The following is a 144179-nucleotide window of genomic DNA, read 5'->3' on the forward strand; positions in this document are numbered from 1 at the left end:
ACTACTTTTGATAGGCTGCAGGGCGAAGACGAGTCCTGCTCAATTGATTCTTCTCATATTCTATGGCTCTAGAGCAGTTCTTGTTGTTTAGGTTTTATTTTACAGTGGTACAAAATATCTGGCTTGGGTTTCCCTTTAATTTACTCATTTGGGACTTTTTCCTTAGGATTACAAATTTTTCCATAAAAATCGGTCTTAGATTAAAAATTAAGAACATTTCTCACTGGATTACAATTACTTTTCTTTGGTATCAAAAGAAAATCAGTCTTGGATTTCTCTTTGGATTAGAAAATGTAAAAGGTCCCTTTAGATTAAAAGATGCAAGAGATTATTTTGGATTAGTACAGAACAAGAAAAGTTTTTTTTCTTATAATAAAATGGTAAACAATGGCAATGAGGAGTTTTAATTAAAGTTTATATTTTAATTTTTTTTTTTTTTATAATATATTCGTATCATGGGCTTTAGGGAACCCATTTCATTTCCGGGGGTCCATTTATTTCCACAGCACCACACCCCAGGGTTATTCTGCTGCGCCATTTTCCTATTGCTCACCCCTTCACTAGCCCATTTAATGCTGCGTAACAGGATTCATGTCACATTAAGCCACAAACTTCAGCGGCCCTATTGGACAACATTTTGCTATTTAGTGCAGCCTGTGCAGACCTGGCCACTGTTCAGTGCAGAGAAGAGTCTGGTGATCACTATATAATACAGAAAGCTTCTTAATGTGCTTGCCATGACCCCCCCCCCCCACCCCCAAACTTTCCTCATGTAACGCATTGTGTTGCCCATCTTCCCTTTGTCACACATTAAGCCTGCCATCCACGATCTGCACGCTGCCTTTCTTCCTTTGTCACACATTTTAATCCACCTCTCCTCCGCCAACTCTCTACAAGCTTTGTTCACTAGAGGTGGTCACGGGCCTTCTCTTTACAGCCAGCCATCTTTATGGACTGTGGTAGACCATGCTGATGACGTCACCAGTGCTTTGCCCAGATATCTTCTGCCCACAGGGAGCTATGTGAGCATCTGTGACAAGCAACTCTCCATCCCCTGCCCACACTGGACACCAAAACAAGGCAATAACTAGTAATGAGCAGACTGGACAGCCATCCCCTGGTTGGGACTCATCAATTCAAGCAATAAGATCACCATATCTTGGGGATTCTATTCAGTCTTAAGTTTCTCAATAGTCCACAAAAAGCATGTAAATAAGATAGATCTATATCTTATGCATTTCTATATTATATCATTATACATGCACATATAATAAAAGAAAGATGGGAGTGGAGATGTTCTGAAGTGATACATAACATATAAGAATGGCAATATAAAATCACTCCCTGATATATACACTCAAGCAGCTGTCATCCATGCGATTGCTGCTGTTAATTCAGGTATTGTGAATTTGCAAAATAGAAAAATGTGCAAAAAAAAAAAAAGAAGAAAAGATGCCCAATAGTGCTTGATGCAAAGTGCGGAGTTGACTTGTACCGGAGATGAAAAAAAGACGATTTATGTACTTACGTTAAATCCGTTTCTCTGATTCCATCTGGGGGACACTGCTTACCATGGGTTGTGGAGGGGAGCTCGGGAGTTGGCACCTAGCTAGGTAAGTTTAGCATTGCTGACAGACCCCTCCCCTCTACAATCTCCCTGCCTCTTCCTGTTCAGTTAATTAAAAAGCCCAAAGGAGAAAAGGCCAATCAAACAAGAGCACACAGAAGAAAAGCAGAAGGGAGGGATCGCAGTGTCCCCCAGACGGAATCGGAGAAACGGATTTAACGTAAGTACATAAATCCTCTTTTCTCTTTCATCCAGTCTGGGGTTACACTGCTTACCATGGGGACGTTCTAAAGCAGCCCCCTAAGGGTGGGACTACTCTGAAAGCCCCGCTCGTAAAGCACTACGAGCGAAATTTGCATCTGCGGATGCAAATATATTAAACTGGTAAAATTTTGTAAAGGTGTGGACAGAGGACCAGGTGGCTGCCCTGCAAAGCTGGTCTGCAGAAGCCCCATTTCTCGCTGCCCACGACGCCCCCTACCAATCTGGTGGAATGGGCCGTAAGCCTCTCTGGCACCGGACGGTTAGCCTTTATGTAAGCTTGCTTAATGGTTGCCGTAATCCATCTTGCAATGGACTGTTTTGAGGCTGGCCAGCCTCTCTTATTAGCATCATAAAGAACAAACAGAGAATCAGTACGTCTAATCTGAGAAGTTCTTTTGACATAAATGCGGAGAGCCCTAACAACATCTAACTTTTCCATAGACTGTTGATCCGAATGGGAAGTAGATGAAAAGTCCGGAACTACAATTTCCTGGTTCAGATGGAAAGCCGAAACTACTTTTGGAACGAAGGAAGGGAAGGTTCTTAACACTGCTCTGTCCTCGTGGAAAATCAGATATGGTTCCCGGCAAGACAGAGCTCCTAATTCCGAAACCCTACGTGCAGATGCAATAGCCAAAAGAAAGAGGACCTTCCAGGTCAACCACTTCAAATCTGCCACAAGTAATGGCTCAAAGGGAGGCCCTTTAAGCATATCCAGTACCAGGTTAAGATCCCATGGTGCTGTAGGCAGAACATAGGGAGGCTGAATATGCAAGACTCCCTGAAGGATAGTCCTAATATCTGGCAAATCCGCTAATTTCAGGTGAAAAAAGACTGAAAGTGCCGATACCTAAACTTTTAGGGAACCTAACCGAAGTCCTGCTTCCAGGCCATCCTGAAGGAAAGCCAATAAGCGAGGGAGACGAAAGGAGGACGTGTAACATGTCCTATTTTCGCACCATCTGATATAGGCTCGCCAAATCCGGTGATAGATGCGAGCTGAAACTGGCTTTCTGGCTCGCATCATAGTGTTCACTACACTGGGGGAAAAACCCTAGCTCTCCAGAGGCTGGCTTCAACAGCCATGCCGTTAAACTGAGCTGAGGTAAATTCTGGTGACGGAAGGGACCCTACAGAAGAAGGTTGTCTCGTGACGGAAGACGAAATCCTTGTCCTTCCGCCATAGAGATTATGTCCACTTACCAGACTCGGCGCGGCCATGAGGGAGCTATTAGAATTATCCCAACCTGAACTCCCATGACATCATCATTACGTCCACTGCCACCGCTAAGAGGTCTCTTGCCCTTGCGCAAAACCTGTGAACCTTTCTGTTGTGTCTGGAGGCCATGAGATCTATATCCAGAAGACCCCACCTCTGAACCAGAGACTGAAAAACTTTCGGATGGAGTGACCACTCCCCCGGCATCATCTGATTTTGACTTAGGTAGTCGGCCTCCCAATTCTTTATTCCTGGAATGAATACTGCCGATATTGCTGGAACATATTGTTCTGCACAAACCAAAATTTGAGCTGCAATTTTCATTGCAGCTGCACTCCTGGTTCCTCCCTGCCTGTTGACATATGCCACAGCCGTGGACTGAATTCTGACAGGGTGGCCCTGGAGGAGAGACTGGGCCCCCCGGAGGGCTAAAAGAATAGCCTTCAACTCCAGCACATTTATTGATTGGTCGGTTCAGGAATCAGCCCCAAGTCCCTGGAGCCGGAGGTGCAGGATTACCGCCCCCCAACCCTTCAGGCTGGCCTCTGTCGTGGCTATGATCCATGACCATGGAGCAAAGGACCTGCCCACCGACAGGCGATACTGATTCAGCCACCACTGGAGCAACTCTATCGCCCCCGGAGACAGCGAAATCTTCTGGAGATCCAAGTGTATGTGGGATTCTGACCATTTCTGTAACAGATCCCACTGGAAGCATCGAGAATGAGCCCGGCCGAAGGGGATCGTCTCGAAGGAGGCCACCATCTTCCCAAGCAGCCGCATGCACAAATGAATTGAGGAATTGGGAGAGGACAAGACCTGAGTTGCTATAGTCTGGATTGAACGGATTTTCTCCGTAGGCAGGAACACTTTCTGCCGACTGGTATCCATGATAAGCCCCAGGAAGACCATGCGTTGACACGGAACCATTTGGGATTTCTTTAAGTTTATCAGCCATCCATGGCTCTCGAGAACTGCCAAGGTGAGGGATAAGTGCTGACGTAAGCAAATCTCTGAGGAGGATTTGATGAGCAGGTCGTCCAAATAAGGCACGACCTGAACTCCCTTTAAGTGAAGACACGCCGCCATCACAGACATGATCTTCGTGAAGACCCTCGGAGCTGTGGAGAGGCCGAAGAGAAAAGGCCCGAAACGGATAGTGGGAGGACCCCACTGTGAAACTTAGGAGAGACTGATGGTCGCTCCAAATGGGAACGTGGAGGTATGCGTCCTTTATGTCTATGGAGGCCATAAACGGATCCTTCACCAAGCCGTTTATTACCGACCTCAGGGATTCCATCCGAAATCTGTCCACTCGTAAGTGCACATTGAGGCTCTTTAGGTTTAAAATGGGCCGAAAGGACCCGTCCGGCTTCTTGACCAGAAACAGATTTGAATAAAACCCCTGTCCCTTCTGGGTGTCTGGGACCTTGCAGATGACTCTTTGCGAAAGAAGAGAGGCGACACAGGCCTGTATTGCCTGTCTTCTTATTGGATCTCGGGGTAGAGGGGTTACAAAGAAACGTTGTGGTACAGGGCCCAGCAGGTCTATCATGTACCCCCTTAATATAATGCCACGAATCCAAGGGTCTTGGGAAGACGCTGCCCATTGTTCCCGAAACAGAGACAGACGTCCCCCCACTGGCGCTACCTCCGGCAGAGTAGAGTGGTCGTCAGGACGCAGGCTTCTCCTGGGTCTTGGAGGCCTGGCGTCTAGCTGCAAACGAGGATCTGCCCCTGACAGAGGAGCCTCGAGCATTAGGTTGTGTACCTCTAAAGGACTGTCCTCTAGGCAAGCAGGTCCCCCTAAAGGGCTGACGAAAGGAACCGACACGAGAAGTCCGGCCCCTACTTGAAAATACCGGCAAAGAAGTGCTTTTGCCCACTGTTGCCTGGGAAATCATAGTATCTAGTTCCGGGCCGAATAAACCTGCTGCTGAAAAGGGAATGGTTTCAACGGACTTTTTTGATTCCGCATCTCCTTCCCAGGATGTCAGCCATAAAGTTCTTCTTGCTGAAATAGATGCAGCCTGAATAGAGGAGGACATAGACGCTGTGTTCTGGGCCGCCTCATAAAGGTACCGTTATGACTCTTTCAAATGCAAGGCCAGGGGAAGTAAATCAGAGTCCTATAAGGCCTCTGCCAGTTGGTCTGCCCATGCTTCCATGGCTCTAGCAACCCAAGCTGAAGCAAATGTGGGTCTAAAAGGAAGAACCCGCAGCCACAAATATAGATTTCAGCTGGGATTCTACTCTGCGATCATTGGCATCTTGCAGAGTTGCTGAACCTAGGACTGGTAGTAAAATGTGTTTGGCCAAACGGGCTACTGGAATATCCACCTTAGGGATACTCTTCCAGCAAGCCACGTCTTCCTCCTGCAATGGATATAGGGAGGAGAATCTTTTGGGAACAGAGAACCTTTTATCAAGCTGTTTCCAGGCTCCCTCTGCAATATCTCTGAGTTCTACCGAAGGGGGAAACCGGGAAGCTTTTCTTTTGGCCTTCTTAAAGAGACTTCTGTCCCTGGGAGTAGGATCCTGCGGTTCTGGGAGGTCCAACGCTTGTCTCACCGCTAAAACCAAATCATTAATAAATTGGCTTTTAGAGTTTTCTTCCTGTCCCAAAGGTTGAGCCTGGTCAGGATCAGAATTAATTTCCCCCTCCTCCTCTGAAAACCCCTCAGAGTCTGAAAGGACCATAAGGGTATTATCAGATCTAGGACGCTTTCTTTTAGCAGGCGGGATGTTTGGGGATTCAAGTAACTGGTTCAGCTTATCCAAACCCTTTATAAAAGCTGCGGACCATGCCGGTTCTGTGGGAACAGGGGCTTGGTCCGTATTTAATGAGGAGGGTCCTGGTATAGACGTTACACTAGAACCTGTGGTAGCAGGGAGGCCCAAGGGTGTACTAGTATTATATGCTGAGTTTGCGCATGGGGGACCCCTGCTTCGCAGACAGAGCAGAGTGCCAACAGGTCCTTCTGCCCACAAGGTAATTTTATGTTACATTTTGAACATGTAAAATATTTTCCCATAGGGCCCTTTCCCTTATCTGTCATTTTTTTTTTTATAAAGGAAGGCACACCAACCACACAGACTTAAATTGTTAAGAAGGGGAGAGAGAGAGGGGGAGAGAGTAGAGAGAATAGTGTGAAGAAACAAGTAATCAACTAATCTTGTCATCGTTGTACTTGTAATTATAATAATACTTAGGCAAGTAGGAGAACTACAATATAACCCCTACTAGCCCCTTTATACACAGCAATACAGAGTATGTATTTAAATAAATCAGATACTTAGGCCATAGGCCAAACAGGGGAGAAGTCCAACAGCAGTGTCCTGGTGCCTGCTCCCTCAGATCTGTTCTCTCTTCCTGGGCTTCTCCTTGGTGCCAGAAGACCGGGTTAAACTATCTCTCTCGGGAAGGCGGGGGAGCTCTATGTCTTAGCTCCCCCCCTTCTGATAATGCTGTCTCCGCAGCTGTTTCTCTGCCCATATAAAAAATAAAAATAGGTATGTGGCAGAGTGGTGGAGACCTCAAGAGTTGAGGTCTCCGCAGCGGTTAGTACCCGATGCCCCCTCCTATGTATGAGGGGGGGATCCTGGTATGGCTCCCTGTAGTTCTCCTCGCTCCTCCGCGGATCGAAAATGGCCACCGTCATTTGAAATCTCCGATAACCGGCGCTCTATGCCTGCAGTGGCAGCGCCGGTTAACGGGGAGGCTCCAGGAGTGACAGCGGTCCGTGAGACCGCTTTTCACTCACAATTCAGGCACCCCATTTTGTCCCTGTCACATGAAAACACAACATGAACCTATGAGAACATATTGTTTTGTGAAAATGGATGAAGATATTTTAGCAGACATCATAAGAACAAAGTCTTCTTTAAAACACAATTGCCATCAGCATAGAAACATTGCCTGATGTATTGATGACCTCAGTACAACATGCTTGCAGGTCAGTTAATGGTACAAAGGTCAATTGAATTCCTTTACCCGTTAGCCCAGAGGGCGCTGTCCATAGGAATGTGCAGTGATGTCCCATAAAGTGATAAGCAGGCCGATTTGTAAAACCATAATCTATGTAAATGATGTCACCAATTTTTATAGTGTTTGCTTTGTGGTCTTAGGAATCTCCTGACACCTACAAACAAAAACTTTGAGGGGCATTTAAATGGTTTCGGGCATCATGAGTGTTTAACATATTGATCTGTAATTAAGGCAATTGTGTGTAGTTAAAAAAAATCTTGTAAAATACTTTGTTTACTTTTGGAAACCAAAACTTTCCAGCTCATTAGGTCTATGAGGTCCATTTTCAGTGGTCAGTGTGTGAAATAAGAGCTTTTCATTACTGATTACACAAATGGGCAATAGCTACATTCATTCTTTTGCGGCACCATTCCACCACTTAATCAACCTATGCCGCCCACACGCCACCTCTCGCATGTATACCCTGGAGCAGGGGAACCATTAAGACGTCCTTAGTATCACTTCTAGCACTGTACTCAGACTCTGATCTCCAACCCAAGAGAGATATCTTTTTCTCTTCACGCTTCTAATTCTAATCGTGAAGCCTTTTAAACTCTCATAAATCAACAAGACTGCAGTCTCCAACCTGCAAGGGAAAACCAGAGCTGGAGAACTCGCACCCATGGCACGTCAGGGAAAAGGATTCACTTGACCCCTACTAATCACATCTGCTGCTTCAAGAAAATGTCACTCTTATTCTGCGAGAACACCTGTTGTGATTGCATTTTTATTCAGTAGACCAAGCAGTAAAAATAACCTTATACAAATCGCTGCCAACAACATTGACAAATCTATATGTAAAAAGTTCTGGTACATTGACAAAACTCGAGATGTGTCAAATCCTAACACATTTGTTGTGCAAACTGGAGTGTAAAGTATTGTTCTCTGTTGTCAGACATTCCATTCAAACTGCAAGGGAACAGCTGCAGTGTTCTTAGATGGAATACTGACAATTACTGACATCGGTTGTGTGTATAGGAAACTATATGGCCCCATAATCACACTCTTATCTTCAGCTCACACACACACATTGTTATTTAATATTATCTGTGACTATTGCAGCACCATACATGATATGATTAAGTCATAATAATAGACACATTTATACGTCTAGAAACATACTTGTTTATTGGCGTTTGACAAAAATGGGCCCTATTGTGTGTGTGGTGGAAAAATTATACTTGATCCCTTTGTCTGTTTTTTGCATTTTGCTATAGATCAAAAATTGATCATCAAATGTTGCATCCTAGATTGTACAGTTTTGTGAGTATTTGAAGTGTCTAATTTGATTTTTTTCTCTTATAGGACATGTTACAGTATGTAAAATTATACTTTGCTTTACTATATTTGGATATCCAACTAGATAAAGTCTTGGCAGACTTTTTTTCCCGTGGTATATACAGCACATAGATGGGGAGGGAGACACCCTAAAAAGGAGAAAAAAAACAAAAAAAACAAAACAAAAAAACACCAAAAAACCCAAAAAAAACAAACAGACATCCAACTTCCTGGGTAACTATAGAAATACATTTTATCTAATACCACCCTCCAGCTTTTCTTCTGCACTACCTCCAGCCTCCCTGATAATCTCACTTCATGGTACATAAAAAGAAAAAAAAAAAATACAAAAATTAAACTTCAAAGGGAATCCATGGTTAAACATTTATATTCTGCCGTTCCGTTACACACTATCTTTAGTAGCGCAAGAGACATATCTGCAGGTTTGAACAACATTTAGGTTTTCATCACCATATAAACTTGAATTAAGCTTTCTGGTTTCATGGTATTTCTTGTAGATTTATGAAAAACCTTGTTGATTTATGCTATGGTTATATTATAGATTAGACATGAAACTTAATAAGCACTCCTAGATGAACCACAGATAAATGAAATTATATCCCAATTATAAAAAGAGGCTTATTTAAATTTTTTAGATTATATTCAGGTAAAACATCACCAACATATTTTCACTGCGCTACCATTTGTCCGCCGCGTATAAAAGTGTGAAAGGCTGGAAGTTGATGTGTACCAGGAAGTCACACCTTGGATACTACTTAAATGTGACACGCGGTCTCCTCTGTCTGACCATTCCATGGACAAAGCAACTCTTACATGGACAATTGTAAAGCGCTACGGAATTTCCTGGCGCTATATAAATAAATGATGATTATGATGATGACAATGCTCACATCTCATCGGCCAAGAGTCAGAGCAGATCGGACTAATTCTCCTAACGAACAGAGACATACCAATTATTGATGCCAGTCACATGACTTAACCGGTAGTCATTGGATGGTGGAGTTTTTAGTTCCACATTGGTGACAATTCTCAAAATGACAGCTAAAGTTACTTTACATCGGAACAAATGACTTCATAATAGACCCAACCCCCTATAGTGAGATCTTGAAAATCTAGTAAAACAAAGGTTTTGAATGAAAGTGAATTGAGATTTTTTTTTCCATCCAAACTGTTTACTTAAGTTGGAACATGATAAAAAAAACAAAACAAACCAAAACAATTTTAACTTAACTTTCACTACACATACCAGGCTAAATAATATGTTATAAGACTGACTTCCCTCTAAGAGAATACTTCATTTACCTGTGGATGCCTTCAACATTTCGCTAAGGATGAAAAAGTTAATCAAGTTTAAACTTTTCACAGTCCTATCCCAGAGACACTGGGTCTTTATAACATCAATATATGCGACATCTGGATTTTTCTCCTCAGGTGATGAGCAGCTTTCTCTAGTTTGCCTGTGGCACAGATAGCAGATAAATAGTTCTGTCTCTGGTACAGTTTCCATAAAGCACCACCTTCAGCAAGGAGACGCAGTGTGACATGGCAGATGAATGAGCGCTAAATGTTTATCCGTTGGTTTGTGGAACCTACAGGGGCTCTCCCAGAGCTCTTCAAAAACAGGAAAAAACAGCAGCCTACAATGTTATAATCCAAGAGGCTAATGCACCCGGCTAAGGTGACCGTCTCATATCCTAGAGTCGTACATAGCTCAGCTGTAGGGAACACCAATTCAAATCATGAATTAAAAATAGAAATTCAAAAAATCCCCAAGCAGCAATTTTGCCAGACCTGAGTGCACACAAATTTAAGGAGTAAGTGGGAACGGTGTCTAAAAACGCTGGTTAAAAATGAAATAATAGGTAACAGGAATTCAGTTAATACAAGGAGTGTATACGTGTGACAGTTAATTTGGCACAAATAGGAAATCAGATCGAATTCTGAGTGAACAGCGACTGTTTTTCTTTTATAAACTTAACTGGTGACTTCTGCTAGAGAGCCGAGGGACTGTATAGGCCCCATCCACCCTGGTAACATGTAACCCTTTTTAAAAACTGTCAGAAAGGAAGTATATTTTCTTAAAGAAAGACACATGTTACAAATGTCAAATTATTAAAAGGTTGGGAGTGTTACATCTGAAGTTCACCGTATTCAGCAATCAGGGGATTGTAATTACCCCTCTCCTACTTGGCATGCTACAGTAATCAGCAAGTAGGACAGCAGCCCAAGGAGTTTAGCAGCTATGGCACCAGCAGTGTCTATCAACCATTGCCATCTTTTTTTTTTGACTCCCAAAAGTCACTTGGGACAAAGTGCATTAATGGTCACAGCAAAGTTGTCCTGAATTTGAAAGTCAACACACAGAGATGGGATCTGGGGAATGCCCTGCGACCAGCGCAGATCTTGTTGTTCCTTAGTTAACCTCTCTATTGCCAGACAAATGCTGATGCCCTGCGAGCTACCAGCTGAGGAACAGGAGTAAAAAAAATCAAATGCTGCCGTAGCGAGTCTCTTGTGGACCCAAACTGACCGCTCTCCATTCCACAAAGAAAAAGGAGATGGTACCAAATAGTCCGAATCCCACCATGATTAACAGCTGCCACTGCAGGAGAAGGTAGTTACTATAGAAGAATGCAACAGCTGCACTGATGGACTGAAAGAGAAAGAGAGAGGGGCACGTTACTTGTACAGTTCATTAACATGCATCTGTTTGTCTTGAATAACTTAAAAGGTCTATAAATATGCCCACACTGAAGCAAAAATCATTATCCGATACATGTTAATCAGAATAAATAGCTACTTGCTGATTACTAGGTTCAAAATCTAAACATTCTGGAATGATTGCTGAAATAGAAGCCATTCCTGGGCAGATTTCACTCATATTGCGCCCTAAAATACTGAAGTTTCACAGCCAGAGTTGCCTGCACAATCTTGTTAAAAGAACAGGTAACAATTAATTATGAATTTTCACCGTGCATGCATATGCCATATATTCTCATTTGTGCAAGGCAAATGGGAGCTGCAAGTACCTGTAACAATCAGTGGCTAAGGCAGCCCCCATCAGACTTGCAGGAGAGAAGAAGTCCTTTGTTGCCCTCTGGTGGTTATACGCTATAGCACAGTTTGGTACAGCAAGCACAAAAGGAATGCATACTGGGGCACTACAGAATGTACCATACATAGTAAACATTCCATCAACATAATTAAACACCATACAATTGCCAGCAATTAAATAATTAGTACTTACAAAATAAGACTGTATTCTATAATAGCTTCTAATAATATTCACAATCTCAAAATTATAAGAACTACACAGACACACACAAACTTTGTCATATTGAGCTTGGTTGTACTATAGGTTTAGTGGTCTGTCAAAAGCTTTATATTAATGTATGGAGAACTTATTCATTCTTATACATATCAATAGTATTGTCTCGCATATCTTGTTACCTGCACAAATTTGAAGATCGCAAAAGCGGGGGCACTGTCCTCTGCATATAGGGTTCCTAAAATGCTGAGGAGTTGGGTATTGAAACAGCTATCTCCTAGACCCAGTAGAAAGCTGCAGAAAAGAGCCAGGACTTTGCTGCAAAGAAAGAAGTGATGCAATATTGAAATATATAGCGAAATGGGGAAACCTTTTCTAAACTACAATGTTTAAAAGAGTTTGCATTATTTGGAGTTTTTTTTTTTTTTGTTTTTTTTTTTTAAACACACCTGAAAATAAATGGTTTTGTTGCACCTTTTTTCATTTGTTTCACTGCGCAATCTATTCACATTGACTAGTAACCAATGATGTTATTGATATTATAGCTACAAAGATCTTTAGCGATCACGTCAAAGTTCTCAATATATAGATATAGTGGTATACCTGCAGTCTATATGAAGGTACTGTACTGAACCCATTGACACCTAAGGATTTACGGACATATGCTCTTCTCCGATTGGATGTGCTGCGTGACCTCCCTGCGTTATATGCAGGTCATGTGACACGGATTGCTCCCATTCACTCTGTTCGGAGCACCGAGCTGGAGGTGAAGGCTAGCCGGGCTGCCTGTGGCCGACCACTGATTTAACCTTCCTGCTCAATGCCTGTGACTGATGTGTGTAACATTCTACAAGATATACCATTTCATTGTGCTTAGACTAGATAAGGGTCATTAAAGAACTAACTGCATGCAAATTAGTCACCTATTCTGTCTATTCTAGACAAATCCATGTTCTAGGCTTTACACTAAGAGTTTTATAAAGTGGTTCACTAGAAAACATACATTTTGGTGCAGTTTAACAGTGAGGGATACTCATTGGATTCAGTCTTTATCGATAGAACATTAGATGACAATTCTGTTACTTTTCAGTTTATTCTTTCTATAAATATAGAGGACCACCTGGAAGCAAGTAGACACCCAGCCATTTAGCACAGTTCAATCTCCACCTGAGACCCCTCCAGTAATGTCATGTCCTACTGTTTATTTAATGTATACGCATATCTGATGTTCACCTGTTGTGGTGTATGTGAACTTCAAATATTTGCTGCGGCTGTAAAAATAAAATCCTTATTAAATATTGAATCTGACAAAGCTTCCAATTTCGTTATATAAAAAGTCCCTAAATAGTGCCACAAAGGCAGCGTACATTGGAGATTCTCCTTTCCTCCAACTCTGAAAGAGTGGTTCACCTGCATTGAATTTTACAGATATATGGATGATCTGATCTTCTGCTCTTCTGATGAGTTTAATGACTATTGTGCCACATGGTTCTATTGGCTAGAATTCCAAAACACTGAAAAATATTCTGATCTATCCAGATAGTCCCTTGTTGGGAGTCAGCATTCTTCCCTGCCCTCTACGTTTGTCCCTTAATCTAGTCATCAAAGACTTCCCCACCTTTCCTAACCTCTCCTTCCTTTATTTGTTTCAATTTGTTCAGTTTATTCCGTTTATGTACTCAATGATTCGCTAACCAGGGCATTTAGTCTCATGTATGATATACTTTGTAAAAACGGCTGATTCAATGTTGAATTTTAGAACTTGTTCTACACTGGATTCCATGAGAATAATTTACACTTAACCCCTTCCATAGTTGAATATTGTATGAGTTCGTTTGATTACCCTTCATTTACATATTTGTATATTTTGAATAATTTCCCTTAATAAAAAATGATTGCAAAAAAATAATAAATTCCTTACTAAGAACTTCAGTTTAAGACTGAAAATATGAGAATGGTTGATGCCATATTGATTAATTTGCCTGAACAAAATGATGTATCCACAGAGTATAAAAGAACAAAGCAGTCTGGTAGCCAGAATATCATGAATAAATTGCAGAGCACTGCATAAGTAATGTGTTTTGAACAAGGCATTTCAAAGAATAAAGAACCTTCCTTTTATAGATTTTTCTTTGCACGGATTATTTCTATAGTACTTAATATCACCTATGTGTATATATTTGTATTCATGCAAAATAAATATCTATTAATAAAAAATAAAATGAGAAGACGCAATGGAGGCGAATACCTAGGATCTATGAATGCCCGACTGTACGTTCCATCCCGAGAGGCAATGGGGGCATCATTAGGAACACTGAGGAATATCAGATAGAAAGCCAAGAAGTGAACTACAAGCCCCAGGAGGAACACTGGGTTTCTGCCAAATCGACTGTTCTTGCTGAGCAATCCAAAGACAGCTCCACCTGTAAACAGACAATTTGTTATTCAGCTGATAACAGGAGAGAGAGAAAGGCTACTTAAATAGGTCAAAAATAAAAAATAAAATAAAAATTGGCAGTGAATTGATACTGCATGCGACTCGAATATAAAATAAAAAGAAAAACTAACCTAAAACTTCTCCAAGTCCGACAAATATTCCAGATAGTCCAATAAGGCTTTTAGCATCAGCCCCGAACCAGTTGATAGCTCCTATACATGTGCCAAACACGCCGGAGTAAAAGGTGAGCTCGAAACCTGGAAGGAGGAACATTCTGTAAACACTGGATAAGACAAACTGATCAGGCTAAACATAAGCAAATGCTTATTGTCCAACTATAGATCCCATGATCCCTGCAGAACCTCAACTAGGCAGAGTTCACAAATATCCAAATGTGATTCTTCTATGCATGCAGTGTACCATCAGATAAGGCTTGAGTAAATGTTAGGGCTTGGAAGCAGGTAATAAGACTATTTACACATGTGCATGATTTCTGCTTATTAGGCATTACTCTGGAACATTACATGAATACACTGGTGTTTAATAGCAGACAACAGTAGGAGAACTTGCAGTGTCTGACAGCAGTCCCACACTGTCACATGAAGACTGCCTGTAGCCAGGAACTAGCACAGTGCCTGTAATTACCAACATCCTAGAGCCAGGGACTAGCACCATACCTGTAATTACCAACATCCTAGAGCCAGGAACTAGCACCATACCTGTAATTACCAACATCCTAGAGCCAGGAACTAGCACCATACCTATAATTACCAACATCCTAGAGCCAGGAACTAGCACTGTACCTGTAATTACCAACAGCCTGTAGCCAGGAACTAGCACTGCACCGCTGTACCTGTAATTACCAACGGCCTAGAGCCAGGATCTAGCACTGTACCTGTAATTACCAACGGCCTAGAGCCAGGATCTAGCACTGTACCTGTAATTACCAACGGCATAGAGTGAAGAGCTAGCACTGTACCTGTAATTACCAACGGCCTAGAGCCAGGAACTAGCACTGTACCTGTGAATGTAGGACATGATACAGGGAAAGGGTAATTCATATATCTCTTACTAATTGCTAGTGATAACACAAAATGACATGTATACACGCAGTTACAAATTAAATTTTTAAAAACCAAACCACACATACATTGCCAAAACAGTCACAGTGTATAGCTATAGCATAGTTAAGTTTTAGTCTAGCCAAAGCATTTGTGTGAACAGAGAGAAGGCAAGAGGTCTGCTAGAAGCCAAGTTTGGTTGCCAACCATACCAAGTGTATGGTTCTCAGAACAATGAGAAAATGGAAGACGAAAAACGTTTATACATACTGAGAAAATAACTGCAAATCGTTTGCAGCCTCGAGATTCTAAGAGATGCCACGTCACGGTGGGTGGGGTGAATAAAGAATAAGTGCTGGTCAGTTTTTAGGTAACAGACAAAACTAACCAATCAGAATAGCTTAGAGTGCATCTAGACTTTGTCATTGTGCGGTAGCATTCTTAATGGGGGCATACTGACATCTAAGAGTGAACTTCAATTAAAAGAAAAAAAAATTCTATTAGAAGACAAGTTTTTATCTGTTTCATGAAAACCAGACATATTAAAGAAGTTACTGCCTGGGATTTATTTTTAGGCAACACATTGTACCCCTAGAGAAGATGCAGTTTGAGGTCGGAACGAATATAACTCAATTTTTTTGCCATTTCAATTTATCACGTATTTAATGGGACAACTTTCAACCAATTCCGACAGGCAACAGTATAGAAGGGGAGGGGTGGCGGTATCTTTCCTAAATTTTTGGTATAAGAAAAAAAACAAAAAAACAAAAAACAAAATCAAACACGTTTCATCATTTAGAATAGTTCATAAAATATGATTTCCCTGTCCCGAGTGCCATATCTAGAGGAGTAGAGGAGAGGATGAATGTTGTATGTAATTGAAACTGCGTAAATGCATAGATAACTATACGCAGCAATAAACAATAAAATAAAGCACTGCACAATTTATGTAAAAGATCCCACACAAAGCCAGATACGAACCATCACTTGTCACGAGTGTGTAGCAGGCAAAGATGAAAGCGCTCAGCCATATAATTTCATAAAAATGAAACATGAAATGAAAGTGGTGCCGGGAATATGGCTAAAGATAAGAATTAAGGCTTCACATTGAAACATGAGCACAAAAGACAAACAAGAAAATATACTATTCCGGGAGAAATATAAACCTACACATTTCCAGACTGCTCGTTTTAGACAATTCAATGGAAAGAACGATTCAGGTCTGCTTTGTAATCTTCAAATAGCCAGTAATGGATTGTGAAGATCACCATTTATTGCAAAGGAGTCTATCCACCTATTCCATTGGGTGCCTGAGGTTTCAAACAGTCTCCTGGGATTTCTATTTTACATTAAACACAAACGCCTCGGTACTCATTAAAAATATGGCAGTGTGAGAAATTGAGGCTTACAGACTTCTGCGTCTTGAAGTGAACATTACATGAATACAATTACTTTATAGCCGGCTTGTTGGTTGAATCTTTAGTGTATTTTGTTGTTAGCAGGCGGAGATTGGCCTGTAGGGGGCGATAATCATTGACTTAATCTACAATTATTTGGAGGAAATAAAGCACCTTATAGTGAAGGAGAAAAAAAACTATTACACAAAATATAAAAAAGGTCACAAAAGGAAAAGCAGAAACCAAAAAGGTGAAGGTGTATCTAATAAATCCCAACCCACTGTCAGCTCACATTTAGATGCCGACAAAATAAAATCAAGCAACATCACGGTTGACTTCAGAAATCTAATAGAAAAATCTAGTAGAAAAGTTGATATTGACATTGAAATTAATTAAACTGGTTATCTAATTTTTGTCTTTAATATAATGTATGTGGCAGCTGTTATAAAACTACAAGTCCCATAATGTCCTATCGGAAGACACATGATCAATGTAAAAAAAAAATTCAAGGTACTGAAAAACATGGTGGGTACAATTATTACTATTATTAATTTTTATTTATAGGGCGCCACTAGGTGTCCGTAGCGCCGTACAGGGACAAACGAGATTACAATACGAGGTGAGACAGCACAGTACAGTAAACAATAATCACAGTAACTCAGTGAGCTCAAAGCACCGCTAGAGGGGCGGAGGAGGGGAGAGGGGAAGGTCCGCCAACAAAGGAGTCCAAGAGGGAAGGCACGGATGACAGGGAGACTCCTAGAGGGGAGAGGAGGGGGGGAGAGGAGGGAGCGAGAGGGGACGCGGGAAAGAGGGTCCTCAAGGAGGAGGGCTAAGTAGCTGGAGAGCAGAGTTAACAGTGGTGAAGACATACAATTGAATATATTTAGTTCACAACACGTTTTAAGCACACCACAACCCTTTAATCATCCTGCCAGAACAAATTCTTCCATTGTGGAAGACAAATAGGCTGGAAGAGATTCTCAGAACTAAACAAAAAAAAAATAATAAAAAAAAAAAAATAAATAGATTTTACTTTTACCAGATCTGGTGAGAAGACTGTAAATATTCAACAAGTGATCATGGGCTAAATAAAACGTCTAGCTGCACGGGGAAATACATAATTCCACCTTACTTTTATGTCACACATAAGTGAATAGAAGTTAGGTCTTCAGTCTGTAGATAGCACCATGTATAAAAGTTAACACACACAATAAAATAACGTCTCATGTCCAGATGCGTTCTTATCTAGTGTGAAGGCCATTAAATACAGGTCAGAACCTTCTAATCATATCCATTGTGTGACGCTTCATTAAAAAGCTGCAGGCGCTTCCATCGGTGTTAGGCTAGGCACACACAGGGTTTTAGGGCCAATCACACGATAAACGACCATTCGGCCAGACAATGCATTATTGTGTACGCTGCAAAGATGAACGATTATCGCTCCAAAGCTCATCATATCGTTTCATTTGATTTTTAAACCAGACTAAAAGTCTTGTACACCGGTGGAACTATGTTGTTCCAATTCCGCAGTGTGTGTGCGCACTCAGGACCGGCAGACTATGGAGTGTGCAGAGTCACCATCTTTTCAGCCGATGGTTAAGACAGATGAAGGGCACAGATACAAGGGTAGAGCGTGAAAAATGTGTTTAGTGTGCACACATTAATCAGAGCACTGATCGGGACTTTTGAAAACATATCACCTAAAGCACATGTATAAAGGGTTTGTTACCTGTATATGCCATGGATACGCTCAGCAGTAGCATCTCTTTGGTGATAGACAACTTCAATGATCTTGCTGCAAAGAAACCACAAGGAATAGAGAAGGTTAGAAAGTTCACTTTGGCCCAGCAGCTGCTGGCAGAATTTATAGGCACTTACTGAAGGCTTCTACGGCTCTGGATGCTTTGCTTTGTTGAAACCTGTGTTGAAAGGAAAATAAAGATTCAGAAATAGACTTTTAACAAAACATTTTAGAGGTGTTCAAATCAGGAGCTTGATAGCTGGAAAACGGGAAGGAGCTTTATTTTACAGAGCTACGGATTCCTACAAGGTTAGAAAATATGCAACAATTGCTTTTAACTATGATTATTAGGACAGCTGCCTTCAACATTTTGTAGTAAGAATGGATTAGGACAATTAAATAGTTGACCAGTCCTTTTTAAAACACATTCAATAATTTATTTGCAAGGAAAACACTGCAGATAAAGAGGCAGAAAGGCTAAAGCTGGGTACACACTACAGGATTTTCAACCAATTATCGTGTCGTTAGGTCAGATATCGCATTAATGTGTACGCTCCCACAACCAGCGGTGTCGGCAGATCTCCATAGAGTTTACAGAGTCACCATCTTTTAAGCCGATGGTTATGACAGATGGAGAGCACAGATCTGAAGGTAAATCGTGTAAATGTGTATAGTGTGTACAGCATGCCGATTCATGTGGACGGGACTTTCAGCCGTTGGCAAAATCGTTAAAGATAACACATTGGGAGAAATTTTCTGTAGTGTGTAGCTTAAAATAGAGATTGCTCAACCCCACAAGCACAGATTTGCTCTGGTCTCCCTTTTTAATCATAACATATCTCGTCTCTGTGTAATCAGTGAGAGAATATACTGGTCACATGTATCCTGTCCATCTTTCTTCAGGATAAGGGAAATGATGTTCACACACACAACAACATGAAATTAAATTATGGTCATGAGCCACTCATTACTGCATACTCTACACATAATGGAATTTAGTTTAAATCCACGCTATAGCAGTACACTCTTGCCCACAATCAAGACATACAGAATCAATCACCCAGCAACATAACAGATCTCCAAGACACAAACAGAGACTAAAGCACATTACCTGTAGTAGGTTATTTTACCTTCCTTGTAACAATTCTATTCTACTGTAGGCCTGGCCAATCAGTGGCTCTCCACATGTTGTGCAACTACAAGCATGCTTTGCTAGTAGATAGGTATGCTGGGCAGCACAGTGGCTTAGCGGTTAGCACTTCTGCCTCACAGCGCTGGGTTCACGAGTTTAATTTCTGACCCTTATCTGTGTGGAGTTTGTATGTTCTCCCCGTGTTTGCGTGGGTTTCCTCCAGGTGCTGTAGTGTCCTCCCACACTCCAATTAACCTACTGGTATATTTTTGGATGCTATCAAATTGACCCTAGTCTGTGTATGATAGGGAATTTAGACTGTAAGCTCCAGGGACTGATGTGAGCGAGTTCTCTGTACAGCGCTGCGCAATTGGTGGCACAAAATAAACAGCTGCTGCTTCTGCTGATGACTTGTAATTTCACAACACCAGGAGAGCCACAGGTTGGCCAGGCTTATTCTTGTGCATTACTTTGTTTGAACAATGTCAAGAAAAAAAAAAATGTAGTTTAATTTAGTTTAACAGTATAATATAAGGCACCTCTCTAGCATCATCTTGACAAAATTGTGTTGGAAAACTGTGGTATTATTGAGCACTATAAGGCTCCATACAAAGAGATGGTTTGCAATCCCCTGTGAAACAAGCAAGTCAGCGCAAGCAGGCGAATGCATCAGTCTGACCTGGGACATCTATCACCGCTGTGATCATTATTGAGAGCCGGCTGGGCATTCATCGACCAATTTGATTATAACAATTATTATGACCGTTGACATGTAAGGTTCCAGAGTGACTGCCACGTAGATCGGGGGAAAAACAGGATATACATAAAACAGGGACATACAAATGTAGACAAAATAAATCTCTCTAATGTAGAGATGGGTTTTCAGAGAGCGTTTAAAGATTCGATGGTTGGGGGAGAGTCTGATGTGACGTGGTAAAGAATTCCACAAGTGGGGAGTATTCATGTTCTTTATATTTTTATTTACACCACATTCACGCCGATTCGCTTTGTCTGCTAGAAAAAAAAAAAAAAGTCTTTGACGTGTTGAATTACATGGTTTGTATGTAGGTCTGGACATCCTCCAACTAGTCAGGTCTTCAACTATATAGTGGAAAGTCAGATTTTGACTGAAAGATTAAAATTTTTTAAACAGACCTGAAAATGAACCATTGTGTACAACGTATAACCTACCAAAATTATATACATAGATATTGTAGCTTTTTTAAATAAAATCTTCACAGAACGTGCACGGAATGTGTGTGCTCTTGTACTTATATGTGCAAATTAAAGGCTCCAATTTAATTGGACAATAACATAACATTTATTTTTCAGGAGGGGGGGGGGGGGAAGGGGGGCACATTTTTTTGGGTATATGTATAGCAGGACATCTTATCCGAAAGGACAAGAACAATTGAGGAGCAGCAAATGGGCTGTTTAACTTTGCAAGCAAAGTTTCTGTATTTTGCATATTATCATCATCATCAATTTATATAGCGCCAACATATTCCATAGCGCTTTACAATTGGGGACAAACACAGTAAACTAATAAACAAACTGGGTAAAACAGACAGAGAGGTGAGAAGTCCCTGCTCGAAAGCAGTCAATCTATGGGACAATGGGAGTTTGATACATGAGGTTAAGTCTACATTTTGCATTTCAGCCCAGCCAGACTGCAAAGGTAAAAGTGACTCATAAGCTAAATGATCCTGTCAGACTACAATGTTGGTCAGGGTAGTTGTCTTGTGTGAAATTGTGTAACGGGTGGTAATAGGGTAAAGTAGTGAGGTTAAGAGGGTGGTTGAGGAATATTATAAGCTTGTCTGAAGAGGTGGGTTTTCAGAGAATGCTTGAAAGTTTGTAGAACAGAGGAGAGCCTTATTGTGCGAGGGAGAGAATTCCATAGAGTGGGTGCAGCCCGAAAAAAGTCCTGTAACCGGGAATGGGAGGATGTAATGAGGGTGGATGAGAGACGCAGATCTTGTGTAGAACGGAGTTGCCGAATTGGGAGATATTTTGAGACAAAAGAGGAGATGTATGTTGGTGCAGCTTTGTTGATGGCCTTGTAGGTTAGTAAAAGTATTTTATATTGGATTTTGTATAAAACAGGCAGCCAGTGTAGAGACATACAGAGTGATACAGCAGAGGAATAACGATTTGCAAGGAAAATCAATTTTGCCGCTGCATGCAAAATAGATTGTAAGGGTTTGAGTCTGTTTTGGGGAGGACCAGTAAGGAGGGAATTACAATAGTCAATGCGGGAGATAAGTGCATGAATTAAGGTTTTTGCAGTGTGAGATATGTGCTGGAAATGTTTTTTAGATGTATATAACATGATTTAGATATAGAGTCAATGTGGGGAACAAAGGATAGGTGTGAGTAGAGGATTACACCTAGGCAGCGAACTTATGGGGTGGGATTTATGGTCATGTTATCAATATAAATAGAAATGTCAGGTATGCTCTTATTGGTGAGTGGAAATATTATTAACTCTGTTTTAGAAAGATTAAGTTTGAGTTGGCGAGAGGACATCCAAGATGAAATGGCAGAAAGCCAGTCAGTTACACGGGACAACATATTATATAGAAAATGTATGTTTCTTTAGAACTCCATTAAAGAATACATATGGGAAATATTTCACCATCACTGGGGCTATCGAAAAAGCATCTCCGGCACAAGACAAAAATATTCCAAGATTACAGTGTAAGAAAAAAAGAAAAAACAAACAAAAAAAAACAAACCGTAAACCCCTCTTCCCACAATCGCTGTGGTTTAAATTGGTCTGACCACTTCACTACATGCCAAAATCAGTGGCACATTTGGTCACAAAGGATGGAGAAATTCATGTGTTATTAGAACCTTGAGCTGCCCGAGTTTTCAGGCCATACTGAAAGCAACCTTGAGAAAGTTCACAAAGAAACGCGCGTCGGCACAGCTACGGTTGAGTGAATGTGTAGAAAACATGTACATCAAGAAAGTTAGCAATGTACGTTAGTCCCTAGTCATTTATAACTGATCACTGTTATTTGGACAGAGCTGTATAGGGTCGTTGTAGTTATACTTAAGACAATCTCCCCTGTCTGAGTTATTTTATCACGCCCGATACTTGGTGTTGTACGAATGAACGTCAGAATACTAGGAGCTGCTTCACAGTCATACAGCACTGGACTTTTGAACTCCACACACACCACATCATCCATAATGTATTTAAAACCACTATTAGAAGTAGAGTAAAATAATCTAAAAAAACTATGTGATAAGAACTTTTCTATTTTCGCTGCAAAATTTAATATTATAAATTTTTGTAATAATGACATGATTTTTTTTTTTTAAAGAATTTTAATAAAAGTTAGATATAATTAATTAGACTGTGCATCCATAATGAATGTGTCTCTTTCTTTGTATAAACATACTGAAAACAGCCAAACTGGAAGCAGCATGTGTGGTTTAGCTTCAGGGCTCTTCTCCAGAGCAAACAATTATTTATGAAGCAGATTAAACCTTGCTGCATATTCCAATTATTACAATGGGTGTGTGAGGAACAAATAAAAAACACAAATCAGAAACATCCCAACATTCACTCTTTTACAGAACAATAGAATCACCTGGCATAAGTAAACAACCCGTTCAACTGTATTAGAATACAATGGCCATTCATTGGCATATGTACACTGTCACATATGCAATCACTTAGAGGTATATGCAAGGCGTTTCCTTGTTGTGTATATAGTCATATTTGCATATGATTTCTAAGCTGCAGACCTCATACTACTAATATATATATATATATATATATATATATATATATATATATATATATATATATATATATATATATATATATATATATATATATATATATATATATATATATATATATATATATATATACACACACACACACACACACACACACACACTAGAGCTTTCTCTTGGCAACACAGAAAGCTACCATAGTATTTTCCGTGCGTTATATAAAGGAGTAAGAACTATAAAACAAACACTTTACATTATGTTTCCCTAGTTACCCTTTATGTGATCAGTGCAACTCTTGAAATACACCACACAATTTCATCTACTGGTTCTCCCGAGTACCGTGATTCAGAGTGATTGCACTTACTGTTTGGCTCGGTTATGTTTTCATCACAAGTTCCTTTTGCTAAAGTGAGAGCACCGGAGCACATTCTACAGAAAGCATTTACTAGGAACGCTGTGTGCAGCCATCGCAGACTGCAATAGAGGCATTAATTCTTCAGTCTACTGCACATTTAACTTTTTTTTTTTGCTTTGTGATACTATAGTAATCAGTAATATTACTATATGCTGCAATGTCACTATTGTTCTGTGTTTTTAGACTGCCCTGGTTTGTTTGCGACAATATATTCTTATTTGACATTATATGCTGGTGTCAGCCACAATTTGTTGATGCCTGGAGCTTGTCCACTGCTCTATGGCTTTATACATTACATAATAGTTTGCGTCTCCTTCCACACATAACCTCCATATTCCCAACTAGGAGCACTGTGGGAGTCTGATGCCCGCACAACGGTCAGGTTTGACGGAAAAGGCAGGAGTATTTTTCAATGCAAGTGTTCCGACACCTGTCATTATCATGTCACGATTACTGGTGCAGTGGTCAAAGAGAGCAGAGTTTCCAAACATATGAAATTCAAACCCCTCCGACTGCAGAAATCACTGCTGTACTAGGCAGTTTCTAGCGCATCCAAGTCCGATTTTTTATAGCTGGGATCGGTTTGTGTAGTTATGTCATATGTATGTAATATATCATTATGCTTTGAAAAAGTCTGCCTAGTACAGACGAAACGCGTCAGTAGTTAACATTGCAGTGTGTCCGATCATTCATTTGTTGAAGACTTGAAAGAATCTTACAGCCATTGTCAATTGGGACTGTGTACCGCTTGTTCTGTTCTGGAACTTTTCCACTGCTGTTTGTATCAGGATGAACATCTAGAGGGTGCGCACCCACGAAATCACGTGACCGCCGGCTACTGGGAGTTCCGTTAGCGTCTCATCCAGCGGCGAAGTCCGTGAGTTATCTTTCCTGCGGTTCAGTACTGTTAACATTTGTTCCTATCTTACACCTTTGACGGTCTATTATATTGGGTAAAGACCCTTAAGTTCCATATTTGAGATCTGTGGATTTTTAATCTGGATCAATATTCCGCCATCATAAGTTATCTTGGAGCAACATTTCGTTATTGCATGAAGAGCTGATGAGTGTCTAATTGATGATTCTGAGATTTATGGACACACTGGTTTCCACGATATCATTGCATTTTTTATTATACATATGAAATTATTTATAAAGTGCTACACTGCAAGGTGTAATCCTAGTGATTATACCCACCATCTTGGCTTTATATGTTGAGATTTGATGTTTTATACCTATAATTGGTACACCAATCTTTTATATTATTTGCAATAAATATGCTTGTTATATCATTCCACATTCCGGTTTGATTACTTGAGATATTACACTATTTTAAACGTATCTCTGGGGGTTATATTGCGCTGGTTGCTTTTTCTTTTTGTAGTTATGTCATATAAACTTTTGCAAACAACGTATTTTGGTGGGGAGGGGGTGGCCAAGTTCCTCGCTGTCTCCCAGCTTTCGAGATCGGAGGTATACAGCCACTCGCTCAGACGTCTCAGCATGTTTGAAACCTGTGTTTGCCTAGTTTTTATTTGGTAATTGGATTCTGGTGAGCCATTCCAACACAATATAATTATATTGATTTTAATATAAAAAGATTTTATAATGTTGTATAATATTAAAGCTATCCCTAAAATCCATATTCATTAGTGTGATGTGTCAAATGTAAAAACTTGTGTAAATAAAAAAAAGTTTACCTATAAAGTACAACCGTAACTTAGAGATTTTGGCCTTTAAAAGTGCATTGCTTTTACTCCATGCCCCCACTCACTTCTATGGTATACATATAATAAGGAATTCAGTGACAAGCTGACCCTCCACAGCTGCACACCAGTATAATAATATTATAATACACTCACGCGTTCTCCTCCAGGACTTCAGAACTCTCGTCGTCGTCCTCCTCGCGCAGCTGCGACGTGTTTGAGGTCGGAGTCCTGATGAGAAAAAACAGGACTGTCCCAACCAAGCTGATCACAGTCAGAGCGATAAACACCGTCCTGCGATCTCTTTCTATTTAATGAAATGAATAAAATACAGCTTGAATCAAAGTCTTCATTAAGAATACAGCTTTGTAGAAAACACTGGCAGAAGTTCTAACAATAGTTTACAGTGACCAAAGAGCTGGGATCCCAGAAACGTCAACTCACTGCTGTATGGTTTGCATCATTGAATGGCAATTACCCATCATTTGTGTGTTCCACTTTACACTATGTACACAGACTCTTCAGGAAAAGAAGCACTGATAATGAGTGCAACACGTACTACTATTTGCAGATCACGGTCGGTCTGCCATTTCCGAACGGGTCTGTAGAGCCCATTTAGCATAAGGATCAATAATCCCTACACTTTTCTCAGTTAGTGTTTCATTCACCAGGCAATGTTCCAGTAGCGAGCACTTGTGTGTGTAAGACCGGAGGTGTTAAATAAACATATGTAGAACTACAACGTTACATATTGCCAAATCTAAGGAATGCCTCTCCCTATAGGTCAGAAAGTGGCCTTGAACACAGTTAGCGTGTTCCATACTACACAGGACTACAACACTCTTGTTACCCTGGTAATATTTATCAAGTTTACTAAAGGTTTTATTTCCTGATCAGTAAAAATCCGAATTTTTCCATTTCAAATTGTGTTATTCATGCAAACATGTGTAATGGATAATGTCAGAAATAGGATAGTGTCAATATTATCAACATAGTGCCATTCAATATCCTGCTAACCCTGAATAACGTCAATTACAATATTCACTGAGCCAATTTTCAAGACGACTTTCACCAAGAGACCTGTAACAGGGAGGAGATGTAGATGCGGAGCCCAAAATATACTATTTAAAGAGATACAATTGTAACCCACTTAATAGCAAATATAATGCACCCCGTCAATGTAGCTTTCCGCGGGTAAACAATTACTCTGAGCATAGTTCAACTGTCTTTAAGAGGTCATTATTATGCAGACCTGGGGATAAATGTATCAAGCTGAGAGTTTTCTGGTGGGTTTCAAAAACCAATCAGATTCTAGCTGTCATTTATTTAGTACATTCTACAATGACAGCTAGAATCTGATTGGTTGCTATAGGCAACATCTCCACTTTTCAAACCCGCCGGGAAAACTCTCAGCTTGATACATTCACCCCCTGATGTTCTCCATAACATGTGCACATTACAAATCCAGCCAAGCCTTTGACTACTTAAATAGCACCAAAATCAGCTTTAATCACTTAGGTAACATCACTTGACAGTGTCTGCATTACAGAATGGGGATAATATACAAGGTCTAGGCTTATACTGAAACATTTTATTACTATAGATTTTAAATAGAACCAAGCCTTACTGTTCCTTGGCTTTACGGTGTTGACACCATATTAACAAGGTTTCCTAAAGTAGCCCATACAATGTGGTTGCCCAGATGTCTGTCATAGACCATAGATAAACTGTAGATACTGTGCGGTCAAGTCTGAAAGATCAGACTGTTCAGGTCTTGTGCTGACCACCCGCATCATAGAGGACACAGTAAGCATGGGAAGACGATAAATGCATACAGTGCCAGATGCAGTCATTCCCAAATTGGATTTACCAGTCATGCTGATCAGGACTAGCAATCTTTTCTGCGATCATACATAATGCAATTTGCATTATGCAATTTAAGGTCTACAATTACCTTAAATTAAATATTGAAAGTGCACTTGTCAGCTACACACAGTGGAGGCAGCTAATCTGTGTTATTCATAAGACGCAGGCTATCAATTCACCAGAAACCAGCGATATCACAGAGATACTGGATGGCAAAAATTCATGAGTAAATTAATTCACGGACTGCATTCTGAAATACCGGTTCCACCAGTATCTAGCAGTGACAGGTGAGTGTAATTCTAAAAATAATCACACAACATACCCGATATGCTGGCCTCTCCTTTCCATGCAAAGTAGATATAGAGGTTTCCAAACAGCATACTGCGAGAAAGGAGGAAACCATTAGAACTTTTTTTTTTTTCAGCTCCAAAACAAAATAAAAGGCCAACAGGGAAAAACTAAAATGGCTGAAATGTAGGTACCTGAATTGTAAGAGTGCCCAGAATATCCCACTGTTCCTCCCAATGGTCTTGTCATCGGAATTCATAGTCAAACAGGTGCCTTGAGCAGTCCAGAGCACTGAAAATAAGACACACAATGGCACTATTGGTGAAGGACAGTTTCTAGCAAAAATATAAAATTTGGCACTCTAGTTTTAATTGCCTCCTTTACTAATGAGGAGAACAGCTGCTAATGCTATTGATAGAAAGTAGTAACTGGTAGGCTGGGTACACACTACAGGTTTTTCGGCCGATAATCAGGCCAAATCACATGATAAAGGACTGTTTGGCCAGATATCACATTAGTGTACACTCTCCAACGATGAATGATTAACGTTACAAAGCACTACAGAAATTTTCATCCCGATATCGTTAACAATTTTACCAACGACCAAAAGTCCCGATCAGCATGCCGATTCATGTCTACACACTATACACGACTTACCTTCAGATCTGTGCCCTTCATCTGTCAAATCCATCAGTTGAACAGATTGTGACTCTGCACACTCCATAGAGATCTATGCATAATGTTGTGAGTGCGTACACACTGCAGAATTGGACCAACATCGTTCCATCGTTGAATGAGATTTTTTAGCCCGGTTTAAAAATCAAACCAAACGATACATTGTGCTTTGGAACGATAATCGCTCATCTTTAGAGCGTACACACTAATGCGATATCAGGCCAAATGGTCGTTTATCATATGATTCACCCGATTATCGGGCCAAAAACCTGTAGTGTGTACCCAGCCTTACTGATGTGAACTTAGTGTGCCCTCACTAATTTACTACAACATTTAATCAATTTGTTCTCTTGAGTTTTAGGAATATCAAATATATGGGTATACTGCACATTTGGCCTAAGTAACTAGGCAAAAAAAAAAAAAAAAAACACTCAAGTTATATATTTTATTGTAAAATGGATCTATGTATATACAGGGCAGTTACAAATAGCTCATTTTTATATTTTCACTTTGCTTTCTGTAGATGTTCAGGCAAAATACAAGAAAATAGTTCTGCTCTGCATTTTATTAGATCATAGTAACGTTAGCTTTCAATTTTCTTATATTAACAAAACAAGATACAGTCTGTCAATTATGAATAATTACTAGTTTTGTGCGGGTTTTCACATTATCTGCTCATCGTTCATGACATTGTGTATATATAATGTTGATTATAGAACACACAAGAGATAAAAGTATTTGTACATTCTTAAGTATACTCTGCAATGTTTGTTATCAAAGCACTATATGAACGCAATTGCTTAAGCTGGGTACACACTACACGGTTTTCGTCCAATAATCGGCTCAATCAGCCGACATACGACCGCTCGTTCAAAAGTCGGGTCAGTGTGTGTAGTTACACGATGGTCGAAAGTCTGCCCAAATGGACGATTGTCGCCTCATTTGGTTGGTCGTACCGTTTAATATTTTCGTTCCAATCTCGTTTCCATTGTGTAGTGTGTATAAGTTTCCGACCGATCCACAACAGTGAGTACGAAATTACAGTCATTGCTCACGACAACATGGCTGTAAAAAGTCGTTAAAGGGACGTCCGCTCTTCCCTTTATCGTCCTAAACAAGGCTAGTGTGTATGCAGTCCATGGACCGAGCGATCGGACCATCCATCGCATGTAAAAATCGATCGGCATAAAAAGTTGGTGGAAAATTCTGTAGTGTGTACCCAGCTTTACAGTGCAAATGTATCCGATATACTTAAAAGTATAAGGAAAAGGATTATCTAAGGATGGCATTGTTTAGAGGTTCTTTAGATCTTGCTGGCGAGTTATGAAGACTGTGCTAGATCTCCTCCATTAAACTATCCGTTGATGCATATTACAAATGGGGGATGCTTGTTGAATATGAACATGCACTGAATCACAGGAATTATGTCTAACAACTTTTTGAAGCCAAGTGACTTTAATTGCGATATTATTTTCTTATACATAATTTGTGAGTATATCATTAAATCTTTTTGCTAGTATTTCAGGACTGATCTTACTAATCTTGGTAACCAAAAACATACTGGTAGGTTAATTGGCTGCCAACAAAATTGACCCTAGTCTGTGTGTCTGTGTGTGTGTGTGTGTGTGTGTGTTAGGGAATTTAGACTGTAAGCTCCAATGGGGCAGGGACTGATGTGAATGATTTCTCTGTTGGGAAACGCTAACAACAGCACGTTTGCATTTGGCATGTGTTTCCACTTGCGTTTTTAAACCCAAAAACAAACAGCAGGTAGTTTTGAGCCTTAATCTTCGAGATGAGACAAAAAATAGATTGGGTGGAAGCCACAAAATTTTCATTATGATTTTTTTCCTGCTATTAACAAGGTTTCATGAATTCCGCCCATTGTTAACAAGTGTTTCAATATCATTTGCATTTTGTATCGTTGTTTTACAACATGCACAGTTTATAATATGGAATTCTTATTTTTTTGTATAGAATCATCTGTTCAAGGAACATCTTTGGGGAATTTTTCAGCTATTCAGTCACACATCTACTGCATGTCCCTATCCTGGCTGAAAGCCCTGAACAACAGAGTTAATTTGTCCATTTCATACTGCTCTGCTCACAATTCTACTGTCGCAGACAAAAAGAAAAAAAGAGGTTTAAAATAGTCCCTGGTGTCGGGAGGAAATCGGTTTATCAAATCACTGCAGCAATGAGAACGCCAGCTAACTACAGCTTTGGGTTGTTCAGGGACACATACATAATAGAGTTTCCTGTAAATATTTATATATATTTATAAATAAATCGATAAAGTCCCCAACATCTAACCAGTAGAGGGAGAACTGTTATTAATCAGTATTAAGTAATCTTCCATAAGCCCACTGAATCTAAGAGAAGAGTTGCCTTTTATATAAAATCACAAATATACATGTAATAAGTTCCTATACCTTCACAGAATTTAAGATATATTTACATTTGCCACAGAGTTCAGTGTCAGTTACTGTTTTCTGTTATCAGCTATTTTCTGGCCAACTTTATCTCAAACATCTTCCACTGTGATAAGTTCCTTAACTAGTCACATACAAAATATCAGGGGGGTGTATTTACTAAACTGCGGGTTTGAAAAAGTGGCGATGTTGCCTATAGCAACCAATCATATTCTAGCTGACATTTTGTAGAATGTACTAAATAAATAACTGGAATCTGATTGGTTGCTATAGGGAACATCTCCACTTTTTCAAACCCGCAGCTTAGTAAATATACCCTAAGTAGCAAGATATCCAAACACAAAGCTGTGATCATAGAGACAGTGAAAGAATATAATAATAATTAGGTGTAAATTGTTCAGATCATTAGCAGAAATGCTGGGAAATGTGGCCAGGAGAGTACCGCTATGGGCCTATGTGTGTACATTAACACGTGCCAGAGAGAAACTGACAAATAACCGGGCTACTCAACCCAAGTGCCAACATCTGGTGCCTCAAACAAATTAGAAAATGACCCCTCGCTCAGGTTAACAAAAATATCAAGAAAATTATGTGTCAGCCGCAAAGTAAATATAAATAGAATATCAACATCTCATGTTCTGTCTAGGTGCGGGGACTTTCACATGTATATTTCTCAAACCATGTAGGATTTTTGGAAAGCAGCTGTATAACAGTTTTCTGTTCTGCACAAAAGTCTACTGGTTTGTACGTTTCTCCATTAGTCATCATCATCACCATTTATTTATATAGCGCCACTGATTCTGCAGTGCTGCACAGAGAACTCATTCACATCAGTCCCTGCCCCATTGGAGCTTACAGTCTAAATTCACTAATATATACATACACACAGACTAGGGTCAATTTTGATAGCAGCCAATTAACCTACCAGTAGGTTATTTGAGTGTGGGAAGAAACCGGAGCACCCGGAGGAAACCCACGCAAACATGTGTGACTTTTCACCACTATATAGCAAGCAATAGGAAGCTATATTGTCACTAATAAACTGTGACAGATCACTTGTTCTCACATTGATTTTAGCAGGCGAGAACATCCCTTTTTTCTGTCTAAAGACCATCATATTTCTGTGGATACTATGTAAGGGTCATAACTATGTTCTTGCATGCCTATTATTTCAGAATTTCAACACCTGTTAAAGGCGACAGAATATAGCTTTACAACAAGTTTTGCACGTCAATTTAAAACAATTATGACAAGCAACAGAGCAGTCATTCATAAATAGTACTCACCAGCAGCAGCAATCCCGATTAAAACAGATAAGGTGTAAAATGACCATGTGAATGGCTGGATAAACATGGCTATATAAGCACTGAAAAAAAAATGAAAGCAGAAAATTACATTTAAAAAAATGAAAAAAAAAAAACCACACAACCAAGAGGGAAAAAGCAATGATATAATTACTTGTTTCTACTTTCAAACAAAGCATAAGAGAGAATTGATAATCAAACACAATCAAAATTGTAACTTGGAAGGACAGGAACAAGGCTCAATTTAAAGTTACTGTTGGATTAATTTTTTTCTAGCAGAAATCTCTAGTCTAGAACGTTTAGCGATCTTTTGACTGTGTCTTGGCACAATTTTGCCATGTTCATGGGGCTCAAATGACCGCCAGAGATACCCAACTTAAGCTGGGTACACACTAAATGGTTTTCAGTCGATGATCGGGCCAATCACACGACAGACGACGAACGATTATCATTCCAAAGCTCATCGTATTGTTTCATTTGACTTTTAAATCAAACTATAACTTCTCAACGATGGAACGACGTCCTTTCAATTCTGCAGTGTGGCGTTTTTGTTAAGAACATGCAGAATTTAGAACAAACTTGGGACATCTCCCCCCCTCTCCACCTCTCAGCTTCGCTAGGTTACCAAAAAATGTTTTGTTTCCACAAAACGTCCCATTAGAGACTTGTAACAATGGTTGCTGTGACTAACGTGGATCATCTGGGGGGGACCAATTTACACCTTGATCTTTCCATGTCTGAGACTTTGTGATACTCATATTCCAGAGTGTGTCATCATACTGCATATCAGCATGACCACAATATGTCAACAACCATTACTCACCTGTAAAATATTCCACTGAAGAACATGGACAGCTGACAACCAATCAACGCAACCACAGATGGAGCAATAAGATTGGAGGCTGAAAACACTCCATATATGATAGCCATGCTGTGAAGAAAACACAGGTATGTTATATATACACTCTAACCTTTGATAAACACACTCCCATTTCTATCTTCCCTCCTCATTTAGGGAGATTTACAAAATCATCATCACCATTTGTTTATATAGCGCCACTAATTCTGCAGCGCTGTACAGAGAACTCACTCACATCAGTCCCTGCCCCATTGGAGCTTACAGTCTAATTCCCTAACATACAGACAGACTAAAATGCAATTTAATAGCAGCCAATTAACCTACCAGTATATTTTTGGAGTGTGGGAGGAAACCAGAGCACCCGGAGGAAACCCACGCAAACACGGGGAGAACATACAAACTCCTCACAGATAAGGCCATGGTCAGGAATTGAACTCATGACCCCAGTGCTGAGAGGCAGAAGTGCTAACCACTAAGCCACCGTACAAAATGAACCATAGTCACACAAAACATATATAGAACGGGATTTATGTTATAGAAATATATTTGGTAGTGCTCAGCTTGTTGAAGGGTACTCTAAAGATGTTTTGTTAAAAAGTCATTGCTTAGTAAGGTCAATCAAATATTAACCTGGTTATAGGATACTTTGGCTACCCCAAGCATTGTTGAATTGGAATCAATGGCTGATATCCAATTTCATCAGCAGACATTGACTTATGACCATATTAGTACCGGTATACGGCAGACGCTGGTCAGGTGACGTGTAAGAACAGTGGTCACATGACTGCAGGGAAGGCTGAAGTCAGCTATTCAACACACCCACATCCTGTTTTGAAGTTCTCACATAAACAGTGGAATGTTTGTTTGTCTTTATCAAGCAGTAGATTTGGAACACACCTGATAACTGAGAGCCTTTGTTTAAGGTTGGGTACACACTACAGAAAATTTATCCCGATGCAATATTGCTAACGATTTTACCAACGACAAGAGCGAGCCAAGAATATATTACAGAAATGCTCTCCTCTGATTTTAATTGTGAATGTAAGCTAATATAGGAGGATAACAAATCTGTGGTAACATACATGAATGTTTATAATTTATCCTTTGGTGAATGCGGACGTAGGATTGACTTTCACTGAAATATGGCAGCTAGCAATGAGCAATTTATTCATAATTAGAGCTGTTTTGACACTCACAAAAACCAAACCCTAGAGCTGGCAAGTGGGCAATCAAAAACACAGCTTGACTGAAGTATTTTCAAACAAGTCCCTCTTTATTTCATATCTTTAAAGAAATAGCAGTGACGGAAATGAATATATTAGCCCAAAATAACGAACTGTTGTTTCAACAGGTACTTGTTTTTTTAAAAAGCGAAGTAAAAATATGTGTTTTAATTTTTCAATCAAATGGTGTTTCAGAGTTGCCTCTCAAATAAACCAGTCGACTTTTTGTGCAAAAAGCAATAGAATTTTCTATATTATCTATCTAAAGTAACTGCTGGACTTGTTCAATGAAGCAGGTTGGCCTTTGGACAGCAAAGGCTGACTGCTATCTGCTGTCTAGAGGGAGGCCTACCAAGTTGGATGTAGTCCACTGGTTGAACAGTGCTGTTCTACAACATAGCAACATGTTAATTTTTTGGTTTAGTTCCACTTTAATATGTATATTACTGCACTATTTTCCCAATGAAGTACACTATAAAACACAAAACTCATTTACCACACACACATACATACCACATGGACGTAGAACGCCTATGTGCATGAGCCCTTATAAACAAATCCTAATGGTTAAAACAAACTTTAATGTACCTTGTGTAACCAGTGCCATGGAATTCTGTGTTGTTTAAGCTGGCAATCACGGTTTGCTGTGGTGAAAAATGAGAAATACACATTAGACAAACAGTTTCCAATTAGGGGGTAAATGTATCATACTCCGGTTTCTTCAAGTCGCCGGAAATCGGCGAGTTGACAGCTAAAATTTAAAGCGGCGCTGCCTTGTAAAGGCAAGTTTCCCTTTACAAGGCAGCGCCGCCTTAAATTTTAGCCGTCAACGCGCCGATTTCCGGCAACTTGAAGAAACCGAAGTATGATACATTTACCCCTAGATATCCATAAAGGGTTGCTAAAACATTAATGACTATTTTCCAATACTTAACGTGTGCAATCACACACACAACTATTAGTTGCCGTTCTTTTTCTTTGAAATATTCCCTGGCAGCCTTAACAATGGGTTAGTTCCTTTCTATCCTTATGTAGAGGCCTCGAAACAGAAACATCCCCCCCTCTGTTCCTGGAACTTCGTGGAGAGAGAAAAAAAATCAAGCTACTTTGATGTCCTAACTTGTCACCATTAGTTCTATTTGAGGAAGAACCAAACGTCCTTGTCTGCAGCGGAAAGATTTCCTGACGCAGAGTCCATTCTGAATGAATCTGCTTTCAACGGAGATAACTGGCTGCTACATTCTGCTTGACTGCTACGTGAACAGCCGTGAGACCTCAGATTGCTGTCTGTCCAGGACATTATATTATGAAAGAGACTAGAGTCCTGTTTGAGCAAATCCTGAGATGTTTGATGGTAAGACAAGATAAAATTATTAAATTGCATTCTAGACTGCTCTTAAATCCAGAAAATTTACAATCTCCTCTTGCTCTGTGACCATGCACCACTGACAGTAGATGGACCACCGCACCTATTTTTTTTAAGGCTAGATTGACGTTTCTCCAGCTCATCCCTTTCCTTATGGCTCTAGTCCATTACTAGCTGTGGTACAAGGAAAACTCTATTCTTACTACGATCTTCAAACAGGGAATTCTGAACTGCAGTAGAGCTTGATGCTCAATTTTTCGTCATGAATTTATATAAGTGTTTAAGCGGAATCTCTATATTATCCAAATTAAAAAATCAGGGAAGTTCTTTAATTTACCTGGACACACTAGCAGAAATCTGATCCGGAAAATTTAACTCAGACTGACAATGCCCATAATCTAAGTGCATACTTCTCTGGGAACTTGCTCTCTCCATTCCCTGCATAACACACAAATCTTCCTTAGTTACAAAAGATTTCTTCATCCCAGAGGTCAATGTTTGAAATTACTCAGGTGGCTGAAAAGGATTTCCTACAGGTCAGGAATTGCACATTACACAGAAGATCCCTTCACAACACCCAAGTAAAGGTTTGTTACAGGATCCAGACACGATGCTCTTAAGTTTTACTATCTGTCTTTTCTTCCACAGGCTCTGAAAGAGTACTGAGTAGGGAGATTATTTACTAACTAACTAAACATAGTGATCCAACAACAAAAGCAACCCTAATCTGGGGTTTTACCTAGGAAGGGTGCTCTTCGGCTGTTTGGGATGGGGAGGGGGAGGCACTCAGGCACCATAATGCTGGCAGTCCAGGGGGTAAATGTATCAAGCTGAGAGTTTTCCGGCAGGTTTGAAAGACCAATCAGGTTCTAGCTATCATTTATTTGGTACATTCTACAAAATGATAGCTAGAATCTGATTGGTTGCTATAGGCAACATCTCCACTTTTCAAACCCACCGGAAAACTCTCAGCTTGATACATTTACCCCCAGAAGTGCTTTCCCAGAATAAGTATCTAGTCGCCTGGTCTGTTCCAAGTCTAATAGAATTAGCGACTCTACTCCTGGTGCTCAATCGTCCAGGAGGAATCAGAGGAGGCTAGCAGCGCTATCTGGAGGTGCAGGGAATGACATTTGCAGTTCTCTGCTACGCCTGATGCGTCCTTTGAACAGGGCGCATCCACAACGCCCTGACATTTTTAAATCTGAACTCCAAGCTATATGCATTGCCTTGCATTTGCTTCCGGGGTAGATAGCCCTTATCCTACCAGCAGTGCATCCCTGGAGCAGTGAAGACATGTAAGCCCCACATACAAAAAATAAACACGCTATCCTCAGACACCACGGAAGAGGAGGAGTTGACTATATACTACCTAGTACCGTTTCCTGTCTCTACCAAGGGCTAGAAAGGACTTGCCCATCGTTAAGGCTGAAAGGGATTGAAGAGTAAAGATTTGACCAAACTGGATAACCTCTTTAACCTCAACAAACAGTATCATGGATAGATATCCTGGAATCATCCACTGGTTTTGCCACTAAGCAATCAGTGCCATTCAGCCAACAAGACATCCGTGTCATTGTAAAATCTATACATGCATTTTGAAAATCAAAGTCACACTGATGATAGAATACATTACAATTTATATTTGTTTACATAAACATTTCATCATTTCTATTTTCTCTATATACAAAGTGTTTGGAAACACATTTGTTTGTTTTTAACTAAAAGTAAAAATCACACTGTATTCAGTTTCTTCCTAGCTACTGGGAGAAAGTCACAATTATATATGTAGCTTTCAAATGACATTAATCCCTCTCAGATTGGAATAGTAATGCTTTTGCCAAGAGTGGCAATTGTTAGGTTTGCGTGTTCTTATAAAAAAAAAAAAGTGTCAAAGCCTTTGGAATGGATAACCCCCCAAAACAGGACATACCGGTAAGTCATGTACAAAATTATTGATTGGTTTAACAGAACGTTGTTCAGATGAAACACAATTGTGTGTTGCCAGGACACTTACCGCAACATTACCGCATGTCTGGAAGGCGGTAAACATGAACATGAAAGCGAAACCCAGGACAAAAATGTTCAAGAATTTCTTCTGCTCCGGAGTCATTGTTGCTTTTAAGATCCAATCAAATTAATAGAAAAATGGTCACAACTTTTGTAGCCACCAACTGCAGAAGAGATCCAAAGCGTTTTTATACAATTCAGCATAGTATTAATATATAACAGTATGTATAACACGAGAACAGTTTGACAATGATTTTCTTGGATATGAGTGCCACAGTGGATCATAAAAATGAATACAAACATAATATTATTAAACTATAATAATAAAAATAAATGTGTATATACCCTAAAGCATACTCTAATATGTTCATTCAATCTGATCATTTTGCTAGTGAAATGCAAAAACAAACCACCACCTACAAAAAGACACTTATACATGGGGCTATAACCTGATCTATGATATGTACAGTCAAATAGATCAATAATTACTGATAAATCAAATCTTATCGCTAAAAAATACAATTGTAGTATGTGTGCCTCAACTGTAAATGGATGTGATTGGACAGAAATACAAAGCACTCATCCCATTGTGCCCTACTGATAAACCATTTAGATCTGCCGAGTTATAGGCAGGTTACAGTGGTGAAAGTTTTGACAATTTTTTCAGGTCTGCAGATATACGCTGGGATGTTAAGAGCACAATGTAGCTCATGAGCCCTAAATTTCTTTACGTGGTGATCTGCAGTTAATATCTCCACTGTTTTTATTCACTAGTGTCAAAGGCTTGTTATCGTGGCAAACAATAGGTTTATCCTGGATTACATCTGATGCATTTGTCTACAGTGTAGGAAGCAGTGAATGAAGCAACTTGTAGCTACTGTGCAAGGTTTCTGTAGAAAGCGCTCGTCTGCAAACACATGTATAAATTGTTTTTACTGTACACAGTGATTCCAAATAAATAGGGAGAAAAAGAATGACTTGAATTATTATTTTTAAAATTGATTACTGAGCACTACCCCACATTAAACTCTCACAATTCCTATAATGTAATTTTTTTTGTTTTACCTTGTATACTATAGCACAAGCAAAAACTAAGTATGGTCCGTTGAACTTTGTTTTCCCAGGAGAGGGCATTTATTCAGCGTACTATGCCCTCTCCCTGGCAAGCTGTCTGTTAATCACCACTTGTGTGATTAGTTGATTTCCAGAGTATTATAAAACTACAACACTATATTATATACACACACACCATCTGTTCACAGGGGAATCTAGATTGACTGTAATCATTATTATTTAGCCATATAGCGCCACTAAGAATGCAGCACCGTAAAGAGAACTAACTCACATTAGTCCCTGCCCCATTGGATCTTACAGTCTAAATTCCCTAACACACACACAGTCAAATACACAGACTAGGGTCAATTTTGAAACCAGCCAATTAAGCTACCAGTATGTTTTTGGTGTGTGGGAGGGAACAGCAGCACCCGGAAGGAAACCCACACACAAATACGGAGAGAACATACAAACTCCTCACAAATAAGACCATGGTTGGGAATTGAACTCATGACCCCAGTGCTGTGAGGCAGACGTCTCACAATATATTTAACTTACACGGTTAGTAAAGTACAAACTGATATTTATTTCATAATGTATTAAATTATTGTTTATGTTTCTTTGAATAAGATGTGCTTCCCCAAGCAGAGCTTCAGGGGAACCCTGCTTGGTTGTTTTCTAACACCACAGAGCACAAAGCACCACGTAGTGAAGCAAAAAAATAATAACATTGGAGGTCCCGGCAACAGTATCTGTTTCAAAGCAAAGCTCAAGTTTTGTTTTAAAGTGCAATATGCTGCTTATTTATAGCCATAGAATGTAAACAGGAAGGTGGGGTGGTGGGCAAAACAAAAACCACCACCAAGTTGTGCATTATCACTAACATTAAATATAATTAAAAAAAAAAAATAGAACAAGCTACATGCAAACACAGTGCAAGTAAAGACAGTGATGGGTATGGTAACATCAGAAATAATGTTTCTAGGACCAAACACATTTACATGTGTTAAAAACACATTTCAAAACCACCAGTGGGTAAGAGCCCTAAATGAAAAAAAAACTAGGAAAATAGAACAGGAAGGACCAGGGATACATCATTGCCTGAATCAATGTACTACGTTTAGTCAGCAAGTTTATGTGCAGTTCTTTTATTTTTAATGAGTTCTAGAATACTAATGTTAAACTGTTTATACCAACGTTCTAAGTCTAATAGGAGGGACAGAAAAAGAAACCGGTTCTTCCAGGAACCATTTCCTGCCTTTCATACACTGTCTTATACTGCACAACACATGAAAACAAATTAAGCCATTCATTTTATATTGGGTCTCCCTACCTGGTGGATCCGAGCTCTGCAGACTGGCCCCAGCCTCAGCACATAAGATAGGACAAGTTTGCCGGGTGAAGGAAACGGGACGACTTCTAGTCAGCTGACTTGTAAGAGACAGACATATTTTATCCCACACTTCTTCCAGATGTCAGCTGATCAAGGTGGAGTCTCCCTGAGCTTATTGGGAAATGAAGTCAAATGATGAGGCTGCAGATTTTTAACATGGGAGGAGCATGCACTTCTGCAAAAAGACGACTACCCCCCCTGTGTCTGCAGCACATACATAAACCATTTCTTCTGGGTATGGTGTGTTGATAATCTGTGGGAGGGAGCAGTATCTGCTGTTAACATGAAACCCTACTCAAAATGAATGCAGAGCTTTAAGGTTATAGACCTTGGTACAACGCTGCAGGATATGTTGGCGTTATAATAAAATGTCTGCTGAAAGACAAAGAACTAAAGCCTCATTGTCTGCTCACCATGTGCAGAGGAAGCTGGGAACTACATCTCCCAGAGATCCCTGGCTGCTGCCACATCATCATTCAGAGATACTTAACTCCTTCATGTCCACAGGCCTATTGAAACTTGTGTACCTAGGCTTACAATGCTTGGCAGCTGTTTCATTCATAATATTTGTGGGGGGGATTTATATTTCTAATTAAGAAAAGGTTCTATTACCTGGAATACTTGGGGCTTTCTGGACACTTTTGTTTTCTGTAATTTGGAGTACCATGTCTAATGTACATTTGGAAATAATCAGTGTCTTCCTCATTTCTTCTCTAGGTATCCTCACAGTACCTGTAGGAGAAAATTCCCAGTGATTATGCTTTTGTCTATGACATTGTCAGGGTCTTTCCTGCCATGAGCCAATTTAAATGTTTCTTTATGAAATAAAATAAATTCCATTGCATTACAAGAACTTCAAGATCAGTACAGATGGGGTATTTCCTGATCTGTGTTGGGTCCTATTCATGGGAGTCTGCAGTTCTACTACTTGGGGGTAATAACATAGTTTTATGGAGTTCAACAGAGATTCTGCTGGCATGCATTCTACGTATGCCCTAATTGGTTTATTGCATGTCTATATTTTGTGCATCTCATTTTTAAACAGCTGACCAGGTACCCTTAATTTATTTGGCAGATCTGTGCTCTTCATCTACATAACCAAGAGCTGAAAAGATCGTGACACTAAACTCTATAGAAATCTAGTCGTGAATGCATACACACTTTACATCCGAAACACCATTGTTCCACCATTAAGCGAGATATTTAGTACGTTTATAAAATCAAATAAAATGATACAATGAGCTTTGGAACGATAATCGTTCATTGTTGAAGAGTACACACTAATACGATATTGGGATGAATATCACTTATCGTGTGATTGTCCCGATACTTGGGTGAAAAACCTGTAGTGTGTACCCAGCCTTAGCACTTTAACCAATCCAAATAAGCTCCTACCAGGGGGCATCGCACAGTATCAGGATCTGGTGAGTACTTTCTGGGAATAAGGTTATACGTTGTCACTATGAGACATGGTGACTTGATGAGGTTATATGGTGGCATTTTCATAGTATCCATAATGGTGGCAGACAAATGGTATTTAAGTACAACACATGTAATTTGTCTGACAATGGGACGCAGTTTTCATTATCAGTATCACATTTTTTATTGCATTAGGGTGTGCTGTGTTGTTTCACGTTTCTTGTTCCATTTGTTGCAGCTAATGCAAATTTAACCCGCTCTGAAAAAAAACAGGGAATGTAAATGCTGATACGTGCCGTATTTTGCGTCAAATTGCACTGCACATGTCCAGAAACAGACTAAACACCATCGAATTCATCGTTTAGCACAATGGACACTTGTGAAAGCCCACGATTTTATGGGTGGAACCGGGAGAGGAATGGATGTATGCGAGCAGTCAATGTACAGTAAGGTCGTGCCAAGCTCGAGCAGTGCCCGATTAAAACTTTGGACATCTCAAAGGTTCGTGTTTTTCTGTCATATCTCTTGCACCAGCTACAGGACGGGTGTAAATGCCGACTGATAGTGATGATGGTTGCATGCTGCAACATGTGTACGCAATGAGGAGCAACTGTAAAGCCCTACGTTTTCTGTTTTGATGAATCCCAGTCAAAAGAAAATTCAAGTTGTTAGGTCTGTGGTGGTGTCTCCAGCTCTGTGCAGGGCCGGCGGAACACGGGAAGCGGGGAAGCGGGATAAGCAAAGCGGGGGGCGCCAGGCCTTAGGGGCGCTGCCCCCGCCTGCCATCCCCCACTTCTCCGCCGGCCTTAAAAAAAAAAAAAAATACTCACCTGATGTCCGTTGCGGCAGCGCCCTCCTCCCTCTGCAATGAATGTCAGGCGTGATGTCATCACGCACATCGCGCCTAACATTCATTGCAGACTGAGCAGTGAGGAATGGATGAAGAGGAGCGCCGACAAAAGACAGAAAAATAAGAGAACTTGGAGAAAAGAAGACAGAAGAGAACAAAGAAGGCAATAGAAAGGTAAGTCAGAGAAAAAGAATGAGAAAGGGGCGCAGCTTTAAAAAAAAGGAGAGAAAAAGCAATGAGGAGAAAAATAATGAAAAAGGGGCGCAGCTTTAAAGTGGAGAAATATAATGAAAACGTGGCGCAGCTTGAAAGAAAGGGGAGACAAAAAAAGGCAAGGGGGAGAAAAAGAATGAGAAATGGGCTCATAAAAGACAAAAAAACAGCATGATGTGCGAAATGTGAATGTGGGGAGACATAAAAAGCATAAAAATAGCATGTGTGCAGTGTGATGATGAAGGGGGCACAGTGTGGTGATAAAGGGGCACAGTGTATAGAAGGAGGTGACATATGTTTATGAAGGAGAAGAGTGTGATGAAGAAGGAGACTGTCCCCTCTATTTAACCTTTTATGTTTTTATTTTGGCCTAGGGGTGCCTTTGAAAAATTACTGAGACTGTGAGGGTGTCTCAGACCAAAAAAGTTTGGAACCTTTGGAGAGAGAGAGGGGAGACTTGCATCCAGGACACCTAAAAAGTAAGTGACAATAACTTCTTACCCACTCCTACAATTTCTATTATCTTATGAGTTTATGGAGAAATGATATTATTGTATCAGTGTCCTTAATAATATTGTATATAATAGTCATATTTACATCTCTGTAATTTGCAGAAAATGTAAAATTGTATTACAAACAATACATATTCTTCACTTATATTATTCATATATCAATAAATGCTTGCGGTTTCATGTATTACTCTCTTTATTACGTTTTATTATATGATCTGTATTAAAAGAAGCAAAGAATTATAGACTTAAACAATAATTTATACAAGAGGAGGGCGCAAATTTATTTTTTTTGCAGGGGGGCACCAGACATGCTTACACCGGCCCTATCCCTGTGAAATCCCCCAAATAACTGGTTTTGCAGCATTTCAGTAATGCAAAGGAGCAATTGCATTTCGTGTTGGTTTCATTTGTACATAGATTCTCAAAGAACAAAAAAATACCCACATATAGTAAATAAGTATATTAATTTATTGCTATACAAACTTCCATCTCTTTAACTCTTGGAAAATGATACAAATATTGTGAGGATGTAGATAGTTAAGAGGAATTGTTAAGAGCAATTATTGTAGGCCAGACGCTTCTTTGTTTATATGTTTGTTTTAATAAGTTTAAAAAAGTCTATTCAAGCTAGTTCTCTGTCTGTGCAATCATATGTAATTATCTCAGAGCTGTAGGTAATTACTATATGTGGGTATTTTTCTATGTGAGCATTTTTCTTGTGGGCATTTGTGTCAGTGGGGTTTTATCCGTGAGCAATTTTCCTGTCATTTCTTTTCATGTGAGCATTTTTTGCTGGTGAACTAGGATAGAAAAATGTTTTTGGTCTGTGAGATCAGTACAGATGGGGTATTTCCTGACCTGTGGGGATCCCATTCATGGAAGTCTGCAGTTCTACTACTTGGGGGTAATAACCAGGCACGGGCTGGCAAAGTGCGGGGCGCACAGGGGGCCGCGTCACACGAGGGCCGCTTGTAATATTCATTAAATATTGTATTCAACGGGGGCTCAAATAGCTGTCAGACAGAGCAGCCCTGAGGCCTAATACCCCCCTGCCCAGCCCTCGTAATAACATACTTTTATGGAGTTCACCAGAGATTCTGCTGGCATGCATTCTACATATGCCCTAATTGCTGTATTGCCTTAAAGCACTCAAATTCCCACAAATACTGACAACTTCTCATGTCTATCTTCTACTATTGCTAGTGTTTGGATTGTCTTAACGCTCATGGCTACATAAAGAATACCATTGCAACGTCGGCCATTTCAACAAACGTATACTTTTCTATGCAAATAACCAAGCGCCGTTGTGGCGGGAGTATGTACGCCATGAGGCTAGGTATCCGCCATCTTGTCGGGAGATGATGCCTGCGATGGGCGTGGCCACTCGGATAGATAGCCAATGAGGCGCTATCCCAAAGCTATTTCTAAAGTCCTGATTGGCTCCGCGGAGAGGGGCGGGAAAGCCAGAAGCTTACCTTCCCAGCCGCCGCCATTTTGTGGCACAACGAGGCGGTTATAAGGGAGGGGAAGAGCTTCGGGCTCGATCTTATTTCAGTCCGGTGTTGGCAGCCGCCTGGAGGCGGAGAGCGAGAGGCAGGAGGACGGCGGGCGGACGTATCCTCCACAGACGGCAGTCTACTACACCGATAACTCGGTGTCTTAAGTTGGTAGATCGACCACTATGAGCTACGGTCGGCCTCCGCCAGACGTGGAAGGCATGACTTCTCTCAAGGTAGATAACCTGACGTACCGGACGTCCCCGGAGACCCTGCGCCGCGTGTTCGAGAAGTACGGCCGCGTCGGCGACGTCTACATCCCCCGTGACCGCTACACCAAGGAGAGCCGCGGCTTCGCCTTCGTCCGCTTCCACGACAAGCGGGACGCGGAGGACGCGATGGACGCCATGGACGGGGCGGTGCTGGACGGCCGAGAGCTGCGGGTGCAGATGGCGCGCTACGGCCGCCCGCCCGACTCCCACCACGGACGCCGAGGGCCCCCGCCTAGGAGATACGGCGACTACAGCCGCCGGAGCAGGAGGTGAGTGTCCTCCATCTTTGTGCCTGGTAGGGAGAGCAGGCCTGTGGCTGTCTGAGCCGACCATGCGGGTCATCCAAGATGGCGCTGCCTCCATCGTCCATATAGATTTACCCGCCTCTCAGATAATCTTTGGTATCCGATGTATATTGATCTAATCCAGGTGTGATCTAAATGTATCGTCTCTATGGACCAGGATTACTAATCTGTGGGAGGTGGGATGTAATGCAAGTATTTTGTCTTAAATCTATATTCTTGCATACAGTTGATTGGTGTTGGATTGTCCAGTCTAAAATAATTAGTAATTGGTTATAAACGATGTTTAATTGTCAGATATTATTTTTTTACTTTGTAAAAGATTACTGGCATGCACACAGACTTCTATATCATAGGTCAGTGATCCTTTGTTACCCTGCATCAGTATTTTCCCTATCCGGGTGGTATGTATTCAGTATTATGTGCAGTTACAGGTTTATGATTATTTTTTGCTTCTTCACTTGATCATATACTGTGAGTGGTAGATTGAAAAGCTTGTTGAGGCATTAAGACTATTTAGATGCAAATTAAAGAATAAATCTGGTATTCATACCCATGATTTCACTGAGTGATACTACTGTGGCCTGTCAACAAGGCAGGTCCATGGGCAGCATGGAGGCTTAGTGGTTAGCACTTCTGCCTCACAGCAACTAAGGTCATGAGTTTGTTTCCTGAGCATGGCCTTATCTGTGTGGAGCTTGTATGTTCTCCCTGTGTTTGCCTGGGGTTCATCCCACACTCCGAAAACATACTGGTAGGTTAATTGACTGTTATTAAATTAACCTTATTCAAACATTTCCTAACATACACATACCAATAGAGACTAAGTTCCAATGGGACGGACTGATGTGAGTGAGTTCCCTGTACAGTGCTGTGGAATTGGTTGCGCTATATAAGTAAATAATGAGAATAGAGGACTATTCAGGTTTTTTTTAAATGTAATCTCCTTTAGTCTACTTGCATCACTCTTGCTGGACATTGGTAATTGGGGTACAGTAGAACTGTATATGTAAGGCACCACTTGGTTGGACAATCTTATGGATTGATGTCATGGGTATATGTTCTAGAAAATAATTGACTATTGCAATGTCTAACCAGTTTCCCTTATTTCAGTCCAAGACGAAGACGACGCAGCCGATCCAGAAGCAAGAGTCGATCACGGTCACGCAGCCGGTCTCGCTACAGTCGCTCCAAGTCTCGTTCCCGCACTAGGTCCCGTTCTCGATCTACTTCCAAATCTCGCTCTGCCCGGAGGTCAAAGTCCAAGTCTTCCTCTGTGTCCAGATCACGGTCTCGCTCCAGGTCTAGAACTGGGGTTTCGCCCCCACCAAAGAACTCAAAATCCAGATCGAGGTCCCCAACACCACCTCCAAAATCTCCAGAAGAGGAAGGAGCTGTGTCTTCTTAGACTTGAGGTAATTTGTTTGAGCATGTGCTTTGTGAAGGGTTTGAAGGCTTTTAGTTAGGCTTTAAAAACAGTAATCTTGTACTTTAAACACTCAATCGTTTAACACCGCCAGTTACTGGGAAAAGATTTATAGATGTGTGTATATATACCAGGCTTCACTTACTGTAACCTGTTAAGCAGGTCTATAGGTTGCTGGGTGTTATGTGGTGTTTTAAAATGTTATGTTTGGGCTATCCATTTGATGACTGTTTAAACCAATATCTGCATTTTCCCCTCAAAGCTGCGGGCTCCAGTTGCTTAAGGAGTAGTGAGCTGTATTGCAGATATTAAGTGGTTTTTCCTGATCCTCCAGGGAGCAGTTTCTGTGGGCGTATAATGGAGCAGGTTTGTGTCTGTTGTTGAAGATGCACTATCCTGGAATCTGTCAGACACTGTTTCATGTTACTCCTCTTTAGTTAGGCTCAAGTACTATGAGGGTGAAGGAGCAGTGACACTTCAATCTGGACAATGCAAGGGATTTTTAGGGTTTTGCTACCTTACTGTACACTTTCATCTGTTTATCATGGCTTCCAGCAGGTAATGTGTAACACATTGTCAGAAAGGACTATGTACAGTTCAGAAATGACCTTTGCACACTTTGCTTAGGTTAATAAGTCTTAGGACTCCCACTTTCAAGGATAGTGTGTCTTTAATCTCAACTGTTTGGTCTTTCAGCTGTGTTTCAAGTTTAATTACAAATACCTCCTAAAATCCCTGTTAATGTACAAACCACATTAAGAGCACTAATAGAAGAAATGTCAACTGCCCTCAACAGTTTACAGGGGGACAACATGTGATAACCTTGCTCTTACGATTTCTGCCCCTACCCAGATCTGTCAAATGTCTGGTAAATATTGTCCTTGCGTGTACTGTAGTTCTTAGGATGCTGTTAATTGAGATACTAATTGTCTTTTTCTCCTTATTCTCCCCAACTCCAGAGTCTTCATAAAGAATTCGACACACTGGACATGTCTGTGATGATCGTTCAGTAGTTGTAAACCCCTCAAACCTTCACGGAGCAAGCAAACAGCCTACCGATAAGGTGGTTATTTGTATGGTTTTTGTTCTAAATTTTTACCTGTTTAAGTTGCGCCTCGTGTGGCAGACTTTATATTTTATGTGCCATTTTGTTGCTGTTATTCAAATTTCTTGTAATTTAGTGAACGACAACAGATTTCATTGTTGGCTTGGATATTTGAGGTAATTTTGTTTCTGTTTAATAAAGATTTCTTTCAACTCCAAAGGGGGTTGTTGGATGTTCTGTCAAATGTTTCCCCTAACTGTAGATGCCTGTGCTTGGACATGAGAAGCTTCATTAATCGTTCAATTTTCACTTTGAAATTTCCTGTATGTAATAGCGTTTTAATGGGTGCTACTGAAATGCAACTGTATTTTCTATCAAATGCTCATGTAACAATGTTTCAAGGGAGTGTTTATGTTTGTCCACAACTCTAATCTTTTCTCTTGTGTATTTTTGTGCACTAGGCGCAGTTGTGTAGCAGTTGAGTAATGCTGGTTAGCTGTTAAGGTGGCGTGTTGCAGTGCAGAGTGCTTGGCTGTTTCCTGTTTTCTCCTGATTGCTCCTGTGTAACGCAGAAAAACAAATGGCTGTCCAGTTTGTTAGAATACCTGACAACTGCACGTCCAGTCGCCCGGGCCATGCATAAAATTATGGAGCATACAGTGAGCACATCTAACTGATGTTAAACACCTTTATTTTTTTCAGAATCTGATAAATGAGCATTTCTATGTCATGCAGGTGTCATTCCTTTGTATGTAATTTGAATATTTGGCTCTAACATTCTGTACTATAACCACTGTTTATGTAGTTAATAAAAAAAATTCTTTAAACAATGACTAACTTTATTTCACACTATCTGTAGGTAAAATGTCCACTTTATTGTAATTTCTACTTTATGCTCTTGGCTGCATAACCACATATTGTAACACCTCTAAAACACCAGACAGTAACAATACAGAACTGATAGGTCTTAACCTGACAGAGCACTTTCTGAAATGTATACACACAGAAGATTTCTATCATATTTGATGTAGTAAAAAGCTGTTCAAAGACTCTGCTGTGATAGTATAGACATAACTAAAGCATGTTAATGTTTCAATTTAAATTGACACATGCCTACCACCCAGAATCTTGCACACCTCTCCCCACCTGGAAAGTTCATACACCACTGGACTTGTAAGGCTTGATCGTTTTCTGAGATGTCTAAGCTCTAGCAAATGCAAACGATCATTTATTATAATCCATTCCTTCCACTGTGTACATAAATATACAAGACCCTCCACCCATTGCAGCTCAAAAATAACTTGTTGGGTTATTACACCTACCTCTTGCGTATCTACATCTGTCCAAGTCCAACCACCACATAGGGCAAGTGTGTTCTTCCCCCCCCTGAGACTCCATAAATGTAAAGAAGCTGTAAAATGAAATGCATTTGAAAATAAAGCTTTACTTCCATCTGTGTCTTGCTTGTTAAGTTTTATACAAATAATGAGATGGTGGTTTCACTGAAAGTGATAGAAGAGTGGAGGGAATGTTAATGAATGGCGTATATAGATTTGCTTGGGGGCTTATACTTGTTGCTAAAATAAATACAAAGAATTGACAAAGCTAAAATGAAAAGATAAAAATCACTTTATAAAGCAGGGGGATTTAATCCTTGGTGAAGTATCTGCTCAGTTTTCCTCTCCCATAGAAGTGGCAGCCACAGTACCTGGAAAAAGAGTGCATCTGGTGCGTCTCTGAAATTCAATATCCCCAAAACGTTTCACCTTGCCCTGTTAGACAACATTGGGATATGTTGAGTGACATTGGTTTTACTTATTTTTTTATATATAAAATTATTTTTGAGATTCAGGTCCTTAATAAACATATTTTAGACAATACTAGACTGCATATCAAGTTTTATAGTTTGCAATGGGTTGAGAGCTATGTCAGTGTAGAAATGTTTAAGTCTTAAAGGATATGGTGAGATTATTTTGTGCTGCTAATGTCATGTAGCGTTATGAGTATCCTTATATTATCAATGGATTAACTCCCCAGTAGGCTAAGTAGAGGCAGGGCAACGAGATGGCCCTGAGGCATATAGTTTGAATAATTTTTCCTGGTGTCTTGAGAAACTTAAAGTGGTTTCTGAAGACTATAACCTGACCATATAGGTGGGAATAGCTGATGTGGAGTATCTTGAGGAAATTGATGGTAATTTTGTCTCACCTTCATGGGAGCTGCAACTAATGGGCTGTACCTAAAGTACATGGAAAATCAAGCAAAATAAACAGTGCTGGATACTTTTTTTTTTTTTCCTTTTATTCATATTGGAGTCTGCCTTCCAAACTGAGCATCTACAGACGTCCCATCCAGAAGATAATGTTTGATAACAGAATCAATGACCTGACTGCTCTAGAAATAATCTACTAATCCAGGGCACAGAGCCTTAAAGAAAAGCACTGTACTCCATGAGGCTCTTTACTAAAATTGAAGATGGCACCCATGGGATGGGCATAGTAGTGGTGGAGCTGTCCTTCAGTTTAAAATTTAAAGTGCCCTAGCTCCAATTCCACCTACTGTACCCCTATGTATCGCAGCATCCCCCAATGGCACGTAAGAGTCTAAACCTAATATGATTGGATCATATTTTCGTAGACAGCCTGTGCCCTAGAATAAAACAAAATTAGAATAGCCTTTACAATGTGCTGCTCCAATCTACTGTTGTATGTTGTCATCACATATTGTACGCTTAAGTCGTGCAATCTTACAGGGTCTGATCATCAGTATAAAAGTCAATCACAACAGGAGTACTATGAAATATCTCCTGTGGATGTAGACAAGTGCCCAGGACCCATCTTCTTAAGGTCTTGGATATGTATTGCCTGGGATTTCCTGCACTGGTTCCGATGCCTGTACCTTTTTTGATCACCTGCAATTGAAATTAAGTAAGCAATCTTAACTCCTCAGGCTCCATGGCAGCCCTAATGAATCAGCTCATCCTTAATCAGCTGAGATAGGAGAAAAGTTGACACCCCAGAAGGTATAGGTGGTTGTGTATATAATATATATATATATAATGTGTGTAGTAAGTTTTTATAAATTTTTCCTGGGTTTACCTATGGTTCTCTGTGAAAATCAAGAGGGTCTTGATGTCACTTCTTATGGATATGCGCCCTGCAAAGTCAGAGGTAACTCACAAGATACGCACAGTTATCAGGTGACGTAACTTCTGGGTCAACTTAGGACCTACCTCTGATAATAAAGAGGTTTTAGGTGTGGGTTGTATTGGTCATTGAGAAAATTCAGTGCAACCCTCAGAACAATATAAGGAGCCGATTAGCTGGATGATGAAATCATGTGTTTTAATAGAAGAGCTTCATGCATGTCAAGGGGTTAAAATACCAGGGGGTAACTTTATCAAGCTGCAGGTTTGAAAAAGTGGAGAGGTTTCCTATAGCAACCAATCGTATTCTAGTTATTTATTTAGTACATTCTGCAAAATGACAGCTAGAATCTGATTGCTTGCTGTGGGCAACATCTCCACTTTTTCAAATAATAAATTTACCCCCAGGTGGTTGTAGACTTGGGATAGTATGCAAAAGGTTTCATTATTGGGATCTTTAGATTCTTTTGGGACAGTTTCATGTGATAGCGAAGGAGAGACTAAATAGGAACCCAGGACATTTAACCCCGAGATGGTGGATGTATTAATTAAACATAATAAGACTATGGGGAAAAAGGATATGCTAGTCTCATCTACTTCACAGGATTCCTCTTTTGGAGATAGCAACACAAACGAGGAGTGTTCATAGTACATCAGGTGATTTGAGAACTTATGGATAAGGAATAGGATCAATTGGAGAAGCAGTACTCTAATTTAAAAAGTCTGGATAGTATGAATCCCTTTCAAGAAACTGAAACCAATAAGCAGGCTCAATATCTACAGTTGATTCAGTAGTAGCCTGTCTCTCGGCAAAATATGACCCAATGAATACGAAAATGGATAAATGTTTTTAAAAGATTCATATTGTCAGGCATGTAAAAATAAATCTTGTTTTGAAGGCTCTAGTATCACAATTGTTTGAAACTTGCATAAAGTTTTGCTTAAGTGCCTCACACTCAAAATACTACTTATAGTGGCAATAGAAGGGTGGGAGAACTTACGGCTTTATGGTGCAAGGAACCATTTTTTGAACATGTACACCAATAAAGTAGTGCTATGAACAAATCCTGCTTTCTTGCCTACAGTAGTTTCAACATTTCATGTCAATCAAGAAACTGTACTTCTGTCACTTTGTCCGAAGCCAACAAATGAAAAATTCTGTGCATCTCTTGAAGAACAAAGGAATTCAAAAAGACAGATCATCTGATTGTACTTCCCAAAGGTCCAAGGTAAGGACAAGCTCCAGCCAGAGATACTCTTTCAAGGTGGATTTGAAAAGTAATTTCATAGGCTTATAAGAGTAACGAATGTGAGAAGCCATAAATACTGAGGGGATACTTTCACGAGGGCAGTGGAAACCTTGTTACATAGGGCTTAGGCTTCAGCAAATGATCTATGCAAAGCAGCAAGCTGGTTATCAGTTTATACCTTCTTCAGAAATGACCTTCTGGATGATGTAGCTTCGTCTTATGCCCAGTTTGGAAGGAAAAGTGTCACATTATATCATAGAAATTTAAATTAATTAAGCTATTCCCAGCCCTCGACGTCAAAGAGAAAATAACATTTACTGAAATTCTTAAACATTTATATAATTTTTATTACTAAAATACCTGGTTTGTATAAGTGATCATACTCTTAGAGTAACCTATGACCTTCCACACAAGACACTAATTCGTCACCACCTGACATCAATTATAGTGGTTTTCATTTCTTCAGAATAAGATCAGGTGTTCCTTAAAGATTCCACTACTAGTAGTGCATGGTAAGGCAAAGAATTCACTATGGTTGGAAAGGTGCTTTCAAAAGGACCCCAAGATAAAGTTGTAGAAAGGAACAAGTTAGGAGAAGGATTCAAAAAGATTTCAAAGTCTTTTACTGTCCCTCTGAGTACCGTTGAAAGCATTAATTATTAAGAAGTGGAAAGAGTGGTACCACCAAAATCTTGCCTAGATCAGGCCAAACTGGATGACAGAGCCAGGAGGATATTGAAAAAGCTACCGAGAGGCCAATGGCAACTTTGAAGGACTTACAAGACTTGATGGCTGAGATTGGTCAGTCTGTGTATGACAAGTACCTCATAAGCTTTACACAAAGCTGCCCTGTATGGCAGGGTGGCAAGAAAGAAGCCTCTAGTCAAAAAGTACCACAGTCTCGTTTGCGCTTTGCAAAAAATACTTGGAAAATTCTCATGCCATGTGACAAAAGGTTGTATGGTCAAATGAGACCAAGATAGACCTTTTTGGACACCACCCAAATCACACCATACATGCTGTGATGCATGGTGGTGGCCACATTATGTTGTGGGGGTGTTTGTATTTAGCAGGGACGTGGAAATTTATCAGGATTGAAGGGAAGATCAAGGAAACAACCAAGTGGCTTAAGGATAGGAAAGTGAATGTTCTTGCCTGGCCAAGTCAGAGCCCAGACCTAACTCCAATAGAAAATCTGTGAATGAACTTTGAGAGCAGCCTATCGCTGCTCACCACCAAATTTGACTAAACTTCAACAATTCTACAAGGAAGAATGGGCAAATATTCCCCAATCTAGGTGCACAAAGCTGGTAGAGACATCTCCAAACAGAATGATGGCTAATTACAGCAAAAAGTGCTCTACAAAGTATTAAAATAGGGGACTGATGACTATTCCAACCCTGTTATTCTAGTTTTTCATTAATCTTCAGAATGCTGTCACGACTAAATGTATAGGTAAAGCTGGAAAAGTTTAATTGATTTCAGTTAATGATTTTGACAGGGTATGATGATTTTCTATAGACATTGTAATTTCATTTCCTTGAAGTACTCCATGCCAGCCCCAATATTCCCCCCAATGTTATCCGTTTATGTGTTTTAGAGACAGCTTTGAAAGTCACACTATATGCTTTCTGGGGATGTCAACTTTTTTCCTGACTCTACTTAGCTGATTACAGATTAACCCATCCATTGGGGCTGCTATGGAGTACTTAAAGGAAATGAAATTATCGGTAGGCATAATTTGCTTATATCTCTTTAATCAGGACGATGATCCAAAGACACAGAAAAAGTCACAGTGGTTTAAAACAATGGGTAGGGAGAATATTTATTGAATCAATTATTTTCTGTGTTTTTTATCTTTAATGAAGAAGATGCTGTTAACATGTTTTTTTTTTATTATTTGGTCATGTAGCTTAGTTTGTGTTGATCAGTGGTTAAGAATTCCTGAATAAATTGAGTTTGCTTTCGTGATTAAGAAAATAAAATGTGAAATACACCTGAAAGCAGTGGTGAAGTTGACACTGTATATATAGAATATACAAACTAATGTACGCATCATTTTCCTAATATATATGAACACACAACTCAATCCTTTGATTAACATAACATAGCCATAGAAGTTGCAGAATAAAATAAGGGGTACATTCATTGGCTTGAATTCATTTTGTGAAAGTAGCTTATTGGATAATCACAAAAGTGCATCTCTCCCTGCATAATGCTCATATCTTGAAGATATGTACTTGACTACAGTACCAGAAAAAACCCTTCCTCAATTAAAAGTTATTCCTGACAAAAACACTGCACAAAAGTGATACAAAACATGGTCGGGCATCGTAATGTGTAATTTTGGCAAGGGCCCCTAGTAGCAGAAAGGATTTTTCCACTGTTAGGTGTGCTGTATCATATCCCCAGGCAGCAAAATTAACAATTTTGCCTGATACTATGACTGAAAATCACAGAGTTAAAGTTGCTAATAAGGCACTTACAGTAAATAAATTTTATCTGAAGGTGGAAAAACAAACGCTTTTACATTTTGTGGGTTCAGCGTCAATTTTAAGGTACTTTGTTCTGAAATGACCTGCAAAAGTTTTGTTCTATTTTACACAATGTACTGCTCCTTGGTTCAGCAAAAGCCAACTAACCAAAGACTCTAGAATAACATCCATATGAATTTCGTCTCCTTTAAACTAAACACAATATCAGTCCTTCACTATGCATCCTCGGAAACGACCAGCGAGATGCTCTTAGCATTTCTGTAATCAACCTTAAAAAAATATCTATAAATTAGACTGCTACGGTTTGTATTAAAGTACAATAGGTTTGGAAAGGTTTTCAGATATTCCAGTTGATCAGCTGGGGGTGTCTGCGTTTAATGTGATAATCATCATCTGAATACTGTGCCGTCCTGGAAGGTTGGATCCTGCCAAACATTGTCTGTCAGCATTAAACATCTTTAGTGATATGTCGGAACATTTAAGATTCCATTTGTAGAGCAGAGCCTCCATCGACCAGTTAGCGCTGTGGACAAAAATGTATGTTATTATTACACCACAAACACGTCAGTAACACTATAAATTACCTAACATTCAAAATGTGTTCTCTTGCTTACATTAGTGATCAAGTTAATGTAAAAGTAGATTGGTAAGAGTTATGTTTTTGGTATACATGCAAAAGCAATAAAAGCTCAAATGTGAGCAAAATCATTGTGCTCTTCAATTTTGTTTCTTCCACTGAGCCCCACATACTAGTAAGAACTCAAATCTATCAATGCAAAAAATAAAATAATATTATTTGCATTCATTTAAGCTGTGCATACCAATGTCATAATAAATATTAAATACATACAATCAATTACATATATTTTTCTTTTTAGCATGTATAACATGTATCATTTTATAGACACAAGTGATTGGACAATCAAAACGCTGCATATGTGTAAGAATGGGAGCTTTTGAACACTACTTTTTGGGTAAAAAATACTCTATTCTGTCTAGCACAAGAGTTAGACAATGAAAGCAAGTGTGCAAACGGTAGCTCTGGTTTAGTGCAAATATTAGTAAATGACGCTTTTGAGGGAGACAGCATTTTACATTTAATGGGGCATATTCAATTAGCTTCCAGAATCGCAGCCGCGCACAAAGTGCAATTACGGTTCCGCTATGGTGTAGCGTTATCGGGAAGGTGGCGGCAGTGCATAGCCGTGATCCCGGAAGGTAATTGAATATGCCCCAATGTGTTATTACATTGGCATGTGACAGCTACAGAATGACAAATTTTTCCAGTTTCTGTTTAAAGACTAGTTCAAGAAAAATGTGACTTGAAATTACACTTATTTGGCCAACAAAATACCTTCTAACTTGATAAGTGGTCCAGAATGTAGCTTTGGGATTTCTTTCCATTATGAAACGCACAGTGACTAAGATGTCCTCAAAATCTACAAAGAAATTAAAATGTAAATACAGCGTAACTTTAACCTATAAGACAAATTCCAGATGTTGCAGACTACATTACCTTTTGGTTCATAGAAAACATCAGATCCCAAAACAATATCAATAGGTGGGAGGGTAAGTAGATCTGGTGATATCTCTCCCCACGTCAGCCCAATAACCGGTATTCCAACTAGATTATTCTGCGCACAGCTTCTGTGACAGTTCTCCAAACATTGGGGTAGTGCCGCGGAATCTGACAATACAACATCAGCACCACATTTAGCAGCCACTATACCAGGGAGACTCACCCCTCCTCCAACCTGCAAGAAGAAAATGTACATAAGCGATTGCTTACATGGAACTTAAGGCAGAGTCACAAATTAGACAATGCCAACATTATCCAAGTAGTTTGCAGTAAATTACTTTAACAAAGGAATTTACTGCTTATTGGTCCTCCCCATGTAGGTCCAATTCAACTTCAACAAAAGCAACCGGAGAAATGGAGGCGCTTACTGAAGAAGCCACCTAGGTAGACAGGTGCCACCGGGATCCAATTAGGTGCACCCTTCCCTTTGACCAATGCTTGAATTTCATTTAGCTGTTCTGTCTTTCCAGCTTTAGTAAAGCAGTTATTATTAGATAATTGACTGGGATCCAACTAAGGAACAGGATTTCAGGGCTCCCGGACTCCAGGCAGAGCAGGCAATTCTCCCGTGTCCACTTTCTAGTGAAGTGGGCAGTATGGGAGCCTCAATGAAGCAATTTGCGGTGAACTGCGACTTTTTGTCCCCGCCCCCAAAGACAAAATGTTGATTTAGTCGCATGGGTGGAGCCAAAATGATGCGATTGCGCCCCCCCCCCCCCAATTCCCCCCAATGAGTTATATTGCTGCACTTTTCTTAATAGCAAAAAAAAACAACAACAGGTTAACCAAATTCAAATTCCTGAAAGGAACCCAGGTTCTAGCATGTGATTGCTAGGTAAGGAGATATTCCTCACAATCTTACATTTTTAGGGTACAACTCCCTCCCATGGAGAAGTCATGTCTGGGAACCTATCTGAAATATGGATGTCCCATGTCGTATATCTCTCAACTCGAAAAATAAAAGAAGCCATTGACCTCTTTCTGGTAAATAGTAGCCGTGCCTTTTTTTCCATGACAAATACTAAATGTACTATTTATCTGTGCTTTGAAACCAGTTTTAAAAAATATATATAGTTTTGAAAAGTAAATATAGCTCACAATGGAAATGAATACATGAATTACCTCCAATACCCTCCTTCCAGTCAGCTTTGTTCGGTGAAACCATATATACTGTGCAAGAACCAGCGCACAAGGCCAAACATACATTCCATACGCAGAATCCAGTACCTGCAAGAGGAGAACACAAACAGAATAAACACTCTTTAAGGGGTAAACTATTGTGGCAAATTTTATTGCAAATCTGAATACCATGAATTGATGTTCGCTTTGAAACTATAATTTATCTCAAAACCTTCAACATGACCCCTTCCACCTGGTACAAAATGTTCTGTACCCCAATTTACTATTGCTGTCACCTGGGCTAGATTAACTGATAAGAATGATGCTTTCACAAAAAACATCAGGTTAGTTAATCCAGCCCAGGTGACTGCAATAGTAGATAGAATGGTAAATTCAGGAGCAGAACATCTTGTCCCGGATTGAAGGGGTCATGTTGGTGGGTCTGCAATGAGCTATTGCGGGCTCAAAGTCAACTCAACTAGTAACAAACCTTTAAGATGATTTTTAGACCCAGATGTCTGGAAATGCTGCATAGACCTTTTGAATTTTAAATCTGAGTAATATATTATTTTCTATTATAAATATACAGGTGGCTCAATGTGGTTTGATTCATTGACACATTTATTTTATACAGAAGCGAGGCAGTGGGGTGAGAACTATAAAAGACAGGAGGGGAAGGGGGTAGTACAGAAAAAATGGCCTGGTAATTTCATTAAAAAAAATATGAATTTTTCAAACATGAGTTGTATTCATGATATGTTATAACAAGGAATATATGGCCACGATATATAAAAGATAATAATAATCAATATGACACCCTTTGTCAAGTTAAACATTAACACTATTTTGTTTGTTTCATGTTAGTGCTCAGCAATGTATTTATACCACTGTTACAATCTGGAAAAAATTATAGCATCCGTTTATTTGTATATGCCAGAGGTGCTTAAACCTAGTCAAGAGCTATGTTTTCAGGATTCCTGTATGTAGAAACAGGTGGGGTAATTATTGACCCAGCCAAATATATTAACTCACTGGTGCATGATTAAAGAAATCTAGAAAATATGAACTGTTGGTAGCTCTTGAGTACTGATTTTTTTTACCACCTCTGGCATATGCCATTTAGGGGCATATTCAATTGTCCACATTACTCGCAAAAGTAACGTGGCTTGTGCACTATTACCGTTATTACGGTACCTTTAAAGCCGGCTATCAGCTCAGGGAGTTGCGAACTGAAATCGGGCTTAGAATTACCGTGACACCGGTAATACTCTTAACGCCGCGTTACTTTTGCGAGTAACACGGACAATTGAATATGCCCCTTAATGTTCTCTGAATAAAAATAAAAACCAAGCAGTTTAACCAGTCCCAAATTTTAAACATGCAGTGTCGTGGCATTGGTCATATTAATGGACACTTAAAAACAGATTTAAAGTAGAATTTATTTAAAGGGTATGTATTATTCTCCAATAAACTATGTTTGTCTCCTGCACAACTGATTGGATGAACTGCGCCACTAGTAATTAGGGATGTCCAGCACAAGCGTGCAGTTCTGGTCTGTGGCCCCTGGTGGAGACATCTGAGACCTGCCATGTAACAAGTCCAGCTGGGCGCCCCAGCACTGACGGGGTTAACGCGCTGACGGCAGTTCCGCACGTAGGCCATGGCGCCCCGTGTGGCCAGTATAAGAACAAGCACCTCGGGGATAAAGAGCTTGAGCCCCCCGGGTTCCTCTCTGCCGCCGTCATCCTTCTCCTCTGGCTGGAAGAGATATTCTCGGACCACGACCCGAGGCTCTTCTTCCCCCGTCATCCCGGGACATCACCCTGCCGCACGTGGGCAGACATTCCGTCGCACAGTAATGGCGTGTCCGGCTGTGCGCGGAGCCTGGCGGCCATCTTGGTAGAGGCACCACAAACCGTTATTCGTCGTCACTACACTGCTAAGAAAATCGGGGGCCTTATGTTCTATGTACCAACTGTTAGATTATCCGATGGATCACACTCGAACCACTCTGAGCTGTTAAGTGGCTAAAACTACGCACAGTACTTAAACGGACTACGAGATAGGTTTCCCCTCCCTGTCCTACCCAAAATGTCTGCTTAATAAAGACAAAGCGTGCGGGAGGGCGCTTTACTTCCTGGTCGCCCTGGGCCAATAGGAATAGACGTAGGGCGATGTGGGCGGGGCGTGAGGCTGCTGGAGAGAGCAGTGGGGACATCGGTGACCGGAATCGAGGGGGGTGAGACCGGCCCTGGACATTGGGATGAACCACAAGAGCAAGAAGCGCATTAAGGAGGCGAAGCGGAGCGCTCGGCCCGAGCTGAAGGACTCGCAGGACTGGAGCCGGCATAACTACGCCGAGGTGTACCGCCTCAGTCCCAGCAGCGTGCCGGTGAGAGCTCCCGCCTATACACAGCGCTGTGTGCGGGGGGGCGTCACGTGGGGGTCAGGCCACTGTCACTTAGGTATATAATGTATGGCTGCTCACACTGCAGGTGCATGAGCCATAGTCCTATCAGATGTCACATGGGTTTCTCTGGTGGAAGCTTTTAAATGACTCTGTCCTGCAAAGAGGTACTTAGTTCTAGAATGGAATCTCAGTAGTTCATGTTAATACTTTTTATAAAGTGTTCTGGTATAGCTGGAGGGTTCAGACCCTAGTACTATCCATCTCATGTTTCTGCCTATGGGGCACATTTATCGTTGAAATAGAGAAATGGTTATCAATCCTTATCGGACGGATAAGTATTTATTCATTTCTCAAATTTATCAAAACCGGAGTACAGAAACAGCAGTCCCGATGATCTGCTGTTTCTGTGGAAAAAAAAAACATACTTACCCCCCTCTTCGGAAGCGCTGTCTTCGGGTCTTCTCTTCACTCTTCAAGTGCGCATGTCCAGTTCCAAGAACTGGACATGCGCACACAGATCCCCTCTCTGTCTCTGCAACGATAGTTGCAGAGAGAGAGCGCTGAGTGACAGGGAGGGATCATGTGATCCCTCCACACGTGCGCTGTACAGCTCTGCTCTCCGGAGCAGAGCTGACAGCATTAGATTTCCTCAATTCGGATGATGTACGCCAGCTGCAGCTGGCGTACATTAACATGACAAGTTCCCGAAAAAAATGTTTTTTCGGGACTTGTTAGATTGCGGCCAGGAGCAGTCACCATTCTGTTGAATGGTGACTGCTCCCAAAAACGAAGAGGAGTGCAAAGCAGCAGATATCCATGATATCTGCTGCGATGCCCCCTTAATAAATTTGCGGAGGACACTGTGGGACCTTAATTATCCGTTAAAAGCACTATCGTGCTTTATTAAATATGCCCCTATGTGTTTTGATATGTATCTATACTGGAAGCATTTGGGTTAATATCAGATAGTACTTTATTCAACAACAAAAAATCAACTTGGGTATGTCTGGAAAAGTGACCACACCTTTACAGTGTCCCTATCAATAAAAAGGTAATGTGAGTCAGGTGCCACTAATGATTAACTTTTATGTTAATCAACTGCACTTTGTTATTTGATTATCAGGGAATGCTAACACCACTATATAAAAGCATAACCTTTGACAGCTCAGTCTGGAGCATTCAGGTTTGTGATAATGCTAGGAGAAAAGGCATCGGCGATAATCTCGGAGTAGTAACTGTTGTTGGTATTTCATCAACATAATCATCATCACCACCATTTATTTATATAGCGCCACTAATTCTGCAGCGCTGTACAGAGAACTCGCTCAAATCAATCCCTGCCCCATTGGAGCTTACAGTCTAAATTTTCTAACAGACAGACTAGGGTCAATTTGTTACCATCCAATTAACCTACCAGTATGTTTTTGGAGTGTGGGAGGAAACCAGAGCACCCGGAGGAAACCCACGCAAACACGGAGAGAACATACAAACTCCTCACAGATAAGGCCATGGTTGGGAATTGAACTCATGACCCCAGTGCTGTGAGGCTGCTGACCACTTAGCCACCATTCTGCCCTAAGTACTTGTGTACTTTTACGGACTCATTGCAGAGAAAGCAATGATTGTTTTGTCGTCCTCGTCCCAAACCGGTCAGCATCTCCTCTCCTCCCCATTATTAGAGAACGGATCAGACCTGGTGCTACAATCATATTGTATTGTTGGCGAGCTTGTGTGGATATCGGTAACAGTGGTTTCCAGCATCTAAGTGTGAATCACACCTTCAACTTTGTGGATCCCGAAACACTAGCAAATACACAGAAGATTGAAAGGGGGATCTTCTGCTAAATGGGGAAACAAAAAAAGAAGAGGGACGAACAGGAATTTCCTCGAGTCGTACATGGCAGACTTTATGTGCAGGACTAGCCTAAATAACCGTGATCCTTGCAAAGTGATTTTAGAAGATATTTCCAGTTTTGGGCTGAAAGAAATCGGAAGTAGCAGCGGACGTCACCAAAAGTTCTATATAATAAGGTAATGAGTCCGTAAAGTACACAAGTACCCTGTTGCTCATCAGTCTGTAAAGGGTTATAAGGCTGTTTCTGAAATACTTGAAGGCCACCATTATACAGCGGAAAAAAAATGTAGAACATTGCAGAGAGTTGCCAATCTTCCCTGGAGTGGGCATCCCAATGCACCCAGAGATCAGAAACATTGCAAAGAACCCAAAAGCTACATTCAGTTGTTAGGTCACTGTTGGCATGGTAAGTGTTAATATTCACGTTATCATCCGATTATACTGTCTTACAAGTAGGGTTTTGGTCTGCAAAAATTGGTTGTGAAAAGAAACACAAGACTTTTGGAACAATGTCTGCTGGACAGATGAGACCAGCGTGGAGTTGTTTGGTCTTAATGCACAACACTGTGCTTGGCAAAAACCGAATGCAATGTATCGCCACAGGAACCTCATACCAGTCATCAAGCACCGCAGAGGAGGGTTAATTGTGTGGACAATTGACTCCACCATGAGTATCATCTTAATCACAGACTTGTCTAGAGGAAAGTGGGGGACAATCTGTCCAACAACTGAAGCTTTGCCAAAATCTCTTCTTGCAACAGGACAGCAATCCCACGCACACCTGCAAATGTACAACTCAATGGCTGCAAAAGAAAAGCAAGGTTTTGGAATTGATTGCTGTGCATAAAGAAATCAAACATTAATGAATTTAAACTGTGTAGTGAGGAGGGGTCAAAATCACTCAAATATAATGTAAGTTGTGATAAGTTGCTGGAGATGGTCCTACAAGCTACCAAATCATGGGATGTACAGTCTCACACATTGTCATTATTTATCCAACAAAAAGAAACAAAGTTCCTGCTATGGGTTGTTTGTCACACAAGATTTTATTTAATAAAAATTCATGTTGCAGCAACATTCTTTTTACTAAGGTAGAACTTTGAAGTCACTGGACAATCCAGTAGGCTTCCTGTAATAGATCTAAACTGAATTAGATTCCGTAGTAACTAAAATTGCAATTACTAATAGATACATTTCAGAAGGAATCTATTAGTTATGGTTTCCTGCGGCTATCCTCATATGTAGTTTTTTGTTTTTTTTTTGCTGTTTTGACTTTAATATTTCTGCATGTGTCAAGCGGTTTTGAATTTGTTTGTCATTTATTTAATTACAGGTATTCTTTAATGTAACTTGGTATGTATATAAAATCACCTTTTTAAAGGCAACTCTTCTCATCTTTAGGGTTTATTTTCTTATTTCCACCACTTGATAAATCACTGTACACATTTGAAGCAGCCACTTTTCTTTCTAAACCAGAAAATGCGGCTTAACATTTGACTAGGAACCAGTGATATTAGTGAGGCACTTGGTCTCAGTGATAGTTCTTTGTGAATTGACTGCCTACATTCTCATTACTATTTGTACAGCCCATTGGATAGCTGATTTCCAAATTGTGTAACCAAAAGCACCACTCCATTAAATCCTGTTAGTGAGTTAGACTGGTACACACTACAGAAAATTTCTCCCGTGCAATATAGTTACATATCCTCTTTATTCTTGGTCTGAATGGTGTTCACCTTCATAATGACCTAGGATATATTTATAAGTATTGATTAAGTCACCTGTTGGATGTATTTGTCCCCAAGATAAACAAAACTGCTTGTTCTTCTACACCTGCTTGCCTGTTTCAGACAGGAAGCAGTTCCCCTCTTCTGTGAATGTCCCAGTCATAGGAGAAGGGTCATTGGCAACACTGCTGATACTTTGGAACAAGCCTTCCTTCGCAGTAGATCAGAGAACAGTGCTGAATCGTTGGAGCCTTCAATAATTGTCTGAACCTTGCTACATGACTGTTCGAGCCTTCAATAATTGTCTGAACCCTGCTACATGAATGTTCGAGCCTTCAATAATTGTCTGAACCCTGCTACATGAATGTTCTTAGCAAATACCAAAGACCCTTTTCTTGGTTTCAAACTGTGTCCACATCACAGTGGGCATGAGTATGCTGCTTCATAATAACGTAGCCTTATTGAACTTCACCCAGCACTCAAAAATGGTCTTTCATTCTTGTTGAGAATGAAAGTGCTAAGAAACAGCATTGGTACAACAGTGCCAAATCACAGACACAATATTATGTGCAGGAGGTAGGAAGACTACAGATGAAACTGGGAGCTAGTGACAGTACCATTGATTTTGCAAGTTAAAAATGTCCCTTATACTTTTTAAAGGTAAAGCGGCGTTATTAATGAAAACCTCTGTTTCTCTTTTATCCTACAGGATAATGTGGAGCGTGTGGATGCTACACAGCTCACCACAGAAGAATTTATAGAGCGCTATGAGAAACCATATAAGCCAGTAGTGGTTTACAATGCCACACTCGCTTGGCCGGCTCATGAAAAATGGACCATGGAGAGACTGAAACGCAAGTACCGCAACCAGAAGTTCAAATGTGGAGAGGACAATGATGGGTATTCTGTCAAGATGAAGATGAAATATTACATTGAGTACATGGAGGGTACACGGGATGACAGTCCACTGTACATTTTTGATAGCAGCTATGGGGAGCACCCTAAGAGAGGGAAACTGCTGGAAGATTATGATGTGCCAAAGTATTTTCGCGATGACCTCTTCCAATTTGCGGGTGAGAAACGTCGCCCACCATACAGGTATGGAGACTATTCTTCCTCTTCTTTTTTTTTTTTTATTTTTCCCAATAAACTGAAGCTGTTATACATGAATCAAAATTGCATAGCCAGTGAAGAACCTTACCCCCCAGTTCTACTTTAATAACTTAAGCAGAGGCAGACATTGCGTTAGTGGTTGTACAGAATTCTGATGCCTTGCAATACTCTGGCACTCAAGATTGGTCTTTGTACTTATGAGACTAATCATCTGGTAAGAAAATAAAAAAATTAGTAACTCACTCTGGAGCACGTTGCTATACAGAACTGGGCAACCGACAACCCAGTGAGCCGTTAGCTGTGGCCTCTCCTCTGCATTGTGTTATAAAGCACAGAATAAGACTGGACATGTGTCAGAGGAGGAAGTGTTGTCGGCACTACAAGGTCTTCTGTGTTGGCTCCAGATTGAGTGACAAGGAGGAGTTGTACTCCATAGGGAAAATATTTAGGGCAACCACTGTACAATTGCAGTATAGCCAAAGTGTGAGCTGTACTTCATACATGGAGCATCAATGAAAATGTAATGTGGTTGCCAAAGGAATCCAAGTTGGTCAACAAATTACATTTGCATGTAGTGTGGTTCTTGACTTCTGACAAAATGGACTGTAGTGTGTGTGTGTGTGTGTGTGTAGTCTAGTCACTCTTTTTGTGGGACATTATCCTTTTGCAAGGCCTTCTGAATATTTTTTGTAGTTATAGCCAGCAAGATGGTTGTTGTTGTTGATTGGTGCACAAAAATTTTGTTTAACATTTTATGGTTGTGTAGTAGCGCCTCCTACTTCCATGATGCAATAGGAATAGAAAACAGCACAACCAAGAGTCGGATATTGTCTGTGCAGCTGTTTTTAACTCTTCTTTAAGCCTAACTGTGGCATGACTGGGGGGGTATGTAATCATTGGGAGTGGGAAACCGATATGACGCCAGCTTTCCCTTTTTGTTGGGCACAGAAGATTTTTCATGTTGCCATCTCAAGGAGATTCTGGCAGCGTATGTGCAAAAGCTGATGGAAAAAGATATAAGCAGATAATGCTATGTATATTGTTAAAATGTCCAATTAAATGGTCTGTTTTGACATATGGTTTTTATTTTTTAAACTGCAGTAAAATTATTTTATGTTTTATTTTGATATTAGAATTTCCACATAATTTTTCATAAAGTTCCCTCCACGTTTTTGTGGGAATGTTCATAATGCATGTTTGGTAATGCCAAATGCTGCTGCATATGCACAGCTGAGATCAGGGATAGCAGTTCCACCAATCCTCTCTTTAGTAATTTAAGATAAATTAGCCCCTTGCCCAATAGCATGGCAGGATACTCCGATACCTCCCACCCTCTGCATCAGGCCATTCTCCTGTCATGTTATCAAGATATGCTTTAATCTCATCTCTGCGGACACCCCTGTGGTGTTTGCAGCAGATTGGACAGCTCCCTCAGCCATACATTTGGCTTTTCTGCTGGTTTAGTTCAACAGAGTCCTGCTATAATGGTGTATTGTTCTACAGCTTCTGTACAGTGCTGTAGTATTTCATTCCGTTCATTTTTCAAGACAAATGAAACAAAGTATCCTCAAATACAATGTTATTCAGTAGTGTACCTTATTGGAACGGTTTCAAGTTGTACTGTCCTTTTTTGTTTTATTGCAGATGGTTTGTGATGGGTCCTCCCCGCTCTGGAACAGGAATTCACATTGATCCATTAGGAACCAGTGCATGGAACTCTCTGGTTCATGGGCACAAGCGTTGGTGCCTCTTTCCCACCAATACCCCACGTGAGCTGATAAAAGTGACACGAGAAGAGGGTGGAAATCAGCAGGATGAGGCCATCACCTGGTTTAATGTAATCTATCCCCGTACGTTGCTTCCCACCTGGCCTCCTGAATTCAAACCATTGGAGATCTTGCAGAAGCCTGGAGAAACTGTGTTTGTACCAGGTAAATTGGTTATTTTATGGCCAAATACAAGGACTTCATGTATTTGTTGCGAAGGTCTGCTGTTATCTGTTTTTACTTGTTAGAAATATGCCCATATCAGTATGGGCAGAACACGCCATCGCTGGGGCCCCATAGCAAAAAAAACTCCCCTCCAATTCCGTTCCACTACCCGGAGGCCCCCTGCTTAGTCTTCTGGGCACGTGCTGGGGGCAACCCATATGCTGTGAAGTCCTCCAAATTTGTCTCTACTATCTCTTCTGTGAAACTATTAAAATCCTCCTCTCTGATGCTGCCATAGATACAGAACAGATTATTTAAGGCACCACATCTCCTTTTCTTATCCTATAAGGCACATCTCCTTATATCCCAGGCTCCCCGTGTTCTTTCCTCACTTCCTTTCTTTCATGTGCATTAGGAAACTCTTCCGTCATATTGCCCCATCTTCTCTCCTGCTAGCTGGATTGAGTGGGGAATGCTTTCTGGGATGAATCGTTTTGCTGCCACTTTTAGAAGTTGCATCTGTCTTGCACCATATGAATAATTCTTAATGTAATGATCAATTACGTTATTAATACCGGGGGGGTTGCCACGAAGTCAAGACGAGTGAAGTTATAAAAACAAAACCATTCTGTTCTCCTTAGGTGGTTGGTGGCATGTTGTACTGAACGTGGACACTGCTATCGCTATTACCCAAAACTTTGCCAGCTGCACCAACTTCCCGGTGGTTTGGCACAAGACTGTGAGAGGGAGGCCTAAACTTTCAAGAAAATGGTATAGGTGAGAAAGGCAATATCCATTGTTAAAAAGGAGTTACAGCATATCCTAGTTTTCAAGGCTGTATAAGGAAAGGCACATTTGGGGGTTGCTGGTTTTCTATGTGCCTAGTATTTAAATTCCTAAAGTAAACCTCAAACTGCAATGGTTAGGGTAGCCCCGGTGTTGTGGAAACACATGGTCCACAGCTTATACTTACTGCAATGTGAGTATTATATTAAACGTTTACAGTACCATGAACAATTACCCCCCAATCACCCCTGCTGTCCTCCCCATTCTTTTTACACTTTAGTCATTGAAATCTGAGCTATGTTGTCTGGTTTGCCCCCTTTTTTTTGAGTCACTCTTTATTGATTGCTCTGGCTCTGCAAAATCCACTAATATAACACCTAGATATTTTTTTTAACAATAAGTGTGTATATTTTTTTAAATTAAGATTTGTTTGTACATGGGATTTCTGTTTACAGGATTTTGTTCCAGTAATGTTCTATCAAATGTTATCTATGTTTATCTGCTCTCCGGCATTCTCATCTTCCCAGGATCTTAAAACAGGAGCGCCCTGAGCTGGCTGCGCTTGCGGATACTGTGGACCTGCAGGAATCCACAGGAATTGCATCAGACTCCTCAAGTGACTCTTCCAGTTCCTCTTCCTCCAGTTCATCAGAATCTGGCTCCGAGGTGAGTTTTATGAATGGGTTCTTCTGCGATCGTAAGCTCTTGCCTTCCATGGTTGGGGTAGTTTTACAGGATAGGCGTTACTAGACTTGAGTCCTTTTTGGGCAGTATGCTGTTTGCTTTTGACAGACCTTTAGTAAAGTTAAAGCCACCGAAAGTAACATGGTCAGCAATTTCTCTTATATTTCAAACATTAATCTTGAACCATTTCATTTTACTGTAAAAGTGTGTACCCATGTATTCTCTTCCTCATTGTTACACACATAGGACGGCTCTAGCTCTGGAGCAGAGACTATGTCCCACCGAAAGAAAAAGAGGAGAACATGCAGTGGGATGGGGAATGGAGACAGCACCACACACGACGACTGCGTCAGCAAAGAGCGTAGCTCTTCCAGGTGACAGAAACAGCACAGTCTCACCAAGACACTGATGGCTCCTGTATGGGAAGGGTTGTTCATACTGACTTCCAGAATCTGCTGCTATCAACCTGCAGAGTAATCGAGTGCAACGATTTTATATAACGGACTGCACGCGACGTTAAATGTGTATATCTATAACTATATACCAATTTTTAGTGCTCCTCTTAGACAGCAACGGAGGTCCTAGAGACACAAGCTCCAGGTGGCTGAATAATTGTGGTCATTTTCCTAGGGACAGCAAAAAGTTTGGCGTTAATATGCTCAAAGCTACGGTTTGAAAAAAAGCCTCCTATAAGAAAAAATTGTAATCTAGCAACATGTGCAGCAAAGTAAGAGGTAATGTAACAAACATGGATTTATCGGTGTTTGAACTCGGGTGCTTAGTATATGTACCTAGGCTGTCTGCTGTAATTCCAGGCCCTACAGAGAATGAGAAAATAGGTTGAAGCTGGAATAAAATGTTCCAATTTTTTATTTTTTTTTGCTTGTCTTACAGCACATTGGTTTTGGTCTCTAAATGGATTTCTTGCAAAAAAAATAATTCCTTGCATTTAGTACAAACTACAGTGAAATTGTATTTAATTGCCTCTAAAGGAAAATGAAAGTTCCCCTTCAATATTTACAATTATTGTTCTAGTCCTATATTGAGCTCCTCTCTGGAAGCTTTGTCACAAGTTATGTGCATTTTTGGTGTGCCCAAGAATGATTTGTATAGCTGCCCTAGTAATCTAGTGGTAACAGATGGTACGGGTTTGTCCAGGATATGATTCCAGACATCTCTTGTTTCCTGTCTGCTCAAAATACCTTGACCAACAACATTAGTGTACAATCCAAATTTAGTTTCTTCCTTTATAGGTGCTCATTCTACCACATCTGATTTAATAGCCCATAATGATTACCCCCGTTTAATTTCTAGTGTTAATTTTCAATGTTTTTTAATACAGGTAAACTAAATCTCCCCCGGTAAAAGGAGTTGGGCTCATCTTGTAGAAGCTTCAGTAAATGTACAGACTAAGACTCGTGAGAAGTCCCTTCACTGCTTTCAGAGCTAGGAATTGGTTATTTTAAATATTTATTGCTGTTTAGAAGAGTACTTGATTGCAGGAAAAAAAAAACTTGTTTAAAGTGCAGTAAAACATAACGGCCACTAGGTGGTTCCTTACTGTCTATGATGAAGTCTGGTAGCAAATCCTTCCTATAGTTGGGGTATGCAGACAAAGATGTTAGAATGACTTTTATACAACATAGTGATAAAACCTATTTTGATATTTCCCTTTTTAAAATTGTTAGCACGTTTTCAGACGGAGCTACTCTGAGCGTTCAATGTCCTGTTTGTCTAGTTCATGTGAATCCCACCAACAGAGAGACATGTAGCTGTTTTTGCCACATAGGAGGATACATGACTTTAATCTAATGTAATTGGGCGAGTTATATTTATTCCCTTATGATCCGTAAGGTTACATGCAGAGGTTCAGAGGAGGACCTAGAGGTACTCAGAGCAGACCCTACGGTTTTATAACAACCCGTGGCAGAGAAAGGAATCTATATATAATCCATACTAAGTACTGAAGCAGTTCTATATCTGTTACAATGTAACTAACCCCCTTTTACTTATTGGAATTCTAAACAGAAGGATAAAATGTGTCTCCCTTGGAAGCAAACTGCTAGTTGCTGCTTTGAATTGATTTTATGACTTTCCTACAAAATCAAACATTTAACATTTTCAGAAGAAACTTTCCAGAAATGGAGGAATATTGTCACTGCAGCTAGATAATCCCAGAGATTTCTCTGAGCGCCCAAATGATAGACTTAGCTGAATCCCAGCCGCAGGTGTCTTCATTGGTAATAACAACAAACATGAAATGTGTATTTTAAACTATAGTCTGTGATCACTGATAACTTAATCTCCCTTTCCTGTTTAATTTTGTATTACTGTTTGTTTGTTTGTTTTTTATTAAATATGCTTTTCTAACAAAAATAAATTGATGGATTCAAAACTATGTCCATGTTTGCTTTTGGGAGGGTGTGGGGGGCGCAGTTCTTTGTAAGAGATACATGAGCTGTTCCTTTCATTTCAATTATTTTATTTTTGCCTGATTTTTTTTCTTATTTTTTTTTTATTTATTTTTTTTTAAATACAAACAGTTATATACTATTTAGTTAAAAGGACCATGGTAGACTTTCTTCTTGCACTGTTTTCTTTAAATCTGTGGAGTCTGCATTGGTAGACTTACTATGACCTGGATCTAATAGCTTATTTAACCATTATTATTAATAATAATAGTAATATCTTTATAAGGTGCCACAAAGGGTCCGCAGGGCCGTATATGACATACAAAAAACAGTGAGCCATGATACAGAAAGAACAAAAATATACACACACAGGTAACATGGTAATGCAAATCAAATTATTACTGGGGCAATGAGTGAAAGTGATGGTAGAAGTAGGCCGAAGCTTAAGACAATAGGGCTAAGGAATCAGGCCAAGAGGTAGAGAGGGTGATGGAATAATAAAAGGAGCACACAAGGAAAGAGGGCCCTGCTCATGAGAGCTTACATCCTAAAGGAAAGGGAGACGCAAATAGGGTGGTACTAACTGGGGGAAAGAGTTAGGAGGAGGACTGATAGACTTGAATAAAGAAATGAGTCTTAAGGGCACGCTTTGAACCCTTTGAGAGTAGAGCTAACCTGATGGAATTTGGAAGATCGTTCCACAGCTGGGGAGCAGCCCTGGCAAAGTCCTGGAGACGGAAGTGAGAAGAGGTGATCATGGGAGCTTGTCTCAAGTTTTCCTATTACAATAATTGGTAGATTTAGTGCAATCTGAATATAAGCACATGTTACACTAGATTACAAATACAAATGGACGGAAGTGATGTGGGATAGACCTGGGCAGTTCCCCGGGCCCTTACAAACACTGAAGGGAATCCTTGATGATGGCACTTGGTTTAATTACACCATTGTGAATGTCTGTGCTTCTGCACTGAGCTGCACACTGTTCATCTTGAATGCTATGTACAGTGATCATTTTCCCAGTGGTCAAAAATAACGGTTTCTAGACAAACCATGGGAATTCGTGGCTGTTACTGACAGTTTATTATGGGGGTGTGTATGACCACCAGATGTAGTTGACTTAAATTACCTCGGCTGAAAGTTAGGGCAGGTCGTTAGGGTGTTTGTTGTTCACTGAAAATCAAACCGAAAATGGGAAAACGGTTTTCAACTAGTGATTTTGTAATATGTATGAATCCAGGGGGATGGAAGAGGCACCTAGGGTGTTACATTTATGCAATGTGGAGATTTTTGCTCAAGTATATATACAGATCTACAGATATGCATAAGGCACCAACTGTCGCAGAGGCTCATGAATCACTTTTTCAAGAACAACAAAAGAAAGAGAGTAGAGTTTTCCTTGTACATCAGGTTGTGAAAAAAGGTAGACGTGGAAAATTGTCCGTTTGACAAACAAAAATTAGATCGCATTTATCCATTCAGTAATGAAGAGGCTCAGAATTGGAGCTTGGTCCTAAAAGTGGATATACCTGTCACTAGTATGTCATCCAGAACTACTATCCCTTTTGAAGATGAGATCCCATGGATAGGGATTTTTCTTTTTAGAAGCTTCATATTTCATTTGGAACCACTTTGAAATCTGGCATAGCTATGGCCTCAGGATCCATGGCACTTAGATTGGGGGGAGAAACGCGTAACACGGATATGCAAGAAATGTGAGCAGAAAATACATGTGGAAACCATTGAGGTTCTACAGAGAGGCATAGAATTTATTTGTGAAGCATCTCTAAACACTTTCCTTCTGGGCAAGGACAATGGTATCAGCAACAGTGACTGGGAGAGCACTCTGGCTGTGCCCTTGGGCAGCAGACTCTCAAGGAATAGTCCAGCCAATCTCTCCTATCTGCAGGGTCTCTGCTCTTTGGAGAAAAATTGGACTCTGTCATACAGAAGCCTGGGAATAAATCTAACCACTTACTACAAGGTAAAAGGACGAAGTACTCTTTCTTGGCTCGTCAGCACCTCAGGGAGATATTATGCCAGAATATTACTACTACATTCAAACAGTCCTTTCCAGTCCTAAGGAAGGGAGGTCAAATCAGAAGACTTCACAATCGCTATTGTTGGGATCTGCCCTCATTACACCAGTATGGGGCAGAATCTCTCATATGCAGGAGTATTGCTGTATGGCAGATCAATGGGTGTTGGACATTGTAAGACATAGGTACAAGACAGTTTCATCAGTTCACCAGGGGGAAGTTCTTTGTCTGATCCAGGACACAGGTTTCTGTTCAAGTCTCGTCCTTGTCGGAAAGCCATCCGGAGCCTTTTGCATGGTTCTAGATTTGTAGACCCCCCCCCCCGCCCCTTCCCCAACAAGTTTTCCATACCAAACAATTTTGCATGGAGTCTGTCATCCTCGCTACCATCAACAAAGGGGATTATTTTCTCATGTACATACCCATTCAGGATGCCTATTTTCATATTCCTGTTGCATTTCATCACTGGAAGTTCCTCAGGTTCTTGTGCCTGGGCCAGCACATTCAATTCACCTGCCTGCCCTTCAGGCAATGCTCTTGTATATTTACTTTTACCCCTTAGCCTGCCCTGCGCGCTAGTTCTCAGCTGTAATGATTTAATTGCACTTTGTTACTGTTTTTGTACTGCCCTGTATGTTGTGTTTTGTTTTGTCCCATGCTCTATGTACAGTGCTGCGGCCCCTTCATGGCACCAGATAATATATTTTGTACTATATATTTTATTTAAGTGAAAGTCAAAATACTTGTTAATCTCATTATATGGATTTTTTTTTTTGATTATTTTTTTTTACACATTCTATATCTATCTTATCTTGTGACCAGTAAATGTTGAAGAAGATGCAGTATACTGGAGGTATAACAATACCCAATGTACCTGACTAGGGTCCCCCCCACCTCTCCTCTTCACAACTTCACTAGTTCCAGTGAGGCGTACATATGGTGGTGCCGGGTGTGTACACAGCTGCAGGTACTGTGGAATGGAGTACCTGACTTCGACTCAGACACCTGGGTACATATTACACAGTTGACTAGTACACCTGGAGAGGATCTTAAATTATGTCTTCATCTCAGAGAGGCTGGTGGAGCTGGCCAGAGTGCGTTGGAATATATTTAGCCAGAGATAATATTTTAAATTTCTGTCCATTTTACTACAAATTCCTCCATATATCTCTAACGTGTGCTTTAATTAGATGCCAGAGCTGGATCCATGGACTTGACACTCTTGACCCTGTGAGGGGGGGCAGATTACCGCTATCACATGAGCACAGATATTTTATGGATCATTGGGTATATTTCATATGGCATTTGGAATATCCTATAGAATTTAAATAAACATGATTCTCACAAATGTTACATTAATAATACTGACAACTATCTGTTTGACCAAATAAAATTGATTCCAGGAGAACAGTGGCCTGGAAGTTAGATCAGGACTGATACATTGTGAGGAAGTAATATGCCCCACTGAATTGTTTAAATCCAAATAATTTCAAATGGTAATATCTGAGATTTCAAATCACACTTTCTTTACCTACAGAAATAACAAATTGTGTTTTATTAATCACAGCTGCGATTCCATCACCCACACGGACATTAGGTACTTACTGTCTGTGATCTAATCTGAGCTGGCAATCCCATTCAGCTACAGTTGGCAGAGCATTGCCAGGAAGCCAACTGTCTCCTCATCTATCCTGGGAATATATCGCTGCTGGCATTAGCAAGACTACAATTGACACTGATGAATATTTTGTGGCTCCCCTAGTTTTAATTATTCGCAAATTAAAATGAATATATTTGTATCCATTGCATCCAGTGCTTTATAATGTCTGATGGTCTTGGCAAGAGTTTGAGATCTAACTATCACTGACTCGTCTTCAATGTAGATTGTAGATAAGTGTGTTAAAGTCTGCGGCCACCAGCTCCTGTTGTCCGTATTATGTCTTATAGCTCTTGTTTAAAATACTTGCTGATATGTCATTACAGATAGGTGTCTCTTCCTTTGATTAAATATAATGCTCTAACTTTATATTAAGATTAAGGGTAATGTGCAGCTCTTTTAAAGATGCCTATCAGGTTGCATATCTCTGCTCTAAAGCATGTATTAAAAAATTTAGAAACAAACCCCTTAAATCTTATGAATATGCTTTCAATCAAATGCAAACTATGCCCTAGCAATGATGTTTGGTTCATGACAACTACTTTGTGAAGAAGAATTCTATGACACGTTAATGGAGAATCCCCCCATTAATCATTGAAGTGTAATAACGCTGCCTCGGGAGGCCCGCGAGGACTGCACACTGAAACATTTTTACCTGGTGCTCTGGTATTGCTATAGTACAACACCAGCAAGGTCAGCAGTTTCCGATTGGCTCAAGGAGGTCACACCAGTGTGTGGCAGACATAAATGTTCTGGTCTAAGGGGAAGGCACAGCTCAGTTAAACTTTAATACTACATTGAGAGTTCGCCTTTAATGTAGTTTTATTTTTTATGTTTTTATTTTTTTACACCACCCTAGATTGACAGACTACAGACTTCTATTTGATATATTGCTAGTGACAATCTACTGTTTCTGTATTTTGTTTTCATATTCGCTAAATGCACCCAAAACACGGCATGTGGTTCAAATCGGAACTGAAAACACATTTTTGTGTTTAATATGGCCTGCGCATTTTTTGAATCCAAATAGGGGTATCAGATTCACTTGTATATGATTATCCATAATGTTTGTAGATGTAATATGGGTAAAAGCCAATCACTACTTCCTGATTAATGACACTTAATAAAACAATACAAGACGGTCCATTGCAGTAGGAGAATAAAGTATGAAGTTGATCTATTCATTGACCTTTGCTCAGAAATGTTTAATATGATGGCAATTCGAAATAAGATGTATAAACACATATACAGTTTTTTTAACACTGACTAACTGCAGATTAACAGTCCTCAGTGTGTGCATGGTCTGTGCAGTTCTCACCAATGCATTTCTCATTGCATTGGTTTTATAAATTAATATTGAGTGGGTGGATTTAAAATGCAAAAAGTATAATCTTATTCAGTAACTTTGGCTGGATGGGGACTGTAGTGCAGTTTGTGATTAACTACATTAAAGGCGAACTCCCAATGTAGTATTAAAGTTTAACTGAGCTGTTCCTTCCCCTTAGACCAGAACATTTATGTGCACCATGTGCACACTTGCAATTTCTGGAATGATGTAAATGAATTATCTTCAAAGAGGTACTCTATGGACTCCATTACACACTCTCTCCTCTCAAGTCAGTTGAATACTGATAAGTGATTATTCCCCTAGACAGGGTATCAGGTAATAATACAGTAAAACACATGCGTACGTTTGCTGTATACATTGGTGGCTGCTACTATACACAACTGTGTCCTTCGCTAAAATTTAAATCATACAGTTTTATTAAAATTGCAAATGCGTACTTTCACTATAGCATTTGGCTGCTGACACAAAAATATCTTTACAAAAACCTTGGAAACTGAAAAACTAATTGCTGAAACTGCAATGTATTTAGGTACTGTTCAGTACTGTTGTATAATATTATAGGAGTGTGAAGGCATGGGGGGGTTAACCTATGAGTCCACTACTGTAGCAAGAAGCAGTGCAAGATATCAGCACTAGGTGGTAGTAGAGTGTGTGCTTATCTAATGTTATAGGGTTCATATAAAATTTTCTAGTTAGGAGAAAGCACTGTCTTTTCAAAGAACAATAAACTTGAAAACAGAAGAGCTGTAAAGTTGTATCTATAAATATAGGCAAATAGAAGTTGGAGGCTGTATAGTATGTCATAGGCAACAGTGATAGAGTCAGGAGTTGGTTTCTGACAGATCATGTGAAAATGTATTACCCTTGAATAGGATGTTGTACATCTGTACAGGCCATGAAAGGGGGGCAGGACAGTGGATGTGCTCTAACTACCTGAAATCAGTGGCTTGCTATAGGTCAGTGATGGCTAACTTGTGACACTCCAGGTGTTGTGAAACTACAAGTCCCAGCATGCTTTGCCAATATATATAGCAGCTTATTGCTGGAAGGGTATGCTGGGACTTGTAGCTCCACAACACCTGGAGTGTCACAGGTTAGCCAACACTGCTACAGGTGGTTAGATAGAGTGTTACTTTCAAATAGGCACAGTATTAGTAAGTGGATGAATGATAAGCTACAGCTATGCCTCTTGAGAGGGTGTTAAATTTAGGCCATGGCCCTTAGGACTCATCTGCAGTGTTGCTCAGCCTCTATTTCCAGCTGCCAGGGCCGGACTGGCCATCTGGCACTTCTGGCAAATGCCAGAAGGGCCGATGGTCAGATGGGCCGGTCCCGGGCAGTCAGTGCACTGTGCTTGCTCTGACACTGACAGCCTGTGACAGGATACCTGGTGGCTGGCTCCTCCCCAGGAACCAGCCAGCAGATCACATGACAACTTGCAGCCGGGTCCTGCTTTTGGGGGGAGAAAGGATGCCACACAGAAATCGGGGGTGGGGGGAAGAAAGGATGCCACACAAGAAAACGGGGGTGGGGGGAGGAGAAAGGATGCCACACAAAAGAAAAGGGGTTAGGAGTGGGGGGGAAGGATGCCACACAGAAAAACGGGGGTGAGGGGGGAGGATGCTGTATAGTCCATAATTATTCCTAATGAATATATAAACTCACAGTTTATACAAATATAATTTAGTGGTATTAATATGTTCACTCTGTGGCATAATATGATTTGGGGGCACTATTGTGGCATAATATAATTTTTGGCCACTACTGTATAGCATAATATGATTTGGGGGCACTATTGTGTGACATAATGTGATTTGGGGCACGACTGTATGGCATAATATGATTTGGGGGCACTATTGTGGCATAATATCAATTGGGGCACTACTGTATGGCATAGTATGATTTAGGGGCACTATTGTGGCATAATATTAACTGAGGCACTATTGTGGCATAATATGATTTGTGGGCTCTATGGTGGCTTAATATCAATTGAGGGCACATACTTAGGCAAGAGGAAAGGGGGAGAGTGTTAATATAATGTGGGAGGTAGGCTATTAATTTAATGCTGGAGTTTAGGTGGGGGATAATTATTTAATTGGTGCTATTTTATTTGTGGGGTGATGTGGGTCACTTTAATTTAATAGACTGTAAGCTCCAATGGGGCAGGGACTGATGTGAATGAGTTCTCTGTACAGCGCTGTAGAATCAGTGGCGCTATATAAAAAAATGTTAATGATGAAGTCATGATTCGGGCAGAATTAATTCAGGGGACCGTGATATGAGGTAATATCAATAAGGGGGTTAATAATATGAGATAAAGCCAATACAGGGGAGATATGAGTGAAAGTCAATATGGGGGTGGTCACAGTTTTTTGGACAAGTAAATGCATTGACCTTGATATGGGAGATAATCAATATGGAGGTTCACGATATATAGCACAATCTGTCAACAGAAGGGTTTGGGGGCACAACGTCTGACAAGGGATGGGTTCCCATTCTCTCTATTACATACACTGATCAGCCACAAGATTAAAACCAACTGCCTAATATTGTGTAGGTCCCTCTTGTGCCATCAAAACTCCACCTCTGCAGGTGTCCTGTGGTATCTGACACCAAGACTTTAGAAGCAGATCCTTTAAGTCCTGTAAGTTGTGAGGTGGGGCCTCCGTGGCTCGGACTTGTTTTTTCCAGCACATCCCACAGATACTTGATCGGATTAAGATCTGGGGAATTTGGAGGCCAAGTCAACACCTTCAACGCTTTGCCATGTCCCTCAAATCATTCCTGAACAGTTTATTGCAGTGTGGCAGGGCGCATTACCCTGGTGAAAAAGGCTACTGTCATCAGGGAATAACGTTGCCATGAAGGGGTGTACTTGGTCTACAGCAATGTTTAGGTAGCTGGTACGTGTCAAAGTTACATCCACACGAATGCCGTGACCCAAGGTTTCCCAGCAGAACATTGCCCAGAGCATTAGACTGCCTCCGCCGGCTTGCCTTCTTCCCATAGTGCATCCTGGTGCCGTCTCTTCCCCAGGTAAACGACACACACACACACACCTGGCGTCCATATGATGTAGAAGAAAACAGAATTCATGAGACCAGGCCTCCTTTTTCCATTGCTCCATGGTCCAGTTCAATCATGGTCTACAATCTAATCATATATTGGGTAATATATGATTAGATTGTTATAAGGCAATCCTACTTGTCATAACTAAAGTCAATCCTTAACGAGTTGCTCTATCTCTCCTGATTAGAAAAATTTTAGGCATATTAGGGCATACTATCTAATTACCTGAGGAAATATTTTTTTTTTTTTAAATTCTTTATTTTGGATGGTCAGTCAATTAAAAAAAAACGTATACAATCTGAGGTAAAACATTTACATTGTGTACATAGAAGAATATTAATAATTTAGTAAAATCCAACGAAGGCGTTCTTTGACAACTTGAGACTTAAATTGACCATATATACGGTGCAATCAGCAAGATTGCACCGTTAGTAAAAGAATTTTATATTGGATTCGTTGAAATACAGGCACATGGGTAGCGTCGTACCATCCAAATGTTTAATGTCAGTGTCTGAGCCTGTAGTAAAGTTAAAAATAATTTGTGGCCAATAAAATGAATTTAAAGTATTTCAAAGATTTTATAGTTCAATTTGTGTCTGTATTTATTACTAAAGTCAAGTGGCCTAAGTGGCATGTCTACAGCATCGAGTTAGATGATTGAAAACAGAGAGGTTTTTAAACTGTATTAAGCAGCCTACATAGATTGTTTGAGTTTACAAGATACTTATTACTACACCTTGCTGATATCTATGTAATGTTAAAAATGTGTATATCCCGTATATCCCGGCTGCTTTACCTTTTCCATACCCTCCCCATCAAAGTCCCTCCCTCTACTTTTAAAACGTTGCAAGTTTCTATTATGCGCTTCATTTGGTCAAATAAGAAATCCAGGATCTCTGCTCGTATTCTACAACGCTCTCCCATGGCAGGCGGCCTCGGCATACCCAATCTTCGCAATTATTACTATGCGGCACGCTTAGCTCAATGTGTTCAATGGCACTCCCCGCCTGGGACCAGGGTCTGGGTTGATATAGAATCAGACCTATTAGGAGGCCCACCGATTTGTTCTATCCTCTGGCTCTCAGCCACACAGCGACCAGCCCTTTCTCGAACTCACCCAGTAATAGCCCTCTCCCTTTCAATTTGGTCTCGGTGTAGTAGAATGGCATCTCTAGCTCCCGCCCCCCAGATACTTATACCTCTTTGGTTGAACCCAGCTTTTATACCAGGCCTCTCATGTTCTATGTACGCAAAATAGGCAGGGGAAGGTAAATTACTGTTGCTAAACCACATAACAAGGACTCTAACGTTCCCTCAGTTCTCAGAATTGACTGAGCGGTGTGGGTTCACGTTGGGACAGTTCCACCAATACTAACAAATCAGACATTATCATCAGCAGATCAGGGCTCAGTTGTCTGGCAGACCCCCCACTGTGTTTGAGAATTTATGCCTATCGGGACCATCCTCAAAAGGTCTAATCTCAACGCTATACAATGCCTTACTTCCCACTTCCACGGAGACCAAGGACCGTTTTCAGACACAGTGAGAGGCAGATTTGGGAGCATCCCTAGATCCAGAAGAATGGTCGGACATCTATGAGTGGACAGCTCGTTGCTCTATAGATGTCCCTACCAAAGAAAACACCATTAAATTGCTACATAGATGGTATTATGTTCCCTCTAGGCTTCACATCATATACCCTCAAACAAGTCCAACATGTTGGAGAGACTGTGGCCATACAGGCACCTTCATACACACATGGTGGGACTGTCCCAAACTGAGCCCGTTCTGGACAGAAGTTCTCGCATTGGCAACGACTGTCCTCGATACTCCTGTGCCCTCCGATCCTAAGCACATATTATTGCCTCTACCTCTCCCAGACCTCCCACCACACACCCATAAGCTTCTTCGGCATATAATCAGCACAGCTACCTGTCAAATAGCTGCCCACTGGAAGAACTCCGTTCCTCCAACGCTCCAAATGGTCTGTGGTCGGATCTGGCACACTTATCAGATGGAACACATCACCAGTGTGCTTAGGGGCTCCTCCGTGTCCTTCAACAAGGTCTTGGCTCCTTGGGCCTCGTATTGCAACCAACCTCTGCTCCAATTTTAGTCAAACCCTATCCATTACTAGAAATACTAGATTGAACTATTATCTCCTGCTAAAAATATAAAGGCGTGAATTCCTCCTTCCTTCCCCTAACCCTCCCAATCTGTTCTCTCTCCTTCCCCCTTTTTGCCTTGTCCCTCCCCCTACCCCCTTCTTCTTCCTCTTTTCCCCCTTATTTGTATAATTTAAAACAGAATAACATCTTCATGGTACCATGTTCATATGAAGCTGAACTTGTTTTGTAAAAGCTATGTAAAAGAGTGCTATACACACTGTTAAATTTGTATTTGCATTTGTCATCTTACTATTGTACCTTTCAAGAGTTTTATATTTTGTAATGCTGTTCAAGATAAGATGTTACTAATAAAACATATTTTTTAAAAAAAATGTGTATATCCCTGTCTTTAATCCCTTTCTCCCCCCTCTCAGTTTTTATTTAATAAGTTAAAAGGAAGAAAGTCTTACCACTGTCATTGTGAAGAGACTGGGTCTGTAGACAAATGATATGCCAGATGAAGTTGCGGAACTTGTTGTTTGCTTTTAGTCTCGTGCCTCTGTAGAGTTTAAATAAATGATTAAGCTGGATGCAGTAATTACATTTTAAAACGTCGAGAGAGGGAGAAAAAATATATGTCAGGATTGAACCAAGTTGTTAAACATTTTTCTTACCACATTTTGGAGGTATGTTCCCTGATAATGGTTCCCCTGTTCTCTATAAATAATGAACAGAGGAAAAGAGAAACATATCTCAAATATGAATTACTCTTAGAAATATGTTAAGAATAATAAGCCTGATTCATTAAGGATCTTAACTGAAGAAACTTCTTATTTCAGTCTCCTGGACAAAACCATGTTACAAAGCAAGGGGTGCAAATTAGTATTCTGTTTGCACATAAGTTAAATACTGACTGTTTTTTCATGTAGCACACAAATACTTATTTGTACACTGAAATTTAAAGTTGATATTTGTGTGCTACATGAAAAAACAGTCAGTATTTAACGCATTTAATTGCAATCTTAGAAGGTTGTGCTTGGTTAATCTGTGCAGATCATGTGCATACAGAGTGAAACTTGAGGAACATTTTACATAAGAGTGATATGACTGGATGGAAGATTAAAAGCAAGAATCTGGCAGGGTGGGAAGTCTGTGTAATGCAAGTCATGTTGGTTTACATTAGTTTACCTCCTTCCTTCGACATCTGCCGTTTAGATTCCTTTTTATCTCATAAATTGTGTTGTTTTTTTGGCTATGCTGAGACACCTTTCTATTGTTTCCTTACTATATCCCCTTTGGAGGAAACAGTCTCATTTCTCAAAGTTATTCTTCTGCCATGTCCGCCTCTGTGTTCTTTCTTAGTACATGTATGAACTGTGAAATAGGTAGACTCTCCTTCAATGCTTTGGGGTAATGGCTGGTAGCATGTAGAATTATGTTGCGATCAAATGGTTTTCGATAAAGTGTCGTGCTCAGGCCAGTAACTTTTTGAAAAATCGTAATGACCAAAAAAATCTATTTTATGTTTGTCCACATATGTAAATTTTACTGGTCTATCTAACATGTTGATATCATTTATACATCTAATGAACTCCTCCTTTGTATCCAACCAAATCAGAAAAACATGATCTATATATCTCTTGCAATATAGCATTTTTGAACCATAGTTAAGGTAAATAGGATTTTTTTTCAAATTTTGACATATGCAAGTTGACATATACTGGTGCCAGGTTAGACCCCATGGTAGTACCTGCTTGTTGCATATAATAGGTATCTCCATATTGGAAATAAATATATTCCAAAACTATTTTCAACAGATTTAATAAAATTTGGTTGGAGGGTTAGTCATTATCTTTCTTACTGCTTCAACACCTGCTTCATGTGGCATAATAGTGTATAATGATGCCATGTCCATTGTGACTAAACAGGCTTCTGTTGGTATGTCTATCAATTCATAGATTTTTTTTTTTAAGTAAATCTGTTGTATCTTTTAGATAACTTGGAATGTCTTTAACATATATCTGAAGATATGCATCTAAATACTGTGCAGTTGGTTGTAATATTGAATTAATTGTAGATATAATTGGTCAAACAGGAGTGTGATCCATTGTTTTATGTATTTATGGGACTGTTTAAATCAGGGTTGTCCAACCCGCAGCCTGCGGGCCGCATGCGGCCCAGCACGCCTGTAAATGTGGCCCAGAAGGAGTTTTGGTTGTGGCAAGGGGGCAGCACTGTTAATGGAAAAAAAAATTCTGAAAAAAAAGAAAATACTTACCTTGCGGTCACGCGGTCACGTCAGCTGGTACTCCGGCTCCCTCCCTTGTCTCCTCCTCTGTGCGGTGCTCGCAGTGAATGTCGGGCGTGATGTCTTCACGCCCAACATCCATTGCGGAGCGCAGCACAGAGGAGTCACCCGCGCGAGAAGAACAATCAGCAGCACAGAATTGGAGAAAAGAAGAGAAGTGGACAGGAGAACAAGCCGATTAAAAGGTAAGTTAAGGGGAATTTTTTTTATTATTTCAAGGGACGCTGACCAGTGAATAAAAGTCACCTGGTCCTGGAGCAACATGGACCTTATCTCCCTGCTACATACTTCTACTTGTAATACTAATGGGGCATTATATATTATTCTCTTTGGCCCATTATAAGTTGTTATCCCTTAACTAACATAGTGGTGTAATTAGCAAAACAGGTCACAATTTGGGGTCACAGTGTTGTATATGTCAGGTACCGCAGGCCTGCTCAGGGCACCCTGATATACAATGCCTGGCTTAAATGCACTTTATTGATATTGCATCGAAACAATACAAAAAGTGACTATAGTATAATAACTAGAGAGGATTTTTTGAACAGGGCGATTGAAAGGTAAGTATAGGGGGATTTGAAAAAAAAGTGATATATATATATATATATATATATCACTTTTTTTCTCATATATATATGTTAACTATCTTTTCTATGGTTTTTTGGATGATCAGCTATCGTTATTGTTAGTCTATCTTATGTGCGGCCCAAACCAACTTGTCGTCTTCCAATGTGGCCCAGGGAAGCTAAAAGGTTGGACACCCCTGGTTTAAATGATCAGACACTTCAGGTATTTAGATTTCAAACATACCCCATTATTTCATCTACCCAACCACTTTATATCCCTTGATTTATAATATTATCTACCTTCGATTTTATCATTTGTGTAGGATTATAATTTAGTTTTTTATACACTGTTACATATGTCAGTTGTTTCGTGATCTCCATATCATAAGCCTTAATATCTTGGATCACAATTGCACCTCCTTTATCAGTAGGTCGTATCACTATCTTTTCATTATTTACAAAGGACTTTAAATCCACTCTCTGCTTTCTAGTGAGATTGTTGTGGTAATAATCAGATTTGTTTTTAGTCATAATTTCCTAATCTTATAATCTAAGGAAGATTTATAATTGGATTATTTTATTGGGGAGTCAAAAGTACTATTCCCTAATAATTTTCCCTAAGTCTTAACTTCGTTTAATAGTGATCCACTGCCCACTGAAAATCGTCATCTTGTACAGTAGGGACAAAAGTAAGTCCCAAAGACAATAATGATCTTCTCAGCCTTGGTTAAAATATATGTGAATAGATTAGAGATGGTCACTGATCCCCGTGTTTTGGTTTTGGATTCGGTTTTGGATCTGGATTACCGTTGTGTTTTGGTTTTGGTTTTGGTTTTGCAAAACCGCCATTGCGTGTTTTGGTTTTGGTTTTGTTTGGTTTTGTTTTGCTATTTTTTTGGAAAATCCATGTTTTTGGGCCTAAATTAACCCAATTTAGTGCTCCAACTGTTTTAGAGACAAGTAATCTAATTGTTTAGGTAATAAATCATCCAAAAAAACAGTTTAATTCTTCGTTGGTAGGCCTATTCTACACACAAAACAGATTGTCTTCCTCTCCATCTATGCATATTGGCAATGCAGCCATCGTCTTTGAATGTATATTACACCCTACACTTATAGTTAAATATGTAAAGAAATGGAAAAAGCCAGTTTGGTTTCTGTCTCTCAAGGCCCCTCTCCACTTGTATAAAATACCAAAAAATTCAGCCATTATAGACTGTACAATATTAATTGACATGGAGAAAGCCAGTTTGGTTTCTGTCTCTCTAGGCCCCCCTCCACTTGTATAAAATAGTAAAAAATTCAGCCATTATAGACTGTACAATATTAATTGACATGGAGAAAGACAGTTTGGGGTCACTCTGTCTCTCTAGGCCCCCCTCCACTCGTATAAAATACCAAAAAATTCAGCCATTATAGACTGTACAATATTAATTGACATGGAAAAAGCCAGTTTGGTTTCTGTCTCTCTAGGCCCCCCTCCACTTGTATAAAATACCCAAAAATTCAGCCATTATAGACTGTACAATATTATGAAAAATGGACAAAGCCAGTTTAGGGTCACTCTGTCTATGACACCCTACCCTTAAGGATAAATTGCCCTAACAGCAGCCTTTCAAGATGGTATGTGATATGGAAATGCCACAAGTCCCTTTCCTCTTTGGGGGTAGATTGCACCCTACACTTACATAGAAAGTTTTAAAAAGATGTTATCGGCATCATCTTCAGCTTAATCCTCACCCTCATCAGTGTGTACGTCATCATCACAGACTATCAATTCATCGCCGCTTGAATCCGCCATTAGAGAACAGTCAGTGCTTGGATGTCTTGGATGGTGAAGGCCTTCCTCGTGGAAGATGTAGTTCATTTTTATAAACATCATTTTCTCCACATTTTTGGGAAGTAACCTTCTACGGCGATCACTGACTAAGTTCCCTGCTGTGCTGAACACTCGTTCAGAGTACACACTGGAGGGTGGGCAGCTTAGGTATTGCAAAGCAAGTTTGTACATGGGTTTCCAAATGGCCTGCTTTTCTTCCCAGTAAGGAAAGGGACTGTCTGACATTTCCATATCAACTACCTCTTGAAAGTAATCCTCCACCATCCTTTGCATGTTTATACTCATATTGGATGGAGTTATGGGCAAAGTGACACATTTTTTTGAAAAATCCTTCAAACCAGCCCAGATGTTAAATTGTTCTGGTCTGCCCCCTGTGTCTTCCCTGCTTCTTTTTTGGAAATTTAATTTTTTACGAGCAACAGCTTGAGAAAGTGAAGGAGGACACGTCGTCAAGCCGAGGCCCAGTTCAGCGGCCAACTTGCTGAGCAATAGCTCCTTGCAAAAGTTCACATCTCGCTCATTTACAAGTAAAGACTCAATGTAGGTTTTAAACCTTGGATCAAGCACAGTGGCCAAAACGTACTGATCCGAGTTCAAGATCTTAATAACTCGAGGATCATTGTGAAGCGAATTAAGTACTTGATCGACAAGGCCAACATACTTTGCTGAATTGCTTGCTTTCAGCTCCTCCTTCATTTTCTCAAGCTGCTTTTCCAATAGTCTAATTAAAGGAATGACTTGGCTCAAACTAGCAGAGTCTGCACTGACCTCACATGTCACAACTTCAAATGGTTTCAGCACCTTGCACAGCACTGAAAGGATTCCCCACTGTGCAAGAGTGAAATACATCCCCCCTCCTTTCCCAATGTCATGACTTGTGCAATATGCTTGGATGGCTTTGCGCTGTTCCTCCATCCTCTGAAGCATGTACAGGGTGGAATTCCACCGAGTTACCAACTCTTGCTTAAGTTGGTGGCAGGGCAAGTTAAACTGCTCTTGGAGCTGCTGTAATCTCCTACATGCTGTGGCTGAATGCCTGAAATGGCCTGAAATTTTACGGGCCACCGAAAGCATCTCCTGCACCTCACGGTTATTTCGTAGGAAGCTCTGCACCACCAAGTTGATGGTGTGAGCAAAACAGGGAATATGTATCATCTCTATGCGGATGATACCCAAATCTATCTATCCTCTCCTGATATCTCAACATCTGTGTTGTCCCGTGTAACTGACTGTCTTTCTGCCATTTCATCTTGGATGTCCTCTCGTCAACTCAAACTTAATCTTTCTAAAACAGAGTTAATAATATTCCCACCCGCCAACAAGAGCATACCTGACATTTCTATCTCTGTTGATAACATGACCATAAATCCCACCCCACAAGCTCGCTGCCTAGGTGTAATCCTTGATTCACGCCTATCCTTTGTTCCCCACATTGACTCTATATCTAAATCATGTTACATACATCTAAAGAACATTTCCAGAATCCGCACATATCTCACACAAGACACTGCTAAAACCTTAATTCATGCACTAATCATCTCCCGCATTGACTATTGCAATTCCCTCCTTACTGGTCTTCCCAAAAACAGACTCAAACCCCTAAAATCTATTTTGCATGCTTCGGCAAGACTGATTTTCCTTGCAAATAGCTATTCCTCTGTTGAATCACTCTGTATGTCTCTACACTGGCTGCCTGTCTTCTACCGAATCCAATATAAAATACTTTTACTAACCTACAAGGCCATCAACAAAGCTGCACCAACATACATCTCCTCTCTTGTCTCAAAATATCTCCCAACTCGGCAACTCCGTTCTGCAAAAGATCTGCGTCTCTCATCCACCCTCATTACATCCTCCCATTCCCGGTTACAGGACTTTTTTCGGGCTGCACCCACTCTATGGAACTCTCTCCCTCGCACAATAAGACTCTCCTCTGTTCTACAAACTTTCAAGCGTTCTCTGAAAACCTACCTATTCAGACAAGCGTATAATATTCCTCAACCACCATCTTAACCTCACTACCTTTAGCCTGTTACACAATTTCACACAAGACAACTACCCCCGGACCAACATTATTGTGTGACAGGATCATTTAGCTTATGAATCACCCTACCTTTGCAGTCTGGCTGGGCCAAGATGCAAAATGTATACTTAACCTCATGTGTCAATCTCCCATTGTCCCATAGATTGTAAGCTTGCGAGCAGGGCCTTCTCACCTCTTTGTCTGTTTTACCCAGTTTGTTTATTAGTTTATTACGTTTGTCCCCAATTGTAAAGCGCTACGGAATATGTTGGCGCTATATAAATAACTGATGATGATGATGATGATGAAATCACCCAGCTGTAATGCTCGCACTATATTGTTGGCGTTATCTGAAATGACATACCCTGGGGAGAGTCCGAGTGGTATAAGCCATGCATCAATCACATCTCTCAGTTTGCGTAACAAATTGTCAGCCGTATGCCTGTTAGTGAAGCCGGTGATACAAAGAGTGGCCTGCCTGTGACAAATGTTACGTAGTGGTGTACATGCTGCTGTTGTTCCTGCTGGTGAAGGTGAATGACCAACCCAGTGGGCTGTCACAGTCATATAATCTTTGGTTTGGCCACTTCCACTTGTCCACATATCTGTGGTTAAGTGAACAGTGGGCAGAATGGCATTTTTCAGTGCAATCTCTACATTTTTACACACTTTTTGGTATAGTTGTGGAATAGCTTTACGGGAGAAATGGTGTCGCGATGGAATTCTGTAACGCGGACACAAAACCTCAATTAACTGTGAAAAACCAGCTGCGTTTATTGTGGAGATTGGACGCAGATCTAACACTAACATTGCAGCCATGGCGTCTGTGATTCGCTTGGCGACTGGGTGACTGCTGTCATATTTGCTTCCCCTCGCAAATGATTGTTTCACAGTTAATTGCTGAAATGTAGGACTGCTCATTTTATTAACCTGCCTCTGGGATGACGATTCACCCCCAGCAGCACCAACAGCAGCAGCAGGACTAACGCTTTCTTCAGAGGAATCAATAATAGTGCCGGGGTCATCCAGCCTTAAGTGGGATGCCGGGCTAACTCCGAGCGCTACTGAGGATATTGATGAGGATGGTGTGGTGGGTGTATTTTGTAGCCGTCGGTATGTCGGTGAGCGGAGGGTCTTAGCTGATGAGGGAGTGCTTGTATTCTTTTGGGAAGAACTTTCAGCTTTTCCCAACACTTTGCCATGAACTCTCGTTAAATGGCGTAACATAGACGAGGTTCCAAGATGGTTAAGGTCCCTCCCTCGACTGACTGTGGCTTCACATACACTACAAATGGCTATACAATTGTTGTCTGGATTTGGGTAGAAATAATTCCACACATAAGAAGTGGATTTTTTTGTTTTATGCCCAGGCATGACAATGGCCTTTTTCTTGTCACGTGCCAGAACTGCTGCCACTGGTGCAGGACTTACACAAACAACCTCATCCTCATCAACATCCTCATTAGCGCCCTCGTCGCCTACACAAATCTCCCCCTCATCCTCTTCTAATTCCAAAGTGGCATCCTCAATTTGGGTATCACCGGCTACACTCGGGCTATTAAGGCACACATCAGCAGAATGCTCACGATTAGACATCCCACTGTTGGATGGACTCTCCACAGGGATTGTTGTCATTTGTGAATCAGAGCAAATATTCTCCTGTAATGCCTCACTGTTATCTTGCAGCTCGGCTTTGACGCGTAACAGTAGTTGTGCACCAATTGTAGGCTGGGTAACTTTTTGGGATCTGCCACTAATAGCCAAAGGTGAAGGCCTCATTCTCTCTTTGCCACTGCGTGTGTAGAATGGCATGCTTGCAATTTTTTTTTTATCGTCACTTAACTTTTGCTCAGTTACACTTCTTTTTCGCTTCAATACAGTAAAAATTTTTTGGGTTTTTGTTTTTTGCACTAATTTGAAAACACTCTGTTGTTTGACATCGCCTTGGCCAGATGACGTACTGGGAACACTAACATCAGGACTGGTGACAGAAACTGGTTGCTCATTCACATCATATGTGGACTGCTTTGAATCCACTCTGAGCGCAAACCACTGGGGAGTGCTAAAAATTATTTAGTAGATACTGCTGACAGTTATGACTTTTGACAGCCAGAAATATTAATGCACAATTAGGGAGGACACCCCAAAAGCACTGAGGAGTGCTAAAAAATATTTAGTAGATACTGCTGACAGATATGACTTTTGACAGCCAGAAATATTAATGCACAATTAGGGAAGACACCCCAAAAGCACTGAGGAGTGCTAAAAATTATTTAGTAGATACTGCTGACAGATATGACTTTTGACAGCCAGAAATATTAATGCACAATTAGGGAGGACACCCCAAAAGCACTGAGGAGTGCTAAAAATTATTTAGTAGATACTGCTGACAGATATGACTTTTGACAGCCAGAAATATTAATGCACAATTAGGGAGGACACCCCAAAAGCACTGAGGAGTGCTAAAAATTATTTAGTAGATACTGCTGACAGATATGACTTTTGACAGCCAGAAATATTTATGCACAATTATGGGGGACACCCCAAAAGCGCTGGGGAGTGCCAAATATGAAGAAAAAATAATAAACCTCTATCCTCCTCTCTGCACTAGCGATTTTGGTTAGAGCAATTGCAAGAACAATATTGTATTCTCTGTCCCTGCTCTAATTAGCCTATGACTACACCCTGCTCTCTCCCTCTGTCAAATGGCGATGGATTGCTGTGGAGGCGTGTATTTATAAAGTTGAAGTATCGCGAGAACCGAGCCCCGAGATCCGACGACGTCACAATGACGTTCGGCCTCGATTTGGATTCGGAACGGGCGGGAGAGTACCGAGCTGCTCAGCTCGGTACTCGGATACCCAAAGTTCGGGTGGGTTCGGTTCTCGGAGAACCGGACCTGCCATCTCTAGAATAGATTCAATATAAATTCTGGGTCTTTATTCTGCTGTATTATCTTATATCGCCCCTCCTTGTATGTGACCTCTCCTTCTTTTTGTATTTGGATCTGGTAGCTACCCCTAAAAAATAAGTAGAGGTACCAGTTCGGGCAACATATCTATAGAATCTGTTTCTGATGTAGACTGTAAAGAGAATGTGTCTTTTGTAAATGGTGCTCTATGTCTTTGGTGCCTTGATGTTCTATAGTTTCGTCGTGTAGGGCTATCACCCATCAGCCATCCATAGACTCTATGGGGTATATTTACCAAACTGCGGGTTTGAAAAAAAATAGAGATGTTGCCTATAGCAACCAATCAGATTCTAGCTGTCATTTTGTAAAATGTACTAAATAAATGATAACTAGAATCTGATTGGTTGCTATAGGCAACATGTTCACTTTTTCAAACCCGCGGTTTAGTAAATATACCCCCATGTGTCTTATAATCACTGTTAACTGTTTCTAGTTTTTTTCTTTTTAAAGATTATTAAATCACATTTATAGTTTTCAATTTGTTTTTGAAATTTATCCATCCACTTATCTGATTTATCCTCTGTCAGAAGTTGTATTTTGGACCTGTTAAATGTATCTAGTTCCTCTCTAGTGTTGGATAGCTCATGGCCAACCTCTTCGACCACCAAAAGTATAAGATCTAGAGAACATTTGTTAAGTATCCCACACCATTTACTACAAAATGCAGGGTTATTTCTACCAATTGTAGGTGTATTTTGTATTCTGAAGCCCCTTGGGATCTTTTTATTTTAATGATAATCAGAGATAAACTGGCTATGTAATATCAGATCAATCTCTCTCTTTTTTAAAATCTTAATAGTTTATGGTATAAGTCTAATGGAGTTAGTAAATCCAGAAATTCCTGTTGGCCAATAAGTATTTTCTCTGCATCATCATCTGTGAAACTGATTTGGGTGTTTTCTGCCTCCCTTAATTAAATTAGAATTAAATACAGATTAACTTGTACAATTTATCATGTGATCTACCTTCCAACATGTCCATGCGGTTTAACCTATGTGGGCATGACCACTAGTACATTCCGTGAATGTATGGCTAAACACGGATCATAAATTAGACCAGCATTAGCCACAGGCCAAACAGTCTAGTGGCGAAACATTTCATACAAAAGGAACATCAACTGTCAACATTGAGATATATGATTATAGATTGGGAGCCACCACCATCCAGAGAAGGTGATAGAGAACTAATGTTAAAAAACAAAGAGGCTAGATGGATCCATCAATTGGACACTATAATGCCAAAAGGACTTACCGAAAATAATCCTCTAAATATATTTTTGACGGATTAAGAAGTTGAAATCTGGATATACTATATTGTTTTCTAACAACAGTAGAATGGTTATATATGGCTATTAGATCTACCAAAGGTCCTGTATTCAGAAAGCTATTTGTCTTTTGTTTTTTATCAAATACATACTTTATATGTAATAATTCCCTGATTAAAGATTGAACTCTAATATAAGAGTATTGATGACATGTTGAAATATATAATGGATATCAGAGAATATAGTGTTATCTGCCGATAATGTTTAGGGTTGCGTAATGCTATATAGCAATTTTTGAACCATAGATATTAGAAACTATAATGCCAATTTGTGGCCAATAAAATATTTGGGGATTTTCAATATTTAATAATAAAGTGTAGGAACCATAAAGGTACTATATTATATATTGGTGAAGAAGTATGATGATACTACAGCCATGGCCAAAAGTTTTGAGAGTGACACAAATATTGGTTTTCACAAAGTTTACTGCTTCAGTGTTTTTAGACCTTTGTGCCAGATGTTGCTATGGTATATTGAAGTAAAATTACAAGCATTTCATAAGTGTCAAATGCTATTATTGACAATTACATTAAGTTTATGCAAAAAGTCAATATTTGCAGTGTTGACCCTTCGTTTTGAAGACCTCTCCAATTCGCCCTGGCATGGTGTCAATCCACTTCTGGGCCACACACTGACTGATGGCCGCCCATTCTTGCCTAATCAATGCTTGGAGTTTGTGAGAATTTGTGGGTCTTTGTTTGTTCACCCACCTTTTAAAGATTGACCACAAGTTCTCAATGGGATTAAGGTCTGGGGAGTTTCCTGTCCATGGACCCAAAATTTCGATGTTTTAGTCCCCGAGTCACTTAGTTATCACTTTTGGCTTATGGCAAGGTGCTCCATCATGCTGGGAAAGGCATTGTTCCTCACCAAAGTGTTCTTGGATGGTTGGGAGAAGTTGTTCTTGGAGGATGTTTTGGTACAATTCTTTATTCATGGCTGTGTTCTTAGGCAAAATTGTGAGTGAGCCTCTCCCATTGGCTGAGAAGAAACCCCACATATGAATGGTCTCAGGATGCTTTACTGTTGACATGACACAGGACTGATGGTAGCGCTCACCTTTTCTTCTCCAGACAAGCGTTTTTCCAGATGTCCAAAACAATTTGAAAGGGGATTCATCAGAGAAAATGACTTTACCCCAGTCCTCAGCCGTTCAATCAATGTACCTTTTACATAATATCAGTCTGTGCCTAGTGTTTTTCCTAGAGAGAAGTAGCTTCTTTGTTGACCCAGAGCAACTAGAGCACTAACTGGAAATGCCTTGTTGCACTTCCTGTTGTGCATTCCATAGTGGAACACATAATGATTCTATATACAAAATCTAACTATACTAAGTTAGAAAGTGATGTCTCCAACCAAATGCATCTTATTGTTGGATGAGGATGATACATCACCTGTTGGCCTCAATAATGAAATGTATATAGTAAGACTCCGAAACGGAAATGTGTTACTAAACTTCCCACTATGCTTTCCTCCGTGGAACGCATGACGGAATTAGAATTACAAACATGTATTAAAGAGTTTATAGATAAATAGTTATGCTTGCAGAAATGGAGTCTGGAGAACATGATATGTTCATTGGTGGAGTAATGAGAGATGTTATTTACAGTGTAGTGGTAGTGTGTAGTAGTACTAGTTTAAAAACGTAAGTCTGAAACCATGTGACCTTCATGTGCTTTCCAGGGTGGAACACATATTGTTTGTAACACTGTGGGAGGTGGATACTTGCACTAGAACTGGTAATTCTCTGAGACAAACTACAGCTAATAATCCTTTGGCACTATATATAGTCAGGTAATTATAATGCTATCCTGTTTATACTTGTCTTGTCTACTGTTCTATGTAAATTTGTCTTGAAAAAGGACTGGAAGTGAGACTGAATCGTTGACTACAATATAAAGAAACTGGATTGAGAATAAAGAAAATATATTTGTTTTAAATGGAGACTGCCGCTCTACTTTTTAAATACATATATATACACAACACTGGTGAAATGAATAAACAACCAAGAGTAAAATAATCCATTTTACATTGTCCTATTTTGGCAGGAAAGAGAGGTCATCCAGAAGTCCAAAAATATTACATGTCATATCTGGTATACGTTTTTCAGAAAATTGTGACAGACAAGCTGGCAAAATCATTGAGGAACTGTATGTAAGTCCCAGATTTCTGATTTATGTGTTTTGAACTCCAGCTAAAGTATTAGAAAGAGTGCTTTTCAAAAGTTTTGGGCTCAAGTGTGAGCCAGATCAGGGGTTCCCTGGAGTGAATAGAGAGGGAGGGGTTCCATTCATTTGGCCCATTTTGGCACAGTCAGACAGCAGGATAATTAATAGTTGCACCTGTGAAGTGTAGTTTAAAAAGGATGTCAGCGTGCTCAGTCACTCTCTCTCGTTACCTTGAAATAGAGGCTGGTATCTTTCATAGAGAGATCTAACTGGTATTTGTGCATAGGTGAACTAAACTTACCAACTGCTATTTCTATGTGTGCTGGGCATTAGGCCCTTCCACACTTAGGGCCTTAGTCATTAAGGCACGCATACTGAGCACATTGGGCCTGAGTCATTAAGGAGAGCAAAGCAAAAAAAAGGAGTAACTTTGCACCTGGGCAAAACCATGTTGCATTGGAGGGGGAGATAAATTTTAAAAGCGGGGACAGCTTTATAGTTGGGGTAGAGCGTATCCTAGATCAATCTTAAATTTCAGTGTAAAAATAAAGTTATCAAGTATTTGTGTTCTAGATAAAAAAAAAAACAGCCAGTATTTAATTTATGTGCAAAATAATAAACTAATTTGCACCCCTTGCATTGTAACATGGTTTGTCCCAGAGGACATTTACTCCTTTTTTTGCCTTACTTTCCTTAATGACTCAGGCCCATTGTGTGTTTGTTTTAAACCGCACGTAAATTGACTCTGCATAGTCCAGAAGTCCACAATGAACGGATGTAAAGAAACGTGTGGTGATGACTACAGATGTAGGTTTACTGTGCTCTACTAGACCAAACACTGCAGGATACGTACAATACCTGTATGGAATAAGAAGTCTCAAAAGAACGCACACAAAAAATAAAAATTAACCAATTAATGTTACCTATCAATACCAAAGTCATTTATGATTATAAACTAAAATGTAAACAAAAATGCTTTTTGTTGTTGTTTTTTTTCCCTTGGAAAAACATTTATTAGACTGTTGTTAATGTCTACTGTACAACAGACATTTTTACAGTTGCTTCTGATTGCAAGCACATATTTTCGCATCAGCGTTAGTCAGACTTGCCAACTCTCCCGAAATATCCGGGAGACTCCCGCATTTTGCGAGAGTCTCCCGGGCTCCCGGGCGAGTGTGGCAATCCCCCGCATCTGGATAATTCTGCCCACTTCCTAGTGAAGTGGGCAGAATTAAGTCCCAAACGCCGCGATTCCCGGTGAATCGCGGCGTTTGGCCCCGCCCCCCCGCTGTCAAATGACGCATTTTGCGTCATCACGTCATGGGGGCAGGTCCAAAATGACGTCACTTGGAGCCCCCCCCCCCCCCCCCCCCCCCCCGTCACGCCCACCTCCTCTGCAGGCTCCCGGATTTCACCAACAGAAAGTTGGTAAGTATGGCGTTAGTATTTGGAACTTAAACTAACCCCCAGCTGCAGCACGAGATACGACAGAAAACCAGTGTACTTCTGTGTGCACCTGAGTTTGTCTAGGACGCGGCTGCATGGAAACGCCCTTACTGTATATTGCCTACAAGAATCCGCCCAAATCCGCTAAATCAGAGGCTGTAGTATATGTAGTTTGTGCTTCAAGCTGACTTGGACGTGCGTTCTGTTGCATATCATGAGTATGCGCAGAGTGGCTTTTGCAATTAAACGCACAAAATCGGCAGATACATTCTTTAATGACTAAGGCCCATAGAGAGGAATTGGCAAATGTATTAGTTAGATCTGGACAAGCCAGGATTTTTTTTATTGTTTTATTTTGCTTTTCCCCTTTAATAAAACTAGACGAGGCTAGTCATATCATAACATTGGACCACTGTGAAAAGTGTCCCGTCTGTATCCTATAAATATAAATATATATATATATATATATATATATATATACACACATATATACATACACATACATATGTGTCATACCTCCGCTTCTCCTACTGCCTTCATTGTAAAACTATCGAATTTACATACGTTTTCCATGCTGCCACTTCTGAATTTCCAATTCGACTCTGTATATATTGTGGTCAGTTTGCCACAGACTATTAAAGGGAGAGACTACCTCTCTGGGAGTCGGCAAGCTCCTGCTACAGACAGAATTAATCCTTCACACTTCTCTGCACACAGAGCACAGGATCACAGGTGGAGCACATGGCTGTGATTGGCTTCTGGGTTTAGTTACTGCTAGGGAGGAAGCATAAATAGCTGGTTTTGAGCTGAATTAGTTGGCCGATCACTAGTAAGTAGACTGAGTGGTTAGCTAGAAGCTAGGAGTAGATTGTAAATATTTTTGTTTGTATGATTGCTGGATCCACAGCTCTTGCTGATTGTACCATCCTGACATTCCTGAATGAACTGCAGCAAAGGAGTGCTTCAGCTAACCTGTCTAAACATCATATGTTTGCTGTGATTGTCACATTACATGTGTATCTATATATTGTATGAATTACTAAATAACAGACTCTTTACTCCAGATTTATAAAGCAGTTGCTGTTTTATTCCAGCATAAAACAGCATAACGCAAAGATGTTCCACAGCTCCCTGACACTAACTACAGCCACCAGCCCCTGGATACTGTCCGGCTGCTTGTCAGCATTGGAAGCCCCGCCCACCAGATCCCACAATCCTTTTATTCGCAAACACAAACCACAGCAATCACACCCATGTTGTGCACCTGTGTGTCTTTGTGCTATGGGAAAGACTGAGTGGGAATTTAACCCTGTCTGCAGCCATTATCTAAAAACTTTTTGGGACTTTAACTATCCATATGCAGGAGAGGTGTGGCAAATAACCCTCTTTGCCTCATACCTTTCACCTTAGCTATGCCATACTTGGCAAAACGGATCCTTTCCTGGCAAAAATTTCCTTTTTGCCAACTCCTCTTCTTCTGGCCTCGCCAAATCCAGCGAATTGCCCACCCTGGGTATTGCATCTCTTTGTGACAGGGCATCTGCATTAGTATGCAGAGCCCCAGGCCTATGTTGCACCGTAAAGCTAAAAGGTTGTAACACCAGGAACAACTGTGTCACCTTGGCATTCACCTCCTTATTCATGTGCATCCATTGTAATGGAGTGTGGTCGGTAACCAGGGTGAACTCTTTACCGAACAGGAAGTACCGGAGTGCTTCTACTGTTCACTAGTGGCCAAACAATCCTGTACCATACATCTTTTCCCTCTGAAAGAGTTTATGGCTGAGGAAAAGAACCAGTTTCTCCTCATCCTTCACTAATATTGCTCCCAGACTCGTCCCGAACGCATCTGTCTGGAGAAAGAACCTCTCCCTAAAGATAGGTGCTTGTAGCACCTGTGAGGTGCAGAAGGCTTCTTTTAAGTCTTTCCAGGCAACCACCGAAGATTCAGATTAATTTATCTGGATTGTTCTTTTCAAGAAATTCAGTCAGTGGGTCGGCTTGGGTCAAATGTTTTGGATAAACCGTCTGTAGTACCTGACCAATCCCAGGAAAGTTCGTAGTTGAGACTTTCTTTCTGGTTAAGGCCAATTCCTCACAGCCTCTACCTTATCCACCTGGGGTTTTCCTTTCCCTCGACCAATCACATAATCTAGATATTTAGCCTCTGCCATGACTATTGCACATTTAAGGGGATTTGCTGTAAGGCCGTGATGCCTTAATGACTCCAAAACAGACTTCACTTTGAGAAGATGGTACTCTCCACTAGCTCATCCACCCGCAGCATCAGATATGTGTCAAACCTAGACACCTTTTATAATTTCCTAAAATCATTACAGAAGCGGATGACTCCCAAAGGTTTTGGCACAAGGACTATAGGGTTATTTCACTCACTGGTGGACTCCTCTAATACCTCGAATTGCAACATGTCCTCTACCTCTCGCTTTATTGCAACTCTTCTTGCCTCAGGTATTCTACATGGTCGTTGATTAACTATAACCACTGGTAGGATAACAATGTCCTGATTAATTATCTTGGTGCACCCTGGAATAGCTGAAAAAATGTCCGTATTTTGAGCTAGCATTCTTAATGGTTGTCATCACTGAGACGGTGTCAGGGAAGACTCCACGGGGACTATGCAATCCTCGGTTTTTAACGTTAATGTCGGAGTCTCCTCCACTGATGGCTTTAACAATTTACTGTGATATACTTGCTCTTTCCGCCTTTTAAAGAGATGCCGTACCTGGTAATTTACTTGTCCTATGTGTTCCATTAGCTCAAAAGGGCATTGCCAATGTGCATACAATTTGCTCTCTTGGGTTGGTACCAGGACAAGCACAATGTCACCTGGGTTAAAGATGCGTAAGTTGGCTTGGGTACCATAACCCTTCTTTTGCCGTCCCTGTGCATCCATTAGATTTTATTTTACCAACGGACCAATCTGTTGTAGTCAATCATATAACTTGGTCACAAACTGTACTATATTTGGCTCCTTGGGTCCCTGCTGTTCCCACCTTTCTTTGAGGATATTAAGAACTCCGTGGAGTTGTCTCCTAAACAGAAGCTCAAAGGGATTGAACCCTGTTGATGCCTGGGGAACCTGCCTTATGACAAACAGTAGATTGGTATACCCTTTTATTAAACGGGAAGACCACGTAAAATCACAGAACGGGGTCAACGGCTGCTAAGGCGCATGCTGCGAAAAAGTCATCAATACTCTGCTGATTCCATAGCTGAAGAGTTATGAACTTCCACTGGCATTAATGTAAGCACAAAAACTGCAGTGGGAGCTTAATAGAATGGGTTTCCATGACCGAGCAGCTGCATGCAAGCCTCACATCACCAAGATCAATGCCAAGCATTGGATTGAGTGGTTCTGTGGAGTGATGAATCACGCTTCTCTGTTTGGCAGTCAGACGGGCAAGACTGGGTTTGGCGAATGCCGGGAGAACGTTAATAGCCTGACTCCATTATGCCAACTGTGAAGTTTGGTGGAGGAGGCATAATGGTATGGGGCTGTTTTTCAGGATTTGGGCTTAGGCCCCTTATCTCCAGTGAAGGGCAATCTTAATGCCTCAGCATACCAAGTCATATTGGACAATGCTATGCTTCCAACTTTGTGGTAATAGTTTGGGGAAGGCCCTATTCTATTCCAACATGACTGTACCCCAGTGCACAAAGCAAGGACTACAAAGACATGGTTTGATGAGTTCGGTGTGGAAAAACTTGACTGGTTGACTGGCCCACACAGAGCCCTGACCTCAACCCCATTGAACACCTTTGAGATGAACTGGAATGGCGATTGTGAGCCAGGCCTTCTCATCCAACATCAGTACCTGACCTCACCAATGCTCTACAGAATGAATGGACACAAATTCCCCACAGAAACACTCCAATATATTGTGGAAAGCCTTCCAAGAAGAGTGAAAGCTGTTTTCACTGCAAAAGGGGGGGACCACCTCCCTTTTAAAGTTCATGTATTTGAATACAATGTCATTACAGCCCCTGTTGGTGTAATGGTTAAGCGTCTGAATACTTTTGTCCATATACTGTATGTATGTGTTAAGAAACATTAACTGGGTTATGGCAGGATTTCTCCTGCAGTGAACCCTTTATAAATTGTGCGGAGCTGTTTTCTCCAGTTTTATAGCTGATCGCATAATATCAAGGGGCCTATTTATGATTCTCTTTTTTCATAACAATCAGACACACATTGAAGTAACGTGCACATTTGTTAACGGTGCGTCAAGCAGATATCGTAGATTTCTGCTGCTTTGCATTTCTCTTCGAACTGCATAGATGTCTATGCGGACTGCTCTATTCCGCAATGTAACAAGTTCCGAAAATCGGAACTTGTCACGTTAATGCACGCCAGCTCAGGCTGGCGTACATTACCGTATGTGTTACTTGTCAGCTCTGCTCCACATATGATCGCTTCCTCTCACATGCTGCATCGCCTCCTGAGATATGTTTGTGCGCATGCCAGAGATTTTTTGGGCGGAGCAATGCGCACATGGACTTTTAAGACTGCTGTGGATCACACAGTGGTCTTCTGGAGAGAGTGGAAAGGTGAGCTTGAACTTCGCAGGAAGAGTGTTTCTTCGTGACTGCTGCTCCTGTTGAAGATATCTAATAAATACTCACAATCTTTGCGGTAAGGATTGAAAGGGATCGTGTTCAAAATGCGTTCAATAATAAATATGCCCGATGGACTCCAAAATATTTAATCACTTCACTTTTCTCTGAAAAACATCACGAACCGATGTGTCAAAACCAAGTTCTTTCATTGTACACTGCTGTAGAATATGATGATGCTACATAAATAAAGAAGAATGATAATTATAAGTAGGGTACCTGTTTGATCTTTGTCAGGTTGTTTGATGTCTGAAAGTGTAAGTACAAATAAAAGTAGCTGATGCTTAAGTTAAAAGAGCCTTTCCGGACAAATAAAGTCAATAAAATGACTCCGGTTAAGAGTAATGCAATACTTCAGGTTTTCTTATTGCATGTCTGTTACACGCTGTATTTGGTAGGCGGAGAGTTGCTGGGTGATGGATTCTGCTGGAAGAGGAAGGGCCAGGGCACTGACAGCTGTGTTGTGGATGGATAGCTGGGAGGAGAGAGGATCAGTCTGTACAGCTTCTGCCAGGAGAGAGAACAAAAGCCTTCTCATCCCAATCAGCATGGAGCAAGAAGGGGATTTCTCAGCTACAGTCCCACTGATATTCACTGCACTAGCAGTCATCCTAGCTACTGTCTTAATCAAGCTCTACTCTGCAGGAAGAAAGCAGCCAGCTGAGGAAGCCCAAGCAGAGGAGAAGGAGACGGTGACAGAACCTTTAGAAGAAGAAGGAAAAGCCAATGAGGACAATGTAGCAGAGGAGGAAGTGGGTAAGAGGACTGAAAGGGAGACAATCCCAGTGGAAGATGTTGGGACAGTTGAAGAGTTGCCGCAGGAGAAAGAGAATGAGACAGAGGCAGAAGAGTGTGCAGCCAAAGAGATTACCCCATCCAGTCAATCTAGTCAGGATGAAGAGGACAGTAAGGTAAGACTGAAAATATAATATCTTTACAGTATAAACTGCTAAATATAGTATGTAAAGCAAAACTGCGTGATCCAGCCCCAAGAGCTTATGTTACTTCCAATGGGCATATTCTCACCTCTGAGAAATGCCAGTCAGAGTGCCCCATTAGTTGTACCAACTGGTGACATGGCCTGGGACAACTAGTGCTGATTCCACTCACTCTGACTCTTCCAAGATGTCTTAAAGGATTCTATGTGAACTCTAAACTTCACTGAAAACCATCTGTGTTTCATGCTTGAGTCCATGATGACTGTAGTGGCTAGCGCACCAGGGCCCACTTAAAATGGCTGCAGATGGACTTCTAGTGCCAGCGTGTAACTGGCACCCAGACAGTGCATAGCTGTCTGTACCCGCCCTGGCTGGCTGACTGGCTGTGTAAGTGGATTTTCAGTGTGTATTGTTACCGGACAGGATGACGTCACAAAGGTCAGGGCATGCACTCTTCATGGGGTATCCCCCTGCACAGCAGAAAACAAATGTATTACACTTAGTGTAGATGAATGGATCTGCACTGGAGCAGAAGTGTCCACAGGGAATTGCATCCTGGCAGATGGGGTGTGAACTAATCAGAAGTCTTTTACTTTACAAAGTGACAAAATATTTGGCTCCTATTCTGTTTACTCCCACATGTATACGTGTTTATTTCTGCACATGGTGCTGTGTGTGATTTTGTTTATGTCTGTGTGTCTGTGTATACCCACACTTGTCTCTATGTCTGCAGTCTGGAGCAGAGTGGAAAGTGTCACATAATGAAATGTGTTTGTGTGTCTCTCACCTCCCCCAGTTGCAGTTGTGTCTGTGTTCTGCACCATATGTCTGGCCATGTTTATGTTGCATTCTGCCCTCTGGCTTTGGAATGTTGGTCTCATACACAGAAGCAGCCTCATTTCCTGTCCGCATTCCTGCCCTGTAACCCATTCCCTTCGGATTGTCTGCGAGGCATTGCTGGCTTCTCAAACTGCAAAAGTATCAAGGGTAAAATGTACACAATATTTTATAAAGGATTGAAAACTAGGCACCCATTTCCTCCCACGAGCGCACCTCAAAATACAGAGTAATAGAAATATAATTTTGCCAAGAGCAATTTATGTTTCTAAAATATAAATGTGGCTATTACAACCTTTATATCATTCGTTTAGCCAAGTATATAGAGCAAGAGTTAAGACATCTACTAATCAGTGTTTAATAATACAGTGTATATTCCTCAGAGGATGAAAGATTAGAAGTCAGCAGAGTCTGTAAACAGAGGGTGGTGTCAAATTGGGCAGGCAGAAAGCCACATGTTTGGCACATCTGGTTAGAAAGAATATAAATGTTTTCACAATGTGTAATTGATTACATAACCATGGCGGTGTTAGAGATGCCTTATATGGGATGTGTGTGTTAGTATCTCATAACACTGTAAGCTTAACACTATGCCCTTCTGAGACTACTCGGTCCTGTAAGTCTTTATCTGCTGTCACATAGCACATGGGTAGGCCAAATGGACAAGATTTGACTGATTGGTTCTTAGGCAGAACACACAGGGGTATTACAGTGCTCCTCCACCTGCAGTTATTAACATGCCTGATAATGATTCAGTAGATCAGATTATTATCCTGCATAATAGTCATTATTGCTGATATCGCCAATGACGTTGCTGCGTGTGTGGCCAGCTTAACATTCTGCGCTGATCTGGTGCACTCCGCGGCTTTTAAACACCAAGGGGTAAATTTATCCATATGCGGGTTTGAAAAAGTGGAGATGTTGCCTACAGCAACCATTCAGATTCTATTTCTCATTTATTTAGTACATTCTACAAAATGACAGCTAGAATCTGATTGGTTGCTAAAGGCAACATCTCCGCTTTTTCAAACCCGCAGTTTAGTAAATATGTCCTCAGGGGTCAAAAGAACAAAAATAACAGCACTCAAATGGTTACATGCAGGCAAAGGTCTCTGTATTTGGGTCATCAAAAGGAGGAATAGGGAGGGGATAGAGACCAAACCATCTCTTAACGCATTTGAAGTCGCTCTTAATCTAACTTTTGATTGATGCTGAGTATAGTGACTTTTGCTTGCGTGTGAACTGAGTGACAATTGCTTTTTTTTAGTCAAAGGTCCTTATGTGACAATATTATTTATATAGCTCCAATATAATCTACAGGACAGTTCATTATGGAGACAACACAAATATTAATAGAAATATAGAAACATAAATTGAGAAAGGAAGTGAGCGTCCACTGATTAGTAGAACTAACATTCTAAAGACATTAGAAAAATAATTTGCAAAGCAGTTGATCAGGCCACTCATGGACCCTATATGGCAGTTACTGTAGCTGATCTGACTACACTATAAATGTGAAATAAGTGAGTTTTTATTATTCACTTTACCAACAGACCATTCCCTCTTTTCAGTGCTTTTTGCCTTCTGCAAATAGTCTTGAAACCTTAATGCATTTTACACTATTATATATGCACCAAAGGTATTTTGTTTAATTTTTTTGCAACTGACCTCATTAGGTTGGCGAACATTTTCCCTTCCTTGTGCATTGCTGCAGTGCCAAAAAAAACCAACTAATTCCATTAAATTACTGCACCGGTGACCTACATTCCACGCCCAGTGAGACATTACAGTAGAAAACGGTTATTACATCCTCTAAGTTGGTTCTTTGTCTGTTGCTGCCTTTGAGGGGTTAATGCATCTCATTCCCAAATGAGTCACTGCAGCAGTAATAGGGCCTTACAAGGCAAAGATCCTCACTGGTTTGACTCACCATCATCCATGGTGAGTTCCCTTTTTTTCGCTACAACATGCAATAAATAGATTTTGACCCCTGTGTCCTACTCCACCTCTCTAATCTGCTGGTTTTAGTAACCTGTCTCTCCCAGCACGAGTTTACTCATAGACATCTCTGTCCTGCTGCCGTATTGACAATACACTTTCATGCGAGTATGCCCTTTTGGTGCAATAGTCTGGACAGAAAAAAAGCAGTGGGTATTCAATGATCAATGTCACATGAGCAATTATTTGCATTGGGACCCAGGTTTATCTTCACCCGGCACAATATGGTCTATGGCTGGGACCTGCAAGAGGAAATAAACAGATTACAGACTGGAATAGATTAAACCATTTAATGCCAGCTAATTCTAATGACAGGAGACTATCTACTTTCTGTGAGGTCAGAGAGTGACTAACTATATGATGTCTAGTGAGTCAGCACCATGCATACCCTATTAATAAACTGAGTTACCCCCATGTCATTACTCAACCAATGATATTCAACATAGAAAGCCTTAGTTATCTTCATATTGACATATCACCATGCCCACAACTTCCACTTCATCCATTGAAACTATATGTTCCAAAATGTTATTTTTAAAAAAACTTATATACCAAGACAGACAAGTATAAAATTCACATTTAATGATCTTATAATGAAATAAATTGAGTTTCACTTAAATTTTAACACTGGTCATAAACGTATAAAATATATCTGTCATATAAGGGCTCATTACTCTTTGAACAGAGGGATGTAAAGGGATGTAGAGATATTTTTCCCCAGAGCTTTCTGGTGTAGCTCCTGGGCTAGAGGGGAGAGGGGGGCTGAGGTGGGAGGACCCAATCACAATCTGCAATTGGTGTAATTGGTTCTTCTGGCCACATTCCTCCACCATTTACAAACGGATTTGCTGAGGGTGGGGCGCCTTAGTAAAATCTTTTATGTGGTAATGAAGCTTTAAATCACAAGTGCATGTGAACTGAACCACAATGAAATTTGTATTTATTTTAAATCATGGTGGAAGAAAATCCAGGTAGGTTCTTGACCATACTGCCTCCTCTTGCTAATAAGGTGGAAGTTATGAACTAATAACACATTAGTTGTTGCCCCATGGACAGCAATTTGTGGGCTAATCTATTTAATTTATCAATTTGCTAATAGGCAATTTTGACAACTTGGTGCCTAGGTGGTTATCTCACTTTCCTTGCACCTGGCCCATACCATGTCCCGCGGATCAAGTGGCCCATCATACCTCCGGGACTAGACCAGCACATCCATACCATACCTTGGTCTGCGCACCAAGTCGCCCATAATACCTCCAGGGCTAGACCAGCACAACCGTACCATACCTCGGCCCATGCACCAAGTGGCCCATCTTTCCTCCGGGGCTACACCAGCATACCCGTACCATACCTTGGTCTGCGCACCAAGTCGCCCATAATACCTCCAGGGCTAGACCAGCACAACCGTACCATACCTCGGCCCATGCACCAAGTGGCCCATCTTTCCTCCGGGGCTACACCAGCATACCCGTACCATACCTCGACCCGTGCACCAAGTGGCCTATAATACCTCCGGGGCTAGACCAGCACATCCGCACCATACCTCGGCCCATGCACCAAGTGGCCCATCTTTCCTCCGGGGCTACACCAGCATACCCGTACCATACCTCGACCCGTGCACCAAGTGGCCCATCATACCTCCAGGGCTAGACCAGCACAAAACGCAGAGGCCATATCATCAAAGTGACAAAACAATTACAAACTATTCAGTGAAGGGCTTCTAAACTGGTGCATGCACTATTAAACAAAAATCATCATGAGAGACTACATGCTAAATATTGTACTGCTTAGAGGACAGAGGGGAGTGATAGAAACGTAAAGTTACTAATATTTCAAGATGGCCGTATTCTTTACAATAAGAGAATTTCTAGAATAAGGAGACATATTTGGAGGGAAAAAGACTGATAGGTAATTTAAGGAAGACTTTTTTTTACCAAAAGCATGATGGATTCATGTTATAATCTTTCACCATTTGTGGTAAGGAGTCATAGCCCACTCCCCCAGTCGGTACTCAGTCAATTCAAAGAATTGTTCTGATAAGGTGTGGCCAGCTCACTCCAACAGCTGAGCACATGTTGTGCTTAAGGAAAACTGACCTAAACCAGTTTTTACCAACCTATTATCATTCCAAACACAATATAATTTTGAGCATTAATCCTTTATCTTCCATAACTAGTGATCGCAGGAAGCGATCGCTTCGTGGATAGTGGCGGATTCCAGATGGTAATGTGCAGATCAAAATTACATTAAACATGATACATTTCCTATATCCTGAGCATTAGATACCTTTAATATGTTATCATTTATGTATAAATAATCTCTAATACATTTTACTAATAAATAAATGTGGGTTGGAACCTAAATAAATGTATATTATTTACAAGTGTTAGTGTGTATGTAAATGTGTGTTATGAATCCGTGCAATTGCGTCATAACACGTGGCATACTAATCACAGTCACACGGTAAAACAATATTCATCAGTTTGGTTTACTTTATCCAATTATTTGACTTTCACAGGCAATACAATCATTACTGCACCAGTTCTTCCACCAACAGGGGCTACAAATGTGGCAGGAGTGGCCTCCAGATCCGGTGAGAATATTTTGGCTACTATACATAATACTGGTAAAACAAGCCCCCCCCCCCTTAACTAGTGATGCCTCATCTGACACTGAGTAGGGCCCGTGCAAGTTTTTGAAGCTATTACAGTCTTCATTAAGCAAACCACCTTTAAAATCAGGACCGGTCTTAGGTCCCCAAGTAGGTGGGCACGCAAACGACTCTGGGCAGTGTGATCATAGGTCCCTTATGTTTGGAGTCAGGCCTAGTGTCAGGGACAGGATTAAGAAAGGGATATTTGTCAATATGTTCACGATCACAGATATGAGCAAAAAGGGTCTGGCCGAAGTTAGGGTTAAGAATGGTATAGGAGAAGACACGTACAAGTCCTTCGCAAACTTATTAAGTGGTTACTGTGTTTTTGCCGCCATATACATTGAATAAAGACCAGATGAAAAACAGATGTCTGGGGATATTTGCACATGATTAACGATATGTATCAGATGGATGACCCCTTAGTTTGGCGCTCGTATGATGACATCTTTAGAAGGAAAATAAGTGGACAGGCTAACATTGCTTTAGGTAGCAAGGACATTGACACCTGGTTGGACTTGATGTGTCCTAGCACACAGGCGTCAAACATCTCAGGCCATAAGCGATTTCATTCAGCGGGGAGGGGGACAACAACCCTCCCTCCCAAAAATAAATTTGACGCAGGATCCTATTCCTGTGGCACTGCGTGCAAATATCGCCACGTGTGCTCAAATTCCAGAGGATCATATCCCGCCACAGAATGTACTAGGCCCATTTCCACTGCAGGCCCGGGGAAGAGGAGCTCAGGTGGCAACTACGCATTAAAGCCCCCTCGCCAATTAACCTGTTAGCCTAGAAAGATGGCTTAGCCTGTTCCCCAATAAAGAGAATGCCTCCTTTTTACGGCAAGGTTTCAGTTTTGGTTTTAGATTCCCAATCCAAAGTACCCTATGTCCACCCATTCCCCGGAATGTAAAATCAGCACAAAGTCTTATAGTAGTACTGTCTTAAAAAAAAGCAAAAGAAGTTAGCTTGGGCCATCTACATGTCTAAAACCCATGAATGTAAATGATTCAGGATGTAGGGTTAATAATCTAAATGCTGATTCTATATCTAGTTCGGCTCGTAATGGACCATGGCCAAATTCCTGCACTAATGTTAAAGCTGATTCGAATGATTGATAATTAACTGTACTGTGGCCTGGGCCTATGGCATTGTTTACTAAGTTGCCAAAAGGGTAAGACAGGTGTTGGATGAGCCTAAATTTTCCAGGGGTTTTCTTTGGAACTACCCAACTGGAGAAACTATCAGATCAGGTATGGGGGGGGGGGGGTTTGTAAATGGACCCAGGTGATAAACAAGCAGAGCGCTTCATCCCCACATGCCATTAGTCTCCCACTCCATCTCATTCTCCTTTGTCTGGAATACAACATCTCATTTACATCTGTCATGTTTCAGGGGTAAAGAACAGTATTGCTGACTTCCTATCACGTTTCATTTTAGGGCATAGGTACCACACGCTAATCTTATGGGAACAACGTGCCGCCTTCTGTTTGGCAGATTATCAGGCCGGCATAACAGGACTAGCGGAGCGAGCCCTGGCCACTTCCACGAGATGTGCACACCAGGCGGCGTGGTGTCAGTGGTCCAGTTTCCTCAACTCGAGGGAGAGCCAGGAGTCAGGTCAGACGGATTCCATTATGGCATTTATGTGGGAATGATATAGTGCAGGCGCGTCCAAGAAAGCCATGGCGGCTACTTTATTGGGTATATCATTCATGTCACGCCTTCATAACGTCCTGGACGTGACAAAAAGTTTTATAGTGGTAAAAGCACTCAATGGTTGGTTGCGAGAGAAACCAGTTCCAGAATACCGAAGGTGACCAGTTGACAACTAATGATGTCCCTTCAGTTGGTAACAGAGAACCCTTATGAATGCTTGTTATTCCAGACAGCCTTTACGCTGGCGTTTTTTGGTGCATTTAGAATTTCAGAGCTTATAGCGCAGTCCAAGCTTCACCACCTCTCAGGTCTATTGACACATAGTCATTCAAGACGCTAAAGTATTATGTAACATAATAAGGTCCAAAACAGACCAGGCTGGCAAAGGTTCATGGATACCCATATATCCACACGCTTACACAGAGATTTGTCCAGTGAAGTTGACTAAACAATTTTCTAATAATAGGCCTGTCCACTCCCCTGTTTTCCTAATGCATTTAGATAACACCTAGCTCACGAGGTTTCAGTTCCAGGGAATCTTTAAAAGAGCCATAAGTTTTAGGGGTTTGGACCCAGCACAGTATGGCACCCATTCCTTTCCGATTGGGGCGGTCACGTCAGCAGCCTTAAGTGGTGAATCGGTAGCGGCCATTAAAGCATTGGGGAGATGAAAATCGATGTCCTATAAGAAATACATTAGGCCTTATGTCTAACCATTTATTGTTTGTTTTTTACCTGAATACTTGGCCTGCTCACCTTCACTTTTCTCTCTCCTCAATTCCGTAAGCCCTTGGTTCTATTGCTTGTCGCTTTTATGCGAGGACGTGAAGGGGTTTTTCCCATTTTTTTCCTCGGGCCAAGGCTTGATTACTGGTGTGCCTCTGGGGTATTTTTTGTGTTTTTTACCGTCACAGGGGCTGCCAACTGCTCTCACCTCCCCCCCCCCTCTCTACCCTGCTTTCTCTTAGCTCATCCCCACCCCTCCCCCTTTTTTCTTCCTTTTTTTCCCAATCAGTTTTTCTAATTCTTGCTGATCGGGGCACAAGATGAACAGGAGAATTTTGATCTGGAACGGATGCCTCCATTTCACCGCTACATTGCTTATGTTGAAGGTTAAGGTGACCATAGCAATTTTATATTTACAGGTTTCCCAACTTGGACTAAATGTATGGGCAGCACAGTGGTATAGCGGTTAGCACTTCTGCCTCACAGCATCGGGGTCATGAGTTTGATTCCCGACCATGGCCTTATCTGTGTGGAGTTTGTATGTTCTCCCTGTGTTTGTGTGGGTTTAATTGGCTGCTATCAAATTGACCTTAGTCTCTCCCTCTCTGTCTGTCTATGAGTGTGTGTCTATAGTAGGGAATTTAGACTGTAAGTTCCAATGGGGCAGGGACTGATGTGAATGAGTTCTCTGTACAGCGCTGCGGAATTAATGGCGCTATATAATGATGATGATGAAATGTATTTTGATTGTGGGCCACTCATACGTGTTATGGGCGTCTAGGCACAAAGAAGCTGGCAAATTCAGTCAATAAACACTGCCGATTGACATTAGTTGGCTGGGCAGACGGGGTCTCTGCTGGCCCGACCTGATTCTCTGGCTGACACGACTAATATAACAACGTGGCCCTCTTGATAGCCTAGTACTACATTTAGGAGGCAAGGACCTGTCATACATCAAAACCAATTGGCCGACCATCAGTTTGATATAGTCTGCAGTAGTGCCCCGGCTCCAGTGGAGGTCCGATATCCGTTTGAAGATAATGAAAAAGGAGTCAAAAAATGTAACCGGGGAGTAAGTGTACACAATTGATTAGCCTGGCAATAATTACCATCCAGCCCTTTCTCACTATTCTGATGCTGTCTGACATTGTTTCTTATAAGTCTTTTTTTAGCATCCTTCACAAACATAGACTACATAAGACGATGTATGAATAAATTAGTTAGTTGTTCAGTGAGTAAGGACTGGGTGGTGTGTGGGAAACACCCATTGCATGACTCTGAGGCAAAGTAGTGCAGGTAAAACACATTACCCAGCTGACAGTACATACGATTGATTTATTTTAGTTCCATGAATGGCCTGAGACACTGGAGTTCTATTAAACAACCTATGTATGGGATGTCTGTTCAAAAATGTGACTGTGACAAATGGGTATTTCAAATCGACCTACATTCATTTTAAATTCTTCACTTTAGTTGGGTGGGATCAGCCATAATGATCTCATAGTGGAGTAGTACTGTGCTCTAAAATGTGAAAACTCTTCAATAATAAAAATGCTTTGCTATGATTATGTATATTTGTGGTAAACATTGCTAACAGTAGTGATGTTTCTTTACTGAATAACATAAGTGATGTGGGACAAACTTTTACAATATGTCAGTATGCAGCAAGCAGGTTCTGAATATTCTTGGAATAACCATGATAGCACAGTTAGTCCTCTACAGCATATCCAAATATTCTTACGGGGTTTAGTTACACTGTAAGGTTCCAAGCGAACTTTGTTTTAGTAGCAAAACTAAACTTGAGGGGGAAGGTTTGTGCAAGGCTTATGTTATGGGTAAGAACAATGCCTTTATTAATTAGAAAATGTAATGCAAAAACAGATCATGGATATACATAAACTCTTCAACTACTATATTTTTAGTGTTACTGGAGATAAAGAAACACACTTCCCCACACACTCTCATACAGTATTAGCAGGGCTGCAAAGAAGAATCCCGTGCCATAGTGCAGCCTCTGGGGCATGTGGTGATCTTGCGCAGCCCCCCCAAGTTTGCTCATGTAGCTTTGGTAAAAGCTACATGAGCAATCTTGTTCCACGCAGTCATGTTCCTCCTCCTATGATCTGGTAGATGGAGGTGAAGCACCATCTGCCTCAACCACAATCGTCACCACAAGGGAGGCCCTGGTTATTAGTGGATACAAAATAAGCAGTAAATATGTGTATGTTTTCATGGGTCTGAGAGTAGACTTTCTACTGCAGGCCCAGACAACCTGTGGCTCTCCAGGTGTTGCAAAGCTACAAGCCCCAGCATGCTCTGCCAGCCGATACCCTGCCAGATGTAGGCAGGTTATCATCATCATTTATTTATTTATATAGCGCCACTAATTCCGCACCACTGTACAGAGAACTCATTCATATCAGTCCCTGCCCCATTGAAACTTACAGTCTAAATTTCCTAACACACACACAGACAGAAACACAGAATAGTGTCAATTTGATAGCAGCCAGTTAACCTACTAGTATGTTTTTGGAGGGTGGGAGGAAACCGGAGCACCCGGAGGAAACCCACGCAAACACGGGGAGAACATACAAACTCTGCACTGATAAGGCCATTTGTAGTTTCACAACTTCTGGAGAGCCACATGTTGGAGGGGCCTGTTCTACTGAGTATGTCTGCACTGCAAGTTTTAGAATGACTTTGTTAGGTTACGTCACAAAATATGTGTCTTTCGTTGGTGGTCCTTATGTTTCAAGCAGGGATGTAACTAGATATTTTTTGACCCTATAGCAGAATTTTGTAAGGGCCCCCATGTCTCGCCTGTGGCTGGATCAGTTATAAATAATCCAAATGATCCACCTCTGCTCTGCTTCCTTTATCAGTTGGAGTACCGCAAGGCTCAGTCCTAGGTCCTCTGCTATTCTCTATCTACACCACTTCTCTTGTAAAACTAATAAGCTCCTTTGGATTTCAGTATCATCTCTATGCGGATGATACACAAATCTATCTATCCTCTCCTGATCTTTCACCATCTGTGTTGTCTCGCGTTACTGACTGTCTTTCTGCCATTTCATCTTGGATGTCTTCTCGCCAACTCAAACTCAATCTTTCAAAAACTGAATTAATAATATTCCCACCCAAAAACAGAAGCTTCCTGCCTGACATTTCTATTTCTGTTGATAACATGACCATAAATCCCACCACACAAGCTCGCTGCCTAGGTGTTATCTTTGACTCACAACTATCATTTATTCCCCACATCAACTCCATATCTAAATCATGTTACATACATCTAAAGAACATTTGTCAATCTCTACATTGGTTGCCTGTATTTCAACGAATCTAACATAAAATTCTTCTACTAACATACAAGGCCGTCAAAAAAATTGCACCGACATACATTTCCTCACTTGTCTCGAAATATCTCCCTACTCGACACCTCCATTCTGCACAAGATCTGCGTCTCTCCTCCACTCTCACCACATCCTCCCATTCTCGGTTACAGGACTTTTTTCGGGCTGCACCCACTTTGTGGAATTTCCTCCCTCGCACAGTAAGACTTTCCACTAGTCTCCAAACCTTCAAGCGTTCTCTCTAAACCCCCCTCTACAGACAAGCTTATGATATTCCTCAACCACCATCCTAATCTCCCCTATTTCCACCCTCTACACAGCTAACACAAGACAAAAACCCTCTGACCAACATTGGTACACACACAGCCCACTCAGTACTTTTACCTTTGCGTTCTAGCTGGTCCAGTGTGCAATATGATGTAGCACATGTCCTTGTATTTCAAACTCCCATTGTCCCATAGATTGTAAGCTTGCGAGAAGGGTCCTCTTACCTCTCTGTCTGTATGTATTACCCAGTATTGTTTTATTAATGTTTGTTCCCAACTGTAAAGCGCTATGGAATTTTCTGGCGCTATATAAATGATGATGATGATAATGATAAATAACTTATTTGTGGCTAGATCATGTAGAAATAATGTATTGTAGAAATGTATTTCAATTAGTGGTGCAGGCACCAATGTATATAATTCCAAATGCACTTGTCGTGTTACATTGGAATGTGTTTTGTATGGAAGTATCATTATTTGGGTTTGTAACTTTGCTAGAGGAAGTCTGTTTGCTGATAGCAGGAAATGCTAAGTAAGTCTTTTTATGTGAAGTAACAAACACCTGTTTAGCCTGTATACCAAGCAGGAGGGTGCTGCCTTTCTGTCTGGTGCGGCTGCATCTCAGGTAATACAAGCATCAGAGTAGTATAAATATTGTTAGCTTTGCATTGCATGTAAATCTATGTTTGGGAAAACATATCATATCCTGATGATAAAAATAGCTCAGACGTTGTGGAACCATCTCGGATCAGGGGGCTGGCTTAGCCCTGCCAGGAGTAATGTCAGAACTGTATAAAAAGTGAGCTGTTTGAGAATGTAATGTATCATTCTTGCACCATCTATACTTCTGAAAAGATCGCTAGTACCACAGACTGGTGTGTGAACTGTCCTTGTTAGGACTACTTGAGCTAATAAACCATCTTTTGCTTCAAGAACCTGCTTTGATGACTACTTACCCTGCTGTAAATTCCTGTGACCTACAGATTAAACCCAAATCTAATCCGTTCTCCGGTTGATCTGAGGTGGACCCAGCTTTCCAGTGCCAACGTTTTGCCCGCTACCTGCAGCTCTGGCCAGTGTGATAGGCCAGGGGGGACCCATCAACAGCAACCCTGATCTGAAAGGAAGAGGTCAGGTATACCTGCTAGGGGGTACCCTAGCAGCAAGAGTTACCTAGAAGGAAGCGGTTCTAGGTGCTGGTGTAGGAGCCTAGTGGTAGCAGCAGGCTCCTCCTATTGCGACAGGATTGGCGTATTTGGGATAAAGAAAGGGGACGGTGGCAAAGTAAGCCCAGCTGGTCCCCAGCGACAACAGACAGGGTGGCATAGGTGGTCCATCCTGTCACATAACCGAATGGTCAAAAACTCACGTATACACTTGAGGCTTTAACAGGGATGGGGGGGCTGTCAGCTGTGGGCCCCATAGCAGATGCACTACCAGCACCTATGGTAGGTAAGCCCTTGGTCCGAAAATTTGTAAGTTCTCTTTATATTACACAAATATCCTCCATGATGACTTAAAACTGCTGGTGCCTATTGCATGTTAATTGGTGTCTGGTGCTCACCGTGCCCTGATTATAGTCTTCTGATTGGCTACTGAACAGTGGCCTCTTTTGATTGACAGCAGCTACCTCCTTATTGGATACCAGCTGCTTTCTTCTCCTAGTTACATTTCACTCCTCTCTTTTGATTGGATACCTGTTTTTGCTGTCTCCTGATTGACTGATGGTCGCTGCCATCTAGTTATTGGGGGGCCCCAACCTGTGGATTCTCCGTGGCCATAACTCCTTTGTTGTGAAAAACTCTGACATTTACAGATTTGGCCAGAGCCAGTTATTAGCAGAACAGTGGGTTAACAACTGGGACAATTTGTTACGGACAAATTTTGAGCTACCTGGCCCCTACTTTTTGGCCCTTGCTCTTAACTGTATGTGAAGTTTGTCTAAACCTGACTTTACATGTTAATAAATAAGAGCAATTATTGGAGCAAGTAACAGATAAACACGTAGAAACAATACAAGAGGAACAAGGTGACATGCACTGTGGCTGGGGTGCGGTCACTTCTCAATGATCTAGTCAAATAACAAATTGTACAGCATGAATGTGAGAAACCCTGGGAAGGAGAGAAGGTGACTGAAATGAGAAACAAAAGCGAAGTGATATTACAATGGGTTGGGAGCAAATTGCTGTTGATAGAAGAAGTGGAAGATCGTATACTGTAATAAAGAACACTGTAGAAAAGAAGTGGCAAAGGATGCAAGTTACATACAGATAACACTACAGTAAGCAAATATCTTGAGTAATTGAGAAATACAAGATTTATTGAAATGTGCACATGTGCAAATAACATCGTATCATGCTTAAGCCCAGCTGTTAAAATAGTTTGCATACAATGGATTGTGGAAAAGGTCTAAGCGACTTTGGGAGAGGGGCGATCATTGGGGCATAGCTGGACTTGGTATTTCACAAGTTGGCATGGAAGTCTAAAGGAAAGACATTGTCAAACAGGTCCAACGGTCTCACACACCAACACCTAATAAAGAAAAAGAATCAATCAGCTCCTCACACCTCTTAAATTGTAAACTCATTTGGGCAGGACCACCTTTGCCACTTGTTTAATGACATTGTATGTTATTTGTATTATGATCCCCTCAGTGTAGAACACTGCATATTATGGAAGCTCTTTATAAATACAAATATATAATAATAATATTAGCTACATAAAGAATGTTTCTGTTTCTGCTGCAGGTAGAAGACATTGATATAGAAAGTGATCAAGTCTTGAAGATAAGTGAAGCAGATGATGCAGGTAAGTGAATTTTGCTTTGTGCAATAATTAGATGTTCTTCCACGCACCCTGAATATACACAATCCTTCGACTGCAATAACGTGATGAGGCATGAACACATTATAGCAAATTAGATGGCTTCTATCACACTGATTGGTGGATGGCACTGGCTATTCACCAATCAGCATGTTGGCAGGCCCCCACACACTAATTGGTGGATGGCTGGAACTATACACCAATCAGAGTGCAGGAAACTGTCTATTGGGTATGATTGCATCCCAGAAATACCAAATCTGTTGTACAGCACACTGGGAGATTGGATGGGGCTGCAGGAGGGTTAAGTTTGGGTTATCACCAGGGATGGGGTCTGATTTTGTAACCAACAAAGATGGGGGGGGGGACGGGGACTGGCATATAAAGCCACTGGAGATTGCGGGACTTACTTTGTAAAACCACCAGAGGTTTGGAAGTCTGCATTTTATAGTAGCCTTTAGAACAAGGCTGGCATTGAATAGTAGACACTAGTATGCATTGTGTTTGTGTTAGTGGTCACAAGAATGTTCACAAGAATGCTCTCTGTATTGTATATAAGTCACTAGAATATTCGTTCCGTTATATATATATAGTTTATTAAGATGTTCTTTCTATTCTACAGTATTCTCTAGAATAAATTTTGGCTATTAGGATGATATCTTCAATTTGTATTTGGCCCTAGAATGTTCTCTTTATTGTATGTTTCTGTATTGCATAACGGTCACTAGGATGCTCTAAGTTTTGTGCATAGGTCACTAGAATGCTCTCTGCATTGTGTAAATGTTCCAAGAATGCTTTGTTTTGTATAAATGTGACTAGAATGCTCTCTGTTTTATATAGTTTTTACTTGACTGCCCTTTGTATTTATTATATCAGTCACTAAGATGCTCTCTATTGTATATCTGTCACCACTCTGCTCTCTGTATAAACTTGTTACATGCACACACATATCTAAAGAAGTTATCTTAACATGACAGAATTAACGGTGCTTGACATTGAACATAAAATTACTATGCAGCTGAATACACGAGTAGGGTAGGCCCACTGGTGGATTTGCACTGATCTTGTACCTTTAGAGGGGGGATTTGTAGTGGAGAGTTCCATCACAGCCCAAAGCATAAATAAGGGGAAAAGGTACTCATGTGGTTTGCAGATCTGTGACATCTGCTGTTTAGATGAATTTACATGTTTGGAGATATGAGCACTCTACATTTAGAGTGAGTGTTGTAATTACTGTATGGGTCTCTGGAGATGTGCTGATCATGTCAGTATCGTGATTACTGCACAAGTGTCTGGAGATTGTTTACTGTATATCATCATCAGTTATTCATACAGCGCCACTAATTCCACAACGCTGTACAGAGAACTCATTCACATCAGTCCCTGCCCCATTGGAGTTTACAGTCTAAATTCCCTAACATGTACACACACACACACACACACACACACACACACTAATGTCAATTTGATAGCAGCCAATTAACCTACTAGTATGTTTTTGGAGTGTGGGAGGAAACCGGAGCACCCGGAGGAAACCCACGCAAACACGGGGAGAACATACAAACTCCACACAGATAAGGCCATGGTGGGGAATAGAACTCATGGCCCCAGCACTGTGAGGCAGAAGTGCTAACCACTTAGCCATCGTGCTGCCCCAATATGTAGAGAGTGATCACTTTATGCATGTGTGGAGATTTGTGTAGTGTATATGTATAGTGTGATGTGATTACTGTATGTGTGTCTGGAGGTGTGTACTGTAGAGTGATTGTTTATATTAGGTAGAGGTACATATCTAGAGAAAAATAAGCCCGCGCTCGGTATATCCCACATTATATATGGTACCAGCTGTTTGGCAGTAAGCCCGTGCTCGGTATATCCCATATTGTATGTGGTACCAGCTGCGTGGCAATATAAATGCCCATATATGTATACAAAACAAAAAAAAATTTGTCAGTGCTTATCCTTAACACTGCATATCTGTGTGTGTCTAGCAAAATGAAAACATGAGGTGTTAGTTCGTACAGTACATATCTGTGATGAGGGAGGTCTTGTCTCATCCACTTTGCTTCAGCTGTAACATAAATAAAGAATGGTGATCGTTTCTTTTTCACTGGTCAATTACCAGTCAACCTGATAAATCCCACAAATAGGGCAGAGTTACCCACCCACACTGTAAAGCTTTAATGCTCATACCTACAAAGCCTAGCATTTTGACTCTATTTTCATGACAGGCGTGGTTAGCACTGTAGCAGACAAAATAGCACAGCCAGCTGGGACGCGGAGATGAAAGTAAGCAGTTCCTGAACTGTGGCCATTTGTGGAATCCTATGTCTGGACACATGCGTCAGATGCTCCATGTCTGTCATGCCTGAGGGAAAGGGATTAGATGATTAGATGTGTGTTTAATAATTGGCATCTCTGACCCCAAGGGGAGGCTGTCAGGAGCTTCTGATGTGAAAAGAAGCAAATGCCCACAAGTCCTCTGGCATCTGTGTTAGTGGGTACTGCCAGTCAGCGGGCTAATGAGACAGGGCTCAATGGAGCTTTGTCTATGAAATGGCTTTCACTGTAGGTGTCTGTGTAGAATCGGTGACCCTTTAAAAAGAGCCATTCTACACCAAACAATAGGCTGTTTGTCACTCTCGAGGCTGGAAATAAATCACTATTTAGAATTTGATTACCGATAAGACCTTTTCCCATCTAGCTGATCTGTTTACCACAGGACAGTGTGGTATCTATACACCCAATAAGTCTACATCTATTACCTTCCATGTGACACTTTTTCAGATGTACTAACATATAAAGAATGAAGAAAACCTGTCAGGTCATCATTTCCAATGACGCACTTGCACTGGAGCTTCATTGCAGAACAGTGTTGTCGTAAAGATGTTGCTACTGACAACTTAGTCCCTGCCATAGAAAACTATAACAATGATGACACCAGCAGGTTATAGTAGGTACTACAATCAGGTGCTACAATCAGCATAAGGGACAACAGGTCTTGGATGAAAAGGATTTAAAGTATACACATATTTCTAATAATGACTGAGATTTTTCACAAACTTGACTGGGTATTCAATTGTTAGCGTTAACGAAAAAAACCGAGCGCTCAAAAAATCTTAGCGTTAATACGGTAATTACTCGCGAAATTTCAGCTCGCCGGAAATTCCGCGAGTAAACTACCGTATTAACGCTTTTCACGCGCAATATTACCGTATAAACGGTAATATTTTTTGAGCGCTCATTTTTTCCCGTTAACGCTAACAATTGAATATCCCCCTATTATGATTCAGTTTATAATTCAAATTTATTTTTCTGGTAATTACTTTTCTTTTGTCTTGGAATAAAGTATATTGTGGTTAACAAATAAAACAGTTACAAGATATGGGACTTACACAATGATAATAATGGGCCTGATTCATTAAGGATCTTAACTTAAGAAACTTCTTATTTCAGTTTCCTGGACAAAACCATGTTACAATGCAAGGGGTGCAAATTACTGTTCTGTTTTGCACATAAGTTAAATACTGACTGTTTTTTCATGTAGCACACAAATACTTGATAACTTAGTGCCAAAGAACCTCTAAATGATCAGAGGTAATAGTAAAGCCCTTGGTTGGAAAAATAACAATTGCTACAACTGAAAAAAGTTTGGACATGGAATTAAGAATAAGAAGAAGCTTAAAGCCATTAAATTCTACATTCTTAATGTTTCAACATTACATAATGAAGGCAGATTTGTCAGGTACAGAATTAATATGAATGAGTAAATATGCTCTCATAGTACGACCCCTGTCTGCCAGAAAAAGTAACATGCTAACCTAACCAAGCAGGATTAACACATTGGGCTAGATTTACTAAGCTGTGGGTTTGAAAAGGTGGGGAAGTTGCCTATAGCAACCAATCAGATTCTAGCTGTCATTTTGTATAAAGTACTAAATAAATGAAAGCTAGAATCTGATTGGTTGCTATAGGCAATATCCCCACTATTTCAAACCCGCAGGTAAGTAAATCTAGCCCACTGTCCCCAAATGCAATATTAATTAACCACCCATCACACACGTTTAATTCTCATGTGTCCAGAGACACTTGTCTCCTGCTTGTCTATGAGAGCAGGAGATTGGGATTAGTTAGAGTTTACAGAACTTGTAAGTACTGCAACTCTAGCAAGACAGAAACAATTTCTGCATAAAACAAACAGCAACAGTTGTATGATAAGGTTTTAAAGCATTATTATAGAGCAATGGCGATATAACGGCTATGTCCCACCAAATCTGAAGATGTCGTTTTGGATAAAGTAAAATATAATAACAAAATCTTCCTGGGGTCCGTTGTTTCACCTCATCCGGTGGGTCCTACGAGTGCTCCATAGTCCAACGTAGCTCTCCTCTCTCCATTGTCAAGCAGAGTTATCCTCTCTTCTACTAAGGTGGGCTTCTATTAGACACAGAGGTGTTCATGACAGCACCAACTTTTCCATTTACAGGCAAGTAACAGGAGAGGGTTGTATATTACTAGACCATTGGAGCCCTTGGATTGGGTGGAGTGTTGTATTCCAACTGCTGTCATTGGGGTGGTTCTGAACTGTTCATATGTTTGGCAGCTGGAACAGTAAATAAAAGGTTTATAAAGATATTGTAGTAATCACAAGGCTGCATGAGATGGAACATCATGTGTTATATCCCATGAGAGCTGAAATCAAAGACTAATGTAAATTCATACCGGCAATGATTGAAGACTCCACAAGGAAGAAAGGGTTTAAGAAGAGGCTACTGATGTAGACATAACATTATCTATTTAATCTCTAATAGGGGATTTTTTAGCAAAGACTGATCAGGTATGTATTTATTTAAATAAACATTAAACACAAAGTTTGGTTGAATTTCCAGTTACCTGCATGCTATCCACCCCATAAAAGGCGAACAATGGTCCTTCAAAATAGTTTACCCATCTTTTATTCCCATTGGATAAAGACAAATGGATTAGCAAATGTCAAATGGAGAAGAATATGACCTCCAGGTGACAAAGGTTTCCAATTAAAATAAACATTAATAATGTGATACTAGTGGCCCTTTAACACAGCTAATACTATATTTAATTAAATTGTCATTGCCGTTCCACTTCAAAATGGTTTGTATATTAGAATAGTCTGCACAATTCTCCCTAAAATACCGATACAGGTTTCATTTATACCCTCTGATAAAAAAATTCTTTGCAATTAAAGCTATTTCTAATATGAACATGTCGGGGTTGATATAGTGATATAGTGATGCTTTTGCTTTCTATTATCACATTCAATTTATCTTTGTTAAGCAAGTTCCATGGTACTAATACTTTTTCCTCCTATTATTTTCAGATGATGAGGATTTTTCCTTTAAATACTTACCAGGAAAACTGCGAGGTAGCGATTACGAAAAAATGTTGACTAAGGATGAGCTAGAGGAAGAACAGAGGTAAGAATGATCTTTCCCAGAATCCCTTATATAGACTACTAGTCTGATTTCTATGACTTGCCATTGGTAGGAGACATGTAAAATATATAATTTTTTTAATTTTAAGTTTTTTTACATTTTTATATTATTTTATATTAATATAAAATAATTAGTAGCCCTCTGCAATTTAAAGTGTACATGTATAGCATAATATGCGTGTGTGTGTTGTCAGCTACATGCACGTCAGTAATATTGGATTTCTTTAATCGTACTGTTATTTAATGTTACTGTTAATGTTGCCACTGTTATTATATCCTTGTTAAGAATCTTAATACTCAAGACCCTTGCTAGAGCTTGCAATCAACTATTGGTTATTGAAGGAGTTATAGTTATTTGAAAAAAAAAAATGATAAAGCTCTTCCCCTGATTTGAAATCACTTGTGCTGTTGTTGAGTTTGTGAATTCAGTAAGCCGTGCAGTGGACGGCGTATGCTGGGTGGTACAGAATGCTATATACACAGCACAGAGGTCGGAACTAGCGAGCTGTGGGCCCCGGTGCAGGCAGGCGGGGAGCAGTGATCCGGGGCCCCCTGACTCTCTGCATCTGCCATGCAGCGGGCCCCATTCTCTCCATGGGCCCCGGTGCACAGCACTTGCCACACCAATGGCAGTTCCGCTACTGACACAGCGTACGCCTGACCGCTTAGTGCTGACATATTAGCACTTAATAAATGGACGCCAGTGTGTTCTGTTGTTTAGTACACGTTAACTGTGGTAAAAGCGAAAAAAGACTGACCTTGACATGTATTTAATTTACATACACATGTATATTAACGTCTTTGTGACTGGAAATCCTTTATGAAGCTGAGTGTAATTGTCCCAACAGTACATAACAGGGTCACTTGCACCTGTCTTCAGGTGGAGGCAGACATTTTGTCTCCTGAACCGATTTTCAAATGGCAAAGTGTTTCATGCCTCAGCCATGCAGGGCTGCCATCAGAAACTGTGGAGTCCAGTACTAATTAATCTGGCAGCCCCCCCCCCCTCCCTCTTCACCCCCAATCCCTCATCACAGTAAATGTCCCCCTCTCCCCTCCCTGTAATAACAGTAAATGTCCCCTCTCCCCTCCCCCAATCACAGTAAATGTCCCCCTTTCTCCCCCCCAATCACAGTTAAAGTCCCCCTCTCTCCCCCAATCACAGTTAATGTCCCCCTCTCTCCCCCAATCACAGTTAATGTCCCCCTCTCTCCCCCCAATCACAGCTACTGTCCCCGTCTCCCCCCAATCACAGCTACTGTCCCCGTCTCCCCCCCCCCCACAGTTAATGTCTCCATCTCCCCCCCAATCACAGATCACAGTTAATGTCCCCCCCCAATCACAGTTAATGTCCCCCCCCAATCACAGTTAATGTCCCCCTCCCCACTGACAGTTAATGCCCCTACCATCACAGTTAATGTCTCCATCTCCCCCCTAATCGGCGCGCAGTGAAGACGTCACTGCGTCGCGCTCCCAGCCTATCAGAGCCTGGGAGGCGGAGATGCAACATCGCGGACGCGGAGAAGAAGGGGCAGCACGGTCAGTCAGACTGAGGGGCCCGGACAGACCTCTCCGTCTGCCGGGCCCCCTAGTGTGTCCGGGCCCCTCACTACAGTACTGGCCGCACCCACCTGATGGCGGCCCTGCAGCCATGTCACTGGTTCCTGATAAATTGCTAAGTTGCGTTCTCCATCCAGTCCACAAAATGTCTGCCTCCACTATGAGACAGGTACACATACAATGGAACATATTACATAAATGAGATGCCCATAAACATGTGTGTAACGTGTGTATCTCCTGTGATGCACAGCTTTTTTTGGTAAGCATCATGCATTTGCCTTTCAGGATTGAGTTGACCTCTGACCTTACATCCCTGTAACACGTACAGTGCCCACGCACTGTTACATGTGGTAAGATGCTACACCCCGTGTTTTAGTATTTAGATTCCAGTATAATTCATTAACCTGTATGTTACATAACCCTGTATTCCCGTCACCCTCCATTAATGCCCATCGCTACTATACCTCGAGCAGTGAAAGGGTTAAAGGGTCACTTCTGCTAATGATAAATATTTGCAGTGGAGTTTTTTTCTTTTTATACTTCAGTTTGGATCTGTAGTTTATATGACGAAATGTGTGACTTTATAGAGCAATCCCTTACATATCAATCTCTTGCATGTCCTTTTTGCTTAAAAGAATGTACCTTTAGCAATAAAATGACAACGTTTTAAAGCCTGTGCCTCTAGGGATCAAATCCTTATGCATCTCATGTATACGTAACAAATACTCTATAAAGCAGATCTCTAAAAATAACTCCTTCCCACAGAAACCCCAGAAAGAGCTACTACATACAAACCAGCACTTGCACACCTTTTCAGATGGGCAAACAGCCCTGTTTATTTTATAACTGCAAAAAGTTCACATTTGTATCTGTAGTGGTCAGTATGCATTGCATGCTAGTACTTCTTGTACAGTGCAGAGCTACTGTTTTAGTTAAATGAATATATTTAAGTGGAACTTTGTCTCCCTCTAGTGTTTAGTACACTTCACTGCAAATAACTTGATTGTTTTTTTCATAGCAGTATTTCATAACTCCAATAGACTAGTGACTAATCATCTATGCTCCAGAAATGGAGTTTGAAAATACTGTTCCATAGAGCAAATTTTTGAAGAACCTTTACCCCTTCAGTGCCAGATACCCGTGTAACCCACCCTATCCAAAGAAGAGGTATTGTAGTGACTCACTGTAATTATTAATTGCACTCCAGTGTTTGGTGTAGAAAATCATGCAAAAAGTTAAATTACCATCAGATCATTATCCATAGTGCACTGTGCAAACTAATGCATTGCATGGAGAAGAGAACACTTTTGACACTTCCAGTGATTTACTCATCAACAATCACACTATTGCTTGTGATGTAACCCAGTTCGGTATACAAAGGTCCCTGTAAGGCCAGATTTTCAGACATTTCTAGCTGATAACATCATGGGTAGGGATAAAACATGGATAATTACTACCGTGATTGTGTGTCTCTTGTTATCATTTATTTTGTCTGGATAGTAGTAGTCCATCTCATAGACTCCTGGAAAGTCCTGTCTTATTGGGAGCTCTCCCGGACTCCCAGGAGAGCTGGCCAACCTCTTGAACCCTGCCCACTTCGTTGGTGAGGTGGGTGGGGGCAGATCTAATTGCATCATCCTTGAACCGCCCCCTGCTATAATAGTTTGAAATTGGTATTGTATAACAGGGGATGGGGCCTAATGATGTAATTATTGTGGCCACACCCCCACATCACAGCCAACTTTGAAGATTTCCCAGAGGGGTGATCGCCAAAGTTGGCAAGTATAGTTCATCCACAGGAAAGGGCTAGCAAGGATATCTGGATGGAAATTGTCGCCCCAGCCACTTCTTTTCAAACTAGAAGAACAAATGTTTACATTTTTTAATAGAATATAGAGTTAATTTGCCACCACTTTAAGGCCAGATACCTACTTGATGTTTTTACTTACGTTTTTATAAATGACTGTATACTTTCAATGCGGCAAATGCACAGGAAATGGTAAAAGTAGAGTTCTAATAAAAACACAAATGGGGTTGGACATAGAATGACATAGCGTCATGGCAATGTGTGTGTATTAAGAAGACATGTAAAACTCATTATTCAAATGGCAGAGGGTATGTACTCTGAAGAAAACTCACCTCCTTCTGCTTTCTTTTCTTAAATAAAAATCTCCCTTCTAAAAAAACAATATACAATATAATAAAATGCACTGGCCCTCAATAGGCCACAGGCTCAGATTGGCCATTAAAGTTGGCAGAGGAGCCACTGGTGGTCCTTCAGGCTCACCTCAGACAATTCCACAATTATTTCTTCTGTTTGATTGATCCTTAATAGTCATTGAGCACATTTCCTCACAAGAGTTCAGGAGTGTAATAGCCATCATTATCCTGTAGGAGGATACGCCATAGGTTGCTAGCTCTGAATATCTTCCCATAACGTTCTGCTAATATAAACAATGGTGTAACAAACCTATTCTTACGGACACTTTTGTTTCTGTTTCACCTCACCTCGCTTGTCTAGGTCACCCAGTCGCGAGCTCTGCTCTATAAGCGAGCATACCCAAATAGCCACTTGCTTTGTTGATGCTCTCAATTAGGCATGCAGCCTGACAGGTGTGTGCTGTGTTCAGTGCATGACCATGACGTCACTCTATTTAACCCATTCTGCCCTTGGACTAGCTCCTAAGTTTCATATCCGAAGTAGGAGTGAGCTGGCTTGCTTTGTGACCCTCAAGCTTGGCTTAGTTCTAGTACCTGTGCTGACATTCTCCCGGCAGACAGCTGCTTCCTAGCAAGATTAACTCAGCGTCTGCGAGCTGTGGGTACTATGTGATAAAGCCCACCATTCTCTAGTCCCAGGTAAAAAAGCAAGATTCCCTTTAGACTCAATGGTCCCGGTTAGCCAACGACAATTACTAATGGAATAATGGGTCCAGATGTGGGATGTTTCGTTGACACAGAGTGTATTGCTGTTGTATCATAGGCATCTAACTTGCGCTTGCTCCCCATATAAAATGCTGACAGCCCCAGCGCCAGAGTAAATACCGACAGCTGTCCCCTGGGGCAACACTTTAACAGATTAGGGTGCAAAAAAGTATAACCACTTTTATAGAACATCCCGCATTATGCATTGTCATATATAATTAATTATTATTATTATTTTACAAAAATTTGTTGAGGAGGTGAGGAGGTTCCTGGTCAGACACTCTGAGAGGTTGGTTTCAGAAGCATTACCTAGTATATTTAAGGCAAATCATTATCTACAGCCTTCCAAGATTCGCAATGCAACATACACAGAGATATCAAAGCAGAATACAAGCCAAATAATTAAATGGTCACATATGACCCATTAAAGAAATCACCAACTTAGTTTAAAGAAAATCATATAGATAGATAGATAGATAGATAGATAGATAGATAGATAGATGGATATAGAGATAGATAGAGATAAAGATAGATAGATATATAGATAGATAGAGATATAGATAGATAGAGATAGAGATAGATAGAGATAGAGATATAGATAGATAGAGATAGATAGAGATATAGATAGATAGATAGATAGATAGATAGATAGATAGATAGATAGATAGATAGATAGATAGAGATATAGATAGATAGAGATAGAGATAGATAGAGATAGAGATATAGATAGATAGATAGATAGATAGAGATAGATAGAGATAAAGATAGATAGATATATAGATAGATAGAGATAGAGATATAGATAGATAGATAGATAGATAGATAGATAGATAGATAGATAGAGATAGATAGAAATAGATAGATATAGATAGATATAGATAGATAGATATAGATAGATATAGATATATAGATATCGATAGATATAGATATATAGATATAGATATATATATATATATATATATATATATGTGTATTTCATATTCTCTCTGTCACATACTATGAAAGGTAAATATCATAGCTTACAGTCCATAATTAAAGGCTTTAAACTCAAATAACAAAGTAACTGCACGGCTCCCAAAACCTTTGCTGATGTCACTAGTTATGTCGTCTGGTTTGAATTTAGGTCGCTGCAATCTTTAGGCTTCTGTCAGGGACAGAAAACGTAAATGGGCATAAAAAAATTAGGGAGTGAGGGCAGTAATGTGTATCCATCGCCTCCACAGACCCAAAGCGTGGATTCAGCCTTCTCATTCTGGAACTAAAAGCCCAAAGGCCCTTCTCAGTACATACATAGGCCTCCTGGCCTACTCAGAGCTGGTGTCCCTCTAGCAGATGGACTGGCATTGCCAGATCTTCCTCACTACAAGGCCAATCCTCTACCACACAATTCCATAGTGGTGCAAGATAATGAATATTCTGCTTGTGTTAAAGCACTCTGTGCAGATTTATAAACAAACACATTTTTCAGGTATATTATTTAACTCAGTATTAGAAATGTTTGGTTTGTATTACTGTGCGAAATTGGGTTTACTTGCTCTTTATTACGATGTGGAGGTGTCCTCTAAAAGCAAATATGGAAGTACCACCTAGTAATGCCAGGAAGCCCCATTTTTTCCAATGACCAATTTCTCCTGAATGAGAAATTCCACATGAAACTAGTCATTTCCCTCTTTTCTTTTGTCTCTCTACAGAACTGAAGATAAGAAGTTATCCTTACACTCCAGCTAAAGCGATTTAATGAAAAGATCATATCTGCCCACCCAAACAATGAAAAAATCTGAATCGCTTTCATAGGAGAACATCAACCAGTTATTTTTCGAATAAAAAAAAAAAGAAGATCTATTATTGAAATGATATAACTGTGAGGAAGATGGGATCACTAAACACAATGCATGATCTTATGCTGTCCTGTACTGTACCAGGACCGGGGCTGCAGGAGTCATACATTGTGAACGGTTTAATCACTCTTTCTGTTAACACAGTATTATGGTCTAGCACTCGATAGAGAAAGGTCAGCTAGGCCTAAATGGTTGTACAAGACCCTCTGGCATGCATTATTCATATACCGGGGATTAGATGGAATCCCTGCATTTAAAAAAAAAAAAAAAAAAAGCTTTGACGGGATTTATCCTTCAGTGCAATATCCGGTCCTAAAACTATGCAAATAACGCCTTATGTCGACATATACATTGTAGCTTAGTGCTTAAACATATTCTCTAAATGGCATGATATGCAGAGCACATTACAATGGCCGACTCTTTCAGTCTCATTGACTCTGGAGCCTAGTGTGGAGAGATGTCACTATTTCTGCTGCGATGCAATAGAATTGCCTAGCTGGGATATATAAAGTTTTAGGTAGCAAATTCTTGTGCGGATTATAAGTCCTACAATGCCTTGATCATCTGCTCTCTCTTGCATCCTCAGCACTGTACACATCCTATACTTCTGTTATACAATCATTCACACTACTCTATGCAGCGATTATTCTGTATAACGCTGAATGACTTTACTGCAAAGTTTGTTACTCTAGCTACCTTCATGAATACCTGATATAACTGAATTTTATAATGGATGCAACATATATAGCAAGGTACATTAAAAGAACTGGTGTTTCTGAAAACTATTCCACCAGTAGCTAAAGAAAAGGTGGCATTGCCCAAAGTAACCAATCAGACATTACTTTTATTTACTGAACTGTACTACAAAAGTGACAGCTTTAATGTGATTGGCTGCTATGGGACACTCCACTTTTTCTGCACAATCACCTTTGGATAATGTCCCCCTTTGAAACATATTGGGCCTGAGTCATTAAGGCAAAAAAGGAATAAATGTTCTCTGGGACAATAAAATATTGGGGTAATCCGAGCAATCTATCCAATTGCAGCCCTTCAAATCACAGTGCACAATCCCCTCAATGTGCCTATAAAACATATACTCTAAACAAAATTGTGAAAAGAAATGGCGCTATTGATAAACAATCCAGATACTGATATAAATGGAATTAAATGTCCATATATTCTCAGTCTTTGATAAATTTCATATCCTTGGTGTGTTCACTCCTCTTTATCCAGTGCGATCCTCTGTATTCACTCATCAGATGAACCTGTCTTTGCCATGTAATTATAAAGGAATAGCACTATCCTTTTAAACCCATGTGAGAATATAATTATGAGAAGATCTCGTGAAAAAGAAGTATTCCTAAAACCCCTTAAGGGTCTGCACTTACTAGAACAAATAGTAATTACAGCGGAAAAAACAAAAACGGCATCATTCTCCTTATATGCCCTTGTGATCAGAAAATATAATACAAACACCTCGTGTAGAGAACTAAACAACTCTTTCTTTACCCCTTAAGGGTGTGCACTCACTAGAGCCAAATGATAATCAACTTGCCCGTTATAAAAGTAGGGATAAAAAACAATGCTCCATAGTGTAAAATCCTCAGACAATTTATTATAAACACATACAACGAGGTTTTAGGAATACTTCTTTTTCACGAGGTGTTCTCATAATTATATTCTCACATGGATTTAAAAGGATAGTGCTATTCCTTTATAATTACATGGCAAAGACAGGTTCATCTGATGAGTGAATACAGAGGATCGCACTGGATAAAGAGGAGTGAACACACCAAGGATATGAAATTTATCAAAGACTGAGAATATATGGACATTTAATTCCATTTATATCAGTATCTGGATTGTTTATCAATAGCGCCATTTCTTTTCACAATTTTGTTCTCTGGGACAAACCATGTTACAATGTAAGGGGTGCAACTTAGTTTATTATTTTGCACATAAGTTAAATACTGGCTGTTTTTTCATCTAAAACACAAATACTTAATAGCTTTCTTATTACACTGAAATTTAAAGTTGATCTAGGACATGCCCTACCCCAACTATAAATCTGTCCCTACATTTTAAATTTACCTCCCCCTCCAATACATCATGGTTTTACCCAGGTGCAAATGTTACTCCTTTTTTATGCTTTGCTCTCCTTAATGACTCAGGCCCGGAGTGTGTCCTGCATGATAGTATACGTGATACCTACACACAGTGGAAGCTGAACCAAAATTCACGAGAAGGCCTCCAATGTTCCGCAAACTAGTGACATCATAGAGCATTAGGCCTCTGTGATGTCACTAGCTTTTAGTGGATTGGTAGGCTGCATATTTGGCTGCACTGTGTTTGGAGGGTGGGTACACTTTAAAAGTACTATTCACCCAACAGCTTGCCAGTTGCATAATCTCATTAACTACCCCATGCCCGCGCCTGTGTGATTGATAGAATCTGGGAAATAAGGGCTTACCAGCTTTTTACAGATTAAGAGGTGACTGTTTTCCAGTCCACCAAAGTTAGATTGCAAGCTCTGCAGGGTCTGCTGGGATTCTTTCCTATATGTAGTTTCCAATTCAAGGAAGATATATTGTGTGTTCTCCTTGCCAGGGTACAGAGGGAACAGCTGGGTGCCATCTTTAAGATGATGGAGAGTAACCGTGAGACCTTTGGGAAGATGTCGGAAGGAGACTTGAAGGAGCAGCTGAAACTATACAACATGTAGCGCCCCCTGTTGTTGGAGGCAAACCATAATGTACGCAGGCTGGTTGTAGAAGAAGGTGCTGTGAGGGAAAGTTTTGACACTTGATGATGTTTAAATTTTGGGAACGCCTGAAAATACTATCCCAGATTCTACATAGTATTTCATGTAATTGTGACCCCTCTAGAGAATCAAGACATTGGACGCATAGTGCAATACTTTGGCCAGCCCACTCTGCTGACGTCATAACCGGTACTTCACAGGGAGATTACAATGTCACAGGGATACATGCATAAAAAAATTCAAGTTATATCCACTGAAAACCCTAATAAAAGCTCTAAACTAAAAAATGAAAACGGTGTTTCACTGTCCCAAGCCATAGTCCTTATCTTCTTGTGTTTTATATCACTGCTACTCTGTAATTAAAATGATTTTTATGTATATACTCTGAAACTATATAAATATTATCTAGGGTTTTTGCTAGCACAGCTTTATACCTATGCTGATAGAAGCACTGAAACTTGGTATAGTAGCTGTACATTACACATACACTCTGATTTTGGGATAATACATGACCTAAGTGTAGTAGATGATAGTCCCTATTATGGGACTAAGATTTTCAAGGCTGTGCAGACAGCACAGAGGTATCTTCTTTAACGTTTCTTATAATTTCTAATAAAATGTTTTGCAAGCCTTATTCGTGTTTTTGTATTGATTTATTTTGCATGGTTGTATTGAACTCTTAAGTTGCTCATTCGATTTTCACTGACCTGCTCTTTCCCCATAGCAAACAACAGGGAGCTACATGTCAAACCATACTACTTCATTTCTGTAGTGCTCCACTGACTTTTCAGGTACAGCCTATGGGATTGTGACCATGTGGACCAATACGAGTCTCTACAGAACAAGACTGGGGGCTAGATTTATTAAGCTGCGGGTTTGAAAAAGTGGAGATGTTGCCTATAGCAACCAATCAGATTCTAGCTGTCATTTTGTAGAAGGTACTAAATAAATGAAAGCTAGAATCTGATTGGTTGCTATAGACAACACCCCCACTTTTTCAAACCCGCAGCTTAGTAAATCTAGCCCTGGGCCTTTAAATCATGTGCATGATTAATAGGAGTTTCCATGGGACATCCAGGCATTTCCAGTGACTTTCATCTGGCCATCTTAAGGATTTGACACACAAAAAATTCCCTCAGCACACTGCTATAGCCAGCAAAAGACCTGCCATTTCTACTGTAGATAAAAATGCAAAAGTCTTAGTTGCGAACATTTGCAGATGTATGTTAAAGCCACCCGCCACTCCACGGCACTTTTGCTAATAGAGTGGTCCCAACTCTAAACAGTGGCCATATATTTGGGCCATACATATGTGTTTTTAAATTGAGAGCTAACTTACCAAAGAGCTACCCCAGAAGCCTCCAAACAGCAATTCAACGCCAGTACTCTCCCTCAGCTACTGACACCAACATGCCTCTCAGACAAATACAGAAGTGGAAGTTGCTCAGTCAATTTATAGGCTCATAGCAGGTGCTTGAAAGGGTGGGGTTATCCTAAAAGCAACAGGCACACAAAAAATTCCCCCAGCACACTGTTATAGCCAGCAAAAGACCTGCCATTTCTACTGTAGATAAAAATGCAAAAGTCTTAGTTGCATGGAGATCTTATCAAAGTACTTATCCATAAGCTCTTACGGGGAGCCGAAAAGTAAGGGGCACTTAGAGAATGGAACTTTAATAATATCACTAAAAAGGCTAGTAACATTGTCCTAAAACCGGGCTATCTTTGGACAAGACCACCAGATGTGGATGAAGGATCCTCTCCATTCACAACCCCTCCAGCATTGGTCAGAGGCAGCATTATAGAGTCTCCTTAATCTAGGGGGAACCAGTTTCCACCTTTAGTAGACTTTGTAGGAATTATCTTTTATAAGGATTCAGAGATGCTTTTCCTTATTAGTAGACCATGTATCATCATCTGGTGGGTTCCCCAAGTCAGCATTCCAGTTGATCTCATGTTTCGGGATGGCAGCCTGTTTAGAAATGATGCCCTTCGAGAATGGGTTACACATACATAAGGACTCGACCGTGGTCAGGGGCCTATATATATATATATATATATATATATATATATATATATATATATATATATATATATCAGACTTAGGAAGTGAATTAACAAAGAGTTTCACTTGCAAATATACAAAGGGGCTAACAATCAGAGCTGATTTTTTCCTGTAATGTGTCCAGAGGTGTGCAGTGATCATATTCCAAAATATCCCAAACCATCGTGTTACCAAGCAAAGTTAGAGAACAGGTCACACGTTGCCTAGGAGGGAAATCAGGTTTATCTCATAAGGGTGTAATAGAGGAGTGGAGGGAGGTATTTCTAAAGTGGGATTTGCAGTGGTCCCACATATAACACGTGAAAGCAGTGATGGTGATACAGCACAGGGACATTTCTGAATAGGACACCGACTGCTGACACCAATGAGTGGATTTTACACGCAGCGGCTTCCAGATTTATCCATCTCGGGGCATATTTGTCTGCAGACCAAGCCACAGCTTCAGGGAGATGATAAAAACAGATATCTGCTAAACCCGTTACGCCATTGAAGATAGCGCTATGTAAGTTGATGAAGCTTTTATGTGGGGATTTATTCTCCACCCCATTTTGGACCAAAATGAGCATGGGTATGTTGACAGGGAGGGTTTGGAAGAGGTAGAGTAGGTAGGGCAGTAGATTCATTTCAAGTACCCCTATCCTACCATGCCATGAAATAATTCATTTCTGCCACATGAACTTTTCCAGCTTTATTGATTTGAAAATTCTAGGAAAATCATCTATGTACAGAGATTCATATGGGGAGAGGATATTTATCTTGAGATATTTAATTGTGTTTCCAGGAGATCGATAACCAGTGTGTATATCAGAGTTGACAAGGGCACCTCTGTCTGGTGCCATTCGTAATAGTGAAGGACTTTGATAAGACACTGGCTAAAGGAGATGAGTACAAAGTTCAAATCCCTTGGTGGAAGTTGCCCCCAAACCCGGACTGCTTAAGGGTCTGCATCATTAAGGACCAACCAATGTGATGAAATGCCTTCTCTTCATTGAGAGAGGCCGGAGTTTGCTTTAAGTTGATGGAGTGAATACATCTAATGACCCTCCTAGTTTTATCACGGACCTACCTCCCGGGGATGAAGCCCAGCTGGTCATAATGAATTAATTTTGCCAGGACATGTTCAAGCATTCCATGAGAACTTTTGCGTTAATCTTAATGTTGGTGTTCAGCAACGAGATGTGCCAGTAATGGGCACGATTACATATATCTTTGCCCTTCTTTGGGATCACTACTGTTATAGTTTCGACGGCCTCCCTTAAGAAAGAGCCACCCTTTAATATGCTATTGAACACCCACACCTCAAGTGCCCTAGAAGTTTTGGCAGGTTGCTTTGGGATAGGAAGTTCAGGATCACTTCTACAGTAGAGGGGAGGAACTTATGGTTTGTGTGATATTATAGCGTTCACAGTAAGACTGGATGAACTCCTCTGTGATTTGGTTAGGATCATGTATAGCTCTACCAGAGTTGGATTTAATTGTGAGAGCATTGCTTTGTGAGAGCTTTGACCTCAGTCTGGACGCCAACATCCAGTCTGCTTTATCTCCTTTCTCATGAAATGTCAGCTTAAGCCATTTAAGTAAATGATCACGTTTGGTGGGAACGGAGTAGAATTTAACTCTTATCTGTAGGTCATGGATCTTGCAAGCAAAATGGTGTTTATTTGGTCAATATTAGTCCTTTCAACAGAGATCAGACTTCATTCTGTGGTACTGATGGTGACATCTGAAGTAAAGGATGGTATACACTGTACAAGGGACTATACTGCCCTTTATGTACAGTTTTCTACAAATATGGTGATAAGTGGTAATCAAGCCCAATGCATGTGACAGCATGGGCTTACTCTGACACCCAGGCACCACAAAGTCTGGCCTGGGAAATGTAATTTTTAAATCTACCACCCAAAATACTTCCTGCATACCTGTCACAGCAAGCAACGCATTTTCTAAAATTGGATTCAAACACATTTTAAAGCAGTCTGTGGTTTCCCAAATGACCTGCTGCTTCACTATTGAAATAATTTCCCTATCTCTCTAATTTCACAGAAACACAAGATGCAAAGGACGATGACCTCCTGCTGACAAAGGTAACACTGTCCTCAGAACAACTTCTTAAGTACATGGGATTTCCTATGTTCTAAAGGTCACACAAACATGGGGTCTCAAAGAATACGCTTACTAAATATACAATAATATACCGAGCACACAGTGCCAATAAAAGATATACATGGAAACAATATTTTGTTCACTCCTTTTGGATGCTGCAGCTCCGGACTTTTAATATACGGTCACCACAGGGCCATTAAACATTTATACTAATCATCTATACTATTACACATATTTATATAGTTTTACACATGGCATACACTGATGCATCAGTTTGCATAATAGAGTCCACATCTTAGTTTGGCACAATCTGCACTGGAGCTTGCACCAGGGCCTCTTTCAATAACTGCCACTAATCTGCCCTAATTGTCAGACCAGCCCACCGAATTCTCACTTACACCAGCCCTACATGTTCTAGATGCGTTTCTTAGGTCTTACAGACATAAATATGGGGCAGGCATCAGACACGGTCACATTTTCCAACCCTGGTATTCTATGCAAAATCACATTGCCTTGCCTTGCTTGGGGACCAATACAGTGAAGGATAATTGTCAGGGTTCCCAAGGTAAGACCATGGAGAGAAAGTAGGTGAACAAAGTGGTTTTATTAGAGACACAGGTAATACAGGTTCAGGTTGCAATAACTGGTAAGGCAGTAATATAACCACAGATCTTAACATTGGAATAAGCAATACTGTAAAGCAATGGTGAGAAGCAGCAGTCTGCAGATTGCAGGGTTGGATAACTCTGGAAAGGTGGTGAGATGAGTAGCCTGCGGATTGCTGGGCTGGTTATATCTAGAAAGGTGGTGAGACGAGTAGCCTGCGGGTTGCAGGGTTGGACACATCTGGAAAGGTGGTGAGACGAGTAGCCTGCAGGTTGCAGGATTGGATACATCTGGAAAGGTAATGAGATGAGTAGCCTGCGGATTGCATGGCTGGATATCTCTAGAAAGGTGGTGAGACGAGTAGCTTGCGGATTGCAGGGCTGGATATCTCTAGAAAGGTGGTGAGACGAGTAGCCTATGGGTTGCAGGGTTGGATACATCTGGAAAGGTGGTGAGGCGAGTAGCCTATGGGTTGCAGGGTTGGATACATCTGGAAAGGTGGTGAGACGAGTAGCCTGCGGGTTACAGGGTTGGATACCTCTGGAAAGATGGTGAGATGAGTAGCCTGCTGGTTACAGGGTTGGATACCTCTGGAAAGGTGGTGAGACGAGTAGCCTGTGGGTTACAGGGTTGGATACATCTGGAAAGGTAGTGAGACGAGTAGCCTGCGGGTTGCAGGGTTGGATACACCTGGAAAGGTGGTGAGATGAGTAGCCTGCAGATTGCAGGGCTGGATATCTCTAGAAAGGTGGTGAGACGAGTAGCCTATGGGATGCAGGGTTGGATACATCTGGAAAGGTGGTGAGACGAGTAGCCTGCGGGTTACAGGGTTGGATACCTCTAGAAAGGTGGTGAGACGAGTGGCCTGGTAATGCTGAAATACTTGAGAGCAGACAGCAGGTAAAGGTGGAAGTAAGCTGAACAGGTTACACTGAGAAGCAGTGAGCTGCAGAAAGCAAAAGCACGGAGATCCACAGAGGTGTATAACTCAGGAACAGGGTAGATGAAGCTGTGTCTGCGGCACTGGAATGAACAGCAAAAACACCAAGACAGGTACACAGGAAAGTATAACCAGGAACAGGAGTTAAAGGAAAATGCTTCCTATCAGGTTGAGTGACCTGATGATCTAGCCCAGACTGCTGGGTGAGGCTGTCTTCTAAGGAGTAGCTGCAGGTGTAAATCATCCTGAGAAAATGAGCTTAGTTCAGCAGGAAGGGAAACAGTTCAAACACCACAATGGCCCCTTTGGTGGCATGGTGGTACTGCAGGCTATATATATATCCAGAAGGTCCAACATAGCTCCTGGCAAACAGGAGCTGCAGGAGGCAGATTGTGACAATAATCATAGTCTACGCAATGACTGGACCACATCTAGTTCGAGCATCTCTTGTACCTCCATGCATATGTTCTTCTTTGCTTCTGGTGAGACCCCGTATGAGGATTTACTAAGTGGCCTATGCGCACCAGATTGCACATGGTGCATTATCAAGCAACTATGGCCAGGTTTCCGACTGATATAAGCATCAGAAGACCGCAGCACTGACTCAAGCGGCTCCCAGTTGTTCACCACTACACACTTCCTCTACACCACCTTCACTTTCAACCAGTTCGATCATGAACTGCGTTCCTTGTTCAGTTAGGATCTCACTAGGGAATGCTACTCTGCTACACATTCCTAGCAGTGCATCCACTAACTTTTCCATAGTGATAGCGGACAGAGCTACTGTCTCAAGATACCGTGTGGTGTAATCCATCACAGTGAGAATGTATCTCTGCCCTGATCTACTAGACAAAAGCAGGGGACCTGAATACTAAATAGTCGCATTGACTTTAGGGGAGAACGTTCACTGGAGTGCCCAATACACTGACACATATCACAAGGCTTATTGAAGATCTGGACATCATCTGACATTCCAGGCCAGACAAAGTTCTGTGTTCGGTCACTCCCCTGGTGTCCTACTACAGGAATTTCGTGGGTAACATTAGTTGTAAGCAAAAGCTTTGTGGATATCAGTTGAATTTGTTCCTTGCCCTGCCTATACCCTTCTAAATTCCTGGCTACCTTGTACATCAAATGTTTCCACCAGGTCACACCTCCAAATTCCAAACTTGAAAAGCGACTGCCAACTTGGCGCCTCATGCCTTCCATATATGTATCAGAGAGCTGAGCTTCCCTGAATTCCTTCTGTGGGACATTCTAGAGGGGGTTCTACCTTGGGGCTACTAGGATCATTCAGTATGGGGTCAGTCATAGTGAATTTGTGGTGATCGTCACTAATTACCATTGGAACTGGCATCCTACTAGGATTAGGAGCAGCACTGGAGAACCCCATAGAATCAGATTGACTGGAAAAAACAGCCTCTGCGCTGCTAGTGAACATTGCCTCTCTATAGGAAAATAGCTGACTGGGTCCTGAGGTTCTAACAACTCGAACATTTTCCTGTGGGCTAGATTATTCTGCTGTTTCTGATGTCTGTTGTCTAGCGGCTTGGATCTGTTTCTCTAGGCTGAGAGATACATGCTCAACTCCTGAAGTCTGTAGTCTGTGAGCTCTACTGTGCGTGATGAGGTTAACATATTCTGTCCTCATCCCTTAGCAAAGTTCATTTCCCAGGACCACAGGAAAAGGAATGGCCCTTTAAGCACATAGGGGAAAATTTATCAAAATGCCCCCAACCACTGCAATAAGTCTGCTTTTGTTTTTTATTAATTCACCACTGATCGCAAAGGTAAAAATGAAGATTGCTTTTTGCCAGAATATAACAAAGAACTTTTGACAAGGCAGCTAAGCCATTCACAGATTCCCTTACAAAACTACAATACTGACCCAGTGTGGTAAGATATCACTTCCTGCTTTGCTGGGAAAGGCTTTCCAAAGTTTGAAATTCATCAAATTTATTTTGACAATGGAAAAAAATATATTTGCAGACATGTATGTATTTAAAAAATTCTTTAATCAAAGTATAAAGCTTTTTTTTTACATTTTTTATTCTGTTATCGCCATCCAGAGAAGGTGAATTGCGGCAGAACAAGTACAAGCATGAGAGACTTAAAGGTCAGTTGATTACTTTCCACAAACTGTAACTTACATTTGTCCACTGGATCTAATCTAGATTGACAGCAATATTTTATATCAGGATTTGCGGTCATGGATGCAAATGCTCAAAGAACTAGAGAAGACATTTGGGTACCAGCATGGAGTAAGTCCAGTTCTGCAACTGGCTCGAACACAGGAGAGGCCTGGCAAATTTTAGCCCAGAGGAGCAAGGTTCGACTCAGCAAAAGGGTCACCTTAACAACATTATGGGTCCCCGGGCAAAGCAGTGCATCGGGGCCCCTATATATATATATATATTAGAGATGGTCACTGACCCCCGTGTTTTGGTTTTGGATTCGGTTTTGGATCTGGATTACCGTCGTGTTTTGGTTTTGGTTTTGGTTTTGCAAAACCTCCATTGCGTGTTTTGGTTTTGGTTTTGGTTTTGTTTGGTTTTGTTTTGCTATTTTTTGGGAAAATCCATGTTTTTGGGCCTAAATTAACCCAATTTAGTGCTCCAACTGTTTTAGAGACAAGTAATCTAATTGTTGAGGTAATAAATCATCCCAAAAAACAGTTTAATTCTTCGTTGGTAGGCCTATTCTACACACAAAACAGATTGTCTTCCTCTCCATCTATGCATATTGGCAATGCAGCCATCGTCTTTGAATGTATATTACACCCTACACTTATAGTTAAATATGTAAAGAAATGGAAAAAGCCAGTTTGGTTTCTGTCTCTCAAGGCCCCCCTCCACTTGTATAAAATACCAAAAAATTCAGCCATTATAGACTGTACAATATTAATTGACATGGAGAAAGCCAGTTTGGTTTCTGTCTCTCAAGGCCCCCCTCCACTTGTATAAAATACCCAAAAATTCAGCCATTATAGACTGTACAATATTAATTGACATGGAGAAAGCCAGTTTGGTTTCTGTCTCTCTAGGCCCCCCTCCACTTGTATAAAATACTAAAAAATTCAGCCATTATAGACTGTACAATATTAATTGACATGGAGAAAGCCAGTTTGGTTTCTGTCTCTCTAGGCCCCCCTCCACTTGTATAAAATACTAAAAAATTCAGCCATTATAGACTGTACAATATTAATTGACATGGAGAAAGCCAGTTTGGTTTCTGTCTCTCTAGGCCCCCCTCCACTTGTATAAAATACTAAAAAATTCAGCCATTATAGACTGTACAATATTAATTGACATGGAGAAAGCCAGTTTGGTTTCTGTCTCTCTAGGCCCCCCTCCACTTGTATAAAATACTAAAAAATTCAGCCATTATAGACTGTACAATATTAATTGACATGGAGAAAGCCAGTTTGGTTTCTGTCTCTCTAGGCCCCCCTCCACTTGTATAAAATACTAAAAAATTCAGCCATTATAGACTGTACAATATTATGAAAAATGGACAAAGCCAGTTTAGGGTCACTCTGTCTATGACACCCTACCCTTAAGGATAAATTGCCCTAACAGCAGCCTTTCAAGATGGTATGTGATATGGAAATGCCACAAGTCCCTTTCCTCTTTGGGGGTAGATTGCACCCTACACTTACATAGAAAGTTTTAAAAAGATGTTATCGGCATCATCTTCAGCTTCATCCTCACCCTCATCAGTGTTATCGTCATCATCACAGACTATCAATTCATCGCCGCTTGAATCCGCCATTAGAGAACAGTCAGTGCTTGCATGTCTTGGATGGTGAAGGCCTTCCTCGTGGAAGATGTAGTTCATTTTTATAAACATCATTTTCTCCACATTTTTGGGAAGTAACCTTCTACGGCGATCACTGACTAAGTTCCCTGCTGTGCTGAACACTCGTTCAGAGTACACACTGGAGGGTGGGCAGCTTAGGTATTGCAAAGCAAGTTTGTACATGGGTTTCCAAATAGCTTGCTTTTCTTCCCAGTAAGGAAAGGGACTGTCTGACATTTCCATATCAACTACCTCTTGAAAGTAATCCTCCACCATCCTTTGCATGTTTATACTCATATTGGATGGACTTATGGGCAAAGTGACACTTTTTTTTGAAAAATCCTTCAAACCAGCCCAGATGTTAAATTGTTCTCGTCTGCCCCCTGTGTCTTCCCTGCTTCTTTTTTGGAAATTTAATTTTTTACGAGCAACAGCTTGAGAAAGTGAAGGAGGACACGTCGTCAAGCCGAGGCCCAGTTCAGCGGCCAACTTGCTGAGCAATAGCTCCTTGCAAAAGTTCACATCTCGCTCATTTACAAGTAAAGACTCAATGTAGGTTTTAAACCTTGGATCAAGCACAGTGGCCAAAACGTACTGATCCGAGTTCAAGATCTTAATAACTCGAGGATCATTGTGAAGCGAATTAAGTACTTGATCGACAAGGCCAACATACTTTGCTGAATTGCTTGCTTTCAGCTCCTCCTTCATTTTCTCAAGCTGCTTTTCCAATAGTCTAATTAAAGGAATGACTTGGCTCAAACTAGCAGAGTCTGCACTGACCTCACATGTCACAACTTCAAATGGTTTCAGCACCTTGCACAGCACTGAAAGGATTCCCCACTGTGCAAGAGTGAAATACATCCCCCCTCCTTTCCCAATGTCATGACTTGTGCAATATGCTTGGATGGCTTTGCGCTGTTCCTCCATCCTCTGAAGCATGTACAGGGTGGAATTCCACCGAGTTACCACCTCTTGCTTAAGTTGGTGGCAGGGCAAGTTAAACTGCTCTTGGAGCTGCTGTAATCTCCTACATGCTGTGGCTGAATGCCTGAAATGGCCTGAAATTTTACGGGCCACCGAAAGCATCTCCTGCACCTCACGGTTGTTTCGTAGGAAGCTCTGCACCACCAAGTTGATGGTGTGAGCAAAACAGGGAATATGTTGGAAATCACCCAGCTGTAATGCTCGCACTATATTGTTGGCGTTATCTGAAATGACATACCCTGGGGAGAGTCCGAGTGGTATAAGCCATGCATCAATCACATCTCTCAGTTTGCGTAACAAATTGTCAGCCGTATGCCTGTTAGTGAAGCCGGTGATACAAAGAGTGGCCTGCCTGTGACAAATGTTACGTAGTGGTGTACATGCTGCTGCTGTTCCTGCTGGTGAAGGTGAATGACCAACCCAGTGGGCTGTCACAGTCATATAGTCTTTGGTTTGGCCACTTCCACTTGTCCACATATCTGTGGTTAAGTGAACAGTGGGCAGAATGGCATTTTTCAGCGCAATCTCTACATTTTTACACACTTTTTGGTATAGTTGTGGAATAGCTTTACGGGAGAAATGGTGTCGCGATGGAATTCTGTAACGCGGACACAAAACCTCAATTAACTGTGAAAAACCAGCTGCGTTTATGGTGGAGATTGGACGCAGATCTAACACTAACATTGCAGCCATGGCGTCTGTGATTCGCTTGGCGACTGGGTGACTGCTGTCATATTTGCTTCCCCTCGCAAAGGATTGTTTCACAGTTAATTGCTGAAATGTAGGACTGCTCATTTTATTCACCTGCCTCTGGGATGACGATTCACCCCCAGCAGCAGCAACAGCAGCAGCAGGACTAACGCTTTCTTCAGAGGAATCAATAATAGTGCCGGAGTCATCCAGCCTTAAGTGGGATGCCGGGCTAACTCCGAGCGCTACTGAGGATATTGATGAGGATGGTGTGGTGGGTGTATTTTGTGGCCGTCGGTATGTCGGTGAGCGGAGGGTCTTAGCTGATGAGGGAGTGCTTGTATTCTTTTGGGAAGAACTTTCAGCTTTTCCCAACACTTTGCCATGAACTCTCGTTAAATGGCGTAACATAGACGAGGTTCCAAGATGGTTAAGGTCCCTCCCTCGACTGACTGTGGCTTCACATACACTACAAATGGCTATACAATTGTTGTCTGGATTTGGGTAGAAATAATTCCACACATAAGAAGTGGATTTTTTTGTTTTATGCCCAGGCATGACAATGGCCTTTTTCTTGTCACGTGCCAGAACTGCTGCCACTGGTGCAGGACTTACACAAACAACCTCATCCTCATCAACATCCTCATTAGCGCCCTCGTCGCCTACACAAATCTCCCCCTCATCCTCTTCTAATTCCAAAGTGGCATCCTCAATTTGGGTATCACCGGCTACACTCGGGCTATTAAGGCACACATCAGCAGAATGCTCACGATTAGACATCCCACTGTTGGATGGACTCTCCACAGGGATTGTTGTCATTTGTGAATCAGAGCAAATATTCTCCTGTAATGCCTCACTGGTATCTTGCAGCTCAGCTTTGACGCGTAACAGTAGTTGTGCACCAATTGTAGGCTGGGTAACTTTTTGGGATCTGCCACTAATAGCCAAAGGTGAAGGCCTCATTCTCTCTTTGCCACTGCGTGTGTAGAATGGCATGCTTGCAATTTTTTTTTTATCGTCACTTAACTTTTGCTCAGTTACACTTCGTTTTCGCTTCAATACAGTAAATTTTTTTTTGGTTTTTGTTTTTTGCACTAATTTGAAAACACTCTGTTGTTTGACATCGCCTTGGCCAGATGACGTACTGGGAACACTAACATCAGGACTGGTGACAGAACCTGGTTGCTCATTTAGATCATATGTGGACTGCTTTGAATCCATTGCGTAGATACTGCTGACAGATATGACTTTTGACAGCCAGAAATATTAATGCACAATTAGGGAGGACACCCCAAAAACACAGAGGAGTGCTAAAATTTATTGAGTAGATACTGCTGACAGATATGACTTTTGACAGCCAGAAATATTAATGCACAATTAGAGAGGACACCCCAAAAACACTGAGGAGTGCTTAAAATTATTGAGTAGATACTGCTGACAGATATGACTTTTGACAGCCAGAAATATTAATGCACAATTAGAGAGGACACCCCAAAAACACTGAGGAGTGCTAACATTTATTGAGTAGATACTGCTGACAGATATGACTTTTGACAGCCAGAAATATTAATGCACAATTAGGGAGGACACCCCAAAAACACAGAGGAGTGCTAAAATTTATTGAGTAGATACTGCTGACAGATATGACTTTTGACAGCCAGAAATATTAATGCACAATTAGAGAGGACACCCCAAAAACACTGAGGAGTGCTTAAAATTATTGAGTAGATACTGCTGACAGATATGACTTTTGACAGCCAGAAATATTAATGCACAATTAGGGAGGACACCCCAAAAACACAGAGGAGTGCTAAAATTTATTGAGTAGATACTGCTGACAGATATGACTTTTGACAGCCAGAAATATTAATGCACAATTAGAGAGGACACCCCAAAAACACTGAGGAGTGCTTAAAATTATTGAGTAGATACTGCTGACAGATATGACTTTTGACAGCCAGAAATATTAATGCACAATTAGAGAGGACACCCCAAAAACACTGAGGAGTGCTTAAAATTATTGAGTAGATACTGCTGACAGATATGACTTTTGACAGCCAGAAATATTAATGCACAATTAGAGAGGACACCCCAAAAACACTGAGGAGTGCTAACATTTATTGAGTAGATACTGCTGACAGATATGACTTTTGACAGCCAGAAATATTAATGCACAATTATGGGGGACAACCCAAAAGCGCTGGGGAGTGCCAAATATGAAGAAAAAATAATAAACCTCTATCCTCCTCTCTGCACTAGCGATTTTGGTTAGAGCAATTGCAAGAACAATATTGTATTCTTTCTCTGTCCCTGCTCTAATTAGCCTATGACTACACCCTGCTCTCTCCCTCTGTCAAATGGCGATGGATTGCTGTGGAGGCGTGTATTTATAAAGTTGAAGTATCGCGAGAACCGAGTCCCGAGATCCGACGACGTCACAATGACGTTCGGCCTCGATTTGGATTCGGAATTGGCGGGAGAGTACCGAGCTGCTCAGCTCGGTACTCGGATACCCAAAGTTCGGGTGGGTTCGGTTCTCGGAGAACCGGACCCGCCCATCTCTAATATATATATATATATATATATATATATAGGGGCCCCCTTAAGTCCGATCCCCTTCTCCTCTTTTTTCCTCGCTGAGTCTCTCTGTTCTGTGCTCCTCCGTACTGTGCTCGCAGTGACATCACGCCCGACATTCACTGCAAGCACATCACGGAAGAGGGGACCAAGGAGGGAGCCACCTGACCACCTGATCTGAATGGTCAGATGACCGCAAAAAGTAAGTTGGTTTTTTGTTACACAGCAGTCCTGTCTTGCTGTCTTGGTCCCCCTTTCCCGCTGGGCCCCCGGGCACCTGCCCATCGCGCCCAGTCAGCCCGGGGGGGCAGATGACCTCCTGCCCTCCAGCCCAGCCTGCCCCTGTTCGAACTGCAGTTTTAATTAGGCTAAACAGGTTCACACAGAAGAGAGGACATCCCTATATGTACACATGCATCTTGGAAATATAAATACAACTCTTTCAATAACATTTAATGACCCATGCTCAGAGCAAATAATGTACAAAGTCACACATTACAAAATAGTAATACACGCAAGAGTATATATTTGTGTTGTGTCTTTACTGTTTACAGAGGAATTATTCCAACGTCACTCGTTTTAGTAAGTGTGGGAGGTGATGGGTGAATTAGTATCTGAGATTGTAAGCTTTCCTTTTCTGCAGAGAGCAATTAATGCTATTTAAGACGGAGCTTTTTTTGTATACAATATATATATATATAAATACTAGTAGGGGCGGATTGGGAACTTGAAAGTGGACCTTGAAAAAATTCTTGAAGTGGCCTCATGTGGGCGGGATCAAATCCGCTGTAGGTGAGGCCAGCACAAATGGGATTTAGATCTACTGGAATTTAGTTGCAGTAACATGTAAGAAACCCTAGATGTGATGATTTAAGACACAGCGGGTCATTTATAAAGCAATGCAGGGCAAAATCTGCCAGTCCTATGTTATACAAACACAGAAATGCTTTTGCATGATCTGCGACTGGTTTATGCCTCTGTGCTCCAACCTGTGTGGCAAGTTTGGCAAGTTACATCATAGCTATCTCTAATGGCTAACAGTTGAATACCTGTATATGTCATCATAATCATTTATTTATATGGTGCTACAGATTCTGTAGCACCTGATAAAGACATACATCATACTTACCTACTTTCTGTATTCTGATTCCGAGAGATGGGCGTGACTGGAGGGCGGGAGGGGGCGGGGCGGGGCAGGGCAAGACAAATCGCGTCATTTTAGCCCCCCCCCGCGGCAAAAATGATGTTTTGTCGCCGGGGCGGGGCCAAAATGTCGCAATTCTGGCTGAATCGTGTCATTTAGCGGTGG

At 40.8% G+C, this 144179-nt stretch overlaps 5 protein-coding genes and 1 long non-coding RNA gene across 13 annotated transcripts; 3 read left to right on the plus strand and 3 right to left on the minus strand.

Moving 5' to 3' along the window:
• Nucleotides 1-7768: 7768 nt before the first annotated feature.
• MFSD11 (major facilitator superfamily domain containing 11) lies at nucleotides 7769-39871 on the minus strand. Its single transcript, XM_075177749.1, has 14 exons — nucleotides 39699-39871; nucleotides 37320-37476; nucleotides 34525-34580; nucleotides 32678-32785; nucleotides 31837-31916; nucleotides 27638-27734; nucleotides 27478-27536; nucleotides 25446-25596; nucleotides 18421-18461; nucleotides 18272-18337; nucleotides 14213-14338; nucleotides 13893-14067; nucleotides 11827-11962; nucleotides 7769-11029 (listed from the first exon to the last, which is right to left on the minus strand). Exons 2-14 carry the CDS (start codon nucleotides 37413-37415, stop codon nucleotides 10865-10867), a joined length of 1356 nt encoding a protein of 451 aa, XP_075033850.1. The 5' UTR covers nucleotides 37416-37476; nucleotides 39699-39871; the 3' UTR covers nucleotides 7769-10864.
• Nucleotides 39872-44257: 4386 nt separating this feature from the next.
• On the plus strand, nucleotides 44258-48745 carry SRSF2 (serine and arginine rich splicing factor 2). Of its 6 annotated transcripts, XR_012677738.1 has the most exons (4): nucleotides 44258-44789; nucleotides 45936-46237; nucleotides 46511-46614; nucleotides 47208-48745. XR_012677738.1 is itself a non-coding variant. In XM_075177752.1 (3 exons), the coding sequence occupies exons 1-2, from the start codon at nucleotides 44434-44436 to the stop codon at nucleotides 46228-46230; spliced, it is 651 nt and encodes a 216-aa protein (XP_075033853.1). In that variant the 5' UTR covers nucleotides 44258-44433; the 3' UTR covers nucleotides 46231-46237; nucleotides 46511-48745. The 6 variants fall into 6 exon arrangements, 3 of the variants coding, with proteins under 3 accessions (XP_075033853.1, XP_075033851.1, XP_075033852.1); XR_012677736.1 differs by having other exon boundaries at nucleotides 45936-47311; nucleotides 47755-48745; XR_012677737.1 differs by having other exon boundaries at nucleotides 45936-46614.
• Nucleotides 48746-53487: 4742 nt separating this feature from the next.
• Nucleotides 53488-58964, minus strand: METTL23 (methyltransferase 23, arginine). Of its 2 annotated transcripts, XM_075177754.1 has the most exons (5): nucleotides 58577-58964; nucleotides 56885-56989; nucleotides 55700-55937; nucleotides 55538-55622; nucleotides 53488-54706 (listed from the first exon to the last, which is right to left on the minus strand). In XM_075177754.1, exons 1-5 carry the CDS (start codon nucleotides 58688-58690, stop codon nucleotides 54538-54540), a joined length of 711 nt encoding a protein of 236 aa, XP_075033855.1. In that variant the 5' UTR covers nucleotides 58691-58964; the 3' UTR covers nucleotides 53488-54537. The 2 variants fall into 2 exon arrangements, with proteins under 2 accessions (XP_075033855.1, XP_075033856.1); XM_075177755.1 differs by lacking the exon at nucleotides 58577-58964 and having other exon boundaries at nucleotides 55700-55945; nucleotides 56910-56973.
• Nucleotides 58721-69785, plus strand: JMJD6 (jumonji domain containing 6, arginine demethylase and lysine hydroxylase). Its single transcript, XM_075177753.1, has 6 exons — nucleotides 58721-59273; nucleotides 63583-63971; nucleotides 65631-65917; nucleotides 66559-66694; nucleotides 67231-67369; nucleotides 67634-69785. Exons 1-6 carry the CDS (start codon nucleotides 59145-59147, stop codon nucleotides 67763-67765), a joined length of 1212 nt encoding a protein of 403 aa, XP_075033854.1. The 5' UTR covers nucleotides 58721-59144; the 3' UTR covers nucleotides 67766-69785.
• A 29588-nt stretch (nucleotides 69786-99373) lies between these two features.
• LOC142095039 (uncharacterized) lies at nucleotides 99374-99772 on the minus strand. The gene is made up of 2 exons (XR_012677739.1): nucleotides 99654-99772; nucleotides 99374-99479 (listed from the first exon to the last, which is right to left on the minus strand). It is a non-coding gene; the product is annotated as an uncharacterized LOC142095039 (long non-coding RNA).
• MXRA7 (matrix remodeling associated 7) lies at nucleotides 99755-129741 on the plus strand. Of its 2 annotated transcripts, XM_075177757.1 has the most exons (5): nucleotides 99755-100211; nucleotides 105592-105666; nucleotides 114481-114541; nucleotides 119910-120006; nucleotides 128954-129741. In XM_075177757.1, exons 1-5 carry the CDS (start codon nucleotides 99768-99770, stop codon nucleotides 129066-129068), a joined length of 792 nt encoding a protein of 263 aa, XP_075033858.1. In that variant the 5' UTR covers nucleotides 99755-99767; the 3' UTR covers nucleotides 129069-129741. The 2 variants fall into 2 exon arrangements, with proteins under 2 accessions (XP_075033858.1, XP_075033859.1); XM_075177758.1 differs by lacking the exon at nucleotides 105592-105666 and having other exon boundaries at nucleotides 99758-100211.
• The last annotated feature ends 14438 nt before the right edge of the window (nucleotides 129742-144179 follow it).

The sequence above is a fragment of the Mixophyes fleayi genome, chromosome 6, assembly GCF_038048845.1.
Source record: "Mixophyes fleayi isolate aMixFle1 chromosome 6, aMixFle1.hap1, whole genome shotgun sequence".
Taxonomy (NCBI): domain Eukaryota; kingdom Metazoa; phylum Chordata; class Amphibia; order Anura; family Limnodynastidae; genus Mixophyes; species Mixophyes fleayi.

What these genes read in the sequence shown, in the direction of transcription:
- METTL23 (XM_075177754.1), bottom strand. Translation starts at nt 58,690, where the DNA reads ATGACGGGGGAAGAAGAGCCTCGGGTCGTGGTCCGAGAATATCTCTTC. An exon ending in TGTTTTCTATGAACCAAAAG is followed by an intron (nt 55,623 to 55,699) that starts GTAATGTAGTCT and finishes ATTTCTTTGTAG; the next exon opens with ATTTTGAGGACATCTTAGTC. An exon ending in ACCACTTATCAAGTTAGAAG is followed by an intron (nt 54,707 to 55,537) that starts GTATTTTGTTGG and finishes TTTTGTCCACAG; the next exon opens with CGCTAACTGGTCGATGGAGG.
- MFSD11 (XM_075177749.1), bottom strand. Translation starts at nt 37,415, where the DNA reads ATGACTCCGGAGCAGAAGAAATTCTTGAACATTTTTGTCCTGGGTTTC. An exon ending in TTCAGTGGAATATTTTACAG is followed by an intron (nt 31,917 to 32,677) that starts GTGAGTAATGGT and finishes TTTTTTTTTCAG; the next exon opens with TGCTTATATAGCCATGTTTA. An exon ending in AGGAGAGGCCAGCATATCGG is followed by an intron (nt 25,597 to 27,477) that starts GTATGTTGTGTG and finishes TTCATTAAATAG; the next exon opens with AAAGAGATCGCAGGACGGTG.
- JMJD6 (XM_075177753.1), top strand. Translation starts at nt 59,145, where the DNA reads ATGAACCACAAGAGCAAGAAGCGCATTAAGGAGGCGAAGCGGAGCGCT. An exon ending in AGAAACTGTGTTTGTACCAG is followed by an intron (nt 65,918 to 66,558) that starts GTAAATTGGTTA and finishes TGTTCTCCTTAG; the next exon opens with GTGGTTGGTGGCATGTTGTA. An exon ending in CTTTCAAGAAAATGGTATAG is followed by an intron (nt 66,695 to 67,230) that starts GTGAGAAAGGCA and finishes TCATCTTCCCAG; the next exon opens with GATCTTAAAACAGGAGCGCC.
- MXRA7 (XM_075177757.1), top strand. Translation starts at nt 99,768, where the DNA reads ATGGATAGCTGGGAGGAGAGAGGATCAGTCTGTACAGCTTCTGCCAGG. An exon ending in AGGAGTGGCCTCCAGATCCG is followed by an intron (nt 105,667 to 114,480) that starts GTGAGAATATTT and finishes TTTCTGCTGCAG; the next exon opens with GTAGAAGACATTGATATAGA. An exon ending in GAGCTAGAGGAAGAACAGAG is followed by an intron (nt 120,007 to 128,953) that starts GTAAGAATGATC and finishes TCTCCTTGCCAG; the next exon opens with GGTACAGAGGGAACAGCTGG.
- SRSF2 (XM_075177750.1), top strand. Translation starts at nt 44,434, where the DNA reads ATGAGCTACGGTCGGCCTCCGCCAGACGTGGAAGGCATGACTTCTCTC. An exon ending in TACAGCCGCCGGAGCAGGAG is followed by an intron (nt 44,790 to 45,935) that starts GTGAGTGTCCTC and finishes CCCTTATTTCAG; the next exon opens with TCCAAGACGAAGACGACGCA.